This window comes from Orcinus orca, chromosome 16 (genome assembly GCF_937001465.1).
Source record: "Orcinus orca chromosome 16, mOrcOrc1.1, whole genome shotgun sequence".
Lineage (NCBI taxonomy): Eukaryota > Metazoa > Chordata > Mammalia > Artiodactyla > Delphinidae > Orcinus > Orcinus orca.
The window spans coordinates 38655582-38799760 of NC_064574.1; the positions used below are offsets into that span (position 1 = coordinate 38655582).

At 40.5% G+C, this 144179-nt stretch overlaps 1 protein-coding gene and 2 long non-coding RNA genes across 3 annotated transcripts; 1 reads left to right on the top strand and 2 right to left on the bottom strand.

The window, feature by feature from the left end:
- Positions 1–7283: 7283 nt before the first annotated feature.
- On the bottom strand, positions 7284–113327 carry LOC125961422 (uncharacterized). Its single transcript, XR_007472132.1, has 3 exons — positions 112612–113327; positions 110582–112567; positions 7284–9450 (listed from the first exon to the last, which is right to left on the bottom strand). It is a non-coding gene; the product is annotated as an uncharacterized LOC125961422 (long non-coding RNA).
- On the bottom strand, positions 11112–11575 carry LOC101274360 (vacuolar ATPase assembly integral membrane protein VMA21-like). The gene has a single exon (XM_012535456.3). The coding sequence runs from the start codon at positions 11466–11468 to the stop codon at positions 11163–11165; it is 306 nt and encodes a 101-aa protein (XP_012390910.1). The 5' UTR covers positions 11469–11575; the 3' UTR covers positions 11112–11162.
- LOC117203897 (uncharacterized) lies at positions 95759–117376 on the top strand. The gene is made up of 2 exons (XR_004486845.2): positions 95759–95859; positions 117056–117376. It is a non-coding gene; the product is annotated as an uncharacterized LOC117203897 (long non-coding RNA).
- The last annotated feature ends 26803 nt before the right edge of the window (positions 117377–144179 follow it).

A 144179-nucleotide genomic window follows, 5' to 3' on the forward strand; every position in this document is an offset into this window, starting at 1 on the left:
TTGGTTCCATGTCCTCGCTATTGTAAGTACTGCTACAATGAACACTATTGTGCATGTCTCTTTTTGAATTACGGTTTTCTCAAGGTATATGCCCAGTAGTGGGATTGCTGGGTCATATGGTAGTTCTATTTGTAGCTTTTTAAGGAACCTCCATACTGTTCTCCACAGTGGCTGTATCAATTTACATTCCCAACAACAGTGCAGGAGGGTTCCTTTTTCACCATACCCTTCCCAGAATTTATTGTTTCTAGCTTTTTTGATAATGGTCATTCTGACCGCATGAGGTGAAACTTCACTGTAGTTTTGATTTGCATTTCTCTAATAATTAGTAATGTTGAGCATCTTTTCATGTGCCTCTTGGCCATCTGTATGTATTCCTTGGTGAAATGTCTATTTAGGTCTTCTGCCCATTTTTTAACTGGATTATTTGTTTTTTGATATTGATCTACATGAGCTATTTGTATATTTTGGAGATTAATCCTTTGTCTGTTGTTTCATTTGCAAATATTTTCTCCCATTCTGAGGGTTGTCTTTTTGTCTTGTTTATGGTTTCTTTTAGTGAGCAAAAGCTTTTAAGTTTAATTAAGTCCCATTTGTTTATTTTTGTTTTTATTTCTGTTACTCTAGGAGATGGATCACAAAAGATCTTGCTGTGGTTTATGTCAAAGAGTGTTTTTCCTATGCTTTCACCTAAAAGTTTTACACTGTCTAGCCCTACATTTAAGTCTTTAATCCATTTGGAGTTTATTTTTGTGTACGGTGTTAGGTAGTGTTCCAATTTCATTTTTTACATGTAGTTGTACAGTTTTCCCAGCACCACTTATTGAAGAGGCTGTCTTTTCTCCACTGTATGTTCTTGCCTCCTTTGTCATAAATTAGGTGACCACATGTGCGTGGGTTTATCTCCGGGCATTCTATCCTGTACCGCTGATCTATATTTCTGTTTTTGTGCCAGTACCATACTGTCTTAATTATTGTAGCTTTGTGGTATAGTTTGAAGTTGGGGAGCCTGATTCCTCCAACTCCGTTTTTCTTTCTCAAGATTGCTTTGGCATTCAGGGTCTTTTGTGTTTCCATACGAATTGTAAGACTTTTTTTCTAATTCTGTGAAGAATGCCACTGGTAGTTTGATAGGAATTGCACTGAATCCATTGACTGCTTTGGGTAGTATAGCCATTTTCACAATATTGATTCTTCCAACCCAAGAACATGGTATATTTCTCTATCTGTTTATGTCATCTTTGATTTTTTTCATCAGTGTTTTCTGAGTACAAGTCTTTCATCTCCTTAGGTAGGATTATTCCTAGGTATTTTATTCTTTTTGTTGCAATGGTAAATGGGAGTGTTTCCTTAATTTCTCTTTCTGAGTTTTCATTGTTGGTGTATAGGAATACCAAAGATTTCTGTGCACTAATTTTGCATCCTGCAACCTTATGAAATTCATTGATTAGTTCTAGTAGTTTTCTGGTGGCATTTTTAGGATTTTCTATGTATAGTATCATGCCATTGGCAAACAGTGACAGTTTTACTTCTTTTCCAATTTGGATTCCTTTTATTTCTTTTTCTTCTCTGACTGCTGTGGCTAGGACTTCCAAAACTATGTTGAATAAGAGTGGCGAGAGTGGACATCCTTGTCTTCTTCCTGATCCTAGTGGAAATGCTTTCAGTTTTTCACCATTGAGTATGATGTTTGCTGTGGGTTTGTCATATATGACCTTTATTATGTTGAGGTAGTTTCCCTCTATCCCCATTTTCTGGAGAGTTTTTATCATAAATGGGTGTTGAATTTTGTCAAAAGCTTTTTCTGCATCTATTGAGATGATCATATGGTTTCTATTCCTCAGTTTGTTAATATGGTGTATCACATTGATTGATTTGCATATATTGAAGAATCATTGCATCCCTGGGACAAATCCCACTTGATCAATATCCTTTTAATGTGTTGTTGGATTCTGTTTGCTAGAATTTTGTTCAGGATTTTTGCACCTATGTTCATCAGTGATACTGGTCTATAATTTTCTTTTCTTTTGGTATCTTTTTCTGGTTTTGGTGTCAGGGTGATGGTGGCTTTTTAGAATGTATTTTGAAGTGTTTCTCCCTCTGCAATTTTTTTGGAAGAGTTTGAGAAGGACCAGTGTTAGCTCTTCTCTAAATGTTTGATAGAATGTGCCTGTGAAGTCATGTGGTCCTGGACTTTTGTTTGTTGGAAGATTTTTAATTAGGGTTTCATTACTTGTGATAGATCTGCTTAAATTTTATAATTCTTCCTGATTTAGTCTTGGAAAATTGTACATTTCCAAGAATTTGTCCATTTCTTCATGGTTGTCCATTTTATTGGCATATAGTTGTTTGTAGTAGTCTCTTAAAATCCTTTGTATTTCTGCAGTGTCAGTTGTGATTTCTCCTTTTCCATTTATAATTTTATTGATTTGCATCCTCTCCCTTTTTTTCTTGATGAGTCTGGCTAAGGGTTTACAATTTTGTTTATCTTCTCAAAGAACCAGCTTTTAGTTTCATTGATCTTTGCTACTGTTTTCTTCATTTCTATTTCATTTATTTCTGCTCTGATCTTTATGATTTCTTTCCTTCTACTGACTTTGGGTTTTCTTTGTTCTTCTTTCTCTAGTTGTTTTAAGTGTAGGGTTAGATTGTTTATTAGAGAATTTTATTGTTTCTTGAGGTGAGATTGAATTGCTATAAACTTCCCTCTTAGAACTGCTTTTGCTGAGTCCCGTAGGTTTTGGGTTTTCGTGTTTCCATTTTCATTTTTTACTATGTATTTTTAAATTTCTTCTTTGATTCCTTCAGTGATCTCTTGGTTATTTAGTAGTGCACTGTTTAGCCTCCATGTATTTTTGTTTTTTACAGTTTTTTTCCTGTAATTGATTTCAAATCTCATAGCCTTGTGGTCAGAAAATATAGTTGATATGATTTCAATTTTCTTAAATTTTCCGAGGCTTTATTTGTGATCCAAGATGTGATCTATCCTGGAGAATGTTCCATGTGCACTTGAGAAGAAAGTGTATTCTGCCACTTTCAGGTGGAATGTTCTATAAATATCAATTAGATCTATCTGGTCTATTGCGTCATATAAAGCTTGTGTTTCCTTATGTATTTTCTGTTTGGATGATCTGTCCATTGGTGTAAGTGCGGTATTAATGTCCCCTACTATTACTGTGTTACTGTTGATTGCCCCTTTCATGGTTGTTAGCATTTGCCTTATGTATTGAGGTGCTTCTATGTTGGGTGCATAAACATTTATAATTGTTATATCTTTTTCTTGGATTGATCCTTTGCTCATTATGTAGTGTCCCTCCTTATCTCCTGTAACAGTCTTTATTTTAAAGTCTATTTTATCTGATACGAGTATTGCTACTTCAGCTGTATTTTGATTTCCATTTGCATGGAATATCTTTTTCCATCCCCTCACTTTCTGTCTATATGCTTCCCTAGGTCTGAAGTGGGTCTGTTGTATACAGCATATATATGGGTCTTGTTTTTGTATCCATTCAACCAGTCTGTGTCTTTTCATTGGGGTATTTAATCCATTTACATTCAAGGTAATTATCAATATGTATGTTCCTATTACCATTTTCTTCATTGGTTTGGGTTTGTTTTTGTGGGTCTTTTTCTTCTCCTGTGAGTCCCGCTTAGAGAAGTTTCTTTACCATTTGTTGTAAAGCTGGTTTGCTGGTGCTGAATTCTCTTAGCTTTTGTTTGTCTGAAAAGCTTTTGACTTCTCCATCGAATCTGAATGAGATCCTTGCTGGGTAGTGTAATCTTGGTTGTAGGTTTTCCTCTTTCATCACTTTAAGTATATCCTGCCTCTCCCTTCTGGCCTGCAGAGTTTCCACCAAAAAATCGGCTGATAACCTTATGGGGAATCCTTTGTATGTTATTTTTTGTTATTCCCTTGCTGTTTTTAATATTTTTTCTTTGTATTTAATTTTTGTTAGTTTGATTAATATGTGTCTTGGTGTGTTTTTCCTAGGGTTTATCCTGTGTGGGACTCTCTGTGCTTCCTGGACTTGGGTGACTATTTCCTTTCCCATGTTAGGGAAGTTTTCCACTATAATCTCTTCAAATATGTTCTCAGACCCTTTCTTTTTCTCTTCTTCTTCTGGGACCCCTATAATTCGAATGTTGGTGCATTTAGTGTTGTCCCAGAGGTCTCTGAGATTGTCTTCTTTTCATTCTTTTTTCTTTATTCTGCTCCTCAGCAGTGAATTCTACCATTTTGTCTTCCAGCTCACTTATTTGTTCTTCTGCCTCCATTTTTCTGTTGTTAATTCCTTCTAGTGTATTTTTCATTTCAGTTATTGTGTTGTTCATCTCCGTTTGTTTGTTCTTCAGTTCTTCTAGATCTTTGTTAAACATTTATGGTATCTTCTCAGTCTATGCTTTCATCCTATTTCTGAGGTTCTGGATCATCTTTACTATCATTACTCTGAATTATTTTTCAGATAGATTGTCTATTTCCTCTTCATTTATTTGGTCTTGTAGGTTTTTACCTTGCTCCTTCATCTGTGACATATTGTTTTGCTGTCTCACTTTTTTTTTTTTTTATGAGTGGGACTCTGTTCCTGTTTTACTGGTCGTTTGTCCTGAGGCTTCCAACACTGGAGTTTGTAGGTTATTGGGTAGAGCTGGATCTTGGTGCTGCAATGTGGAACTCTGTGAGACCTCACTCTGATGAATATTCCCTGGGGCCTGAGGTTCTCTGTTAGCCCAGTGGTTTGGACTCAGAGTTCCCACAGCAGGAGCTTCCACCTGACCCTGTGCTCACAAGTCAAGATCCCATAAGCTGAGTGGGGTGGCAAAAAAAGAAAAGCAGAGAGAGAGAACAATAACAAAGTAAAAAATAAAATTAGACTAGGAAACTACCAGATATGTTAGACATAATGTAAAAATAAAAATATAGATGAATCAACAACCAGAAGGTACATCAGTACCACAATAGTAAAAAGGAGTAGGAGGGAAAGGAAAAAAAATAAAGAAAAAAAAAAGGAGGTGGGGAAAGGCCTTGGCTCTGGAGAGCAGGGCCTAAGCAAGGGCAAGTTTTAGGTGGTAGGTGGGGCCAATGCTCAGGACCCACAGGGCTGGAAAAGGCCCTGAGGGCTGTGGGGGGGTGGGGCTTAGGCTCAAGGAACAGAAGGGGCCCAGGTGTGCCCCCCACCCCTGGTCTCAGAGGGCAGGGGACCTCACCTGGGAGCCCAGCAGGCTTCCTGGGCTCGAGTGGGTGGGGCAAACACCCTCATCTCCTCTCCTGCTCCTCCGGTCTTCAGTCTGGGAAGGCCCCTCCCGCCTACCCCTCCTATTCTCCCCAGCCTCCCTCCTATGCCCCCAGGACCAATGCGGGGGCAAAGGGGGGCCCTTGGAGGGCAGGTGACCAGCCTGGGGCTCAGCAGGCTCCCCGTGTCCGAGTGGGCAGGGCAATCACCCTCTGCTTCTCTCTGGCTCCTCCCAGAGGGCCCCTCCCACCAGCCTCTCCTGTTCTCTGGTTGGCCTCCTTCCTATGTCCCCAAGGACCCACACAGCCTGGAAGGGGCTTGGAGGGCAGCACATTGGCCTGGGAGCTCAGCAGGCTCCCTGTGCCAGAGTGGGTGGGGCAATCGCCCTCCGCTCCTCAACCTCTCCTCCTAGAGGGGCCCTCCCACCTGCCTCTCCTGATCCCCCCAGCCTCCCTCCTATGCCCTCAGGACCCATGTGCCTGGATGGGGTTTTGGAGGGTGTGAGGGCACTAGCTTGGGAGCTCAGCAGGCTCCCCAGCCCCAGTGGGCCAGGTGATCTCCCTCTGCTCCTCTCCAGCTCTTCCCAGAGAGTCCCTCCCACCTGCCTCTCCTGATCTCCCAGGCCTCAGGGGTGCAGATCTTGTCTGGCCTCCACTTCTCCTCCCCCCTTGGTCCCCCTATGTTGTACTGGTTCACTGTGGGGTTCCTCCCATCTCCTTGGGGGTTAGAGTCCCCTACCAGCACCCGGCAGGTGCCCTATTGCAGTTATTCTCTTTTAAAAAATATCCTATTTTTCTGTCCTCTCTGGTTTTAACTGAGCATTTTATATAATTTCATTTTATTTTCTCTCTTAGCATAGCAATTATATTTTCTTTAAAATTTTTTTATAGTTGACCTAGTGTTACAATACATATTTTTATCTAATATAAGTCCAGCTTCAAATAATTTCACATCACTTGATAAGTAGTGCAAGTACCTTACATCAGAGTACTTCCAATTCTTCCCTCCCATCCTTTGTGACATTGCTGTCACTTATGTTCCTTATAGCTATGCTAGAATCACCCATATACTATCACTATTATTGCTTTGAACAGTTATCTTTTACATCAATTAAGAATAAGAAAGGGGCTTCCCTGGTGGCGCAGTGGTTGAGAGTCCGCCTGCCGATGCAGGGGACATGGGTTCGTGCCCCAGTCCAGGAAGATCCCACATGCCGTGGAGCGGGTGGGCCTGTGAGCCATGGCCGCTGAGCCTGCGCGTCCAGAGCCTGTGCTCTGCAACTGGAGAGGCCGCAACAGTGAGAGGCCCGCGTACCACACACACACACACACAAAAAAAAAAAAAGAATAAGAAAAATGAAATATTTCATTTTGGTGTTATTTATTTATTCTCCAAAGTTCTTCCTTTTTCTATGTAGACCACAATTTCTGGTCTGCATTATAGTTTTCCTTCTGACTAAAGAACTTCTTTTAATATTCCTTTCAGGGAAGGTCTGCTGGTGATTAATTCTCTCAGCTTTGGTTTGTTTGAGAAAGCTTTATTTGTCCTTAATTTCTTTTTCTAAGCATAATTTCACTGGTATAGAATTATAAATCCGAGTTTGTTTTTTCTTCAATTAATTCACTCCCCTCTCTTCTTGCTTGTTTGATCTCTGATGACAAGTCTGATGTTATCCTTATCCTTTTTCTTCTATAGTTAAGGTGATTTTTTTTCCTCCTTCTGACTTCAAGATTTTCTCTTTGTCTTTGATTTTCTGCAGTTTAAATATGATATCCTTAGGTTTGGGCTGTGTGTGTGTGTGTGTGTGTGTGTGTGTGTGTGTGTGTGTGTGTATGTGGCATTTTTCTTTTTTTTTTTTTTATAATTACGAACACTTTTTTAATGACAACAGATGGTAAATTTATACAAGTTACAGGTTAGAATATAATGAATACAAAATCCATCCAGATAAGTTAGAAAAACATCACTCACAAAAGTAAATCTGATTCGAGTGGGTAAAGAACTCAAGCCCCCCATTTGGATAATCACACGCAGCTTTCAAGGTAGCGCATCTAAAATCTGCCCCTTGTCAGGGCGCTATTCAAGACTACAGCATATTCAGTGACTCTAGCGACTTCAAAGATTCTAACACTTTTAGCATCAAGGTCAAGAGAAATCTCATAACAGGTTCACTATGCAAAAAAAACGAGAAAATGTGAACGTTTTCTGCAAACTGTAAGGTGCTGTGCAGATGTTAGCTATTGCTATTATTACTGTTCAGTGAGATTTCACTGAACTTGAGAAAAAGGAAGACTAGTCTGTAACTGACAAATATGACCTATAGAACATCTTCAAAGGAACGCAGATATTACTTTCAAGCACACGTAGCAACAAAACAGGCAAGGAAAGTGTGGCCAGGAGTGATGTTAGGTTGAGGAATTCCAGAGTACTTTAATGAATATATAAAGGCTTAATCTGTTCACAGGTTACACGTAATATTTATCGTTAGGTTCCCAAAGTCCCTGAAAATAATTTATTTTCTCAGGTGACCCTTCCCCCTACAAAAAGGAAAAAGAAATCTTGTCAAGTTGTTGAGTGTGCTGCTTCAGGCCAGCTCTTACAAACACTATCTTAAATGGAAGAGCAGAGGCTGCGTGAATCAACTTGTACCATAGGCAAACCATTTATAAAATGGCCTACCAACAATGTACAACTTCACTTGAGCATAAATAAAACAATAAACATGAACTTGTCTGGAGACAAGAAATATACGCTAGATGCATTTAAAACAGGATATAAATTCTTTGTCTCATATACCTTCAGCTTTCATCTTTCCTTGGGTACACCCTATCTGTTTAACTGTTTTTACTGGTCTCCTTGGGTACTCTAGCTGTATATATAAAATTTATACGAAAACAGAAAATAAACACCAAACAAGTCAAGCAGTTGCTTTTTGGGCAAAGCTGATGAGACCTTTATGATGAAAATAATCTTACAGTATATTTCTGTTATATTCCCATGAAACGCAGGTTGTTTTTTTTCCTTTTTTATGGAGGGTTTAAATTTCTTCAGCAATTCAAAACTGAATTCTGCTGTCATATGTAAAATGGTATCCACTTGAAGAGCTAATGACATCAGATGCATTCCACAGTAGACTTTTCATTTTTTAGCACAATGAGAATAAAGATTATATTCTGGGGGGCAACATGGGAGGTGAGGTGAATAAGGTCATGTGTTAAATCAGTAGCCTGTACTGACACTTCAAGTTACACTCCCTAATTGAGGTTATTCTTACAATCAGTTTTCAAACAATAGTGAACATATTCCCACCTTATAACATTTATATAAGGGCTCAATTGTAGCTTTCCTTTCTATACATCCAGAAGTATATACATTGTACAAGAGGAAATCACTGAGACATCTTGAAAAATAAATCTACTTGTCAAATACCATGTTATTTCAACAGCAGCAAACTACTCACTTAACAGTTAAAACCCTAAGAAAATATTAACTGGTGTGAAAACAAGTCTATATTGTAATAACCCCAAACATCAACCTTAGCATCCGATTCTAACTTTCAAATGTTGGGTACCTTTTCCAAGAGGAAATTACATCTGCTTTTGCATGAATCCCTGGTTTAAATACTTGCAGAAACACACCCATGTTATCTACTCAGCAAATGTCTGAAATCAAACAAAACAATCCAACACAGGACATTAACGTTTTACAAATAGCATAAGATCCCAAAAGTACAAGAAAAACCTTGACATTATAGAAAAAGAAATTAGGTGGACAAATTTTAGTACAACAAGGCATCTAAAGAGGGGACCATCTAGAAATCTACCATACAGTACACTAGACTCAATCTGGAGTATCCTACAATTCCATATTAAATTTGTAGAATTTTATACCAAAACTGTAGTCTTTTTAAGAAAACATTTTACATTTAGAATAACTACTTAAGACATTTAAACTGTAGATAACATTTAACTATAAGCAAGAATAAAAAAGAGTCCTACAATAATCTTTTATTTCTTCTCAACAATTAAATAAACACAAATGCCTTCTTTGCTTTTATGCCTAACTACCTCTCTACTCCTTTAGTCCAGTTCTACAACATCAAAAGTAGGGGTGAACAAACAAAATCAGTAATGGCAAACACTCACAGCAAGGGCCATTGTATTAGGGATTATCAATGACAGGAAATTTGTACAATGAAATATCTAGTTAAAAGAGTAACCTACTGGAGAATGGACTTGAGGATACGGGGAGGGGGAAGGGTAAGCTGGGACAAAGTGAGAGAGTGGCATGGACACATACACACTACCAAACGTAAAATAGATAGGTAGTGGGAAGCAGCCGCATAGCACAGGGAGCTCAGCTCTGTGCTTTGTGACCACCTAGAGGGGTGGGATAGGGAGGGAGGGAGGGAGGGAGACACAAGAGGCAGGAGATATGGGAACATATGTACATGTATAACTGATGCACTCTGTCATAAAGCAGAAACCAACACACCACTGTAAAGCAACCATACTCCAACAAAGATGCCAAAAAAAAAGACTCAATAAATGAAAGCTATTACTATTTAAAAAAAAAAGTAAAGGTAGAATGTGCTTTTTAAGAAAACGGCCAATAATCACTCATCTGAAAAAATGCAAATAGCCGCCAGGTAAAATGGGCAGAATTTGAACTTAAACCAAAGTTTTAGTGTGTAACAAACTAGCATTAAGAAATGCGCACAGGATGTAAACGAAAATAGTGGTTATCTCCAGGTGGCAACATTACAGGGAATTTAAATTTTCTTCCTGTTTTAATATGCACTTTTTTGGGGTGTGTTTTTAGATTGCACACAAGTAGTACCACGTGGCTAGAAAGAACACAGAGCAAGGAAACGAAAGTAAAACCACAGGGTCTTTTTCTACCAGAAAGGACCTCAAGGACTATCTAACTTAGATACATTATCTATTGATGTATCTGGGATATAACGGCACTGATTTAAAAGACTAGAGTAGAAATTCCAAGAATACTTCCTGGATGATAAAAATAACCTATTTTCAGGATTGTTTACACTCCCTAAGTATGCAAAAACGAACACATTTAAATGTAAATTCACTCATATACATTATTAAAAAGTAGGAAAAACAAATTTAAAGGGAGTTCACACAACCTTGTAATTAAAGCATAAGTTCATTGTTGAATGACAGAGCGAAGCAGATCATTACAGAGTTTGTCTGAAAGCAGGAGGCTGGCCTGCAAGGGGCCTTTAGGGAGTAGGCTGGGTGCCCAGGCAGGTAGCTCTTTGCTTTGCTGTCTGCATTCTTCAATAAACCCAGTCCTTTTACATGAATGGGTGTGATTCAACCTAGTTTCCCCATGAAATAATGTAATGAAAGATTTCTATTGACGAGGGATTACACTTTATGCAAAATTTCTCAGTGACATTCAGATTAATTTCAGTGTCCACAATTTAAGCAATTTCCAATACGCATTTACAACCCAAAACCCAATGACGTGGTATTTTCATGATAGTTAGGAAAAGTGTTCCAGCGAAAAATAAAGTTTACATTTGCTCCACTATGTACATCTGAATATATCCAGAGGAGTAAAACTCAAAGCCAACCAAAAGACGAAATGCTATAAAATATTGTTTTGTTGTAAGATAATCAAATTCCTCCCAGAATAATGTGTAACTAATTTCACATACTTATTTGTAACCAATTTAACTTTTCCAAATTCTCATTTGCAAATGAGAGGCTCATACAGTTAAAACTGATGATACAAACCACTGTTTTAGAAGGATCAAAATTTACACTAGTCAAACGTGATTCCATAAGATTGATGTTCTTTCAATTTATTAAAATCATTTACCACTTAACCATAAAATCATTTACTCCAGACACATTTACCATTTTAAAAAAATCAATTTAATGCTATCAAAAGGTGATGTTCACTTTAATCCCGTTTGCCTTCACGCCACTGCCTTGAGCCTTCATTCCAGGCCACGTAAACAAAGAGGGCGAGCACCACGTGGACAGCGACCACTGCAACAATAGCAGCATAAAAATAGCTGTCCCTATCGGACATCCCAAAGGCGCCTTCAAAAACATAAGATTTAGTCGTGAAATATAACCCAATAGGTACAGTGATCATTAAAGCTGTGAAGAACAGGAGCGTCTTCAGAGTGGATGCTAATGAACTTTCATTTCTGAAGTCGCACGGCTGCAGCGCGTTCAGAGCCGCTTTATCAAAACGCTCCATGGCGTCGCCACGCCCGCAGCAGGCGCTCAGAAGCGAGCTGGGCTCGGCGTCCGCGCTTAATCGGCTCCGCAGGAGACCGGTCGAAGGAGACCGCGCCGGAAGTGCCGGCGAGCCCATTTTTCTACCTGGTGTTCTCTGAGTTTCCTTGCTACATGGTTTGGTGTCTGTTATTAATTTTGGAAAGTTCTTGACCACTATTAATTCAAATATTTTTTTCTGCTACATTCTCTCTTTCTTTTCCTTTTGGTTTTCCAATTATGTGAATGTTACACCATTTGAAATTGTACCCCAATTCTTGCATGTTTGTTCCGTTTTTTTGTTGTTGTTTCTGTTGTTTTTCATTCTTCTTTCTTTGTATTTTAGTTTGGGTAGTTTTTGTTGAACTATCTTCAAGCTCACTGATTCTATCCTCAGACATGTTGAGTCTATTGATGAGTACATCAAAGGCATTCTTCATTTCTGTTACAGCATTCCTGATTTCCAACATTTCCTTTAGATTACTTTTTTAGAGTTTTCATCTCTCTGTTTACATTGGTCATCTCTTCTCACATATTGTCCCCTTTTTCCCTTAGAATGCTTAGCTATTAGTATAGCTATTTTAAATTCCAAATCTGATAAACTTAAGATCTCTATTATATCAGAATCTGCTTGTCATGACTGCTTTGTCTCTTCAGAGTGTGTTTTCTCTTGCTTTTTCTCATGCCTTCTAGTTTTTTGATGAAAGCTGGACATTTTGTGCTGGGTAATAGGGGCTGAAGTAAAGAGGCCATTAGTGAGAGGATGTTATGTTAATCTGGCTAGAAGTATGTCTTTGGGTATTGCTTCTTGTATCTATAGGTGTCATAGTCTTCAAATTCCTCTGGTTTCCTTGGTTTTTTTCTCTTCTATTGACTTTTTTCTCTTCTCTTCTAATTAATCCTCTCAGAGGATCTGTGTCTTGAAGCTTTTTCAGTTGTAATCCACTGTTACACTTGGAGCCCTGCTGTTCTGGTACTGAGGTGTGAGGGCTGGGGGGCATTCTACAATTTTCCAATTAAATCTCAGGCTTTTTTGCAGACCTATGTTTCTTGACTTTTAACACCAAAGTATTTTTTAATGTTTATATAATTTTTAAATTAATGGAACCATACTGTATATATATTTTTTATTTCTGGCTTTCTTTCTCTAAACATTATGTTTTTGAGATTCTACCACATTGTTGTATATAGTTGAATTCATGGGGTTGCATTGCTATATAATATTCAATTCTGTGAATTTACCATCATTTATATATTCTTCCTACTCTTTTATGGGAAGTTGGGTAGTTTCCAGGTTTTTACTATTACAAAGAATGCAGCTGTAAACATCATGTACATATATTTTTGTGTGTGCATACACAATTCTTTCAGTTATATACATAATAGGTGAATTGCTGTACCACTACACATATTTATCATTGCTAGAAACTGTCAGTTTTCCAAAGTGGTTTTATCAATTTACATTCACAAGCTGTACATGAGAGTTCTGATTGATCAACATTCTCACCAACATTTGGCATTTTTCTCTAATTTTGGTTTTAATTGAATGTTCCCAATGACTAATGAAGTTTAGCACTTCTCCATGTGTTTACTGATCATTTGACTGTCTTTGTAGAGAAGGAACTGTTTGAATCTTTTTCCCATTTGTGTATTGTTTATCTACCAGTTTCTTATTAATTTGGAGATGTTATTCCTTGGACATGAGTTCCTTGTTAGAAATATGTCTTAAAAATAATTTTTCTCAGTCTTCACATTGGCTTTTCACTCTTTTAAGCTATAAAATGAATAAGTTATGGGAATGTAATGTACAACATGGTAACTATAGTTAACAATACTGTACTGTATACTTGAATGTTGCTAAGAGAGTAGTCCTTAAATGTTCTCACCACACACACACACACACACACACACACACACACAAATTGTAACTATCTCACATACACACAATTGTGAGATAATGTGTTAGCTAATCTTATTGTGGTAATCATTTCACAATATATGTGTGTACCAAACCATCATGTCGTACACTTTAAACTTACACTATGTTATATGTCAATTATATCTCCAAAACACTGGAGGGAAAAGTAGCTTTCTATTCCTAGTTTGTTAATGGTTTCTTTTTCATCATGAATAGATATTAAATTTTATTTAACGCTTTTTATGCAATGAGATAATTATTCTTTTTTTCTGTTATTGTGGTGAATAGCCTTGGTTGAATTTTAAATGTTAGGCCAAATTTGCATTTCTGGAATAAATCCAATGTCATCATGATATAATATCCTAGTCAAATATAACTGATATTTCTTTTAAATGCCTAGAGTTAATCCATTTCCATGCTCTCCCCATGAATAAGTTAAAAACCTTCCTTCAACTCTCCATCCTTCTATCCATACTAGCACCTGTATGATAATAACTAATTTTTTATTGCTCACACTCTGTTAGGTATTCTTCTAGCTACCTAATCTATAATACATTAATATATTTAATTCTCATGGAAAAATATGAGAAAAAATCCTATCCTTATTTTACAGATGAGAAAATTGAGGTATGGAGAGGTTAAGTAATGTGCCCAACTTCAACCCAGACTGAGTTTTGTTCCTGGAAGTCTCATTCTAGCACCAATGTCTTCAACGACCCTACCAGTACCGTATATTACAGAGAAAGCCTAGGTGTGATAAGATTGGTGAATCGACACATGTCTGAAAGTGTATTTCTTTACTTTCCCATTTGAATAATAGCACTGTGAGATATAGCAATCTATTTACTTCTCCACTTCCTCCCTACACAAATCTGTTCCAAATTTCCAAACACTAGAAGACATCATCTTTTTTTCTCTCTTCATTGTTCTGAGATTTCACCACAATACATTAACAGATACATCTTTTACAATTCATCCTGCTCAGTAGACCCTTTCATCCTGATGAGTAATGGCTTATTTAATCGTGAGACATTTTCTTTCATTGCTTTGAGAATTTCAGATTATATGTTGAACGTTCTTGTGGCTTCAGGCTTAATTATTAATTTTATAACATTCAAAGACATTTATAAATGGAATACTCCATAATTCTGTCACCTAGATATATCAGCTGTTAGCACTACTGTTTGGGCATCTCTTATAGGCAGTGTCTGTGAAATTTCTAACCAATTTAAATGACTTTATATTTAATGTTGTATTTTGTTTTCAGCTCATTACATGTTATAAATCTTTTACATGTCACAGAGCATTAATAACCATTTAAAAGCTTATTATATTCCATTTAGTTGTCAAAACATTCTTAACCTGCATAAAAGTAGATTCTGGAGAGATAATCCCTGCCTTCTATTATAAGTGATTTTACAAACCACATCTCTCCCTCCTAAATCTGATTTGAGTCTACAGCCAATTAAGAAACATACATGGATATAAGATAGATGAAAAAAGAAATATTAACTTTACAACTTATAAAATTAAGTTAAAAAGAATCACTTTAACGAGCAGCCAGAGCCAGCTTCTTGGACATGGGAACTGCACAAGGCCTTGCTGCTGTGCCGTCAACACTTTCAAATTATTAATCATTTTTTAAAAGGGAGCCCTGTAGATTATAGAGCTGGTCCTTCCAGTAGTCATAGCCCAAGCTCCTAGCATTTCTCTTTAAATATAGACCTTGGAATGACCCCCTCGAAACGGAGGGCTTACCTTTGCTCATCAGCTCAGATGGGATCCCTCCCTCATACCCATCAAGCCCCAATACCAGGAACAGAGAGAGGCGGGCCTCCCCACTAACCTCTAGAAGTGTTTACACATGGACAGGGAGCTGGGAGAGAGTATCACTGCTCATCCCACTGCTTTATGAGCTGCTATGACTTCCTACAGAGGGAGGAAAACATTTCTCCTATCACTTCAAATATGGGAAGGGTTGTCAGTGGAAAAAAGCTTAGATTTATTCAGTATTGTTAACAGGTATGAAGCTGGGTTAGAAGGGTAGAAGTGAGAGGTAGGCTTATTTGGAGAGAATATAAGATTAACCTATTTTAAAATAAGAGTTACTGAAAAATAGAATGTGATGATTTGAGATGTAATGAGTTCCATGTCAGTGGAAATATACAGCCGGGCAATGACTGGATAAATGTCTACTAGGAAGAGGTCTTTAAATAGGGAGTTGAAAATACCACTTGATGAAGAATCGAAAAACCAACTTTCCTTTGTGATTTATTTGGTTTCCCTTCTTCAAGGGATAACTTATGGCTCTATTACTGTGAGGTATTTTCTATAGTTTTGCTTAATTTGAAACACCCTTTCGACACTCAGTACACCTCTGAAGCTGTGCTTTACATTCATACTCAAACGTCTTTCAAAAGTAAATATATGTATATATATATATATATACACACATATAGATGTAGCTATATACATCTATATAGATATAAAATAAAAAGTTATTGAGCAATCCAGCAAGTCACTGGGCCGAAATTTCAACTGTGTAGGTAACATCTTCTTTAGTTCTATTAGATACCATCCTTATCCCATTTTACCAAGAAGGAAACTGAGGCTTAGATAAGCTTATCACCTTGTTCAAAGTTACACGGATGGTAAGGTTCAGAATTTGATTCAAAACCAAGCCCATGTGATTTTTGAACTAGGTATCTTCACCACCACAATATAGTATCTAACAAGTCCTAATATTTTTGCCCTAGATTTATACACTTTCAAGTTTTTTAACAAATTGCCATTTTCCCCACCAATCTGGAAAAGCTGTCATTAGAAAGTTCTTGGTATTTACTGTGACAAAGAAAACGTCACATGCGTCTAGCTGTTGAGGTAGGACACCTCATTTAGTCATCACAGCAATCCTGTCAGATGCGTAAAGTTTATTATTCCCACCAGGGATGAAACAACGGTGTCTCAGGGAGGTTAAACAATTTGCCTAGGAAGCCAAGACTGGTAGGAACTCGGCACAGACACAGGAACAGGAATGGATACATAGAATCACAGGAAGGAAAACATTAAGGCTTCAAATCCAGATGGAGATGCTGAAAGTTCGGCAGGGTCAGCAATCCTTGTGTCTTCCTTGCATCCTTGCTTCACTTAGTTTGTGAATTCGCGATTCAGAGACTTGTCATTTTCCTTCCTTGTCTTCTGGTCTCAGACTTGGAGCTAACTCATAACCTCACAGGCAGCAGCAGTACGAAAGGATAACAATCACACACCAGCTTGGTTGTCTTTTCTGTGTCTCACTCATATGACTTATTTCCTCTCCATCCTCAGGGCCACAGTTTTAAGTGCCTTTGCTGAGTCGCTGTTCGAGAAGTTGCCCAGCTTTGCATTGTTCTTACATGTATATGAATGTTCAGGGACCATTGCCCCCTTCTTTCTGTATTTCAATGTAGGAATATGTATCTCTCTCAATGAAATCACCTTTTTTTCTTTTCGACTTTCTAATTCCACTGAGCAATTCTACACTGAGTCTTTGAATTCAGACAACTGGCTCTGCCTTTTTCCCGCAGTATCGCATGGTATAAAACAGATTCTCTAATACTTGAGTTTATACTTGAGTTTATTACTGAACAGATGATTATTTTAAATGAATGACTGGTACTTCTTTACTTCTGCATGAGGCAAATGCCACAGAGGACTGTTTAAGCCTGCTGGGTTTGGCGAACAATCCCTTTTCCCGAGGGGTTAATGACCAGTTTCCTCAACTGACAAAAACTTAACGTTTCACTTCTTCATCATGGAGCACGTGAGGCAGAGGAGGGATTTCCCAGCCCCAGAATGAAGCTGTTTATACTGTTTATTATACTTGCTGCCCCTCATTCCATCCAGGGGGAGAGGACTTTTTAAGAGCCCTGTCAAAACTGCAGGTGTGCAAAGGCTCCTGCTAACAGCAGGGGCAGCCTTTATAGGGTTTCCTCGAGACTGCCTCAGATCACTTTTCAGTGTGTAAAACCAGATTTTCATGAATGGCACTAATGACAGGCTAATGGGCACAGGGTGGTGGCACGCCCGATGCCAGAGGCAGGGCAAGGGAGGCTGGAAACAGGCCAGCCTGAGCTCCTGGAAGATGAAATACCACGGGGTGGTGATGCTCTGCATTTCTTCTCAAATATCTGGCAGGCCCAGGGCCGACTTGTCAAATGGGTCACCATTAAGGCCAAACAGGAATAGATCCAGTTACAATTTTTCACACAAGGATAAAACAAGGAGGCAGGAAAAGCTCAGGGTTCAGACATTTGCAAGCTGCAGCTGGTTTGCGTGGCAGGAGGTTCTGAAGACTTATGAGCTGACACATTACCCTGGACACCACCAAGCACTGACCTCTCTGCTCCTTTTCCTCCCCAAAGTGGGGTTCAAGGCTACCGATTGACACAAGGGCCACAGAGGACCATATCAAAGCAGCGGCCCCATCACAACTCGTCATTTTTAAAACACACACAATCTGCTTGAGCTGGAAATGCATAGGAGCAAATCTGAGTTGCTGGCCTTGCCTCCAGGGAGCTCAGGTGGTTGGTAGTTCCTGATTCTTACAGCAGTTCTTCGTGGTAGGTCAGCATAGTTTCTAAATAAATGGTGTGAGAGCAGAGGAAAGAGAGAAGCTGATGGAGATGGATTACTTTGACTTTCTTTTCACTGTATAATCCATCAGCACAGGAAAATACTTTCTTTGCGCTATCCTCCCTGGCTTTGATCTTCTCAGTGGAATGCTGGGAGAAATTATGACCTTTAAAGTGTGCCTGTGTAATTGTAATATTAAAAACTATGAAGAGGCTACAGTACAAAGAGGCTAGTTCATCACAAAACTAGAAATATGCCTCAAAAATCAGCTCTATAAGGCAAGGCAAAGGCAAGACACCCACACCATCACGTTCTGGCTTCGCTGAAGCAGAAGTCAGCACCCAAGGAAAAGCCTACTATTTATCATTCCAGCTCCTAGTCAATGTTCTCATTTTGAAGTCAAGAAAAAAAGATATACAGGGAAGTTGAATCACCCAGCATCACACAGCACTTGGGATGGAGCCAGAGCTAGAAACTTGGTCTCTGAAACTTTCTATCCAGTTCTCTCTCTTCTGTTTCATACTGCCTCTTAGAAAATCCCCTTTGAATCATATTTTCTCCATGAGTTCTGTGGCCGCCACAGCCTCTTAGTTGGGCTAGCTGTGGCAGGGCCAGCCTTCCTGCTGGTCAGTAGCTGATGGTCCTGCCTCTATTGCATTTGAAATAGGTACATTCTCTTGGGTGTCGTATTTGTCCCTTATGCAGGTTCAAAGCCAAAGCTAAGGTTTTGTTCCCTTTAATTTCTCCAGCTCGATAATTCCCCCAAGTTTTATATTGTGGCTCTATAATCAATGTAATTTTCTTATGTCCATATTTATCTCATCAAACTACCAAGAATTTTTGCTATTTATTTGTACATAGTGGCCATTTTTATGTTGGTACAAGGGACTGTGAATGTACTATGCTGAAATGATACACATTATGGAGCAATAGGAGTTATTAATCCATGTCAGCATTCCTGTGTGTGTGTGTGTGTGTGTGTGTGTGTGTGTGTGTGTTCATCCAGATTTTGGGTTGACTGGTACAGAAGTGTGAAAAGATGGACCACCTAAAATATGCACATTTGTAAGATTTCTCTCTGTGTTAGGTGAATACTTGATGTCTTGTACCAGTGTGATGATATAAAGCTGCTTTGAATATTCTTGCTAAGGCTGGTGGAATTAGGTCATAATATAGAGGGAATGAATGTATCTTAAGGAGTCAGGATAAAATAGTTGAAAAACCAAAGACATAAGTTACTAATCTTTGGGGAGGGAGGAGAGGGCTTCAAAACTACCCTGGCTGCTACTTTGAGTTGAGGGGATTAAATAAGATAATAAGACTGCAAACACTTTGTAAACTACGACAGGTTATATATATATCTATTACACATTAAATCACATTGGAAAACCGAATATGAATATTATATGTTGCTTTACCTTGGAATCAATTGGTTAGCCTCCCCATACTTGAGAGCCTGAACTCAAAATCAGCAAGAGAGTATAGATTTTCATAGTACACTGTATCAGTTAGCTATTGCCACAGTAGTGCTACATAACAACCACAAAATGTCAGCCGCATACATTTGTTTCTACTTCTGTGGGGCTCATTTGATATAAGCTGGGCTTGCCCATCCATCCACAGGCCAACTGGCTTAATCAGATATTTTCAGGTTGGCTCTGTTTCATGTGTCTCTCATCCTCTTCTTGGGACCAGCAGGTTAACCTGAGCATGTCTTTTTATTGTAATGGCAGGGGCTCAAGAGCAAGTGGAAACACATGCATGCTTTTTCAAACTTCTGTTTCTATCAAGTCAGCAAGTATCCCAAAGCAAATGACATGGCTGAGACTAATGTCAAGGGGTAGGGCAGGTCACCCTGTCTATGTGAGAGGACACTGCAAATTTGCATAGCAAAGAGCATAAATACAAGGAAGGATAGGGACTTCCCTGGTGGCGCAGTGGTTGGGAGTCCGCCTGCCAATGCAGGGGACACTGGTTCGAGGCCTGCTCCAGGAGGATCCCACACGCCACAGAGCAACTAAGCCCGTGCACCACAACTACTGAGGCTCCACTCTAGACCCCAAGAGCTACAACTACTGAGCCCGTGTGCCACAACTACTGAAGCCTGAACACCCAGAGCCAGTGCTCCTCAACAAGAGACGCCACTGCAATGAGAAGCCCACTCACCGTAAGGAAGAGTAGCCCCAGCTCGCCACAACTAGAGAAAGTCTGTGCGCAGCAACAAAGACCCATTGCAGCCAAAAATAAATAAATAAATTTATTTTAAAAAAATACAAGGAAGGATAAAGATTCGGACCAACTAATGCAATTTACCATATATACATGCTATTGAAATCATTAGTAGAAGCAATGGATTAACTGAATATAAAGCAGTATGAATAAATCTTAACAACATAATATTTAGTGAAACAGATTGCAAGAAGAGTGAGAAATATAGTAACCCCACATATAAAAATTTAAAATGCATACACTCAAGCAGTAACACATTCAAATTGAAAAATAAACTCACTAAGCATACTAAAAGAGTTGTCTTTGTCCCCAAAGTGTGATGGAAGGGGGTATGGCACAGACAGGGAACTACATTTAAAAAATCATTGCTATATATACACTCTGACCACTAAAGACATGGTTGCAATCATGATTCACAGCTTGTTTATCAATTCTGATTTTAGACCAATAAAAGACATAGTCCTTGTTCTAAAAGAGACTATTTTTCCGTTGATTTTTCATTTTATTCATGGAAATCAATAACAAATTAGTTTATTTAGGGGTGTTAGACTGTAAGATCATGTTGCCCATAAAATATTTATAAATTGGGTCCAGATTTTTTCTGTTTTTTAACCATTATACAGTGTTTCACAGACTGTAAATTATTTTCATATTTTTTAACTCATCTAATCCTCATAACAAATGCTGTGTGTATAGCAAGGTACATTATGGACTCAGAAACCAAGGTTGTGAGCTGCTAAGTGGTGCCTCAGGTGACACAACCTCTATTTCTCACGATTCTTATTAAAATGGCTCCTCAAAATCACTTGGCCACAAAAGTATACATACTTGGGTCCCACTACCAGAAATTCTAAGTCAGTAGAACTACAGTAGACCCCAGACACCTGTTTTACAAAACTTCCTTAAGGGATTTTGATGTACCCTGAAGGCAGGAACTCTTTAACCCGGGTATGCTTTCTCGGCAAAGATATGGTTAATTTGCAAGAGATTGGACACATTTTGTCAGTCTTTTCCATTTTCTCTTTTCTATACCCTTTCAGTTGGCTAGGTGCTTCCAAGCCTAGGAATTATTATCTTCTTTTGCTAGTTCTCCCCATTTCCCTATTGCACTAAAGTTTAGTTGATTTGTTTCTGCCCACTTGATTCCTAGAAGATTAAGCACAGTTATTTTCAAAGAGGAATAGGGCAGAGACATTGCTCTCTTGACATTGAAAACAAAATAAAGGACTCACAGCATTTCTAGTTACATATTACACTGAGCACTTGTACCTTTCAAAGCATGCTCAGGTTCTGCACTTTACTACTTGAATTCACAAAGAGATGATATTTTGGTGACCTGGTAAGATAATTCAACTACTGGTCTAGAGAGCTAGGTTACAACCTTCACTTTGCCAATAGCCAGCTGGGTGACTTGGAATAAATATAGTGAGGGGTTCACGACTTAGCCTTTCCATAAATAGCCACGAGTAGGTATACAGTCAGTTTTGCTCTAAGGCTTGTTTTGAAAACATGAATTTGTGTCAATGCAATGAACATATTATGTAAGCATTTGAGCATAATATATTTCAAATGCAGGATTTCATCCTTGAGAAACACTATGTGAACACAGAAAATTGCACCCAACTAAACCAAACTGTGTAGGAATACACAAAATGCACACAAGCATATACCTCAAATATCTACCCACTCCCTCAGTTCACCACATGTGCTGTAAGACACACCCATCCACATCGAGGGTTACAACTTTCTGGTTTCAAAGAACTCTCCTTCCACTCTTCACAATAACTAATAAGCTGCAACCATTCCGACATCCCCACCCACAAGCAAACTTTAGATCACTTTCAAAGTAAAGCACCATATTCACTGTAGCATGTAAGAGACTGCAAATATTACCATGGTAGCCAAGTTTTGGAGTGCTTCTCCAGGGGAGACCTGGGGCACTCCGCCCACCTGTCTGCATCCTCGCAGCATACCTCCTTTAGTTATTCATGCTTTAGGAATAAACCAAGGTGAAATCAACACTGAACTTAGTAAAGCTCTCCAGTTGTACCCATTTTTGAAACAAGAACAGTCTCTGAGGGATAGCCTAGCACCACCTTCAAACTGTTTGGATTTTATTTTTTTTAAATGAAAGAAGTGGGTTAGATGAGTTCCAAAACATTTCCAGTTTGGGATCACAACGGGCCCCACTGTAGTCACGTGGGGCTTGGTATTAATATTGAAAATGCTGAGATTTAAAGTTTCTTTTGTTACCTGAGCTCTGTCAGGTAACAAAAGAAAAACATAAACTTTATCCCAAGTTAGTGTTTAGTTGACTTGGTCACATAGAACAAAGGTGGTAAACCTCCATAGTTAAATGGAGCTTAATGCTTGAAACATCCTCAAGGAATATGGAAAGAAACAAAAGAATAATTGCAAAGATTGATACATGTTGACCATGATTATTAACTTTAGTTTCTGAAGACTGCTATAAAATTTGAAATTAAATTTCTATATTAATCCTCACTAGAAGCTCCAAGGGTTTTTTGGGTTTTCTGTTATTGAGTTGTATGAGTTCCTTGTATATTTTATCCGATTAACCCCTTAATAGATATATGGTTTGCAAATATTTTCTCGCATTCCATAGATTGCCTTTTCATTTTGTTCATGGTTTCTTTTGTTGAGCAGAAGTTTTGTAGTTTGATGTAGTCCCATATGTTTATGTTTGCTTTTGTTGCCTTTGCTTTTGCTGTCAAATCTAAAAAATTATTGCCAAGGCCAATGTCAAGGAATTCCCTACGAATTCTTCTAGGATAGACTAACTCTTCTTAAGAGCCAAAAGACCTGAACGCATTATTTCATCTTGAGTTCTTCGTTAGCCTTCAACTATTCTTACCACCAACTTAACTGCAGTGTCCTCCAATCATATGGATTGTCTGTAATTTTGAGGATAGTATTTTCTGTCTATTTTATAGAAGCAACCTTTTGAGAAAGAGCTGGGTCTACTCCTTGAGGTAATCAAGGGTTATATGCCTTGTCATATTATACATAAGGGCTTTGTTGAATCCAGGCAAAAAGATACAGCAATGATCTTCTCAGACTTTGCAAAACACTACGGCAGACTTGAGAGCATAGCAGACACCAGACTTCAAGGGCAGAGGGTTAGGCAGAAATCAGTGCTGCAAGAAAAAACAAGAAGCACTTTTCTGGAGTTCCATATTGCCACATAAGAGCAGCGAGTCCATAGAGACTGTGCAAAGTGGACAATGAGGAGGTGAGAACATTCCAACCTCAGGGCCGAAGGTAAAAGCTCAGCTGTGAGGCCAGAGAGCAAACCTGGCAGTGTGGACTGGCAGGGCCATCTTTGACCAGCCATGCCCTGGAGGGAATGGGCTGAAAAGAAAAATGTCATTTGGATCCAAAATCTCTGCCTTTGGAGTTCTGGCATGATAACTACCAAAAAGTTCTATGAAACAGAAGGGGAGTACCTCTTCTCCAGGATTTGTTAACCAGGTGAGGTTTTGTCTGGGAGCATTAAAAAAACAGCACAGTACAACACATAAAAGTTTACTTTTCTCTCCTTAGGCAAAAATTAATAGAAGGGATATCTCAGATGTATGTAGAGAAATAGTTTAAGTAAAAGTTGGTTTGGTTTGGCAATATTTTTGCATGCTTTGGTGAACATACTCCAAACATCTGTATGTTCAGAATGTCATGTGGCTTTAATTTCTTAGCAGGATCTTGAATAATCTTTAAGCCTGCGAACACAGGAAGTAATTTATAATGATATGGTATTTAGATCATGTTCATGCACTTAAGTGCTTTATTTTTATTAGTAAAGTGTGTTGGTAAAATAGTAAAAATTGTTGCATATTTGGACTTTTCTAGAGATTTTTATCTCTTTTATTTGATGTATCTCTTCTTACTGTTTATATAATTTAAAATAGTCACAAATTGATGATGGCCAAGATCTTAATAATAGTAATTAAAACACAATGTGTAGAAGGCAGGTCCATAAGTCACATGGGGCCCCAGCTGTCTAAATTGAAGTATCTAATGGTTCAAATTTTCAAGAGTTAGATTTCCTTGGACATTTCCCACCCAGTGCAGTGCAACTGTCACCATGGCCATAGATATTTTCCTCATTTCTATAAAATAATTAATTCACATGCAGTAAGAGAGTATAAACTATAGGAATTTTATTATATTATTGAGCTCATAACTACTGCATAGTAATTCTCATAGCAATTTTCATAAGACTTTTCGACTACTGACACTCAAATTCTGTTTGAAATGTCATTCAGGAAAACCACCAATGGCAACCTGTCCATTAATCTGATCTCTCTGGATACCTACTTAGCTCTCTTTATTTCCTTCATTCATTTTGGTAGATATCAACTCATTTTTCAAATGAGAAAGTAACTGAAGGACTCACTGACCATTAAAAATCATCAATAGTACAGGGAGAAATGAAATAGAACATCTTGAGTTCTGCTTCAGGGGATTCAAAAATTGCTCTTTTTTGGAAATGTGATCTTTCCATACTGGACTTGTACTTCAGCCATGACACGAAGCCTCATTTTAGCACTGAATTTCATTCTCCAGGGTCCTGGGCCAGCTAGATCAGCTACACATTATTCTTGATATTCAATTAATGCAGTGTCAATTTAACTAAACGAGCAAACTTACTCTATGGAATGTAAAAAACAGAAGCAAACAACCATCAAATACACCTAACCTGGCAATCCTCGCTCATCTACTGTTACGGTAGTTGATTTATCTGAATAACTGAAATTGACTCAGTTATTACACAGTTTTGTTCTTATCTATTCCTCATGTGTCCAGCTTTACTGTGGAAGCAGTCTTTCCATTAAACAAATGAGTATTCTAAATATTATCGTAGACATTAGAATTACGAAGATGACTTAGGCTAAATCCCTCCTTCAAGAAGTTCAATTCAAAGAGAAAGATGTGTGAAGACTAAATGTCATTATTATATGGTAAGTAGATTAACAGAAGCAGGTACAGAGTGTTATGGGAGACCAGAAGGGTGTAACATACATTAGTAAGGGAAGTTACACATGGCTTCCTTAAAAACTGGAGCTTGAGTTAATTGTTAAAGGTTACACAGAATTGATTCCAGAAGAACAAAGGAAAAGGAGCAGGCCAGGCAACATGAGAAAGGCATGGCATGGGACTGGGGAGAGGGATAATTATAAGCACGTAATTTAAACCAGACCATAAAATTCAGGGCAAGGAGTGACAGCAGATAAAGCCAGAGAGATGATGACACCTTGTTTCTTGGTACAACGGGAAATGTAGTCATTATTTTTGGAGTTTTCTCTGACTCTCTAACCTGCCTGAAGAGCTCCTAACTCATACATTCTTTCCTAATTCCTTTACCAGAGTGAGTTGTAAGGTCTTTCGAGCTAGAGGGCTCTTACAACAGGAGGTTTCTGGATCTTTCCTCCTGTTCCATAATGTCCTTTTTTTCTCCAGAGGAATGTGGTCTTTCCACCCCAGCCTGGGAGCATGGCTCTATTCAGGGAAAGCCCTCCTAATTCTACTACCTAAACCTAATCAAATTGTTCCTATTACTAACTGTTCCTGCAGTAATTGGCCCAACTGTACTCTGAGTCCAGTAAGATGTGATTTCCAACTCTTAAAGATTCAATTGTGAAAAAATGCATATGTACATGACATACGTACCCACATCCCCACACATCTTCTCCCCATTTCTCCTGCTTATTGTTGGATATTGCACAGAAATTTAGTTGCAAAGACAGTCACTGGAGTGTTATTAATTTTGTGGAGAATTAGAAACAACCTGAGGAGAATGAATATATATATATATATACACACACACAGAGTTAACCATTCATACCTATACACACACACACATAGATTACAATAAACTCATATTTATAAACTCATAAATATAGGCTCATAAACTCATATTTAATAAAAAGTTAAATCAAGTTTTCTAATAATGTATAAACATGAAAATTATCCATGATGTGTATTTATCGAACACGTTATACTACAAAACTGCTTTCTCCTAATTTTGCTTCTGGGAAGTTTCACACACACACACTCAAGTACACAGAGAGCCAAAGAGTAGAAGGTAGAAGACTGTATTTCCAATTTTTACATGCGTTGTCTGAATAGCTGTATTAGTGATAGTTTTTGTTTTCTTTTCTCTTTGTACTTTTCTTATATTTTACAACTTTTTAAGATGAATATACATTACATTTATTTGCTTTAATTTCTAATAATATTGTAAACCTGCAGAAAACTCTAAAGAATAATCTAATTAACAGCTTGATAACCTTAGGGATGTGGCCTACATCAAGTGAATAACTTGGCCACAGGTTTCAGAAAAGACATCTTAGAATCCAAGGCCTCTCACTTCAAGGCCAGTTTTCCCTTCCATACTCTGCTCCTCCCCTTTCTATCATAAACAGCTTATTCCTTTATCAAACTTTGTCTTCCTCTTTGTGCTCTATGTAGAAAAAGTAATTGCTTTAAACTCACCTTCTGGTCATAGATGAGTATCTCATACATTTTAATGGCAGGACAATTAGTTCAAGTCTCCTTTTATTCTTAAGCCAAAGTTCCAAAGTGCTGCAGAGATTTACCTAGAATTTAAGTGTTAGAACAGAATAGATGAACTATAAATAAATCAACATATAAATAAAATTATTTTAGGCTTTTGTAAAATGTTACTGGGTTATAAGAGTGGCATCAATCCAAATAAAATGGAAGGCACTTAAAAATGTTCAATTTGCCTCACTTCAAAAGGCATGGTGTACTAATATCACTAATTGAAATAACAGATTTAATAACTACAGTGATTTTTTTTTCCATTCAATATTGAGGCCAATAACAATTCAGTTTGGTTTTACATTGGAGACCAATACATTCTTGGATCATTTACCTAAGACTAAGCTCCTCTGGGCTATGAACTTTGGAACTTAATAAGTGACATTTAGTCCTGGAAATACATCGGCAGACGAGAGGAGATCTGCCACAGAAGGTAGTCAGAGCTGGGATCTTGTTTTCCTTTCAACTTGGGTAGATGGAAGCCTCCAGTCTCAGTGTTCTTTGTCTGAAGACTTTGTTTCTGCCTGCCAGTGCCCAGTCTTGACACCATTTCAGCCACTCTCTTAGCTGGGGGCCAGCTCTTTCCTTTCGCAGTATTTTCTCTGTTCTAACATTGCTTCCTTGAATCACTTTGTCCTTCTCTATTCCCTGACTCTCTGAACTTCAGGACTGTAAGGAATGGAGATCATCTAGCCAAAGTTCCCCAGTGTATTCCCACTTGAGCCCCCCTTTAATAAATACACATGGTGTTCCATTTTTTGACCTGGAAATTCTGCCAGGATGCCCCACCTCCCTTTAGGAAGGTTGATTCTTCTGACCACTAGTGGAATTCAGGAAATTTTTTCTTTATACCTACATGTTTTTTCTAACCCATATCAAAAATTCTGATATACACCCTCTCTCCAAAATTGTATGCTACCAATGCTGATTAAGAATCATTAACATGGGGTTGGCCAAAGTGTTTGTCCGGGTTTTTCCATAACATATTATGGACAAACTTTTTGGCCAACCCCATATAATACAATTCTCTAATTTTACAGATTTTTAAAAAAATGACCCAAAGTTAGTAATTTGCCCAAGATTAAATCATTACTTATGAAAGGTACAGAGCTAGAACCTGGGTTTTTTTTTTTTTTTTTAATTCCTATACTGGACTTCTGAAACAGAACTGAATCCAGAACTCAGGCCTCTTTGCTTCTAATTCAATTTCTCCATAGAGCTCTTGAATATTGCCTCCAACTTTTACATCCTAATCATCCCCAAAACTGCCATCCCACTAATGAGACCACCAAATAGGAACTACAGAAGTCAACTAGTCCCTGCGACGCGTTTACAAATAGGGATGACAAAATAACTGAATACGAAATTCACCCATATCTGGATGACATTACATGATCATCCTCTATTTACTTAGCACCTGCTGTGTCTGATTCACCTGTAGTTAGAGGCCATTAAGATCAGCACCTGTTTACTAAACACCTCTTGTGTTGGGCTAGTTCCTGGAAATACAGGAGTTAGCTAAAAAGTATTATTTGAAAAAGGTTTTCCAACCTCGACTGATTTCTTTTTCATATTATGACAAAGAAAGTAAGGCCGTTTTTTCTCTCGCTGACTTCCGAATTCCTGTACCCCTGGTGGAGGCGGCAGTCTAGTGTAGGTCAAGCAGTGAATTAGCAGTTTTGGTTTATTCTCAGCTCTGGCCTGTCTCCTTATCCATAAAATGAAGGCATTAAGGCAACTGATCACAAAGGTCCTTCTGAACCCTAACGTTCTATGATGTTCTTTAATCCAAATTCAACAAGGTCAAAGCCCTTTTTGGAATTAATCATCTGGTAAAATGTTGTCAGGAAGCCAATATGTTAGGAAAACAATATGCCTTTTGATCTAAGCTCTTGCCATTTTTCCAAAATAAGTCCCTATTAACCATGATTATAAAATGACTCATGAAACTATTTGTTTGTATTGAGAGTCAATACAGTACACCCACACAGATAGTAAATCTTTCACTACAGTGTGAAGAGCATGTAGCATTGGTGTGACATAAGTAATATAGCTCTTTCTAGAGGTGACTCCACTTTATCCTGACTCTTCTCATTTAGGCAAAGTTTACCAAAGGAATGTCTCATAGCCAAGCCCATTCTGCAGGTGAATAAAATGAGAAACTTGTACCCAGTCTCCCATGAGAGCTAAGGATTCTAGTTGACACAGCTCTCTAAATAGTACCATAACCTCCCATCACCTCCATGCTAGCCAGCTCATTATCACCAACACAAGACGATGTATTGAGTGAAGACTATGATCCACATGGTCATCCAGAGTTTCTTTTCAAAACAAGTATTTCATATCATGGCAACAGTCTTCATAGTATTGAAGGGAGGTAAAAAATCTTGGCATCCATAAGTGAAAAATATGGTCACTAACTGGCAGGCAACCTTTAAGATAGCCACCAATGATTCTTGCCTCCTGGTATGCATACTCTCATGTAATCCACTCCCCTTGTGTGTGGGCTCAACTCCTTGTCTTCTAATGAACAGAACACAGTAGAGTGATGGTATGTCAGTTCCAAAATGAGGTTACAAATTGTCCCCCTCATGTCCCTTTCTCTCTCTCTCTCTCTCTCTCTCTCTCTCCTCTCTCTCCCTCTTTCCATCTTGAAGCCCTTTTCTTCGAGAAGCAGGCTGTCATTTTGTGAGTGACCCGATGGAAAAGGCGATGTGTCAAGGAGCTGATAACTCCAGAAACAGCTAGCAAGGACCTCTTCCCTGCCAAAAGCTATGTGAGTGATCCCAGAGGCAGATTCTCCCCAAGTTGAGTCTGGTGTTGAAGGCAGCCTCAGAGAACACCTTCACTGTAGCCTGTGATGGACTCCGAGCCAGAGGCACCCAGCTAAGTTGCAACTGGATTTCTGACCCATAGAAACTGTGAGATAATACACATTTTTAGGATGCTAATTTGGGGGTAATTTGTTATGCAGCAACAGACAACTAAATCTCCACCGAAGTCATCAGTGTGACCACACAATGTCACTAGGATTGGCTTGGTCTAAGTGTCCTCTTGATCTAAGAGGAACTCCTACTTCCTGCTTTCATACTTGCCATCTTCTTTTTGGCAACAATGGAGCTTTGTGAATGGTTCACAGCTTTCCCAGTGTATCTCTTCCATCGAAACACCCTGGCACCATCTGCCAGCAGGGAGCTAGCCAGCTCATTGTCAGCTATGGTAACAGAAATCTCATCTCAAGTATTTTCACTTCCTCAAACTAATGTTCAAGCAGAGCTTCTGAAATTCCTTTTTGGCAAGTGTTTCTCCTACTGCTTCTTTAGTCAAATAATCTCATTTTCAAACCCTTTGCCCTGGTATATGCCATGCTGTGCCAGCTTCCCAGCTTGCTTCTCTGGAGCCAGTGCCCACTTAATAGCTGAAATATTTGCCTTGTTCCTTTAGTTTGTCCCTGGCTTCTCACACGGTATCCATATTTAAAAAAAAAAATACAGCTTATTTCACCACTGGTCAGCATTTCAAGAACAAAGAAATACCCCTTTCCTTGTAAAATTTTCACAGAAGAAAAGGAAAATGATAAAATGAATTTTGGGGAATGCAAAGGCACACAGACCCAGGAGAGGCAAACTCTACTTGTTCAGGGCATGGTCAAAAAAAAAAAAGAAAGAGAGAGAGAGAGAGAATTAGGGCTCTGGAAGAATCTAAAGAAACTTTTGAGCATTTTATCAGGATGATGAGTTGGAGCTCAACTATCTAAACTACTGAAATAGTCTACTAGAAAGAAGACCTTGTATTACAGTGTCCAATAAGTCACTATATTCATTTATATATTTATAAATGACTTACACTTATCTATTCCTCTGTGTGGACAGGTACAAGCGGCAAAAGCTTTTAAGAGCAGAGTTCAAGTGTGACAAGAAGACTGAGGGTTTGGACTCAGAAGAGCAGGGGAAAACAACCTCTCAGCACTGAAGATGTGTCTTTAATGATGAAAAATTACAGGGGGAGGGGGTTGGAGAATTGCCTTGCTCATTCACCTGATTTTACCTAACTTGGGCTAATGTTGGCTCAAAAATGTTTACATTCCATATTCCATGTTGTTTGAATAAAAAAAAAAACATGTTTTCCATCTTCTTCAACTGACTCTGGCCTATACTTCAGAACACATTAGAGCCATGGCAGGATTCAGGCTATGAGGGCAGCACACATGGCATCGCTACTGGTGTGGCGATCTGACCTTGACAGTAGTTACGTTCCTAAGAAGCAGAACTAGACCTGATGGGGAAAAATTCAGGTTCACCCCCACAGGCACTGACTGGTTAATACAGCTTTCCCCATATCTGGATTTGTCTGAATCTTAAGACAGAGATAGTCATGGAGAGAATCAGGAACTCAGACAAATGAAATTATATTGGATGAACCTACCATCTCTAAAATTAGTATAAATTTATATAAACCTTCCAGTCTCTCTCCAGAATCCTGATGCTGGACTATAAGAAATCAGATAATTTGTTCTTGTCCATTCTGCCTTCATTTGTCAGTTTGAGGAGTGGCCGTGGGAAGGAGTGTATGACTGAAGACTGGCCCCCGTGGCCATGCTAGGCAGGTGGCCCTGAGCAAATTTAGCAGGAAAAGAAATAAGTCAAGTCATAGGACAGGCATAGATCCTGCTTTTCTTACTAGCAATCCTTTTTCTGGTATATTACAGGTTTCTTAGGAAGGGGAACATTTTATAATCCTCTTCCAAATAAAATTTGATGTAAAAGATTAGTTTAAATAGAATCAGCCTGATAAAGCAGAGAGGGCCCTGAACTATAACTCTGGGGAACGGAGGGGTCTGTCTCAGCTGTGCTCCTCGAAATGTGCTACCCTGAGTTTCTGAACGTCAATGTTAAGATATAAAAGGTGAAAACCTTAAATAATGTATGTCTGTAGCACAAAGTGTTGGCATGAAGATTAATATCAAAAGTGCTTGGAAAGCCAAGAAGATATTCAATTGTATGATCACATTATTATTATTCTTTTGTTTTTATTGTTGTTTGAAAAATCATTGTTTCCCATAATATGAGGTAATGATACACCTCATCATTAACGTTTAGAAGCGACCTACATGAGTAACGACGGAACAAGGGTGTGTTGGTGCTTCTAATCTTACCTGTTTTGGTGATTTCTCATTTAGTTCTATTTTCAGAGTCAGTCTGATTTACATCCAGGCAAATCCTAGATATAAATCAGGGGCTCAGAAAGGCTCTTGAAACACTCCACTCTCACAAGTATTCTGTACCTTTTTCTTGATGCCTGATAGAAATCCCCAGCAATGATCTTCATTCCCCAGTAAGCACTGGGCTTCAAAAAGTATTGCCTCTGGGTGAGTTCATGCAATGACTTAAGTCCACTAGAAGTCGGGAAGGACTGATGGCTACTGCTTCTTGAGAGGGAGCATTGGTGGTGGGTGGGGAAAGAACAGGACACCAGGGGCCTGGAGGGTCACCTGTGTGGGAAGGTGAGGACTTAGGCTGATGGGAAACTTGTGGCTAATTTACCCAAGAATGTCATGCTTTAGTAAAACCAGAATTTGACACCAAACCTTCTCTTAGAGGTACTAATATGTTTCCATTTCAAGGTTTAACAGAGCAAAGAAGACACATTTCAAATACGTTATATTCAGTTTTGTGGCTATAAAGAAAATTTGACCCAGAAGGTTTATAACTAGGAATCTGATTATGCAGAATTTTCCAGCAAATCCTGAAGGACCATGAAAGTAAATATTAAATTCAGGGAGGTAAAATTTGGCCAGTAAAAATAGACCTATTTTCAATTGGCTCAGTAGTTAAGAATCCAGATTCCAGAAGATCAGAGGTTCAGAAGATCTGCACTTACTTGTAACCACAAATTGGATTCTAGTGGAAGATGAACCATTTTTGCAAAATTTTTGTCCCGCACGGAGCCCCAGGAGTTAATGGTAGTGGGAAAGACAAAGGGGGTTTGAGATAAATCCTCCCCCAGCTAGAAGCAAGAATTTAGAGGCATGATTGCAACGAACTTTCTCTCTGTCAAACCCCGCACGATGGAAAATTTTGAGTGAAGATATGAACAAAGGCAGTGGGACTGAGATAATCCCTTTCTACCTGTGAAAGCGCATCTGCGCCTGTCAGTTTGGGGAGGTTGCCCAGGCTGCAACTGTGGGGATCCAGCCTCGGTAGGATTAGTTCTGAGTTTCCAGGCAGACCAGATAATTCCCTCTTGAACAGCTTGAGGCCCAGAAGTCACATTTCCTATTGGACGCAAAGCTCTCCAGGGTGGAACCAAACCTTTGGTCTCCCAGGAGTCTATGTCCTTGAACATTACCAGCTTTTACTGTGGGGGGAAGATCTCGGTTGTGAGTGTGCCCCACAGCATAGCCTGCTGGAGAGGAAGAGGCTCGTCTTTCAAGTCCTTCTGCCACTCCCTTTGAAACACGGCTGGTTTGAAAGGGCCTGAGGATTTTCCTGGCTGTGACTTCAAAGCATAGATGAATGCTTGATGTAGAGCTCCAAAGCCTACATGTCTTATTTTATTGTTATAAAATAAGGGCAAGTCAGCCACGTGTTTCTAAACATCCTGTGACAGCAAACTCACTGGCCTGAGGATGTAACAGGAAGTTATGCCTGCACAGGAGGTGAGGGTGTGGGGTGGGCTTTGCCCCAGGGCCCCAAGCCCAATTGGGGCAGATTCAATCCCACTGAGGAAGTGCTTCCGTGGCACCTGAGGGGCAGCAACATTTCCTCATTTCTGGTAGGCGGTGCATTTGTTTAGTAGGAAAGGGTTGCTGGCAGCATGTTTACCATGTCGACACATTCTGAGAATGTAGGACAAACTTGCAATTCAGAGGGTTCAGGGGAAGCCGCAAGGAGCTGGGGAAAGGGGTCAATATTACCCTTAATGGCACCAAGGGCTCAGGCTTTCATCGGTCCACCAGGCGGTCAGATAGCAGGGTGAAAGTCGAAGGTGATATGTCTGCAGGTCTGATCCCCAGAATGAGCTAACTTGGTGCATTTGTTAAAACTGTAAACAGAAATTGCTGCTTTATTTTCTACGTTTTCTTCAAAGATCAAGTGCAACAGGTAAGTATAAGGTAATGAGCAGCAGAAAAGCAAAAGGGCAAACAGAAGTAACAGAACAGAAAGTAGAGAAAAAGATAAAATAGTGAGAAAATGAGCAAAGAGTGGACTTGGTTTAAGTTCCCTAGAGGCATGGCTTAAAGCAGGGCATCAGGTGCAGTTGATATTTTGATGCCAGACTCCCAGGAGAAGGGAAGTGAGGGAAGCAGGAAGGCGGGGGGATTGGGCTGAGATTGAGTCCAGCCTCAGCCTGATTCCCTGGGGAGCACTGCAGCATGAATTGAACCACAGAATTGAGGCAGGTGGACCAGCTCTTTATACTCCAGTTTCAGTCAGTCTTAAGCTGAGCTTACTGGAGGGAGGAGGGGCAAAGAGGTCACAACCTTCAGGATGATGATTCCTGCTGAAGGCAGTTCTTTGGAGATGGGCAGCTGGGAGCCCTCAGAAGCCAACACTCCCAGCAGCTGGCCGATGGGTACACAAGCCCGGAAAGTGTATCTGGGAGGACACCAAGAGCAGCCTCTCCTGGGGCCCAATGGAGGGACACACAAAGATTATTCTCACTGCCAGGAAGAGCGTATTCATCTCTCATTCTTTTACTAATCCATGTGTGAGATGGATTCATGTGGGCTAGAGTAATGGGTTCCAAAACATGGGTCCCTTGGAAGATTGTATCTGAATTTCCTGAAGAGCTTTTTAAGAAATACAGATGCCCAAGACCTGCTGTCAGATATTGTGATTCAGGACATCTGGGATGGGATTTGGCAGTCTGCATTAAAAAAAAACTTCCCCTTCCCTGTAACCTAGTAATTCTACCTCTACATATATACCCAGAGAAAATGTTCCACATGTACACAAGGAGACAGGCTCAAGGAAGCTTGTTAAGGCACTGCTTGTGACAGTGAGAAGTAAAAACACCCAGAGGTCCACCAATGGGGAAAGAGAGAAATGAATTATGATTCAATCATTCTATAGAATACTATACATCAGTTAATATGAATGAAGTATTCAGCAATGTAGATCCACACTGATATAGAAAAGCTAAAGTGGAATGAAAAAAGCAAGATGCAGTACAATGAGCAATAGAGTGTATGTAGATAAAATTTTAAAATATATACACAAAAATTACGTATTCTTCACATATATATGTATATATGTAAAAATGTTTCCACTATATCTACACTAATGCATTTAAGTTTTAAAAATACCTTCAAAAGAGACTATAACAAAATAATCATCAAATAATCATCACCTGAAATGTGATCTTATCAGATACGGTTTTCTTGAACATTTTTTCTAATATAGGACAGTCCTTTTCTCCATCTCTCTTCTCTCCTAAACTTGCTTTGTCATATGTGTGTGTGTGTGTGTGTGTATACATATATATAAAGTCCATCAGCTGTCTATATTCTTCCATCTCCTCCACTAGTATATCAGGTCCTGGATGGCTGGAATTTTGCTTCTTTTATTGCTGTCTACAATTGAGTCTGTCACATAGCAGCTTCTCAGTAAATGTTTGCTTAACCATTTGAGTAGCTTAATGAATTATCAATCTGGTGGTGGAAACTCAGTTACTTTACATTATTCTCAAGGATTTTATTTCACTTAATTTATTTTTTTGGCTGCACCACGTGGCTTGCAGGATCTTACTTCCCCAACCAGGGATGGAACCCACACCCCCTGCAGTGGAAGCTCAGAGTCTTAACTACTGGATTGCCAGGGAAGTCCTGATTTTCTGTAATTTAAAAAGTTCTCCTTCTCCCCCATCCCAGCTTCCTGGAAAAGTTCCTCGGGCAAATCGCATGTTTTGTGTTATCAGCAAGTTTTGAGGACCACAGGTCTGTGGCAGAGGACATACTGCAGAATTCAGTCTGACCTAAAGTTTAGCCTCAAGAGAACTATGTTAAACCAGTTGATTAGTTGAGTTTTAAATTTGTTCCTTCATAATTAAACAGCTTCAGCTAAAAAGCAAATCAAGCAAATTAAAACACTTTCTCTCTCCTCTCTCTCTCTCTCTCTCTCTCTCTCTCTCACACACACACACACACACACACACACACACACACACACACACACACACACGCACGCACCAAGAGTTGAGTCAGCTTGGGCCTTATCTTAACACTCTCAATTTGGATGAGCAGATGCAGACCCTCCTCTATCCCAAGTTCTAAAGCTAATCTTCTCAGTAAGTGGATCCAGCAGTGGATTGAAAGCGATTCTCATCGAGCCAGAGATGGCACTGGATTGAAGTGTTTACCACTGAGTCATTTAGAATGGATTATTTAAAAGGAAAAAAAGCATTCTACAGAGTCCACCTGTATTGGAAGGACTTATGGAGCAGTGAAGGAACACAAAATAACAACAAAAACCAATTTATGAAGAACACTTTAAAAAAGAAATTGCTCTGCTCAATGTTATGTGGCAGCCTGGATGGGAGGGGAGTTTGGCGGAGAATGGATACACGTATATGTATGGCTGGGTCTCTTTGCTGTGCACCTGAAATTGTCACAATATTGTTAATCAGCTATGCTCCAATATAAGATAAAAAGTTTAAAAAAAAAAGAAATTTGTGGTGAAAGTTGAGATTTCCCACAATACAGAGCTGAGATGATTCTGGGTTTATAACTTGCTGGAGACAAAATTCAAAAAATCTGAATGAGACCACTCCTCCAACTACTACTCTTTTTTTTTCACTTAAAAGAAAACTTTTCATACACAAGTCTCGCCAATTTCTACAGCACAATTAAATGCCTCAATTTAACTAACCCAACAGAAAATCAGATACATGTATGCAATTAATGATAGGCTCTTTGCTTATTCACCTTGATGTGTAGGGGAGAAACCAGTTACGGTCCAGTCCTAAATTTGAGGGATATTTCTATTAAACATTTTTTTAAATGTAAAAAAAAGTTAGAAATGCCAGCTATTTAAAAACAGCATTGGGCGGAGTCAAGATGGCAGCACTGGAAGACATGGAGTATCCATCTCCCCACAACTAGGGTGCCTGCCAGATGCTGGTGGGGGACCTCGATGCCCAAGGAGATGGGATTAACCCCCAAGTGACCTGGTAGGATGTGGGGGGGGACTGAGGAGGGAGGAGAAGTGGAGGCCAGACAAGACAGGAGCCCATGAGGGCTGGCTGGGAGGGGTTCCCACACCTGGAGGGACCCTTGGGGGCTCAGATCAGGGGGGAGTACGCCTAGCATTTCCCCTGCCCTATGGGCCAAGGAAGGCTACCCAGCTCTTGGCCCGGGTCCTATGCCCTTAGAGGCCCCCTCCAGGCCATATTGGTCCTGGGGATGTAGCAGGGAGGCTGGGGTAGAACAGGAGAGGTAGGTGGGAGAGGCCCTCCAGGAACAGAGGAGAAGAGGGCATTTGCCCTGACCACTTGGGCCAGGAAGCCTGCTGGGCTCCCAAGCCAGGTCCCCTGCCCTCCAAGGCCCCTCCAGGCCATGTTGGTCCTGGGGGCATAGGATGGAGGCCAGGGGAGAACAGGAGAGGTAGGTGGGAGGGGCCCTCCAGGACCAGAGGAGCAGGAGAGGAACGGAGGGCATTTGCAGGCTTCCTGGGCTCCTAGGCCAGGTCCCCAGCTCTCAGAGATGAAAGGTATGCCTGGGCCCTTTCTGTTGTATTGAGCCTAAGCCCCACCACCAACACCCCCAGGGCCTTTTCCAGCCCTGTGGATCCTAAGCATAGGCCCTGCCCACCACCTAAACCCCGCCCATGCCTAAGCCCCACCACACACAGCCAAGGCATTTTCCGCCTTTTTTTTTCTCTCCTCTTTTTTACTATTGTGGTTCTGTTTTACCTTCCAGTTGTTATCTCATCTATATTTTAATATTTATATTCTTTCTAACATATCTGTTAGTTTCCTCGTCTAATTTTATTTTTTACTCTTTGTTATTGTTCTTCTCCTTTTCTTCTTTTTTTTTTGCCACCCTGCATAGCTTATGGGATCTTGGTTCATGAGCCAGAGGTTGGGCCAAAGCTCCTGCAGTGGGAGCGCCAAGTCCAAACTGCTGGACTAACAGAGAACTGCAGATTCCAAGGAATATTTATTGGAATGAGGTCTCTGGGAGGTCCTCATCACAGCACCAAGACCCAGCTCTACCCAACAGCCTACAAACTCCAGTGCTAGAAGCCTCAGGCCAAACAGTCAGTAAGACAGGAACACAATCCCATCCATCAAAAAAAAAAAAAAAAAAAAAGAGATGGCAAAAAAAATATGTCACAAATGAAGAGGCAAGGTAAAAACCTAAAAGACTAAATAAATGAAGAGGAAATAGGCAATCAACCTGAAAAAGAATTCAGAGTAATGATAGTAAAGTTGATCCAGAATCTTGGAAATAGAATGGAGGCATGGATTGAGAAAACGCAAGAAATGTTTAACAAAGATCAGAAGAACTAAAGAACAAACAGAGATGAACAACACAATAACTGAAATGAAAAATACACTAGAAGGAATCAATAACAAAATAACTGAGGAAGAAGAATGAATAAGTAACTGGAAGACAGAATGGTAGAAATAATTGCCGAGGAGCAGAATAAAGAAAAAAGAATGAAAAGAATAGAAGACAATCTCAGAGACCGCTGGGACAACACTAAATGCACCAACATTTGAATTATAGGGGTCCCAGAAGAAGAAGAGAAAAAGAAAGGGTCTGAGAAAATATTTGAAGAGATTATAGTGGAAAACTTCCCTAACATGGGAAAGGAAATAGTCACCCAAGTCCAGGAAGCACAGAGAGTCCCACACAGGGTAAACGCTAGGAGAAACATAACAAGACACATATTAATTAAACTATCAAAAATTAAATTCAAAGAAAAATATTAAAAGCAGCAAGGGAAAAGCAAAAAATAACATACAAAAAAATCCCCATAAGGTTATCAGCTGATTTTTTAGGAGAAACTCTGCAGGCCAGAAGGGACTGTCAGGATACACTTAAAGAGCTGAAAGGAAAAAACCGACAACCAAGATTACTCAACCCAGCAAGGATCTCATTCAGATTTGATGGAGAAATCAAAATCTTTTCAGACAAGCCAAAGCTAAGAGAATTCAGCACCACCAAAACAGCTTTACGACAAATGCTAAAGAAAATTCTCTAGGTGGGAAACACAGAGAAGAAAAAGATGCACAAAAACAAACCCAAAACAATTAAGAAAATGGTAATAGGAACATACACAACAATAATAACCTTGAATGTAAATGGATTAAATGCCCCAACCAAAAGACACAGACTGGCTGAAAGGATACAAAAATAAGACACAGAGGCAAAGGTGGCCCTGAACCAAGATGGCGGAGTAGAAGTATGTGCTGTCACTCCCTCTTGTGAGAACACCAGAATCACAATTAGCTGCTGGACAAGCATTGAAAGAAAGACACTGGAACTCACCAAAAAAGGTACCCCACATCCAAAGACAAAGGAGAAGCCACAATGAGACAGTAGGAGGGGTGCAATCACAGTAATTTCAAATCCCACAACTGCTGGGTAGGTGACTCACAGACTGGAGAACACATATACCACAGAAGTCCACCCACTGGAGTGAAGGTTCTGAGCCCCACATCAGGCTTCTCAACCTGGGGGTCCAGCAACAGGAGGAGGAATTCCTAGAGAATCAGACTTTGAAGCCTACTGGGATTTGATTGCAGGACTTCGACAGGACTGGGGGAAACAGAGACTCCACTCTTGGAGGACACACACAAAGTACTGTGTGCATCAGGACCCAGGGAAAGGAGCAGTGACCCCAGGGGAGCCTGAATCAGACCTACCTGCTAGTGTTGGAGGGTTTCCTGCAGAGGCAGGGGGTGGCTGTGGCTCACCGTGTGGACAAGGACACTGGCAGCAAAAGTTCTGGGAAGTACTCCTTGGCGTGAGCCCTCCCAGAGTCTGCCATTAGCCCCAACAAAGAGCCCAGGTAGGCTCCAGTGTTGGGTTGCCTCAGGCCAAACAAACAACAGGGAGGGAACCCAGCCCCACCAATCAGCAGTCAAGCAGATTAAAGTTTTACTGAGTTCTACTCACCAGAGCAACAGTCAGTTCACCCACCACCAGTCCCTCCCATCAGGAAACTTGCACAACCCTCTTAGATAGCTTCATCCACCAGATGGCAGACAGCAGAAGCAAGAAGAACTACAATCCTACAGCCTGTAGAACAAATACCACATTCACAGAAAGATAGACAAGATGAAAAGGCAGAGGGCTACGTACCAGATGAAGGAACAAGATAAAACCCCAGAAAAACAAGTAGATGAAGTGGAGATAGGCAACCTTCCAGAAAAAGAATTGAGAATAATGATAGTGAAGATGATCCAGGACCTCGGAAAAAGAATGGAGGCAAAGATTGAGAAGATGTAAGAAATGTTTAACAAAGACCTAGAAGAATTAAAGAACACACAAAGAGAGATGAACAATACACTAACTGAAATGAAAACTACACTAGAAGGAATCAATAGCAGAATAACTGAGGCAGAAGAACGGATAAGTGACCTGGAAGACAGAATGGTGGAATTCACTGCTGTGGAACAGACTAAAGAAAAAAGAATGAAAAGAAATGAAGACAGCCTAAGATACCTCTGGGACAACATTAAACACAACAACATTCGCATTATAGGGGTCCCAAAAGGAGAAGAGAGAGAGAAAGGACCAGAGAAAATATATGAAGAGATTATAGTCAAAAACTTCCCTCACATGGGAAAGGAAATAGCCACCCCAGTCCAGGAAGTGCAACGAGTCCCATACAGGATAAACCTAAGGAGAAACACGCTGAGACACACAGTAATCAAAATGGTAAAAATTAAAGACAAAGAAAAATTACTGAAAGCAGCGAGGGAAAAACGACAAATAACATACAAGGGAACTCCCATAAGGTTAACAGCTGATTTCTCAGCAGAAACTCTACAAGCCAGAAGGGAGTGGCATGATATACTTAAAGTGATGAAAGGGAAGAACATACAACCAAGATTGCTCTACCCAGCAAGGATCTCATTCAGATTCAATGGAGGAGAAATCAGAAGCTTTACAGACAAGCAAAAGCTAAGAGAATTCAGCACCACCAAACAAGCTCTACAACAAATGCTAAAGGAACTTCTCTAAGTGGGAAACACAAGAGAAGAAAAGGACCTACAAAATCAAACACAAAACAATGAAGAAAATGGTCATAGGAACATACATATTGATAATTACCTTAAACATGAATGGATTAAATGCTCCAACCAAAAGACACAGGCTTGCTGAATGGATACAGAAACAAGACCCATCTTTATGCTGTCTACAAGAGACCCACTTCAGACCTAGGAACACACAGAGACTGAAAGTAAGGGGATGGAAAAAGATATTGCATGCAAATGGAAATCAAAACAAAGGTGGAGTAGCAATATCCATATCAGATAAAATAGACTTCAAAATAAAGAATGTTGGGCTTCCCTGGTGGCGCAGTGGTTGAGAGTCCACCTGCCGATGCAGGGGACAGGGTTCGTGACCCGGTCTGGGAGGATCTCACATGCCACGGAGCGGCTGGGCCCATGAGCCATGGCTGCTGAGCCTGCACGTCTGGAGCCTGTGCTCCACAACGGGAGAGGCCACAACAGTGAGAGGCCCGCCTACCGCAAAAAAAAAATAAAATAATACAAAAAAAAAAGAATGTTGGGCTTCCCTGGTGGCGCAGTGGTTGAGAGTCCGCCTGCCGATGCAGGGGACGCAGGTTCGTGCCCCGGTCCGGGAAGATCCCACATGCCGCGGAGCCTGCGCGTCTGGAGCCTGTGCTCCGCATACAGGAGAGGCCAAAACAGCGAGAGGCCCGCGTACCACCAAAAAAAAAAAAAAAAAAAAAAGAATGTTACATGAGACAAGGAAGGACACTACATAATGATCAAGGGATCAATCCGAGAAGAAGATATAACAATTATAAATATATATGTACCCAATATAGGAGCACCTCAATACATAAGGCAACTGCTAACAGCTATTAAAGAGGAAATCACCAGTAACACAATAATAGTGGGGGACCTTAACACCTCACTTACACCAATGGACAGATCATCCAAACAGAAAATAAATAAGGAAAGAGAAGCTTTAAATGACACAATAGACCAGATAGATTTAATTGATATTTATAGGACATTCCATCCAAAAACAGCAGATTACACTTTCTTTTGAAGTGCGCACAGAACGTTCTCCAGGATAGATCACATCTTGGGTCACAAATCAAGCCTCAGTAAATTTAAGAAAATTGAAATCATATCAAGCATCTTTTCTGACCACAACACTGTGAGATTAGAAATGATTTACAGGGAAAAAAAACATAACAAACACATGGAGGCTAAAAAATACATTACTAAATAACCAAGAGATCACTGAAGAAATCAAAGAGGAAATCAAAAAATACCTAGAGACAAATGACAATGAAAACATGACAATCCAAAATCTATGGAAGAAAGCAAAAGCAGTCCTAAGAGGGAAGTTTATAGCTATACAAGCCTACCTCAAGAAATAAGAAAAATCTCAAATAAACAATCTAACCTTACACCTAAAGGAACTAGAGAAAGAAGAACAAACAAAACCCAAAGTTAGCAGAAGGAAATAAATCATAAAGATCAGAGCAGAAATAAAGGAAATAGAAACAAAGAAAACAATACCAAAGATCAATAAAATTAAAAGTCGGTTCTTTGAGAAGATAAACAAAATTAATAAACCATTAGCCAGACTCATCAAGACAAAGAGAGAGAGTACTCAAATCAATAAAATTATAAATGAAAAAAGAGAAGTTACAGCAGACACTGCAGAAATACAAGGCATCCTAAGAGACTACTACAAGCAACTCGATGCCAATAAAATGAACAACCTGGAAGAAATGGACAAATTCTTACAAAGGTATAACCTTCCAAGACTGAAGCAGGAAGAAAGAAAATATGAACAGGCCAATCACAAGTAATGAAGTTGAAACTGTGATTTAAAATCTTCCAACAAACCAAAGTCCAGGACCAGATGGCTTCACAGGTGAATTCTATCAAAGATTTAGAGACGAGCTAACACCGATCCTTCTCAAACTCTTCCAAAAAATTGCTGAGGAAGGAACACTCCCAAATTCTTTCTACAAAGCCACCATAACCCTGATACCAAAACCAGAAAAAGATATCACAAAATAAGAAAACTATAGATCAATATCACTGATGAACACAGATGCAAAAATCTTGAACAAAATACTAGTAAACAGAATCCAACAACGTATTAAAAGGATCACACACCATGATCAAGTGGGATTTATCCCAGGAATGAAAGAATTCTTCAATATACACAAATCAATCAATGTGATACACCATATTAACAAATTAAGGAATAAAAACCATGTGATCACCTCAATAGATGCAGAAAAAGACTTCAACAAAATTTAACAGCAATTTATGATAAAAACTCTCCAGAAAATGGGGATAGAGGGAACCTACCTCAACATAATAAAGGCCATATATGAGAAACCCACAGCAAACATCATACTCAATGGTGAAAAATTGAAAGCATTTCCACTAAGATCAGGAAAAAGACAAGGATGTCCACTCTCACCATTCGTATTCAACATAGTTTTGGAAGTCCTAGCCACAGCAATCAGAGAATAAAAAGAAATAAAAGGAACCCAAATTGTAAAAGAAGACATAAAACTGTCACTGTTTGCAGATGTCATGATACATAGAAAATCCTAAATATGCCCCCAGAAAACTACTAGGACTAATCAATGAATTTGGTAAGGTTGCAGGATACAAAATTAATGCACAGAAGTCTCTAGCATTCCTATATACTAACAACGAAAAATCAGAAAGAGAAATTAAGGAAACAATCCCATTTAGCATCACAACAAAAAGAATAAAGTACCTAGGAATAAACCTACCTAAGGAGGCGAAAGACTTGTACTCAGAAAACTATAAAACACTGATGAAAGAAATCAAAGATGACATAAACAGATGGAGAAATATACCATGTACTTGGATTGGAAGAATCAATATGGTAAAAATGACTATACTACCCAAAGCAATCTACAGATTCAATGCAATCCTTATCAAACCACCAATGGCATTCATCACAGAATTAGAACAAAACATTTTACAAATTGTACGGAAACACAGAAGACCCCGAATAGCCAAAGCAATCTTGAGAAAGAAAAATGGAGCTGGAGGAATCAAGCTCCCCAACTTCAAACTATACTACAAAACTACAGTAATCAAGACAGTATGGTACTGGCACAAAAACAGAAATATAGATCAATGGTACAGGATAGAATGCCCAGAGATAAACCCACACATATGGTCACCTAATTTATGACAAAGGAGGCAAGAACATACAATGGAGAAAAGACAGCCTCTTCAATAAGTGGTGCTGGGAAAACTGGACAACTACATGTAAAAGAATAAAATTAGAACACTGCCTAACACCATACACAAAAATAAACTCCAAATGGATTAAAGACCTAAATGTAAGACCAGACACTTTAAAACTCTTACAGGAAAACACAGGAAAAACACTCTTTGATATAAACCACTGCAAGATCTTTTTTGACCCACCTAGATTAATGAAAATAAAAACATAACTAAACAAATGGGACCTAATTAAACCTAAAAGCTTTTGCTCAGCAAAGGAAACCATAAACAAGACGAAAAGACAAGTCTCAGAATGGGAGAAATTATTTGCAAATGAAACAATGGACAAAGGATTAATCTCTAAAATATACAAACAGCTCATGGAGCTCAATATCAGAAAAACAAAAAATCCAATCCAAAAATGGGCCAAAGACCTAAATAGACATTTCACCAAAGAAGACATACAGATGGCCAAGAGGCACATGAAAAGATGCTCAACATCACTAATTATTAGAGAAATGGAAATCAACACTACAGTGAGGTATCACCTTATACAGGTCAGAATGGCCATTAACAAAAAATCTAGAAACAGTAAATGCTGGAGAGAGTGTGGTGAAAAGGGAACCCTCCTGCACCGTTGGTGGGAATGTAAATTAATACAGCCACTATGGAGGTTCCTTAAAAGACTAAAAATAGAACTACCATATGAACCAGCAATCCCACTACTGGGCATATACCCTGAGAAACTGGAATTCAAAAAGAGATATGTACCATAATGTTCATTGCAGGACTATTTACAATAGCCAGGACATGGAAGCAACCTAAATGCCCATTGACAGATGAATGGATAAAGAAGATGTGGCATATATATATATACAATGGAATATTACTCAGCCATAAAAATAAATGAAATTGAGTTTTTTGTAGTGAGGTGGATGGACCTAGAGTCTATCATACAGAATGAAGTAAGTCAGAAAGCGAAAAAGAAATATTGTATGGTAACGCATACATATGGAATCTAAAAAAAATAAAATGGTACTGATGAACCTAGTGGCAGGGTAAGAATAAAGACGCAGACATAGAGAATGTACTTGAGGACACGGGGGGCTGAGGGGAAGCTGGGACGAAATGAGAGAGTGGCATGGACATATATACACTACCAAATGTAAAATAGCTAGCTAGTGGGAAGCAGCCACATAGCACAGGGAGATCAGCTCGGTGCTTTGTGACCACCTAGAGGGGTGGGAGGGAGGCTCAGGAGGGAGGGGATATGGGGATATATGTATGCGTATGGCTGATTCATTTGTTGTAGAGCATAAACTAAAACAGCATTGTGAAGCAATTATACTTCAATAAAGATGTATAAAATAAATAAATAGGGCATTGTTTCCATTGCTGAGTTGGTCTCAGTGTTGACAGCACCATATAAGAGTAACCAGATACAGAGCCTGACTTTTGTTCTAGAAAATAAATGCCAGAGTCAGGTGAAACAAAATTTAGGTCAACAGAGTCTTTAGCGGGCAACATATAGGGCTACATTGTTCTTTATATACTGTATTGGGAAGCCGAGGGATAAAATATACTATAGAGGGGATCAGGTGAAAGAGAAAGATGGGGGAGTGTTGTTTACTAACCTTTGACCATCCGAAGACTGCTCCATTATCGCCAAATCCCCATCACCAACATCGATCCCATGTTTTTGAAAAAGAACTTTTGTCTATTAATTTTTCTATTTTCCTTATTTTAAAAATAACACATATAAATCCTAGTCAGTGCTTATAATCAAAATGAGATGACATGATCATATTTCAGCCCAAAGCAAAGAAACCTGAGTGAAATCTCCTCAACCACATCACAGACAAACGTGTGATCCCCTTTAGGTTTTTCTGCTTGCTTGTTTGTTTAATTGAAAACTTTAGCAAGAAGCAGAATCCGTCTTGAGGACCTTAGGAGTACAAGGCAAAGGAATACCAGGAAGAACGGCAAAGGCATTTGAGTACTAACTTTGAATCCGTCCAGGTCGACTGCATATGCCCGTGCTGCAGAATGACAAAGTAGATGTCTGGAACAGCAAAGGTCCAGCAAGAGAGATAATAAGACAAGTTGAATAAGGAACAAGGGAGATCATAGGGAAGAATCCCCTTTCATAGATATTTCTAGAACCACTGGTGGCCCCAGCATCAGAATTTACCTGCCTTCAATTGTAGCAGTGCTATACCCTAGGTATACGTACCTTAATCTTATTAATAATTTGTTTCAGACATTTCTTCCTTAAACTTATTTCCAATGCATTGTTTAGACTTATTCCAATTCAAACAGAAGGCCCACATTATAAAACAACTTACAACTAAGAGTCTGTCTGAAACTATGAAAGTCATCTAACTGTTGTGCCTAGCATTTTCCAAAGACGCTGAACTGTGTGAAATACCTACAACAGCATGCTCCGAAGTATGCTATGGTCATCTGATTTACTCATACTGTAGAGGTGATCACTCAAAGTCTACTTGATCTCTCTCAAGACGTTTAAGTTCACGTAATTAAAATAGAAAACAAAGGTTAGACATCTTCTGGAAACGTTGGGTTGGTATAAAACATGTTTCTATATTGCCTGACTTCTCTAAAACTTCAACAGACCAAAGTGCACTGTGAATGCACAAGAGTGAAACACAGTATGCAGTGTTTCTCCAACCTATTTGCACAGAGAGCTACTTGTTTTTGGAGCCTGCCTCAAGACATGTGTGCCACAGACTACACTTTAGGAAACACAGATGTAGAATTTAATCAGTAGGTTGAATCATACTTTGAGCAGAAGATAGATATACTTCTCCGATCATATAAACAGATGCTTTTCTCTTTGAATTGAGACTCCCCCACCTAATCTGTATAGAAGTTAATGCTTAATGGGGAAGGATGTTGAAGACAACCCATCCTTGGGCTTTCCAAATAGTGAATCCCACTGTAGTTGGCAAAGGGTTTCCCTCAATATCTGAATTGCTTTTCCCTCTAGAGTAGTACAGTCTGTGTTGCCAAATCACAGGGAAACATTGCTTAGTAATAGCTGATGCTATAACGGCTAAATCTTCTAAGCATTTTTAACTATATAAATGCATCTCCCCCCAACAACAATGATCAAGCCAGGAAGCTTCCTTTGAACTTTAAATTGACTTACATTTCAAAGAGTTCAAGAGCACCTCCCAACCCCACATCCCTGAGGTTTGGGCTCTAAATGGGGCCACTGACTCGCTAAAAGCGCCCTCTGACCCAGAGCTCTGTTTCCTTTAGATACTGAAGTCCAATAAAGCCACTTTATAGCCATGGAGGAAATGAACAGGCTGTTGTTCTCAAAGAATGTGAAGGCCTCACCTGTGCCCTGGAGATAGGAGCTTTATGAGTCCTGGGGTACCGGGACAGCCCCGGATGTGTGCTGTCTCCAGAGAAACAAGTTGATCAGAGGTTTTTCCTGATGAGTTGGAAACCCTGCCACATGTCATGCAGTGCTTATTTCTTCGGCAGGTTTTATATTCTCTGGTGTCATTCAGCAATTTCATGAGAGCGAGACAATGGATTGAGAAGCAATAAAGGAAATTCTTCCCATTCTTTAAGGTATGAGTCATCTTTACCATTGAAACCTTTGGTCAATGTCTGAAGAGAAGAGACAACGTATACTTTTTTGGGGGGTGGGGTGAGGTGGGGAGACTTGTCAAATGGGGTGCTTCCATTAAGGAAAGAAAGATGGTTAGGGGTATATTAACACGCACTATGTGGTTTTTTTTTTTTTTAAAGAATTTGTTCAAATTCACTGACTCTTTTCAGGAAGAACATTTTTTTTTTTAATTAATTAATTTATTTATTTATGGCTGTGTTGGGTCTTCGTTTCTGTGCGAGGGCTTTCTCTAGTTGCGGCGAGCGGGGTCCACTCTTCATCGCGGTGCGCGGGCCTCTCACTATCGCGGCCTCTCCTGTTGCGGAGCACAGGCTCCAGATGCGCAGGCTCAGTAATTGTGGCTCACGGGGCTAGTTGCTCCGCGGCATGTGGGACCTTCCCAGACCAGGGCTCGAACCCGTGTCCCCTGCATTGGCAGGCAGATTCTCAACCACTGCGCCACCAGGGAAGCCCTGCACTATGTGGTTTGATTGCATTTTCTCTCGCTCCAGTTCCTGTGTGTGCTGCCAGAGTGAACCATGGGTTTGTGAGAATTGTCAGTTATCAGTTCCTAAGAGTAAGGGGCAGAGTGGCATTAAGGAGGCCGTCCACGCATTATGGCATCTATTTTAGAAACAGTAACACTAGCTCACATTCTTGAGCATTAATTCTGTGCAGACACTACTCTTAAATGCTTTGCAAATATTTAGTCCTTCAATATGCATAGTGGCACCGTGCAGTAGATGTGGAAGATTATGCAAAATAACTGCAAGTCATTGCCTCTCCCTGTATCTTTGCCCCTTTCCAATGTGACTTTGCCACTTTGCATCGAGAGGTAGAGTCTATATCCTTGCCTTCTGAATCTGGGATCACTTCCTTACAGTCCTTTGGTCAGCCAGGCGAACTAGGAGCTGGCTGGCCTAGGGTGGTCCTGGCTGGGATGGCTCCTAGCTTCCATGGGGTCTCTCATCCTTCAGGTGAGTAGCCTGGATTGTTCACATGGCTGGGCAGGGTCTAAGCGAAGAAGTGGAAATGCAAAACCTTGCTGAGATCTAGGCTCATAGCTGACACAATACTTCTCCTAAAGGCTATCAGGCAGAGAAAGTCATAATGGCCAACTCAGATTGAAGGAGTAATTGAACCCAGGAATCAGATTTGGCATGCCTTGTTCTTTGGTCAACATGCCTCTGAAAATCATGGTAACCACCCAACGGGGCTATTTCCTAATCCCCTCTATTAGGAGTGCCTCTGTGCTTATTGCTCATTATGGCGTTGATGGCTTATTTCACTTCCCTATTTAGGGGCCTTCGGGGATTCCAAGAACGACTTCTCAGAAGCCATATTTACACCCGACCCAAGAAGGAAAGGCCTGCAGTGTCTAAAGTAGTTACAAAATGTCTGTGTGATTACAGTGAGGTCTGTTTTTTTTCTTTTTCCCTTTTTCCTTTTTTTTTTTTTTTTTTTTGCGCCTCTGCCTTGTTTCATTTTTATGGCCACTGCAAACCGACACTGGAACAGCAGGTTGAAATGTCTTTCAAGCACTTTGATTACCACCATGAAAACAAAGTGCTTTCTGGCCTTGGGTAGCCACAGTGTCTGAGAATTATTACAGTCAGTCTTTGCCTGTGATTCAGCGAAGCTCCCCAATTTCATAGCGAGCACCATAGCGGACTTCCCAATTCGCAGCCTAGCATATATGCAACATTCCTTGGAGTATCTTTAAGATCTTGGATCATATAAAATAGCTCCCTCCCATAAAAGCACATACAAACTTACCATTGTTGAATGTTTTCTTAAGTAGAATCAGGAACAAATCTGTGACCTTGTGGCCCCGAGGTGGGAACACTATCTATAAAGTTGCCCAGACATTCTGCCTGTCAGTAGGATGTTTTCATTGAACACGGGTATAAAAGAAGAAGGAGCCAGGATAGGCCAACATTTTTTACATGCCACAGCTCCGTTTATACATTTTAAACCTTGTTAACATTTGCTAACAAGAAAGTTAAGAACTTGGAGCTATAAAAACAGGAATGCCTTGCTAACTAAATAAATATATGTGTGAACCCTGGGTTTTGCTCCCTGCTCTGGACTGTCTTGTGATCATGCAAAAGGAAAAAGAAAAAAATAAAAAAGAAGCCTAGCTTTGGTTTGTAAAATATCTAGTAAGTCCTTGGAGTTTTCTTTCCTTTGCATGTTTCTCCAAGTTTCTGTTGATTTCACCTTTTGCAGAATTCAAATTCACAGGAGTCATTTAGTTGTTCACCAACAGTAGGGTTTTGAGGATTCTAAGGCATTTAGAGTTGCCCTCTCAAAATCAGCAAAATTACACTAAGAATGTGAAACAGCAGAGAGAAGTGAGTCCTGGCCATATGATACGCTTTCGCTTTTGGAAAAAGAATCACATCAGGCATCCTTTTCCCCCAGCACTTTTCATCAACTTCTATCTGTATTTTTTTTCTGGGGGCTTATAAACCATTTCCTCTCTTCTGTTTCCTGCTGCCCACTCTAGTCTCTGCCACTTCCTTGCAGTAAACAGCTTCCTTGCAGACAGCAAACAGCATCATTGCTTTATTTAGCATAAATGAACTCATGAGTCTTCACTGAGAAGCTGAAGCACTTGTTTCTCCCTCTGTCTCTCTGTCTCGTCTCTGTTCTCCACCTATTTTCAAGGTTCAAAGACCTATGTACAAATAACATATTGAAAGCAGTAAGCTAGAGAATAAAAAATAAATAAATATATAGTGAAACCACAGGCAGTTTAAGCAAATACATCTTTGGTAGAAAATGACTGTGTTGGCTATTATTTGGCCCACTAATGAAAGTTAATTTTACTCCATTGAAAATCTGTTTCCAAAACCTAACTTCTCTGAGCTGAGGAAAACGGTCTTGTCCAGGCAGTACCAGAATCCAGGGATGTTAAGCAGTGCAAAAGCCTTTAACTCACAGATGCCTGCATCCACTTTACACAGACAAAGCAGCTGACCTTCATCACCCTAGAAGGTAGGCACCATTCTCTGCCTTCTGTAGATGAGGAGACAAGCTCAGAGATGTCAGAACTGACCTCCCCAAGACCACACAGATCATAAGCCTCCGCACTGATATTTGAACCCAGGCTGTCCTTGCTTTCCGACCTCCTCAGGCACCATAGGAGAGAGACTATTGCCTGGTCTTCCTTCATCAGGTCACACAGAATGTCTCAGGGGCCCACCATCTAAGCACCTATAACCCCTAAATCCAGGGTCTCCTTTTTTCCTCTCGACAGCTTTGCCATCTCCTCACAACAGCTGCCTATTACCTTTCCTGAAGGGCGACATCTTCACCAATCACTGCCCTCCCATCCCCAGCCTGAGAGGAGGCCCTCCCTAGACAGGGCCAGCCTTCAGCCTTCACCTCTGCTTCACTCTCAGGAATCCTCTCCCCTCCCCGGTGCTTTTGGAAACAAAATCCTATCTCCCTCCAAGGCTCATTCTGCTTCCCTTCCTGCTCCAGCCCCTGTTGCCATAGACTGTCTTGAGGGGACGTGAGACTGGATTCCAGCCCCTGGTACCTTCCCCTTGTGGTACCCTGGCGTGGTGGCCCCTCGACCTACCAGCATCCACTCCTCCCCTCTGGACAGTGTCTCTAGTTATGAGTTTCTTGGATGGTGGACTGGTGAAAGGCCAACCAGAGACCTGCTGGCTTAAGAAGGGGCTCTGAGATCCTTTGCTTTGCCACTCTGGGGTCTTCAGAGTTTCCACTTAGCATCCAAGTCCTGTTTCCTCAGACTGTGGCCTGAGGGGAGTTTCTGTGTGCATCCAGAACAACTTCCCAAGGTGCCCTCATGTTCTCAGGACAGTGGGTGGCTGCCTTCCTTTATGTGTAGAGATGTAAATAGTTATGTGTAGAGATGAATGTGTAGAGATGTAAATAGTTATGAAGACTTATGAAAACTTGGAAAAACAGTCTCAGGAAGTAATGCCTGAACTCCAAGGGAGAGCTATGTGGCTGTAGGACCTGAGGCCACGTTTCCTCAAGGCAGAGCTTGAGAAGGGAACTGGAGTGTATGTGATTCATTGCGAGAGGTTTCTCAGGAAAAAGAGAGCAAGAGAAGTAGAGGAGACAGAAGAAGGAGCTAGGATGTGGTCTCACCTAAAGTCTAGCCTCCACCTGATCCCATGGAGAGTTCTGGAGCTGCGTTTACACTAGAGTTTCTCTCACCTGGAGACAAGGAGCTGGCCTTTGGTCACTGCCATCAGTTAGATACTAGCTGCAGGACACCCCAGGTTGAGGAAATAAACTTCTGGGGAAGTTGGCACTTTTGGTCAAGGGCAGTCCTTCAGAAAAGGGGTGGTGGACAGAGATAGCACCTATCATTGGACACTCACAGCAGCTGGAGTATGGAAGCACTGCTTTGATAAACAGGATTTGATGGTGACTGAGAATGTTCACTACACAGTTCAGAGGAACATAGCCATCCTTTCCCATGAGAAGTCCTTAAGAGAGTGGAACCTTGGTTCATTCCTAGAAAACCCCAAATCTAGCTTTAGTAAGCCTGAGAAGAAGCCTGAGTAATATGGTTTATTGCTCATGGTGTGTCTGCATTCTATACTGGAGTGCTTAGAAAAGGTTATATGGTCTTAGTACCCTCCCCAGAAAACACACTTAATAGGTAGACATTTAATTAAAATATTAGAATGGAGAAGAAAAATAAATTAGTATGCAATGACTCTTTATTAATATTTGACTCAAACTGGGCCAAAAGGGAAGGAAATCTATTTGTTATCTACAACTCAATTGTTGATCTTATTAGGAAAGGAAATCTCAGAACTTCAGAACAGGAAGGGACCTTGGGTACCATCTAGTCTAACCCTCTCATTTTACAGATAAGGAAACCAGGACCCATGGAGGTCAAGGTCTATGGACTGTGGTTTTGTGTGTCTTCCTTTCTCTGTGATGGTAAGTATACTAATGGCCAGACCAAACAGTGTTGTTTGGTTCACTTACACACATTTGAAAGAGCCCCTGCATCTGGAAGGCCCATCAGATGGGAATCGATCCCCCTGGGATGGTGGTAACTTGACTAAATATCTTGCTATGATCAAAGCATCTTTGGGAGCCATTAGCTCTCTAGAGCAGTGCCCTGTTGAAATCTGTGGAAGAATTGGATGCAAGCTGTGGAAGACTTTTTAATAGCATTCCAAGTTCCCATATTAGATTCTACTCTTACAAATTTCACCTTGGCTGTGATCTCAGCATTCTCGTGTGTAAAATGAAGCCACTGATGTCCACCCTCCCAGAATGGCAGAGTGGCTCCGAGGTTCCCATAAACAGCATAAATATATAGTCTTATAAATCTAAGAGGAAGATTCAAGATTGACTTATTTAGTACAATCATTATACTTATTGATGAATAAATTCAGTTAAGAGAATTCTCTAGGGTTACTAGGAGGAATTGGACATAATCTCTAATATAACCAGGTCCCTTCAGCCTGGATTTTTTAAATAAGCAGAATTATTTATAACTTAAAATATAAGGGCAAAATCATATATAGCCAATGCCCACTAGAAAAGTCTTAAATTTACAGAGTGCCTGACTCTGTGTTTTCACTTTGACAGACCCCACAGGAACCGATTCCAACAAAGTTAGCTGCAGATTCATCTCCCACTTTGCTTATGATGAAAAGATTGTTTGAACCTTCTTACCAGGCTCTGGAATATTATTCCGTAAGTCAAAAGTGTTTTAGAGTCAAATGCTAAATGACTTCAAAACTGAAGGTAAGCTCCATGCTCCAGCCCCAGTAACATTAAACCAAGTAAGACCGAAAGTCACAAAAGCTCATGTCCCCAACAAATACTGGGCAAGTCCCTTCCATGACATTTATAACCAGTCATCACAGACCTGGCAGGCTTTTCCCAACTCAAAGGTCCCATTAATATTTGGTTATTTTTCAAGGAAAAAAAGAAAGGCTAAAGCCCACCCTGCCTTCTCATGACAAGTCACAATCATTAACTTACTGTATCGTGTGCCTAATCGATGTTATTCTGTGCAAGATGCACTTTGTAAATGTTGGTTTGATGGATGGATGAATGAATGTGTGTTTACAGAAGAACCAACCCTATCTGATAAGAGAGCTGTCTGTTCAGTATTAAATCATCATCCAGTGCAGACTTAAGGTAAAGCCAGTGAGGACAGTCTTCTGAAAACTGGAGCAGGTCTTCAATATTTACAAATACACTTACAATACAACTACACATACAAATACACAAACCAAGGTTTGGTTTTGTTAATTTGCTCCTGCCAGAAAGTGAATAGAAGGTCTTTACTCAATACATCTTAACAGGAGCCAAAGTCATTCTATTCCCTCAACCAAACCCTGATTAAATGCAACATGTTTAAACCAATTGAGAATTTGAAATAGAGGTTAGCTCTTTCTGCTTTCTATGTTTCTTCTTAGTTACTGTTGAAAGAGCTAGGAGATAAGTTATGATTTGCCAGATTTACTTAAGTGATTTTTGATCCTGATTAAGACCTTGGGATTAGACACAAACAGAATGCAGATTTAATGAAATCAAACCATAGGGGAACAAAAGTTGCTACTCCAAAATGTACCTCTTTGGCTTGAAGATTACTTTGGGCTGATTGTTTTTAAGAAACAAAAGACTCAGGAAGAGCTTTTACCTCCTCCCCTTAACTGTCTCAAAGAATTTAGGTAAAGAGCCTATAGATAAATAAAATATAATGTGAACTTGGTGTTGTAGACTGGGGGAAACTTAGTAAGGCCTGTTTGGTCAAAGTCCTCTCTGTGTCCCATTGTCTTTGCATGGCCCAGCAGACATCTGTTTACCGAACATTTCTCTTTCATCTTCCTGTAACTTGCCTTCCTTCCCTTTTTTATTTTTTCTTGTGATTGTTTTTTCTTTTTTAACATATTTATTGGAGTATAAATGCTTTACAATGGTGTATTAGTTTCTGCTTTATAACAAAGTGAATCAGTTATACATATACATATGTTCCCATATCTCTTCCCTCTTGCATCTCCCTCCCTCCCACCCTCCCTATCCCACCCCTCCAGGTGGCACAAAGCACCGAGCTGATCTCCCTGTGCTATGCGGCTGCTTCCCACTAGCTACCTATTTTACGTTTGGTAGTGTATATATGTCCATGCCACTCTCTCACTTTGTCACAGCTTACCCTTCCCCCTCCCCAAATCCTCAAGTCCATTCTCTAGTAGGTCTGTGTCTTTATTCCTGTCTTGCGCCTATGTTCTTCATGACTTTTTTTTTCTTAGATTCCATATATATGTGTTAGCATACAGTATTTGTTTTTCTCTTTCTGACTTACTTCACTCTGTATGACAAACTCTAGGTCCATCCATTTCATTACAAGTAACTCAAGAACTTCCTTCCCTTTTACATCCAAATACCCTACCCCCTTGTCCTTCTCTCAGATGGAGTATAGGCTTCAATTGCCTAACCGTCCTTGTGACCCATGCTCTTATGGAACCCCCCAGCCCACCGCCACGTGCGTAACTGAAATTAATTTTCTCCTGCTAACCTATCTCCTGTAAATTTAATTCTTAAACCAGCCAGAAGAATCTAGAAGGACAGAGGATAGAAGGATGGCTTTTTCTTTCCCCACACAACTCCTAAAGGACTTGTTTGTGGTTTTAGTCTCTGTGCTACATTGACTATAAAACTGGCCCCAGTGCTCCACCCTACCCTTTGCCATGGGACTTTGAAGCAACTCCGGTTAACAAGTGGAGTCTATTTCTCCTCCCCTGGAATCTGGACTAGCCTCATGACTTGTTCTAACCAACAGAAGGTGAAGGAGTGATGGGCTTTGAGCCCAAGCCTCCCCAGGCCTTGCATGTCTTGCTCTTCCAGAAAACTCCTTCCTCATGAACAAGCCTGGGCTAGCCTTCTGGAGAGTGAGAGACCACGTGGAGGAGAAACCAGTTGCCTTAGTCACGACCACTGAAAACCAGTCGGTAGACAAGTGACCACTATATATATTAGACAGTCCATTCAAGATCAGCAGGCTGCCTGCTGCATCTACAGCTGACCACAGATGCATCAGTGATCTCAGTTAAGACCAGAAGAATCATCCAGGGGACCCAGAGCCATGGAAACAGCAATATGTGCTTACTGATTTTTAAGACATTGAATTTTGGAATTTTGGGGTGCTCTGTCATGTAGCAATAATTATTGACACAGGTAGTATAACTGAGACACGGAATGTAAGACTGGTTTATTGTATGAGAAAAGTTCTTGATGGCATTTAGTTTGGATACTGGAGATTTAACCCGAGAATGGGGTAAGTATTTCACTGCAGAAGAGACAAAGTGGGTACATGATAGCTGAAAGAAGGATTAAATTTTTCTATGCAGCTGTAAGTTATAAAATGGCTACCAATGCCAGAAAGTTTCAGGAAGATAGACATTGGATAAAATTTTCCTGATAGTTCAAGCTGTACAGAGATGGGCAAGGTCGTTTGGAAATGTGAGGGGGTTCTTGTCACTATGAGTTCAGTGAAGCTCAACTGGAGGGTGAAATTTCCAAGGAGCTGTACTCACTCTGGGATGTGTTAATCACCACTCCTAAGGTTTGAAGTGGTTAAAAAAAAAAAAAAAGTCCAACTCAAACCTACTTAAGCAAGTAACACCCAAGATATCTCCCTATCTCTCTCTCTCCTTTTCTCTTCCCTTCTCTCCTCTCCTTTCCTCTCCTCTCCCCTCTCCTCCCTTCCCTTCCCCTCCTTTTCTCTCTCTCTCTCTCCCTCTCTCCCTCCCTCCTTACCTCCCTCCTTATTTCTGAATCTCTCTGTCTCTTTTCTGCACTGGCTAATTTTCAGGCAAGATTTCTTCATGTATGGTGGCCCTAGGCTCTCAAACCTTATATATCCTATAGAAATCCCCATAGAAACACACCACTTTTCTGAAATATGTCTTCTCCCCAAATGTCCTAGAATTGAGATCACATTGTCCTGAATTGGATCACACATCCAACACAAGTGACGTGGCCAAGCTGCCCCAAATCAAGGGTGGGGAAGGATACACTCCACCTATGATGAGGTCACAGAAAGGATGTGGGTACAGGGAGGGATGAAGAATTAGAGTCAAAAATTCAAAAAAAAACAAAAATCCCACTCCAATGGTGGGGCTGGTTCACTTCCAAAAAGGTCAAGTAGGGAAAATTCAGCCTTATCCAAATCATATAGGATGAGAGTGGGGTGAGGTGCTCTCCCAGAGTAAATGTGAGACCCATCAGCAGAAAACAAGGAGTGGATCCTCAACAAACAAAAAACAAAGTGTCCTCTACTGGATGTGGTTAGATTAAAGGACTTTACGATCCCTTCTAACATTTGTTCTGGCAGTTCTTCACAGTGAGAATGAAGTCAGCCTAAAGGATGTGGACTCAAGGATTCAGGGAAGTCAGCCTCCTTGAGGCAATTAGGTTCAATGCAGTTCAAAAGTACTCAATGAGCGCTTAACCATGTGGTGGGTGCTGGATGAGGTGCTTTGGGTGCTGTGGCTCACCAGCCCCAAATGGTAAATACTTTCCTTCCTGCTAGGCCACCATCTGAAAATGCCATAACAGGTATGCAAACCTCCTGTTTTCCTTCCTGTCTTCCTAGGCTCCTTCCCGCCTTTCTTCTTTTCTTGCTTGGTTCTGATCTTAGTGGCAGGTGACTGAGTTGATCATATTCTTCATTACCTGGTATGTGATCATCATTGTACCACATCCTTTACTATTTGATTTGTTTATTCTCTTTCATCTCTATTCTCTCTCTTTTTTTTTTAATACAGTTTCTTTTTATTTATTTATTTATATATTTGTTTGGCTGTGTTGGCTCTTTGTTGCTGGGCGCGGGCTTTCTCTAGTTGCGGCGAGCGGGGGTTACTCTTCGTTGCGGTGCACTGGCTTCTCATTGCGGTGGCTTCTCTTGTTGTGGAGCACGGGCTCTAGGCACGCGGGCTTCAGTAGTTGTGGCTCGCGGGCTCTAGAGTGCAGGCTCAGAAGTTGTGGCTCATGGGCTTAGTTGCTCCGCAGCATGTGAGATCTTCCCGGACCAGGGCTCCAACCCGTGTCCCCTGAATTGGCAGGCGGATTCTTAACCACTGCACCACCAGGGAAGTCCCTCTTTCATTTCTATTCTCTATCCTCATTCCCTTCATCCCAGATGCAACATGACTGTATTTAATAAGTAGCTTTGGGTTTATATGTGTTTTTGGAAAAAGTATATTTTTACATACTGCATTTTAAATTTCCTTAATTTTTATACATTATATGATTTGTATACATATTTATATGTAACACATGTGTGTATTACATTACATATCACATATACATATACATATAGTTTGGTTTTCTACTGCCCCTCTCTGTTCTAGATTTTCAGTCCACCCAGGTTTCTTTGTTTATATCGAGTTCAGTAACTTCTTACTGCTGCAGGTAAAGTTTTCCATCCCATAATTTTTTAAGGAGCCCTAAATGTTAATATCCTTTACAGAAGTGACTCACCATTGTGTATAAATGACTGATACCCAGTCCTGAAACAAGTCTCGACAGGAGACTGCCCTGCAACCTGGAATGGAACATGGAGTGAGGGAAAGGCAGACGTGGGACCATCGAGTCCCCCGTCACTACCATCCATAGGATGGTTCCTCTGAAATTCTAAGAAGACCTGGCTCATCTACTGACCTTGACAGTGAACAGAAATAACAGCCCAGTTTTTTTAGAGAGTGGGAAACAAACCACAAATCATCTAGAATGGGAGCCAGAGCTCCAGACCCCAAACCAGCAGCACATAACAGGGAAAGTCCACTTGAATGAAACCAAAGTGTCCCTGTCAAAGGTTTCCAAAGACTTTTATCTGCCACCCCATCCTGAGACTCGTCAATATATGTGAGGCCTCCCTTTGAATGACAGGAGTGAAGAAAAACAAAAAAACACTTTGAAAAATAATATTGTTTCCAAGGCCTGTCTCCTAAGCCAAATACAAAAAAAAAAAAATTAATGTCTCAATAGCTGGGAGTTATTAAAATGCTTATGCAGGAGAACAAGTCATGCGCCAACTCTTCAAAAAGAGGTCTTGCCACTGGCACTCCTGGTTAGAAATAATTACAAGGAATTCATCATAATTTTGTCTTACAAAATTGCTCACCATTGAAACCTGGTTTTGAGGGAGATCAGGTTACCTTGTTAGAATGGTCTTAAATGTTGATATACATTTTATGGAAAGTATGCATTTACACATATACGTGAATATACTCCACTACTAGGCAGGACTTTCTATGGGCTTATTTATTAGATTATACACTGTACTGGATTGAATTTTTGACTCTAATTCTTCATTCCTCCCTGTACCCACATCCTTTCTGTGACCTCATTATAGGTGAAATGTATCCCTCCCTATCCTTGATTTGGGGCAGCTTGGCCATGCGACTTGTGTTGGCCAATGGAATGTGCGTAGAAGTAACTGTGGAACAATGCTGAGTCTAGGTCTCAGTAGGCTCTGCTTGATTTTCGGCATTTCTGTCATCCCCATGACAAACTTCCCCAGGGCAATTCTCCGGACTCCAGAAGAAACACACTAGGGCAGGCCAGAGCCCAGCCCTGAGTGAGGAGCTAAGTTAAGCCAGACCTTTAGCTCAAGGCAGAGCTGCCAACTGAACACACAATCGGTCCGTGGACCCCCAGCCAACCCACAGATGCTGGTGGGAATAAATGATTGAAATGTCATGAATGTGATATTGCTTGCAACATCATGGTCAATGCTTGAAATATCATGGTCTGTTTTCTGACATGTTAAAAATATCTCATCTGAATGTAATTATCATCAGTCTCCTTTAAGACATTCATGTTGGAGTCAGGGGTATCTCCCCATTTCCATTTATTTTTAAGTATACATTGCTGTTCCAAAGTGTGACAGACTGCTGTCAAGAGATTTTATGAGGCAGATCACCTTCTGAAGCATTTCTTCTTCAGTTTTGGACTACAGTAGTGTAGTACAACAGTCTGACTATAATAATTCTGCTCTTATTAGTAGGAAACAGTAAACCGTTTTTCATTGTTTCCCTTAAATGTCATTTATTGCAGATATGGAAAGAAATGAAGGAGAATAATGGACCCAATGACTCCCAGCTTGTTTTGGAGATGTTATTATTCCTCAAGGGGAAGAATAGTGAAGGATGAAAGGCAACTGTTTCAGGCTTTGGGGGTCATATAAGCACCCATCAACCTGCATAGCCATTTCTGATAGGAATATGTCCTTCCTCTGGTGAGGTCTGTCTGATGGTTTCTCCCTGTTCTGCTCTCAATTGCTAGGGACTCCTCTATATCCCTTAGGACATTTCTAGGCTGCAAACTGAGCCCTGCATCCTGGAGAAGCAGTTTATCAAAGTAAACACCTACTATATTCCACCTACTATATGGCATCTTGTAGATGCTGAGGATACACACCACAGCTGAGATTAACACAGATAAGTGTTTTTGTTCTTAGGAAGCTTCATTTTACTCATGGGACGTGAACTATAAAAACTGAAATTCAGTACAATAGTTTCAGATAGTGCTAAGTGTAATAAAGCAAAGAGAACAGGGTAATGGAATAAAGTATGAGGTGGTCAGAGAAGGCCTTTTTAAAGAAGCCTAGACCTGAAATATCAAAAGGAACAAAGCATAGTAAGATCTGGGGAGAGGGTGTCCCAGGCAGCAGAAAAGCCAGCACAAAGACTCAGAAGCAGAAACACAGTTGAAGATTTTGAGAACTGAAATGGTCAATGTATATTGAGCATAGCAAACAAAGGGAAGAGAAATATAAGATGAGATCAAAAACTTAGACAAGGACCACGTAATAAGGTCTTAAAAGCAGGAGTAAGAAATTTGTGTTGTGTTCTAATGTCAACAGGTAGCATTGGCAGCTTTCAAGCAGGGAAGTGACATGATCTGATTTGGACATGATCTGGATTTTAGAAACCATCACTCTAGCGGCCACATGAAAAATGGATTCTAGGGAAGTAATAGTGGAAGTAGGGAGACCAAATAGAAAGTGACTGCAGGTATCCGGGGACCGAGGGTGGCAGCCAAGATGGTATGATGTGGTCAGATCAGAATTTTGGAGGCAGAGCCAACAGGACATATGTAGACTGGAAGTAGGTGGGGAAACAGAGAGAAATCTAAAAGATACCCTTGAGTTGACGGCCTGAGATAATGTACAGATCATTTTGTTGTAACTGATAAGAGAAATACGAAGAGCAGAGCAGGTTCTCTGGGGAAATCAGAGTCTGTCTATTCTGTATATTACTTTTGAAATACTAGTTAGACATTCACAACTTAACTATGTTGGATTCAGGAGTTTAATGTGGGAAAACAAGTCACTTGCAATTCCAGTACTAAGAGCTTCTCTCAGAGATATAATTACACTTTTAATCATTCTCTTCTAAGTTCTATCAGACAAACTGTTTGCCACAATCAATATATTTATTTAATAAGACTCTGAAAAGCATCTCATGACATGCAGGTACAAATGCAACATGGCCATTGGTTGGTTATTTTTAAGGCAGGCCCTACTTACTTTGCCCTAAGATACTAGTTTGGTGACTTAAACGTTTTTGTTCCATGAGGTAAATGATTGGAGCAGTCATGGAGAAGCAGCAGCTAGGGATCTGGTCCCTAAATACTCGGCCACCTCTCTCCACTGTCCACACATACACATGCAGCACAAACTTCAACCCAAGATTTCCACTTTTATAGTGGACTTCCTCCAGTGACTTTACTTGAATAAAGAGTCATATGAATTTTAAATAACTTGGCATCCCCTGCCCCCAAACTCATGCTTTGCCTGGAATGCTTTCTTTTACATCTCAGCATGTGCAGTACTTGGCTGTAAGTAGACTCTATACCTTTCTCTTTTTTCGGTATTTTTAGCCAATCTGTATCTTGAGCCAAGATGCCTCCACAGATTCTAGGAACTGAAATAACCCAGGGTTCAGAGGCCTCATGTCAGCCTGCAGCTGAATAAGAGTTAATGAAGCAAAACTGCAATTATCTGGAAAAACTGTGGCAACCAGATCTGGCACTTTTTCCAACACTGATGCCACGGGGACAAACTTCCATGTCACACATTTTATGGTATAGAGCTGAAAATCACTCTGATATTCCTAAAATGATGATGGGATCAGAAACACCATACGCCCTAACCAGTATGAGAGGCATGTCCTAAAACCAACTGTTCATTTGTAAATATCTTGAAGAGACCCTGGATTTCATTTGTGTGCACATTGTATTGAGCAGGGGTCTTATTACTCTCCAAGGAAACTAATAATGTAATACATACTGGGCTGACAAAAAATAAGAAGTGACCAAGGGATTAATATGTGGCAGAAATGGCTAGGAGATCACCCAAAAACCCATGCTATTCTTTCCTTAATATAAAGTTGTACTAGGAAGTGGCTGTCTAGCTGGGGACTACATTTCCCAGCTTCCCTTGCAATTAGGTGGAGTCATGTGACTGTGTTCTAGCCAATGGGATGTTAGAAGAAATGGTCATTCCTGTAAGACTGAATCATAAAAAAATTTCATTTGTGCTTTTCCATGACCTTTCCCCCTACTGACTGGCTGAAATGGGACTATTTCACAAGAAAATCTTGGAAGTCATGTGTTGAAGATGGCAGAGCATCCATTTGCTTTGATCCTTGAATTGCCACAATGATGAGAGACACCTGGTGCCCCATTTACCTGTCCAGTACTCCTGTTTGAGCAAGAAAGAAGACTCTATTGTAACACTTTACGTTACTTGTTAGAGCCTATTCTAATTAATATAGAATAGCAATTATGGAAGTCACTCAAGATGAAGACCACACCTAATATCTCCAAAATTAATCAGAAATGGTTTCTTATTTTTTTTCTTACCACTTTTAATGGCATTACACTTTTGAGAATATACAGTGTTTGGAAAAATTCTATGCAGGATAATGGCTGTTCTACACAGGGTTGAATCAACTCTGATGTTACCAAGCCACTTGGCAATCTCAAGAACTATCAGGCTGTTGGTAGTTGACATCTCTTCCTTTGCCTAATCAGCATCAATAACTCCTTTTGTAATAATAACATCTTGGTTTTCCTCTGGGGAACTACAGTTCTCCTGTTGCATACTCAGTGGGAATGCCAATCATGATACTCCATTCTTTCTTGGTCAAGAGTTGACTAGACCCTGTGTACCTGGGATCTCTAATAGAATGTCAAGCAGAATGTAAGAGGAACTAAAAATGGTCATTACCAATTCATTTGGACAAATGAACTCTGAAAATCATTATTTCCTACTTTCTAGATCCCCAGAGTTAGCCTCTGTCCCTGAGTCTTTTCTGGTGTTTCCTTCAATTCTCTGAATTTCTGAATTTCCTTTTAATACATTACTTTTATTTATATTTCATGTTATTGTTGTATATTTGTTATTTATTGCTGCAAAACAAATTACCCCAAAACTTTAAAAAACAATAAATATTTATTATCTCACACAATTTCTATGGGTGAGGGATTCAGGAGTGGCTTAGCTGGGTGATTCTGGCTCAGGGTCTCTCTCATGAGGTTGCAGTCACATGTCCACCAAACCATCAATCAACTGAGAGTCTGATCAGAGAAGAGGCATCTACTTCGCAAGTGGCTCACTCAAACGGTTGACAAGTTGGTCCTGGCTGTTGGTAGGAGGCCTCAGCTCTGTTTCTCATGTGCTCTCTTGAGTGTCGTCATGGCATGATAGCAGGCTTCTCCCTGAGGAAGTATCCAAGAGACCAAGATGGAGCTGAAATGCCATTTTATGATCTAGCCTCAGAAGTTGTACATTGCCATTTATTTCATATTCTACTGGTTACACAGTGTCAGCCTTGATTCACTGTGGGAGGGGTCTCTACAAGGGTGTGAATATCTGGAGGCAAAGATGATTGGGGGCCATCTTGGAGCCTGCCAAGCATGTGCGGTTAATTTCTGTTTCTTGCAACCACAAAAACTTAGTTGAGGTACCTGATTAAGTTGAAAAAGTGCAGGCTGTTTTCACATATCCTTAAGAACAAGTCTAAGATGTAGAAGAATTTAACTTCTGAGAGAAAAGTTCCCAAGAATTTGGCAGTACTCTTTGGACAATATATATTTTTATTAGGTTCTATATTCCCAACTTACATTCAACTTTGATTACGGTGACTACAAAATTTTCTATTGTGATGATCTCCCCAAACCCTGGGAACCTTTAATAACAGCACTCTACAAACTTTAAAAATGGAGAGGGCTTCCCTGGTGGCACAGTGGTTGAGAATCTGCCTGCTAATGCAGGGGACATGGGTTCGAGCCCTGGTCTGGGAGGATCCCACATGCTGCAGAGCAACTAGGCCTGTGAGCCACAACTACTGAGCCTGCGCGTCTGGAGCCTGTGCTCCGCAACAAGAGAGTCTGCGATAGTGAGAGGCCTGCGCACCGCTATGAAGAGTGGCCCCCGCTTGCCACAACTAGAGAAAGCCCTCGCACAGAAACAAAGATGCAACACAGCAAAAATAAATAAATTAATTAATAAACTCCTACCCCCAACATCTTAAAAAAAAAAAGAAAAAAAAATGAAGAGACTAACCCCAAAACCACATATCTTAATCCATGGCATGTGTCCACAGTAACTTCCTATCTGTCACATTTCCAAAAGATTATCTTTAGATGAGTATTTGCGGTAATCCTTTGAGAGATATCAATATAACAATATAAGTTGTTCATTTTTCTTCTGTTAGTCATAGTATCTAATTAAAATTATTCCATTGAGTAAATTAGAATCAAAGAGAGCTGGATCGTGTAATCCAACTTCCTTGTTTTACAGATGAAGAAACTGAAGCCCATAAAGATTATGCAAGGTTCCCATGGCCACACATTCAATGCAAGAGTCAGAAGTTGAACCCAAGTATCCCAAGGCAAGAGCCAGAAGTTGAATCCATACCAACATTTTCCTATTATATAAGTTTAATCTGTGTTGTTTGACTAGTATCTTGGAAGTCAGTCTAATCACTCCATTTGATATTTGATTGACAAGTAAGAGCATGTTATACTTTCTTCCAAACTTTATCAGAAGTAATAACAACAAATATATGAAAAAATTGTATCATATAATTACTTAATCCCACTTTAAACAGGAAATGGAGATCTGATGAGGCAGTTTTTTTAAATTTTTCAATTAAAAACAAAGGGAAAAAAAATTAGATGTTTTCAAGATGATTTATAAGGTGTACAAACTAACTGTACACTTCCCTAAGTGAATTATCAAACCGATGAACTTCCACCTGGCATGTCGTCTTCATCTCAACCCAGGAGCTCTCAGTTGTTTTCAGCTTCTACAAGCTATGTACTTGGAGAATGTGGGGTGGTGGTGGTGGGGGGAGCTCTGGTTTGGAGTCAGAAAGAAGTCTTAAGAGGCAAATTGCCAAGAGAATGAGACAGAGAAATAAGTTTTATTTCCTCCTATTGAGTTCAGTAAATGACCTTGATGTTTGATGTTTCCTCTAGGAGTTCCTAGATAAGCCAAATTATGCCTCCTTTCCTCATATTTCCTCGTATTTCAGAGCACAGGAAAGATTCTTTGCCATATACCTTCACCTCTGAAATTCTAGATCCTGGGATTTCAAGTCCAGCTTGAGTTGAAGACAAACTAGAGCAGGGTTTCTCAACTCGGAACTGTTGATATTTGGGTCCATATAATTTTTTAGAGTGGCGGGCTTTCAGGGGAGGCGGCACTGCCTGTGCATTGTAGGAGGCTTAGCAGCATCCCTGGCTTCTACTCAGTACATGCCAGTAGCACCCCTCCTCCAATTACGACAAACCATGTCTCCCGACACTAACAAAACCCCCTGAGAGACAAAACCCACCAAGATTGAGAATCGCTGCTTTAAGGGAATGTTCTGGATCACAGAGGAGCCTCTGGATAAGAATTAAAAGCACAGACTTATTTTTCTGGATGTGGAGAGCATTTCAGGGGTACTTACTTTCTTTGCATCAAGTAGTTATTTGGCACCTGTTATGCCCCAGACACCATGATAGTCACAATGCCCAAAATATATACTCCCTAGCCTTGCACAGATTTCACAAAGTTTGCTGTCACTTAGGCTATAGTTGAATTAGTTTGATTTATTTACTCCTAGAATTTTTCAGTGATGCTCTAATTAAATTCCCAAACCTCCAAGTTTGGGGCCAAATGCAGAAAACTGAGGTATGTCAAGATGATGACAACCAAGGAATTAATTCAGTGACACCACCCCCAGAAGACAGCACTTAAATTCACAAACAAAAGAAAATCGCTGGCATCCTAAAATTAGTTCTGATTCTCTCCTAGATTTCTTGAGCGTTTTGTGAAAAGTTAAGTGAGACTTTTCTAAAACTGGAGTGAGATTTTGCTCTGATAAATGATGATGTTTGCCTTGCCAGCCTGAGAATATAGCTTAATGGGGGGAGGTGGTGACACATGAAGCTCCATCAGAACAGCTTACAAGGGAGATCAGAAAGATAATGAAAACAGGGATGGGACTGTTCCATTCTTGGATCTGCTTGAGCCTGAAGTCATGAACTTGCTAACAAGTGAAACGAGGGCATTTCTAAATGGCTCATCTTCCAGAGAGCCCCATGGTAATTTTAAGGCAGATTTCCCATCCAGACCTTATGATGTCGATTGAGGAAAATTGAATTGAAGTCATGAATCACTCCATAAATTTTAATTAAAACAATATACTCCCATTTTAAACATTGATGGTCTCTGCCCCTCTGGGCTTCAGAACTTCAGAAGCGAATTTTTGGAGGCACTCAGAAACTTGAAAGAGCAAAACATGCACTTAAAACCTCTTTGAAAACCACTGACTCACCTTCTAGCTAGAGCAAAGAAATCCCAACAAATCAAATTGAAACTCAGCAAGAAAAATGTACTTAAGGAGCATTAAAAAGGAGCAGGGAAATCAAGGTGAAAATAGCTTCTAAGAAAAAGCAAAGTCAGAACAGACCCTTCTGCATGAAACAAGGAAATTTAGGTGCAACATATACCCCCAAAACTTTAGAATGAAATGTGTGGATGGGAAAGGTGATTTAGTACGAAGAGTGTAGACTTTGGAGTCACAGAAGTGTTCAAATTTCAGCTCTGCCATTAATTAGCTTTGTGACCTTGGGCAAATTACTCAATCCTTTAAGTCTTGGTTCTCCCAATTGTAAACTGAAGCTCTAATTCACTTCTGAAGGGTGTTTTAAGGACTAAATGTGATCATATATTTAAAGTGTCTTTTCTATCATCTATGCTCCTTACATCATAGCCACAAATTTAATTTTCATTTCTTATTTTTCCCTATCTGAATCAAGTATGGAGATAAACTGTGGTAGATAGGAGTGGAACCTAAACATATAAATACACTGGCTTAATATTATATATATTTTGATGCTATGAATACAGATTTTTCAAGCAACAATGCTACATAATTGCAAAAACAGGAGCACTGGCATGAGACAATTTCCATTTGAATCTTGAATTTACCACTGACTTTGTAATCTCAGTTATATTGTATCATAGCACTGTGCCTTAGTTTCCTCACATGCAAAATAGGAAATTACATTTTCTACATTATAGAATGTGGTGTGGGCTCTGAAAGACAATTAAAACCACATGATTAGTAATAACTTTTAATGGAGAACAATCTGTAAAAATACTGAATCACTATGCTGTACACCTGAAACTAACATAACATTGTAAGTCAACTATTCAGAAAAAATAATAAAATAAATTTATAAACGAGATAGCATATAAAAGGCTCTTAGTAAACAATACATATATAATAGAAACAATGATGCTCATAGCTCATACTTACCAGTATATGCGTAACAGTTTTGTATCCACGTGTGTATACGTGTATAGTCTATCTGTAAATATCCTTCTAAAAGCTGTTTCCAATTTTTAAAAAGGCTCTATTTATAGCATAAAATTTGAAATAATTCCTCATGTCTGCTAGCAAAGTCAAAGTATGTCTTTGTGCTGCATTGTTCAGACCTTATCTTTGATAAATTGAGCCCGAAGATATTAAGCTCTATGTAGTTGCTCTTCTCCAGCATTAGCCCTTTAATGTACCATTTCTGTCGCTGGATACTGTCTTGTGCTAATCACTATTAGCAAGTGAGAATACAGATTAATTAACACCTGCTGTTCTGTTAAAGGGTTTTTTCTTACAAATACATGTAGAAATGTTTTCTGTCTTTTGACCAGTACATAGAAGAACTCCCATTAATTGTGCACCCCTCCCCCCAGAAACACACCCTAAAACTTGAACCAGAAACAAGAAAAACAAGGTGAAAGGCAACTACTACAAATGTTTTGTGCAGGCAGAACTGGTTCTGTGCCTTATGTGTTGAGTAAATCAAAGCAAGTAACAGAGAGGGACAGTGAATTGGAGGGGAGGGGAGGGGGAGGGGAAGAGGGAGAGGAGGGGGAGGGGGAGGGGAGGGGGAGGGGAGGGGGAGAGGAGAGGGGGAAGGGGAGGAGAGTGACACGAGGAAAGTTTGTGAGGAACTACTAAACAGGAACCAAACCACATCTATGCAGGTAGGAATCAGGATAGTAGTTATTTTTGGTGGGGAATGATTAGACAGGGTCACAGCGGGGAGGTTCTGAGTTTTGCATTGCTCTGTTTCTTGATTTCGGAGAAAGTGTGCTCAGTTAATGAAAATCCATCCATCTATTCAGTACGGCATGTGTTTTTCTGTATGTAGATTATACCTTAGTATATTTTTCTTTAAAAAAATCCATGTTCGGGCTTCCCTGGTGGCACAGTGGTTGAGAGTCCGCCTGCCGATGCAGGGGACACGGGTTCGTGCCCCGGTCCGGGAAGATCCCACATGCCGCAGAGCAGCTGGGCCCGTGAGCCATGGCCGCTGAGCCTGCGCGTCCGGAGCCTGTGCTTCGCAACGGGAGAGGCCACAACAGTGAGAGGCCCGCGTACAGCAAAAAAAAAAAAAAAATCCATGTTCTAAAATAAGTTAAAAATCTAGGGCTTCCCTGGTGGCACAGTGGTTGAGAGTCCGCCTGCCGATGCAGGGGATGCGGGTTCATGCCCCGGTCTGGGAAGATCCCACATGCCGTGGAGCGGCTGGGCCCGTGAGCCATGGCTGCTGAGCCTGCGCTCCGCAACAGGAGAGGCCACAGCAGTGAGAGGCCTGTGTACCAAACAAAACAAAACAAAACAACAACAACAAAAATCTAGATGAATCAAAGTAAAACTAACACCCACAATGTTAAGTAAAGCAGAGGCCTGCACACAGCCAGTCTCCAAAACCAGAAGCATCTGGAGGCATAGAAGAGTTGAAATTTTATGAGTCAAGTGAGACTGAAAGAACTCCAGAAGTGGCAATGTACCCAAATTAGGTTCACTAACTAGAGTTTGTGAGGCTGGAGGGGCCTGAGTGGGTTCACTGATCATAACGGGAGTTAGAAGAAAGCTGAAGCCCCTGCCTGAAATGATGATGGTAAAGTTGACTGCTTGAAGGGGTGACATGAAGCAGCTGTGGATGGACTCTGGGGAAACATAAGACTGGCTCGGTGATGGAATCATTACTTGTCTCATCACCATGGATGACACAGGACCTCCAAGACCCAATATAAGTCCTGTTTCTGGACTAAGAATCTGTGGGAGCCCAGGTGAAGGCACCTGCAGAACCACCAGAGAGAAATGAGCCAGAGAAAGAGAGAGAGAGGGAAAAAGAGGCAAGGTGAGGGGGAGAGACAGAGAGAGAGAGGGAGAGAGAGGGGGGAAGGAGGAGAAAGAGGGAGGAAGAGAGAGAGAGGGAGAGAGAGAGAGAGGGAGAAAGTCATAAAAGACCTGTAAAATAAATCTACATAATAAAATTCCAAAGCAAATGACAAAACTAACACAAAGAAAACAGTTAACACCAAACAAGTAGATGAAACAATTCTCGACAAAATGGAACAGATATTCTCAAATGATTTTTAAAAATATATTTATATCCTCTAAGAAATAAAGTAGAAAGAAAAGTTCACAAACTTTTAAAAATATTAATAGTGTATATGAAGGGGGATAAGAATCAAGAATAGATGAATACAAAGGATGATGGACAAAGGATGAACAGATGATGTACAAAACATACAAGACACTTCTTAATACCCCCAAACCAGAACCAATCCCAATAAATATCCATCATCTGGTAGATATGTATTATATCCATAAAATGGAACACTGTTCAACAATAAAAAGGAACAAAGTGCTGATATATGTCTCAATATGGATGACCCTCGAAGATGCTATGCTAAATGAAAGAAGACAGATGTAAAAGAATGCACAGTGTATGATTCCATTTACATGAAATGTCCAGAAAAAAAGCAAATTTAGAGAGACAGAAACTCGTCATTTTCCTTCACCAGGATATGTGATTCACTTATTAGCTTTTTTGCAAGTACTTTTGAAAGCCTTCTGAAGGACCTACTTGGAATATGGTGACATATAAATCAAGAAGGACAACATGCGTGTGTATATAGGGTTTCTGAGTGATAGACAGGGAGACAAATACAGGGCAGGAGAGAGGAGAAAAGGGAGGGAGCGTATTTGTTATTATTTATCTCTTAAAGTCCTGTAGGTAAAGGCATTGTCTCTCTGTGCTCCAAAATTTCATCCTTCTAGGTATATGGGAGAAAATGTTCTTTTAGCTTAACCCTCATTTAGACTCATATAACCTGTCTGACTACCTTCCCTAATGCTAATGGCCTGTGTTGGGAAGGGAGTTTTTATCTGAAATATGGCATTAGCTCACCTGACTGAATTTTTCCTCTTTATATTTTTTGTGTAGTCACCACCTCAAAATGCTAGATTTGCTCCACTTGGAAGAATTTAATCTGGAGCAAACATATATATATAGTCCCTTGGCTCAAAAAATGGTACATTCGGGGCTGCCCACATCTTTGGATTCAGTAATCAAAATAGCCACATTTAATCTGGGCATGATTCAAGATGTTATGCTTCTGCTTTCCTTCTAAGTCCATTAAGGACTGGCCTTAAGTCATATAACCCAGAGGTTTCTTCCAGTGACTCTAGTCTTGTAATTTAGGAATTAAACCAAACTGATTTCCCTGCAATGTCCATAGATGGAGAATTCACTTTTCATCCAAGTCCAGTTGAGTCCAGCTTTTTGATATCTGGGCCTGGTACCAGGACCTTGTATGCACCCAACAGTTAAGAACAGAACTCCTTATCCGAAAAAAATAAGGCAAAAAAAAGTATTTTCTTTGAAGTAGTGCATAAAAACCTCATGGGGTGGCTACAAGGATTTGTGAATTATTAAATATCTCTGAGTTTGGAGAACTGGCATTGTAACAGTATAAAATTCTGCTTTTTTCTTCTCCTTTTCTTAATAACACTGTTACATGACCTTCTAAAGCCTTTGCTCCCTTAAAAAGTATTAGATGATTTGCAATAGTCTATAATAAAACTTGGAAAAGATAGCTACAGCCCTGGTTCAATAATCATGAGAATCACTTTTAGATGCAGTTTTCCAACAAAGTGTTCATATAATTAATTGCAAACCCTGGAATAATGCTTTGGCCAAAAGTACAAATGTCCCTTCATGTGTCTGTGGTGTGGGCTCAGCATTGCTGCTCTTTGGGTCTCCTTAAGCCTTGTCACTTGGCACATGCATGACCTTAATCTCTAACTGGCCTCATGAATATAAACGTAAGTGTTATGGCCTTATTCCTGGAAGTACCTGGCTGGGACTTCACTTTCAGCTCCAAGAATTATGATCCCACCTTCTCCCAACCGGCAGTTCAGCGTGTTTGTATACTAAGGCACATTCTTGAAGTGGCCTGTGGGTGCAGTCAACATTCCAGTGTTCTGTGATGATTGCAAGGCAGCATCTGTCAGCTGATGGCTACTTCTCTGTGGGTTTCTCACCTCTTCACCATCCCCAGTCGCCTACTCATCTCACAGAAATCCCCCCTTCACCAGGGCCCCCAAAGATGTCATTCATCAAAGTGATCTATGCTCTTACTTGTCACAGAGACAGATTGCTTCCTTGGTAAGTGGTGGCCAACTGCTTGGGTCCTCAGATATCTGGGAGAATATTTCTCCCTTTCTTTTCTGAGCCAAATAACTTCTAATTAAGATTCTTTTTCTTCTTCTTTGGGTTTTCATGGTCCTCTTGGCAATCAGACAGAGCACTGCCTGCCCACTGGGTACCTTTACAGAGAATAAAAAAAAGCTGGCCATTTTATGGAAAGGTTAAAAAAAAAAAAGCTGAGTTGCTTGAGGGATTTCTAAAGCAAAATCTGCTTTTATGAGTCAGGAACAAAACACAGATATTAATTTGTAATGAAACTAGAAACTTGAGGGTCATTCAGCCCGAGGCTGCAGATCCCCATAACAGTGCTTATTTTACAGACAGCAAATTTAATTTCAATCCTAGAGACACAGAGAAAGAGCAAGAAAAAGAGAGCAAGACAGAGAAAGAAAGAAGGATAAAGAAAAAAGGAGGAAGAAGAAAAACGCAAGGAAGAAAAGAGGGGTAATGGACAATAAGGATTTCTCTTCCCCAATTTGCTTACAGTAGGTGTTAAACACAGTTCAGGGAAAAAGACGTTCAACAAAAATGTATTAAGATGAGTTCTGATGCATCCTTCAACGCATCGTCGAGTGTTCATGTGTGTTAATATATGCTAAATACACACATACATACACACACTCAGGAGTGTCTGCACACTTGGGAGTGTCTGCACACTGTCACCCTAGTCTACTATGCGTTTGACCAGGTTGAAGACTCTAATGCTGCCTTATTTGGTCTTAGTCTTGGTCTGGGGGAAAGCCACGAGGACCCTCTTTCTGATGATGTCAAAATACCATTTCCAAATATTTTTCCAAACTAACTCCGACATTTTTGCCCATCTTTTTGATCAGCTTTTTGGGTCAAGAAAATGAAGATGCTTTTAATGAGTCTGTTCTCCTTGGAGTGAACTGGGTTGCCATTGTTATCCCTCAACATTTGGTGGCAGCTCTGATGAACAAAAACAATAGGCTTTCTTCCTCGGCTCTCTTCAAAATGCCTTAATAGGAAACACATTCCGCATTCCCCATGTGCATGTTTTCAGTGCAAATCTTTGTTTAATCTTAATAGAGAATTTGGTCCAAGGGTTCTTCCATGGACAAAGGGTGTTACTGATGGGAACACATCCCTGGAGGACCTTTATGCACGAAGGTTTCCTTAGGGGGCATTTGGGAGAATAACAGTGCCCAGGCCCCCTAAATCATGTTGGCTTTCAGAAAAGTAGTCTGCGTCTCTTGGACATTTTTTTCTAACCAAAAATAGAGAAAGGAGAGAGAGAGAAAAAAAGAGAGAGAGAAGGAAGGGCGGGAGGGAGGAAGGAAGGAAGGGAGGAAGGAGAAAGAAAGAAAGGGAGAGAAAACAAGGAGGGAGGGAGGGGAGAGAGAGAGAGAATTCCTTAAGCCAATCATTAATCTTTGGGAATTCACTGGTGTTCTTACATTCACTGCCCAGACGGTATGTTCCATTCTGTTCCAACTGAGAATCTGATAGGCAGATTCTGTCAACTGGGCAAAAAAGGGGAGAAGCACTTATACATTCTTTGCTGCAGCCAGAACTTGTACCTTGTCTGGATACCGCAGTCATTCTACATTAGCTTACTTCCTATTCGTTCCTGAGAAACAAAATTCTTCTAGATTCTCCTCACCTGCTTTCAGCAGTAAGGAAGCGAGACCTCCTCTCTTCATTTTGCCCAGAGTCATTGCTTCAAGCAATGCCTATGTAGCAGAGAATCTGGGCACCTCGGCCTGCAGCTTGTAAGCCCTGTGCTCTGATGCTGTTAGTCCTGGAGGCTTTAGCCCACAGAGCCACCCCCAGAGAGCTCTGCCATCCTCTTGGGTGGGTTTATGCTACATTAACACTGGGATTAGAAAGTCATGTTTCCATGTTACCATCTGTTCATTCCCTTTATAAAGCTTGACATGCATGTGGGGAGCCAGGAGCCACTTGGGAGCATTGGGCAGAGGACACATGCTGGCCAAGGAGACCCCTTCATTGGCCAGGCATAACTTAGATTGAAACTGGCAGAATGGAACAAAGGAGAAGCCCATTCGCTACTGTCTATAGGAAACACAGATGCTACAAAGCTTGTTAAGTTTTCCCTATCACAGACGAGTAAGGATACACATTTTATCAGCATCCCAGGACAAAGATTCACAGGAGGAAGTGTTGTTTTCTAATGTAATCCAGGTCACCCTTTAGGAGATCCTGGGAAGTTGTATGGAAAATGGGGCTGGCCACGAGCAAAACATGAAGTGACTGATGTTCTCCTTTGGCTTCCACACATTTTCCTTCTAGTCTTGGCCTCCACCTTTACTTCTGTTATATCCTCTGATCAGAGTATATAACAGCTGGTGTTCAGCTAGGATTAGGTCAGGAGAACAAGAAGCTGAGTCATTACAGGAAGGCCCTGGAGCTGGCTTAGAGGCTTAATTACCTCCACACAGACCTGAATTTAAGAAGAGAAAGCTTTTAAACCAGGTGAATCTTTAACAGTGGCATGGCAGGCTGTGCCAGATGCAGAATCATAAATCGTATGAATCAAATCATAAAGAAGATTCCTGCCTTGGTCTCCTTAGAAGACCAGTCTTGATCAATATTTCAAGCATCCATTTTTAGAGCTTCCCATGTGGTGAAGTGTGGGAAAATTACCACCAGCTTTGAGGGCTTATTGTTTCTCCTTCACAAACACAGCACCCTGCACATCCACACCTGTGGGACTTGAAGAACTATCGTTGGATACCTGGAGGTGGGGATAACACCCTCTTCCTGCCAACAGCAACCCAATTTTTGATAGTTGGCTTCATATAGCCTAAGTAATTCCTTAACCATACTTCTCTCTCAGGTTCTTTTCCCATTTCATCTTGAAATCAGAGTATGAGAAACCTCTAAGGAAACCTCTAACGGTTTCTAAGAGCCAAAAAAAATTCAAAGATTCCCCTCCATCAGTAAGAAGATTTCCCAGTGGAATTTCAAAATTAAAATGAATAGTAGTAAAGATAGGAGTGCTGCAGCCTCACCTCTTGTATGACCAAAATGCTAATCAAAATCTTTTTCTGCTTGTCTTCGGATAGAGGGTATGAGCTAATGTTTATTTCAGGGCATCCTAATTTGGAGGGTGAGAGAGAGGGCCTGCTTTTTTTTTTTTTTTTTTTTTTGTGGTACGTGGGCCTCTCACTGTTGTGGCCTCTCCCGTTGCGGAGCACAGGCTCCAGACGTGCAGGCTCAGTGGCCATGGCTCACGGGCCTAGCCGCTCCGCGGCATGCGGGATCTTCCCAGTCCGGGATACGAACCCATGTCCCCCGCATCGGCAGGCAGACTCTTAACCACTGTGTCACCAGGGAAGCTCCCTTTTTTTTCTTTAAGTCATCCTCTCCAATGGGTCTGCTTCTGAAAGTAAATTTCTAGTTGAACTTCCCATGCTACATTGCAGTAATCTAGGGTGAAATTTGCTGTTTGGTATGTTAGAAAAACATGCAACTATAAGAAGGCAATGTGAAGGTTTCTAGAAGCAACATGAGGCCACGATTTCCTAGGCATTGCTGGTAATCATCCATTAGGAAGCCAAGTTGTTGGGTTCAAGCTGAGAATGCTTTCATTACATCTTGCATTTCAAGAAAAGCCTCAGTTTGTGTTTCATGTCAAAGGAAAATAGACCAGAGCTACAGTTGGTTTTCCAAATGGAAGTGAAGAAACAAACCATGGAGATATCTACATCCAGGCCCTTAGCTTAGACCATTTCAACTGGAATATAGAAAGTCAAAGAGCCCAGAGTTCTCCCAGTGAAAGGATGGTGCAGTGTCTGAAGTACATGCCCTTTTGTTAGTTTTAGAGGGGAACACCTTCCATCAATGGGAAAGGTCTTACACTCACAGTATGTACACAGTTAAAATTCAGTCCTGACACTGCCTTGTCCTTTTTTTGAATGGGTCAGCATGTCAACTATTCCCTCCTAATGCCTGCTGGGTTTGGGAAATGTTCAAACTATCTTTCCTTCCTGCTGCAATTGGATTTTGCAATGAACACATGTAAGGGCCTGCCTAGCAATTCTAAGATGTTCTATTTTCTCTTGGCCTCCCCTGACCTGCAAGAGCTGATGATACCTCTGGTATCTCTTGAACTTTCACTCCCCATATGTCTCCTTTTCTGGAGGTGGATGGAAGCCTTATCATTCTGCTTCCAATCCTTGGGGCTTGAAAAAACCCCCCTCAGGTTAAACTCCTGAGAAAGAATAGCCACTTTAAGAAACATCAACTCACTTTTCTTCCAGCTCTTCCAAGGGTCTCCTTTAAAAAAATCCTCTGTATCTATGACTGTCAGGCAAAGGACAAAATTAAAAGAAATTGATGTGCTAATACTTGTGCTCCTTTAGCTAACATAACCAATCCTTTTGGCATTAAAAGCATAAGGTAAAACATGTTATTCTGTTCCTTGCCTCTGGGGTACATATCTGTTTTAGCAATAGAATGTTGCCTTCTTATCCCCTCTACCAGCTTTACTGTTTCTCCTTATGTTTGCTATCAAACATACTATAAATTTCACTTATCTTGTTTCTTACTAAGTTGTAAGCCCAGTAAGAGTGAGGATTTTTACCTGCTTCGTTTACAGCTGTATACTTAGTACCTAGAACAAAGATGTGTCACATAATTATCTCTCAATAAATACCTGTTAAATGAATGAGTTTCATGATGTTGACAATTAGATGTGATATCAAATAACCTGCAATCACCTGCTGCACTTCCAGCACCAGGCTGAGTGCTGTGATCCCCAGTGGAGGCGTGAGGCCTCCAGTGTCAGCCTGAGGCATCCACTTCTAGACCCAGATAAGAGTAGATCTAACTCTCACTCCTTGCTTAGAAGAGGTCCCATCACCATTTCTCCTGAGGAGAAAGAGGACATATTCTTATGGTTGCCCCTCACTCTGAAATCCTGCTTCTACTTTGGTCTTTAGTCACTGGGATGTCCCAAACTGAGCCACAAGAATTCAGGTTTTACACAATTTATAGTCACCCAAGGAAGTTTAAGGACATAATTCATAAAACAAATGACCTGAGGTTAAATTTTAGAGATATCTGCTCCGGAGAAATCCTTTGGTAAATGTGCCCTTTTGTTGGACAATCCTATGTTTTCCCTGCTTCCTGACCCCAATACAACTCATTTTCATCCTTATATTTCACCAATGTATGCTGTGTCCTTGACTGTAAATCTATGGCCTCTATGAAGCCACCTTCTCCATCAAGCCATTTATTAAGATATTTTCATAAAAATATATTTCTTCCCTAATAGGAATTCTTATGATCATAGTTTTGTTCAGCCTGCTATGTGCTAATGGCAGAAAGAGCAAAGGACAGAATTATTGTGCCTGGGATTTAGTTACGACATAGGGAAGAGAAGGTAGTGTAGGTATACAGCTCAAGATGTTAGTGGACAAGACATGAACGGAAGTTGTCTGTAGCTTATCTGGTGCCCAGTGCACTGGAGTTGCCCAGGAATCTACACTGTACTATCCCAACCAAGCCCAGGCTTCCTTTTTCTCTGTAACATTTTTCAATTTCATTTTCTAGGTTCCAACTTAACATCTGATAAAACAACAGTAAATACTCATCTTAAGGATAGAAATCTAAGACACAGTGGTGGACATGTACTAGAGATTTTTCACCCTGAGGATGATTTATCAAAGCATGTTTTTCGTGTCTAATAAAACAAATCACACAGAAGTTGATGGAACCCTTTTAAAGAAGTCTGCTTTCTATTTCATGCAAGATGATGTTGATAAGCAATTCTGGAGAACAGAAGTAGAGGGCTGCAGAGAGTAAAACAGGGAAAGAGGAGAGTCAGTGGGCCACTGGAGTTTGGCACCACTGGAACATTGGAGGAGCCATGAAGAATGCCTCCATCTCACGAACAGAAGATGGGGGCATATAATCACTGGCTTCCATCTCTCCATTGGTCAAGTATTACCCCATGGGATGTTAACTCCCTTCCATCCCAGACAAGAAAGCAAGAGATTGACACTGTAGAGTGAAGTTCTGCCATTGACACCTGTGTGAAGCATATAGCCGTGACAGTGACTGGAATAAAATATGGGCTAGGGAGACCCGAGGGAAGGCACAAAAGGTGTCCCAAACAAAGGGGAAATCTAATCTAACTCACCCCAGGAGAATTAAGCAAATTAAAAAAATAGAGCAATTTTATTTCAACTTTTATTCATTCATTCATTCATTTAAAGAAAAGAAATGCTGAACTTCCAGTAATGTAGATCAGATTCATATACCCTCCAGTGAGGGCCACTAAGAAAGACAGTTCAATTACCAAAAGCAAACAAATAAACAAAAATGTCTTGAAAGCATCAAAGATCTCAGATGATAGGAAAAATCTGCTGTCTAATTTTTGGAGAAGACAAACCCAGTGATAGAAAGCACAGTTAATCAAAGCTCCTTCACTCCTGAGCACAATTATTTTGATCCCATAAACCTGAGCTGAACGTTTTACAGCCTTATAGCCAGAAATCAAAGCTTAGACTCCACCAAGGGTGAGAAACTTATAAAACAACCCCTCCTTGAGGAAAGATCCATGAGCTCTATTCCCTCAAACGGGCATAACACAGTAATGATAGTCCTCCCTGTAGTATGTCCTTTCATCTGCTGATACAGGGGATCTCAGGCATTAAATGAATTAAGGCTGGGACTGGTGGACCTCCAGGGTTCGTCCTCCTATCCTCCTTCATTTCTTTCCAGAAGTTATCATTATTCTAAGCCTCAGAAGATTTCTACAAATAATATTTTAAATAAATGTCCACCATTCAAAAATAAACTATCAGCGGGCTGCCCTGGTGACACAGTGGTTAAGAATCCGCCTGCCAATGCAGGGGACACAGGTTTGAGCCCTGGTCTGGGAAGATCCCATGTGCCACGGAGCAACAAAGCCCATGTGCCACAACTACTGAGCCTGCACTCTAGAGCCCGTGAGCCACAACTACTGAGCCCACGCACCTACAGCCCATGCTCTGCAACAAGAGAAGCCATTGCAATGAGAAGCCCATGCACCACAATGAAGAGTAGCCCCTGCTCGCCACAACTAGAGAAAACCCACGTGCAGCAATGAAGAGCCAACACAGCCGAAAATAAATAAATAAAATATAAATAAATAACAAAATAAATAAACTAGCAGAAAAAGAATGAGACAAGGCTCATTGAGCAAGATATAACAAAAACAGATCCACAGGGACTCCAATCATTAAGGATATCACATATAAGCACAAAATAGTAATTGATGACTGATCCACATTTACAATGGTCAAGGAAATGTTACATAATGCTATATCTGAAAGCTTTAGTAACAAACTGGAAACCATAAAAAGGGATCAATAGATCCCTAATTATTTTAAATTTCTGCTGTGATTCTTTCCTTATCAGTACATTTATATATTTTCAAATACATGAGAATTTTTTTCTTATTTTCATTGTTGGTTTCTATTTTAATTTGCATCATAATCAGATATAGAGATCTCCATGATGCCAAGCCTTTGAAATCTGTTGATACCATGACTAGTACATGGTAAATTTTTTTTTAAAGTTCCATGTGTTCTTGAGAAAAATGTGTATTTCCTAATTTTTACATTTTTAATAAATGTAATTTCCTAATGTTATATACAATGTGTATCTCCAAGATTTATTTTATTATTAAAATTGATTTTTAGTTCTTTAATTTATATACTTTGGTTGGCTTGATTACTGTAGATCTATTTGTGGTAAACTCCCTCTCTTTCTTTTAATCTAAAAGAGTATTTGATGCATGTTCTTGAAAGATCTTTCCTGCAAAATTGAAGTTTTTTTCTCTGAATATGTTGAAGATATTATAATTTCTTCTGGTTTCCAGGGATGCTAATGAATAGTAATTATAAGTCTAATTTTCATTCCCTTCTCGGTGATGCATATTTTCTCTCTGACTGCCTTTTAAGGTCTTCTAAGTAGTCCTTTCTTTCTGCAGCTTCAATATTTGCATGAATTTACTTTTGTTAAAACTATATGTATAAATTCGGACTCTTCTATTTGTGTATGGATGTCTTTCATCAATTCTGAAAATTTTCAGCATTACCTTTTCAAACTGTATCCTCTCTCCCATTTTTCATTTATATCCTTGTAACACAAGTTATACTATATATATTAGATACTTTTATTTCATCACTCATACACTCAACTTCCTTTTAATATTTTGTCTCCTTGCTCTTCTGTTATAGTCTGTGTAATTTCACAACATCTTGTCTTCCTCACACTAATTCTCTGTTCAGCACTGTCTAGTGTTTAAACCATACATTCAGGTTTTTAGTTCAGCAATTCCATTTTTCATGTCTAAATATTTTGTATAGTTCTTTTTAAAATCTCTCTGGTTACTACTGATGATGTCTTGTTGCTTAATCCTTTTTTAAGTGATTCTATCTTTCATATATTTAAGTATTACATAATTCTTGGATTTTTCCCCCTATATTTTCCCAGTGATAGTTTCAATATTTCAATTCTTTAGGCATCTACATTTCTAGTTTGTTGTTGATGATGACCCTCTTACATGGTAGTTTTGTTCCTTGTTTAATCTTATTAATCTTGATCTGTGGGAAAAAAAACTAGGGGTTCAATTAAAGGCCTTCCTTCAAAAGAGCATTTGCTCCTACTGGTAGCCAGCCCAATCCTCCCTTCAAGGTCCCCAAGACTTAATTCCTGGCCCTTAGTTTTTGTTACTTCAAGTCTGAGGTCTAGTCTCCTGAGGACAGCACTGAAGTCAGAGAAGGTTTCCTGAGGAATTAAGTTTTGAGCTGATCTCTAATGGAAAATTAGGAGTTAATTAGGTTAAAAAAAAAAAAGGTGAAGAGGCAGAGCTTTGGGTAGCAAAAACCACATATACAAGTGCCCTGTGGCTAGAAGGAGAATGACAAGCATGACGAATTATTTTATTTTTCAGCTTTGGTTGGGCTCTTGTAAGTGATGTGCAAACACTGTGGGAGACACTTAGTAGATCTTCCCTTCTATGGGCTGCCAGAAATCTGAAAGAGTAATATGAGCTGGAATAATTCTGAAAAAGTTCCCAGATCAGAGGGGGTGGTAAGCTACCCTTGGGAAGATAAAAGAGGTTTTATTCCAGACAAGAATAGCAGACAATTATAAGTCAAGGTTGGGAATGAGCACAATGGATGCAGAGAGAGAATCCAGGCAGGTTTGTTCTAAGGTAGTGCTCCTCAGACTCTAATGTACAAGGCAACTGGGATCTCGCTAAAATGTAGATTCTGAATTGGTAGGTCTGGGACATGTCCTTGAATTCTCTATTTTTCACCAGCTTCCAGGTGATGTACACAGTGCTTGCATGGGACACACTTTGAGAAGCAAGGTGGTAAGGAAATTATTGAGGGGGTCATCAGAAGTAAGAAAATACTAGGATAAAATAAAATCACATCCTGGGGACCTGTAATAATGGGATGGAAATTTTGGACTTAAGCCGTTTTGCTGAGCTCTAAAACTTTAAACCACCCAGGAAGCTTATTAGTGATATACAAATGCCCAGCCCATCTATGGATTCAGAGTTTTCAGGAGGTGGGGCTCTGGCCACCAGAGCATAAACAACCTTCCAGGTGATTCTAATGCACAACAAAGTTGGAGAATCATTGTAACAAGGCAACTAAAAACCAAGATAAGATTGTCCCTTGTGTAGTGAAAGGGTGAAAACACTTTAGGAAACTGTCTAGAAAATAAGACAGGGTACACAGGCGGAGAGAAAATCATTTAAGAATGCTAAGAAGCAAGGGCTCTTTTTTGATGCCTTTACAAACTCAGAGCCAACACTCTTCCATTTAATCCTAATTCAATTTCCTCATTTAAGACCCAGCTTAGTCGCATGGCCTTAGCTCTAACTGAAACCAGGCAGGACCCTGTAGGGCTCCTGGGCATGGAAGCCTTTCTGTCCCCCTCCAGTCTCCATGACCTTCCCTGAGTTCCAAAGGGCAGATTCAAACAATTGCTAATCCGAAAGGGAAGGGATGCAAAGACAAGGGAGGGGCAGTCAAGAAACAACAGTGCAGCCTTGGGGCAGGGTCCTGGTTCTGCCTCAAGGGTACACATAACAATGTCTTTAAGCTCTTTTTAGAACTAAAACCCAGCAAATGGAAGATGTCAGCATTCCTCATACCAAAGAAGACCACCTAAGGCCAGACTAAAAGAAACAGAGAAGCTCATCAAGGTTTCCTGAGATGAGATTAAAGGAATGCAGGCCCTGCACACACGCTAATCCTATCAGCAACCCCACCCTTGAACCGTTGCCTTAAAACTCCTCACCAAACTCCCCTAGGTTGGGACACATAGTTTTTGAGGGCATGAGCCCACTCTGTTCCCCTTTGCCTGGCAAAGCAATAAAGCTTTTCTTTTCTACTTTACCCAAAACTCTGTCTCTGAGATTCAATTTTGCACCACTGTACAGAGGCTGAGTTTTCAGCATCATAACCTTTCGCTTTACTGTGAATTTACTCAGAAATTGATTTGGAAAAAGAGTAGGCATGTGCTCCTAGGTATGTTTGATATTTAATATATGTTTATAGTTATAATTTCAAGTCATAGATGAGGGGCTCCATAAAAGTACAAGGTGTCTTTATTGTTCCCAAAGCACAACTCAGATAAAATTCAGGAGGCTGAATCCACTAATATCCAGAAAAACTCTATTTCTTTTCAGGCATTATTGGCCTAAAACTGTAAGGGAGTTAGAAAATGAAAGAAAATTTTTCTCATACAAATTGTTTCTTTGATTTTTGTGATACATCAATAGGCTATTAAGTGATTTTTCAAGTCAGCTAGATAGGTAGTCATTTAAAATTCACACACACACAGACACACACACACACCCTCTTAATTCTAATTCAGCATAGCAGCTTCTGCTATATTTAGCTTTGTTTTTCTTCAAGTAGTTTGTCCTGTTGTTGTATGGGTTTGTTCCACCAGAGATGTTGTCAGGGTAACCCAAGAGGAGATTAAGAAAACAGAGATGCCTGTCATTAGTTCCTGACATCTCAGGCTTGGTGATCTTTACTAGGGCAGAGAAAAGCAGAGAGCAGAGGTAGGAATCACATAAAACCCATAAATGTAGTTGTAGTATTAGTGAAACAATCATCTGGAAACAGAATTTACTACTCTCTGCCAGAGCACAGCTCTATAGGAAATCAATATGCTAAAAAGAATATATCATTTGCTGAAAAGAATACAACACTAATATTGAAACGGAAAAACCCCTCCAAAACTGAGTTTACCATGCCAGATCAAGAAGACCACAGGCAAGCTTCCAGGAGATTCTATGTATACAGTTGTCTTCAGTTTGATAAAAGTCAACCCAGGCTCACAATGACCTGGCATGTGACTGCTGCTTCAGGCCTGTCTTGCAGGTGTAGGGCCACCTGACTACCATGAAAGATCAGCCTGGCCTGGCCTGTGTTCATCCTGTTTGCAGTGGAATGTGCTTTTACCATGTGGAAATCAGAATTTGTGACCATTCCTCATCTCCCACACTCAAGCATCAGTATGTGTGGTTCTGTGACACTTACAGGAATTGTCACTTTTTTCTCAATTGCTGCCCTGGGTCTAAGATATTTGTACAGTCTGTTTGGCAAACTGTTATCATATTTGAGTAACTAAATAGAACAAATTTTGTATCTTAATGTTATACGCTCTGGACTGATATTTTATTAGACTTCATTTTTATCTGTATTGACTCATTTTGGGCTTACAGAACATTGGTTCTTTGTTATCATCTGTATGTCTGTCACCCCCAAAATACATATGTGGGACTCCTAACCCCCAATGCCATAGTATTTGGAGGTGGGGCCTTTGGGAGGTAATTAGGTGGAGGGTGGAGTCCCATGAATGGGGTTAGTGCCCTTATAAAAAAGAGACCCCAGAGCTAGCCCACTCTCTCTGTGCCATGTGAGGACACAGCAGTGAGAAGGCCACAGTCTGCAACCCAGAAGGTGGCCCTCACTGGAATCCAACTGTACTGGCACCCTGATCTCAGGCTTCCAGCTTCCAGAACTGTGAGAAACAAATTCCTTTTGTTATAAGCCATACAACCTATGGTACTTTGTCATCTCAGGCTGAGCTAAGGCATTCTCCTTTGAAGCAGTTATTGTCAACAGCCTTAAGAATGTGTAGTTTCAATTTTGTAAGTCTTCTTTACTTCTTTATTCTTACCCCTGCTCTCTCCATTCTTCCCTTCCTGATTCCTGGATGATATTTTTACCTTTTTAACTGTAAAATGACCTTGTTTTTCTCTTAACCCCATGTTTGTAATGAAGACAAAAGTACAAATGTCACAGAAATATGACAAAGAGCAATTGGTTCTTTAGACAGTTGTATGAACACCGGCTTTATATTTCAACTAAAACATAAACTAAATAATCTTTAGGAAACCTAGATATCATAGATGATGGAAAAGTTTATCCATCCAAAAATATCAACCAGTTGATTGAAGAAAGCAGAAAGCAAATATCCTATTACTCTGGATAGTTACTCTATCTTTTCCAGATTCACTCAATATTTGGGACATACTTATATAAAAAAATATATTCAATGCATATTTAAAGTTCAGATTTAACTTGGTGTCCAGCATTTTTATTTGTTAAATCTGGTGGCCCTATGTTACCAGGATGTACTTCGTTATAATAAGCATTCTCAAATTTTACTTTGTCATCACTCAAAATACCAATGGTTTTTTTTCTTTTCCATTTTCTTTAGCAAATATGATGCATATATGATGCCTGTGTTGCTCCCTCCTGGATTCCTTAAAACTCTCCATCCTCGAAGTCCAACAACTCCAAATGTGGACAACCTTTAAATCAAGTCTTTTCCAATGGGTTTATTTCAGACTCAAAATACAGTTCCAGTGTTTTCTTTTGCTTTGTACCATAACTCAGTGACTCTCAGAGCTAGACTTTCAGAAGGGGAAAATAGGATTGTGCTAAATGCAGAAAAGAGTTGCTAAAGACCCCAGGAATCCCAGCCCTGCAGAAATGGAACATCTTCATTGGCCCATGTTTAGGGAAGCTGAAGAGGTGGGAGGATCACAGGCTTGGATGGCAGATCAGCCACAAGGCAATGGCAGTAATTGATCACATGAACTTTAGCAGTTTGCTTCCCTCTCTTTTACCTGTTTCTTCACTCATAAAAAAAAACAAAGAGAGAGAGAGAGAGAAGACTACATGTAAGATTTCAGAGAGGTAACAAATGGAAAGTGGATGCTGTAAAATAAAATTTTACATAATGTTCAGTCCCAGTAACATCTGCTGTCCTGGCCATGACAATGGAAGCAGCTGTTGTCTCTGTAAGAAGTGAGACCCCCAGCAAGAGCAAAGATGGCCCTGCCTCTACGGCTCAGGTTTGTGTCTCAAAATAGAATAGAATAGAATTTGGTGTGCTGGTAAATGTTCAGCTATAACTAGCTCTTAAAAAAAAAAAAAAAAGACCTGTATGTAGCCCCTAATGATTTTTGTGGTGAAAATACTCCCCATTGTTCCTGATTTCAATCCACCAACATGTCATCATTGAACAGAAGGTTAGGAAGACATGCACAGGCTAGGAGAATGTGAACTCCCAAAGCTGCATTTTACTGTTTAGCATTAGGAGAAGAAAGATGCAGGATACGATGAGGTGCAGTTTCTTGTCACCTGGCAAAAAACATAAGTGAGTAAAAACTTTTCTCAGGCTATGGGAAAGATTGTGGAGTGATTCAGGAGGATCAAATGAGAAGTGGCCCAGCCCATACGTCCCCCTGGTCTGGCTGTGGTGAGATATGGACACCTAGGCAGGAAGAAGAATTCAAACGCTCCTCTTTGAAATTCTGTGAGGCCTTCCTCAGATTAGAGAACCTGTGACTGTGTGTCAGTGTTAGACAGGGAAAGGGGCGAAGATAAGATTTCTCACTCCTCAAGGGCCTCTTGCAGAATGAAGAAGGTCTACATCTTTAAGACTCTGGTGGGAAACAGAGCACTGACTGGGCCTGGATGCTGCTGCAAATGCCCAGGGGCCCCCCTTGTGGGACTGTCTGTCATCTAAGGACCTGGCTAGTTCTCTCTATTTGTTCGTTTTGGCCGCACTGCGTGGCCTGTGAGATTTTAGTTCCCCGACCAGGGATCAAACCCCGGCCCTCAGCTGTGTGAGAGCTCCTAACTACTGGACTGCCAGGGAATTCCCCCTGGCTAGCTCTCTTTAATTCTCTCCCCTGAATCATGGGAGTTTGAAGCTTGAAAACTGCATTTTCCAGTTTGCTTCGCCTGCAGAGTTCCAGCTTCTGTTTCACCAAATGAGAAGCTCTTGGGAGAGGTCTGATAGGTGGAAGAGAAGGGCCCAGCACCAGTAGGCAGGGACATACGTCTAAGGAGACAACAGACTTGTCTGTGCTTTCTCAGAAGGGGAAGGGACTGCAGGGCTGGGGGGAGGAGAAAAGAAAAGAAATCACATCACCCGTGTCAGTGCTACAGGCAGCTCTCACCTATGGCTGCATCCTAGTCGCAACCCCTCTGACAGCCCCCTTGTCCACGTGCTCCACGCATTCCCAAAATTCTCCTCGGATTTCTCTTTGACTGAATGGAAAGGCCTAGTGTGGATAACTCCCTGTCACTGAGCTACAGCGCAGGTTATTTCCAGAGTTTAAGAGGCATCATGCTCAGGTTTAGAATCACCCTCCATTCTTCTTTCTAACACGTTATTCACCCCTTCTTTCCTTTATTTAAGTCATTCAATGTTTACTGATTAAGGCATAGGGCTTATTCTGGGAAACCAGTGGTCCCAGGTTTCAACAGTCTAACAGCGTGGAGAGACAGGTTGACCAAGAACTAAAATAGTTAAGCGTTATTAGACGGCTCACACAGGTGTGTTGGTAGCTCACAGAAAAGTCTGTCTCAAGGGGTCGTAAAAGGCATCCTGAGGAATGTGATTTCTGAGAGGAGGCAAGAGGTGTTAAGAGAAGTGAGACAGGACAGTGGAATGTGGGGCAAGAGGAAGGGGCTCCCCAGCTGAGGGCACATCTTAGGAAAAGGGTCTGTGCCAAGAGCGTGGAGCTCTGAGTGAAGAGCATGGAAAGCCCCAAAGGGTGTGAAGAGAACAGAGGTGCCACTCGGCCTGCTCCCAGCCCACCACCCACAATAAATGACCAAGGAAGAGGAGCTGGAAGATGGAAGATGGGCACCAGCCTGAACACAGCAGTGAGAGAAGTGGAGTTTGGTGGAGAGCTAAGACTGTACTTAGCTGTACTGCAAGCAATCAGGTAGAGGGCACAGAAACTGCCAGTGAAGAGCGGACTGCAGACGGACATAGTCAGGTAAAGTAGTAGAAAGTAACTTCCTCCTGAGGCACACCAGTGCCCAAAGGAGCTACAATTCTGCTCCTAATTCCAGCATGTACCTCTTCTCCCCACACCAAGCAGTTCTCCAATACCAGCTAGGTGTCCAACAATTCAGTTCTGACACCATCCACCTGGAGACAGTGTCAGATCCCACAGGCGAAGGGCTCAGTCCCACAAGACTGTCCCCTCCCCCAACTTGCCAATCGCAAGTCCAGGTTGTTACCTGTGCTTCTGAGGGACTGGCTACAGATCCGATGTTCCAGTGACCTCCCTCCTCGGGTTCAATTAATTCGCTCACAGACCTCAGAGAAACATTTTACTTACTACGTTATTAGGAAAGGAACTCAGGAACAGCCAGATGGAAGAGAAGCCTAGGCTAAGTTAAGATGGAACGAGCCCAGAGTACCCACTCTCTGAGAGCACCACTCTCCCTGAATCTCCCTCCGTTCACAACCCTGAAGGTCTCTGAAGCCAGTCCTTTTGCATTGTTATGCAGGCATCATTACACAGGCGTGACTGATTAAATCATTGGCCATTGGCAATTGAACTCAACCTCTAGCCCTTCACTGCCCCCTAGAAGGTCTGCAGGGTAGAGTGGGACTGTAAATTCCCACCCTCTAATCACGTGGTTGGTGTTCCTGGCAACCAGCTCCCATCCTTAGGTGTTTTCCAAAAGTCACCTCATTAACAAAACAAAAGACACCTTTTATTGCGCTTAGCAAAGGAAATTCTATAGGTTTTAGTAGCTCTGTGCCAGGAAAGGGGACAAAGATCAAATATGTATTTCTTATTATGAATCACAGTATCTCAGGAGCCCTGCAAAGAAACCGCAGGTCCCAGATCAAATTTACTTGACAACATTTCTGAGATCTGTTAGATATAAGCATAGTAAAGATAATTTCTCATGTGTTATCTGATTTATTACACAGAAAACTCAAGGTAATCTTAAAGATTTTCCTCAAATTCCTCAGGAGTTCAAAGAGTACACATTATCAGAGTATTTTATGTTGACCAATTATAAATTTAGTATATAAAAATATATTACCATTTTTCAGCCATATTCTACAAATATTTTAAATAATAGTGACCCAACAATTAAAAGATCCCACTGGTCTTCAGCTTTTGTTTTAACTACCAAGAAACTCAGACTTGAACAATTCATTAGGGAAGAAAAAAAGAAAAAGATAAACAACTTGAAGGTCTCAAGGAGTCATTTTGAAACCATGCACCTCAGACTGGGACTTGAACCCCCGTGCCGGGACTCAAACCCGGCCAAAACCCACAGTCTTCCAACTGAGATCACACACCCGGTTTTAGGACTTAATGAAACGCAGGTTCTTTTTTTTTTTTTAATTTATTTTTATTTTTTTTTGGAGGTACATGGGCCTCTCACTGTTGTGGCCTCTCCCATTGTGGAGCACAGGCTCTGGACGCGCAGGCTCAGCAGCCATGACTCACGGGCCCAGCCACTCTGTGGCATGTGGTATCTTCCCGGACCAGGGCACGAACCCATGTCCCCTGCATCTGCAGGCGGACTCTCAACCACTGCGCCACCAGGGAAGCCCGAAACTCAGGTTCTTGATGTCTCATTGCAGAAAGAATTCAGTGACAAAGTGATAGGTAAGAAGTGGATTTATTTAGAGAAACACATCTCAGAAGGTGAGAGCAGCCTAGGGAGAAACACATTCCACAGACAGACTGTGGGCCATCTCAGAAGGTGAGAAAAGGCACCAGGGTAAGGGATTGTCAGTTTTTACAGGGTGGGTAATTTCATAGGCTAATGAGTGGGAGGAGTATTCCAGCTGTTTCAAGAAGGGCGGGGATTTCCAGGAATTGGGCTTGCTGATGTGTTATAGTGAGCATATACTAATGCTCACGGTCTAGTGGAAGTTGATTTGTCAACTTGGACCCATCTTTGATCCATTCGGTTCTAATCAGTTTATGTCATGTCCTTGGGCTATGTCATTCTTTCAAAGGTTGTGCCCTGCCCCCTTCCCTCCTGTTTCAACTGTGTTTATTTTTGTACCTCTTTCTTTATGGAGCCTGGGACCAGCAAGGAGGGTTCCAACTTTGCAACATTAAGGGAGGAGAACCGTAATTCCTGGATAGCAATCCAATTGATTAATTCAAGAAGATGACTGGAACTGCAAGAGCTGGAGAAATGTGGAGTTTCTGGCCATAAAATTATTTGCCAATACCAGCCCAGTGCACCCTGCTAATGGGCACGTGTCCAGGACTAGACATGAAACAGGAGGGAAGGGGGCAGGGCACAACCTTTGAAAGAATGACATAGCTCGAGGACATGACATAAACTGATTAGAACCAAATGAGTCCAAGATAGTGGACAAGTCGACTTCCACTAGACCTTGAGGAGCCTCAGTATACGCTCACTGTAACACATCAGCAAGCTAAATGACACACCCACAGCAGGCAGGACAGTTCCAAGGCAGACAATAAGGATCAAAAAGTGGGCAGTGGCCCAATTCCTGGAAATCCCCACCCCTTCCCAAAATAGCTGGAATACTCCTCCCACTCATTGGCCTATGAAATTACCCACCCCTGGGCTTCCCTCGTGGCGCAGTGGTTGAGACTCCGCCTGCCGATGCAGGGGACACAGGTTCGTGCCCCAGTCCGGGAAGATCCCACATGCCGTGGAGCGGCTGGGCCCGTGAGCCATGGCCGCTGAGCCTGCGTGTCCAGAGCCTGTGCTCCGCAACGGGAGAGGCCACAACAGTGAGAGGCCCGCGTATCGCAAAAAAAAAAAAAGAAATTACCCACCCTTATAAACACTGACAACCCTATACCTTGGTACTTTTCTCACCTTCTGAGATGGCCCACAGTCTGTCTGTGGAGTGTGTTTCCCTTTAAATAAATCTTCTTATCTATCACTTTGTCTCTCACTGAATTCTTTTTGCGACGAGACATCAAAAAAACCTGAGCTTCATTATTCCTGAAGCTCACAAACCTGAAACCAGGTATGTGATCTCAGTTGGAAGACTGTGGGTACTGGCCCAGTTCGAGTCCCAGCCTTGTGGGTTTGAGCCCCAGTCTGAGTTTTGGCCGGGTTCCACTCCCGGCATGGGGGTTCAAGTCGCAGTCTGAGGTGCACGGTTTCAGCCAGACTGACCAAGCAAGGGAGCCTACAAAGCTCAAAAATCTCACCTGGATTATAATGGAGCAAGCGTACCACATATATTCAGCTTGTTTGCAAACTGAAAAAAAAAAAAAAATATATATATATATATATATATATATATATATACACACTCACACACACGTATATAAACTTCTTCATCGTTCCTATTGTAAAAAGAAATCCAAAAGGGGAGTCTTGGCAAATCTAAAATATTATGAGTATATGACTCAATGTACTGTAAGAAAATCAAGTGTTTTAAGTGCAAAAATATCACCCTAATGCCATTTGTTGCAATGACAACTTGGAGAAATGCCGCCACGGGGGATGGGTAGGCCACAGAAGCACACTGGAGAGATGAAGGGCAAGAGTCGCCCCTCTATGGCTGAGCAATGGGAAGCCAGCCAACACTCTGTAAAGCGCAAGGTGAGTTTAGGGATTAGGCTTCTATCTTTAACACACAACTGAATACGACATAGTTTTCATCTTCTTGGGAGATTTTGTTATATGTGGGGCTAGACAAATGAGAAGCTCTATACGGGCTGATCTGAAGACCCTCCTTGCCAATATCATCTCCCTCTACCTCTTCCCAGAGAGCCTGGATCTCTTCCTCCAGACTGCTCCTTTACATCCACACGTTGTCCCACGCAGGTCCTCCTTTAAAGTGCTAACATGTTTCTAAACTAGAGTCTTGCGCACATCATTTTTTTCTCTACAGGAAAGAAGAAAAATCGTGTAGGATACCTGACTTATGTTCCAATCTTTCTAAGAACTTCCCCTGGGGAGTCAGAAGTTATTTTGGAGCCTTCTCAGCAAGTCATTCTTACGTATTTTGGACCAGTACTCACAGCAGCCTGCACCCCACAGTACTTGATGGATTCACTGTGTTCCCTGGCCAGGAGCTCTCCTAGCCAGTGGGGGTATCTGGGCATGGATTCTCCTTGGTGCTGTCCAATCTGGAAGTGAGGCCAAAGGGAGGAGCGGCAGGGGGCAGAGGCTAAAGTTTCACTCTGGGGCATTTTCTCCACTGTAGATCAGTGCAGGAGGATGGAGAAGGTGAGGGACAGCAGCCAAATGGTAACAGAAGCAAAAAGAGGAAGAAGGAGAGGGTCTGGGAATTGTTCAGGGGGAGCGGGGGTGTGGAAGTTAATAAAAATAATACCATGATGACAGAAACCGAAGGTGTCAGAGGCTCATATTAATGGAAAGCCATCTTGAGACTTGAGAATAAGCCTTGAATTTATTTTTAAAATTGGAAAACAGCCATTTCATGTTTCAAGAGAATTCTGACTTGAGACATTAATCGTGTTAAGAGTTATTTCTTTTGTGGCTTGAGAGTCACAGCTTCCAAAGTGATTAAAAACCACCCCTGGCTGAGCAGTAACTAAAAGAAGAAAAAATCCATCACTTCTAGAGCACACAGGAAAGAGGAAAAAAAGTTGGGGAAATTTCCTTTGTCATTGAATTTCCTGCTGGATAGAATTACTTCTGCATCTTGGTCTTCTAGGTACCACGGCTAGCTGAGGTGCATAACAGGGACCAGCTCTCATTAGTATAATGGCATGCTGAACCAATTAACTTGGATTCTTGGATGATGGAAATCTAAAACCTCTAAGCCTGATTACTGTACAAAATTTCCAAAGGAGTAGTTTTTCTTCATCTATTTCTGGTAATATCCAGAGCATTTAAGGCAATCTGCTCATGTTTCTCTAATATACTTGACTTTTTACCAAGAAAGCAAAAGGCAGTTATCTCCTCAAAAAGTCATCTTGAATCTGAAGCTGATTCATTAGTCACCCAGATGTTAGAAAAGGAATATCTAAATGCTGTTGTTCTCATTTAACCTGTAGGCCATACTGAAGGCAATGACCAGCATAATTAACAAATGTCATGAAGATAATTAGTGCAATTTTAAATGCAAGTGGTAATTTTATGGAATTATTTTAGGTGATTGAGAAATCATTATTTTTGTAGAATCACATAAAGCTTTCTCTTAATTTTCTATCCAAATATTCATATACAAATTTCTAAAGAAAATAAATGCTTAAGATCCCCACTTAAAAGAACTCAACAGATATTTCTTAAATTTTAATAATTTGACTAAAAAAATATGTTTAAATCCCAAAGAATGGAAAACAGCATGCCTTGGTTTGAGGAATGCTAGTGTTCTTTCCACACCAGCCTCACTTGGGCCAAGTGAGTATAATTACTTCAGTGGAGCCCGTCTTTTATCAAAGGCTTGATACGTCTCCATTGCCTCCTGGAATTGCTGAAAACTACAGTGATTCACTTGGGTACAATTATAAGCACTGCTTTTCAGAGAGTGTTATATAAATACTACTTGGAAGAAAGAAGTTAAAAGGATAAGTCAGTAACTGAGGAAACTCAGAGATTTTATTTTCACCATTTGTGATGACTTGGTTATGGACTTATAGGTAAAAAAGTACATGCTTCTTTTGCTTTAAATTTTTATTGAAATATAGTTGATTAACAATGTTGTGTTAGTTTCAGGTATATAGCAAAGTGATTCAGTTATACATATATATACACACACACACACACACACACACACATATATATATATATTCTATTTATATTATTTTCCATTACAGATTATTACCAGATATTCAGTATAGTTCCCTGTGCTATACAGTAGGTCTTTGCTGAAAAATCACATGCTTCTGTCGCTACTGTCTATAGCAAAAGTCAAACAAAAATACTGACATGTGAGTGCATGCACACACAGACATGCATACCACTAACATCTGTAAGAAAAAGGTAAGTGAGACCCACGTGGTTATTCTGCTGGCTAGATCTGATCCCTTGTGAGAAGATAGGAGATGTTTTGTCACCAGCAGGGTTTTAGGAAGGTGGTTAGGGGGTTCCCTTTTCTCCCCAGAGCCAGGTTGCCTCCTGATCCTCCTTGTTTTAATGTGCCCCAGTGATAATCACACTGACTCATGAAAAACTACTCTTACAAGAATACCAGGACCACACAGTCAGGCTCAGCATCCAGAAGTCAATTATTGGCTGGGAAAAGCCAAATATTGAGAAAAAAAGAAACTAGTTCTGGATTTTCCTACTTTTCTCTGTGGCCAGAACCTACCATTGGAGGGAAAATCCTGCAGATACTTCAGCTTACTCTCTGGAGTTCTTTAAACAGATCTCCACCCTTTTCTCTTTTATTCTAACATGTTTTGTGGAAGGGCAACATTCCAGTAGTGCCATTTAAACATAAAAGCAAAACCACAAAAATGCTCTCCCTCAATTTGAATTCCAGAACATAAAATTGATTCTCAGTTTACCTTCAGACCTTCGCTGTCTGTGTATCAAATATGCCTATGTAATTCCTGCTGGTGGACAGGTACTAGAGCTCTCTCGTCCAGGACCGGGGCATCTCCTGTTACCCTCCTTTTCTCTAATCACTATTTTTGGTTGGTTGCAGTGGAAGCTCAGCTGAGTTGGAAGCATTCTACTGGATTCTCAAAAAATAAACCCAAGGAACATTCTACAGCAGTAATTCTCAAACTAGGGTGCATCAGAATTACCTGGAGGACTTGTTTATTTTTTTATTTTATTTTTTTATTAATGTACCATCGCTGTATAGTACTAGATAAGTTACAGGTGTACATAATAGTGATTCACAATTTTTAAAGGTTATACTCCATTTACAGTTATTGTAAAATATTAGCTATATTCCCCATTCTACAATATATCCTTGTAGCTTATTTTATACCTAATAGCTTGTACCTCTTAATCCCCTACACCTATTTGGCCCCTCCCCCCTCCCCTCTCCCCACTGGTTTGTTCTCTATATCTGGGAGTCGGCTTCTTTTTGTCCTATTCACTAGTTTGTTGTATTTTTTAGATTCCACATATAAGTGATACCATATATGTGGAGGGCTTGTTTATACACAGATTTGCAGGTCCCACTCTCAGATTCTGGTTGGTGAAGGGTGGGGGGTGGGAGGAGGAACAAGAATTTGCATTTCTCCAGGTGCTGCTTTTGCTGCTGTTCTGAGATGCACACTTTAAGTAGCACTTGTCTAGAACTGTTCAGACACAAAATCAGGCAATAAGAGAACTCATTGATTCCTGCATTCATTTCTCCAGCATTAGTCATGTACAGCCATATCCCAGGTCCTCTGCCAGACTCCAGGATGCACACTTGAAAAAGCCCAGGGCAGTAAGCCAGGCACATAGGTTTAATAATAGGTAATGGGTCATACAAATAATGCACAGAAAAGGATGGAGTGGACACAAGGCTCAAGGCTACCTGGATGCATGGGTGGAGCCAGGAGCTGGCATTAAAAGTTTGAGAAGATGACATTTGGATTGCGTCTTGAAAGGGGGTCCAGAATCACCAGGACAGGAGCACCATGAACAGTGGCCTGCAGCAGTAGTAGAGAATATTATATGTAGATCTATCAGGACATACAGTCTGAGGAAGAGGGAGAGAAGGATGCAAAAGAGATATAAGATTTGAAATGTCTCAGACAGTCAAGGCTTGGTTAGAACATGAACACTAAAAGAAGCAATGGCCTAGAGGATAAGAAGGAAATGAGAGTGCTAATAAGACAGACTCACGGGAATTATGATCACATTGAATGAGGAGAGTAAAGGAAGGGAGAAAATCAATGACGGAAAATCAGAATAGATGGGGGAACAAAAGGGGTTCATTTCTGGACACATCAAATTCGAGGTGTCTGTGGAGCACAGAGGAAGCTCTCTCTGCTAGGCAGCTGAACATATAAGGCCTGGAGCCTAGGAGACAGATGTGGGCTAGAAGTCCCCAACTTTGACCTACGAGTAGTTGAATTCTTAGAAGCAAATGAGATTGCCCATTTGTCCACTCATTCAATGTTTACTGAGCACTTAGTACCTGTCAGGCACATTTGAGGAGTATATTAGCTTTCTGTGCTAACGAATTGCCACAAATTGAGAGGCTTAAAACAATACACATTTATTATCTTCCAGTTCTCTTAGTCAGAAGTCTGGGTTGGTTGGGGATGGTTTCTCTGCTCCAAATTTCACCAGGCTGAAATCAAGGTGTCAGCAGGGCTGTGTTCCCTACTGGAGCCTCTGGGGATGAACCTACTTCCAGGCTCATTCAGGTTATTGGCAGAATCCGCCTCCTTGTGGATTCTGAAGGCCCCAGTTTCCTTGCTGGCTGTCAGACAAGCTTTCGTCTCCACCCAGAGGCGGCCTGCATTCTTTGTCATGCTTTCTATGGGGCACACTCAGCATCTGTAGGTGGAGTCCCTCTCCCTCTCATGTTTCAGATCTCTCTGACTTCCTTTCTGCCACATCTCTCTGCTGTCTCCCTCTTCTGAGGTGTCTCTTGGAGAAATGTCTCTGCTTTTAAAGGAGTCATGTGAGTAGACTGGGCCATAACCTTAATTAAAACTGCAAAGTTTCTTTTGCTGTGTAAGGTATTCACAAGATCCAGAGATCAAGGTGCAGGCATCTTTGAAGGCTATTCTGCCTATCACAGGTAACTGGAAATTTGGTATTAGCAAAGCAGACAAAATCCTTGCCTTCATAGCGTTTATAGAGTTGGGGGACATTTAGATCTAAATCAAATGATTATCCAAAGAATTATATAACTATAAAATATGTTGAAATCTCTGAAGGAACACCATAGTATAAAAGGTATGGTGAAGGAAAATGCAGGTTGATCTGGTCTGTGGAGAGAAGGAATGTTTTGCCAAGGGCATGAAATTGAGTTGAGAGCTGAATGATGCATGGAAGCTACCTAGATGAAGAGGGTTAAGGAAACAGCATTTCAGAAGGAAGGAACAGCATATACGAATGTCTTGAGGTGAATGTGGTATTAAGAACTGGAAGAAGGCAGGAGTGTCTGAAGCAGAGGGGATGAGGGACATGGTGTAGGAGGGAGAAGTCGGACATGGAAAAAAACATGGGAAAAGTTTTTGTTTTTACCCTAAAGGGCAATAGGAAAACATTGAAAGGTTTTCTGCTAGGAAATGCCATGTTCAGATTTTTTTTTTACGTGATTATTTTGACTGCAGTTTGAAGAAAGTAATGCAGATGCCAAGAGAGCTAGAGTATTACGGATACAGTTCTGTGGTCTCAGAATGAGATAGTAGGAGCTTTACATTGTGGCAAGAAAATGAAAAGAGAAAAGTGAATGGGTTTAATAGATGTTTAGAAAGTCTATTAGTCAGAATTCCTTGGTTACATGTAACTTGAACTGTCATATGGGTGAAAAGAGAGAGGTAGGGAGAGTACTATTATCTTACAGTTTCCCCAAATTCAGGAAACCCAGGGATGGCACTGACTGAAGCCAGGGACACAGTGCCCAGGGCCTTCTTGCCATCTATCTCTCAGTACAGTGGGCTCCTTGCCTGCAAAAATAATAGACTAACCAAGAGTGAGGACTGAGGCAGGGGCCGGGGGAACATCCTGCCAGCAGTCCAAGGTTCCCATCTTTACAGTCAGAGAAGAAAGAATCTTCTTTTAAATTTAACTCCATTTAAAAATATTCCCTGATCAGTTAAACTTCAATCACTTGTCCATCCCTAGAAAAAACATTATGGTTAGGGGTTAGGTCCTATTGGGAGGCACTGCTATTTTCTAGGCATATTTCTCAGCAAAGAGGGCATGCTGTTCTGATAAAACAGAACAATAAATGCAAAAAGCAAAGTTGATAATGTGTTAGCATATGTAGGACATGGTACATGATAGAGAAAGGGAGGTCCAAAATAATTCCTATGTTAATGGATGGACCATCTAGATCAGTGACAGCCAGACTATGGCAGGAAATCCTAAGTCCTGGGCTATTGCCTGTTTTTGTAAATAAAGTTTTATTGGAACACAGCCATGCCCATCTCTTTATGTACTGTCTATGGCTGCTTTCATACTTGAATGGCAAAGTTGAGTAGTTATGACAGAGACTGTGTGGTCCACAAAACTTAAAAGGCTTATTATCTGGCTCTTTATAGCAAGTTTGCCAACTCCTGATCTAGATGGATAGATGTGTCTCTCAAGAGAAGAATCAAGTTTGCGAGGAAGAACACGCATTTGGTTTTGGGCATGTTGAATTTAGGTGTTTTTGAGATATCCAAATCGGAACAACATATACACGTTTGGAGATTTGAAGTTCACTTTTGTTTCTTGTTTTTTTAAATAGTTCAAGGAAGAATTTAATAATTCCCATACTCGTTGGAATAGACTTATTGTTTTGTAGCTATGGTAACTAGTTACCATTACAACCAGTCTTAAATAGGCTTAATCAATCAATGAAAACATGCTCAGAGAACAGGTTTTTGAAAGCAGGCCAATGAGCAACAGGGCCCCTCTTTTGAAAGACAATCAGTTGGCAAGAGCTTCAGCCCAGTGAACACACTGAAAAGTCAACCAGTTTCAGCAGCCTTACCCAAGCAGCCATGCTTCTCCAGCTGATGTCAGCCCATTCACTGAACAGGATACTTCCTAAAACTCGAAGGTAAAATCAGTAGTCTGCTTTGTTTGGAGAGACTGTGTCTAAAAGGATCATAACTCTCCCTTATGAGTGAGAAATACATTCAGCTTTGTGTTGCCATTAATTAATGGTGAGTTCTTCCTTCAACTGAGCCTGAGATTTTAAAAAAGTAAATGTCTCCCATGGTAGTTGTGGCCATGGGAGAGGGAAAATACACTAAGTGAGAAGTCAAAAGTGGCTAGGATGAAGCTACACAAACTCCAACATTTCATGACTATGTAGAGAAGAAGACTACAAAGGAGAAAATGAAGGCCATGAAGGTGGGAGGATAATCAAGACAATCTGTTGCCACAGAAGCTGAGGCCAGAAACTGTTTAAAGAATTAAGAAACAGTCAAGAGGGACTTCCCTGGCAGTCCAGTGGTTAAGACTCTGTGCTTCCACTGTAGGAGGCACGGGTTCAGTCCCTGGTCAGGGAACTAGAATCCTACATGCTTCGTGGTATGGCCAAAAAAAAAGGCTGAAATAAAGAAAACTATTTGAAAAAGAAGGAAGAAAGGAAGGAAGGAGGAAGGGAGGGAAAAGAAAAGAAAGAAAGGAAGAAAGAAACAGCCAAGAGAGTAAAATGTCCCTGATAATCTACCTAAGATAGGAACTGAAATTTGTCTACTGGGTTTAGTAACAGGGAGATCATTGTGACTTTGGTGAAATCTGCTTGCTTGTACCAATGAGACTGAAATTAAGGTTGGATGTTGAGATGTGAATGGAGATGAGGAAATGGGAATGAAATGTATAAACAGTTCTTTGGTAGATAGAGAAAAAATAGTTTGGTGTCATTTTGTTTTGTTTATAAAATGGGAAAGTCTTGACCATGGTGACATACTGATGTCAAAAATTCAGTAAATACATTGAAGACATAAGAAAGAAAAGACATAATCAATAATATGGTGAAACAGTAAGAGGGGAAGAGACCAGGGTGGTAGTGAAGGAATTGGGTTTAGATAAGAAAATAAGAATCTATAACAAAACAAACTAAAAATGGAAGCAAAAATGGGTACAGATAAGATTAAGTTATAGAATGCATAGCATAAAGTTGCAGGAGAACCCATCTGATTATTTCTTTTGTCTCTTTGGAGGAGGAAGGCAAAGTTATTTTCTGAAATTGAAAAAGAAAATGGAAAAAGTTGGTTCGATACTGAGGAAATTTAGGACATCAATAGGAAGAAGACAGGGTAAACCAAGAATATGACATTGATAAAACCATATTTAAAGAGACAGGCAAAGAAGAGGAACCAGCAATTTGGACTAAGAATGACTGAAGAAAAAGGAAAAAGGGAAAACCAAGATGGTGGTTTAATAGAAACCAAGAGAGAGGAAAGTTTTATGAAAAGAACAGACACTAGTTGCAGACGACAAGTAAGAAAAACGGAAAACAGTACATTAGATTTAGGAACTAGGATGTCATTGGCTTTTACATGGAGACTGGGGCCAGAAATCTGACTATAATAGGTTAAAAGGTGAATTGGGAGATTTCCATTTAAACACAGTGGATTGAACATTATTTATTTTTGCTTCTTTGATAAATGAGAGTATTTACTCTCTATGTTATATTTAGTATAATGAGCATAAAGAAGTTAAAATTTCCATACAAGAGTAAAGGACAGGAAAGGACACAACAGATGATAGTTGTCAACAAACTTTTAGAAGGAAAAAGTCAGCAGAGATCAGAAATGTAAATAGCAACTGTCTGTAAGTACCAAAGAGAAAAAAATTATGTCAGTGCTATGGGCTGAATGTTTGTGGCCCCATGATATGCATCTATTGAAACCCTAATGCCCCATATGATGGTGTTAGCAGGAGGGCCTTTGGGAGGTGACTAGGTCATGAGAGCAGAAACCTCAGGAATGGGATTAGTGTTCTTATAAAAGAGACCCCAGAGAGCTCCCTAGTCCCTCCCACCATGTGAGTATTCAAGAAGTCTACTACCTGGAACAGGGCCCTCACCCAACCATTATGACACCATGATCTTGGACTTCCAGCCTCCAGAACTGTGAGAAGTAAATTCCTGTTGTTTATTAGCTACCCACTCTGTGGTATTTTGTTATTGCAGCTCAAATGGACTAGGACAAATAACTGTGAAAGGGTTCAGATGCCAACTGTGAAAGTTGGCATCAAAAGGTCATGACATGGGCAAAAAGCCCCATATACGTTAAACAGCTAAATCATTATACTAACTGATGAGCTCTCTGGGTCCCTTGACTATTTATGGGCCCTAGAATGCTAGGGCTTAGACATACACACAATTTAGAGTTTGAAGGATTCTGTTCCATAAAATGTCAGATACACTAACATCTGATCTTCCTCATCACCCCAAATAGGCAGGCTCCAGCCCAATCACTGACCAGTTGACACAAGTCTGTCCATGCCACAAAATTTCCAAGGAGCTGATGGGTGACTCTTTCTTAAATGCAAATGAATAAGAAAAGACCACCAGTCATGTGAGGAAAGCCCCTAACACAGCAGAGAGAGACCGACACCACGAGGAAAGGTCAAACAAACAACAACAACACTAGAATTAATAGTTTCAGAGAGATAAAAAAAAATATGTAGTTAGGGCTTCCCTGGTGGTGCAGTGGTTGAGAGACCGCCTGCCGATTCAGGGGTCACGGGTCCGTGCCCTGGTCCGGGAGGATCCCACATGCCGCGGAGCGGCTGGGCCTGTGAGCCATGGCCGCTGGGCCTGCGCGTCCGGAGCCTGTGCTCCGCGGCGGGAGGGGCCACAGAGTGAGAGGCCCGCGTACCGCAAAAAAAAAAAAAAAAAAAAAAAAAAAAATGTAGTTAGACATACATATAGATTATTTCCAAGAAATAACAGGGACATGAAGGGTGGCTTAATGCGAGCATAGTTTTAGAGAGGAATATTTGAAGAAAAAGATAAAAATGTTTGAGAATGGGAAAACAAGGGTGGGGGGTTGAGCAGCATTCAAGAGAATGGTAATTTCACCATTATCTATGGACGCTATTCAACTTTTAAGTTTTTGCGCACATGTTTGATAAGAATAGTAAACAGTAAAAATAAGCAAATTCGGCATAGGACATGTGGACAAAGAATATAAATAATCTTTTTTAAAATTCTTCTCTAAAGAGAAGGAAAGAGCACAACAGTAGTAAGAAAAGTGTAGGATCATGGAAGGTTTTCTATTTTATTATCTTAAGTAGGAAATATTTGAGTATATTTGTAGGTTGGAACGAAGAGTGAGAAGGAGAGAGAGGATCAAAACACAGGTAACAGAGAAAATTAAGGGAGGCGATGCAGGGAGGTAACAGGGTCCACAGTGCAGGTTAAAGACTGATTTCAGGGACAAGTTCTTCTCTTCTCTGAACTGCAAGAGTGGAACACTGATGGAGTTATGCCTGGTGGCTCTCATTTACCAATGAAGGGTAAGTGGGTAGGTGAGGATGAGAAGAGTGCTAGTGATTTGGCATACCCTTGTGGGTAATCGAGGAAGCAAGCAAGCCAGAATTGTGTAAAAGAACTTTCAAACCAGAACCTACTGTATAGCAAAGGAAACTCTACTCAATACTCTGTAATGACCTACATGGGAAAACAATCTAAAAAAGAGTAGATATGTGTATCTGTGTAACTGATTCACTTTGCTGTACAGCAGAAACTAACACAACATTGTAAATCAATTATATTCCAATAAGAATTAATTAAAAAGAAAAGAACTTTCAGACCAAATGGAGGCTCATTAGAGATTGGAGACCATGAGCTGTAGTAACAGAGCTCTATACAGCTGAATGACTGGGGGTGAGGGTGGCATTTATCAGCTAATTTCTAGGAAGGGTAAATGAATGGCTGGATTGACACTGATTTGCAAGGCCATGAGAATGCTGAGAAGACCAAAAAGTATAATGAAACATTAAGTATTTCATTGTGGAGAGGCTGGGCTACAGAAGGAAGGAAGTAGTGGACTGAACGAAATAAAAGGAGTTGATAATTAGAAGTCTTAGACAACCTGCATATAGGGAACAGAGGAAGGAGAAAAATGTAGGGATAATTATGGTCAGAAGTAGGAATATTGGCGTTTAAGATTTCCCAACTTGTGCCAATGTCCTGAGTGTGATCCTGTAGATAGTGACTCAGGGGGTGGGACAGACATTGTTGGGGTGTAAGAAGGCAAGAATCTCTCCACATGGAGAACAAAGACAACCAGGATGGTGGCTGATGACAGAGGAGTAGAAAGAAGAGAGTATACCGGTACCAAAGCTTGAGGAATGATGGGGTGGTGTGGTTACATGGGGGCACCACCGAGGAAGGAGGCTGCCGAAAGGTAGAAGTATATGGACCTATAGGTAATAAAAGGCACCAATGTCCTTCCAAACAGTTCTAAATCTTTCCCTGTCTCTTTACTCCAATGAATGTGGTTACCTGGCCATACCAGCCAAAGAATCCAGTGTCAGTAAAAAAGCAAGTTGGATGAGATTAAGAATTGCTGCAAAAGGAAAAACTATCATGAGAAAAACGCTGGAGGTGGTGCAACAGAAGGGAATCCAAGTCAGCCATAAAAAGGTACCTGCCCAAATGCTTAGGGCCAAGACAAAATCAGGATGGGCCCAACAGAAGGCAATCAGGATACCAGGGCCAAGTCAAAGAGAATAGCTCCTTTAAATTCCAATTTTTATATACCTGTATATTTGAGACATATGAAAGCTCCCTATTAAATTGTCAGCATACAGTGATATTAAGGGCATGATAAATAGAAGGATGCAGAGAGGTAAGAGTGGACAGTCAGGAGCTGATTCTGGACAGCGTGGAGAGGACCAATACAAACCTGCTCCAGAATGACTAGCCCACGGATGTTGGTGAGAAGACCGTTTGGGGTGTAGGACACTGGCCGTCGAGGTCTCTGTTTTGCATTTGCCCATGAGCACAGCATGGAAGCCTTTGCAATAGGTGGTAAGGTGATTCTCAGAATGTGTTCCCTGCCTTCTCCTCTTCTCTAATATCAAATGTGGAATGTTTTCCAGCCCCTGTGGTGTGTCACACCAGGGCACCATGATGACTCCTCTTGTTTATTACTTCCCTCTTCTGTCTTCCTGCTCCTTGTTTCTACTTTTATAATGGCAGGCTCTTTCTTGGCAATTTTTATCTCTGAGCTTAGAGCCCCTCCCCATTTCCTCTGCCTTTTTACTCCCCATATGTGCTTTGATTTATTAACAAACCTACAGGGAGCCTTGGAATGAAGAGAACTAAAAAATGATTGCTGCATTCCTCCAATCTTCCTGAGCCCACAGGCTCGAGGCATCAACCGCCTAAGTATTCACAGAAAGTTATTTTAGGGAATGAATCTGGGGCCATTGTAAAATTCCAATGGCTTTAGTTTCCTCACAATTTTCTGATATTGAAGCTTTTTAGACAGGATTGTCTGAAGCTATGTAGTTTAAGGGTCTCTAAGTTATAATTATAATCATGGATCTACCTCTAATGCCCTGTATTAGAGCAAGACTCCATACCTCTCTGTTGTATAAAATAGGGAGCACAAAAATAACCTTCCTTTAAGAGCTGTGGTCAATAAAAACTAATAAATACTGCCATGAAACAGCCAGGATTTGGATGCAGGAATGGGGTGCTTGAGAAACACTAAATAAAATGATGTAGTGAACAATGTAAGAATTGAGAACTCAGGGTACTCTGCCAGCTGAAAATATTAATGTCAAATATTAATAAAGTCAGGCTTCTCAGAGGCAAAATTCTGCTTTAGGAACACAGTACCACTACCCGCCTCCACTTTTCCTCCATTTGGGATCTTGTTCCTGACCTCCAGGGCAGCAACGCCCTTTTAATTCCTGTTAATTGCCTGGACCTCTCCATCTCTGTATTACCCACTCTGGCAACCATCTGCACAGTGTTCTACCACTTTCTCCTACTTCCTTCTCTCCAAATTTGATCTGGCCTATGCACAAACCTCCAGGACTTAGTTATCTGCTGGATGACAGTTGATAGCAAGGGGATGAATAAGGGCTATCTTCCTAGCAAAGTGCTTGATTGGGTCTAAGTAGCAATGCCTCCATCAGTACAAATGCATAGACTTTCATAAACTGCCCTTAATGTGTTCACTAACCCTGGAAATTTCAAGCCATGTATCTCACTGTGTGGAGGAGAGATTTTAGATTATTTGGGGTTTTCAGCATATTTCAGTTGGCATTATGAAAGCAGTTGCCAATTCTATCTACAACCTTGAAGGAGGGCCATCTATTAATAAGAGAAATCAATATCTCAGGGCAAAGTTTCTACCTCACTTCAAGAGGTAGAAACTACCGATTACTAAGACAACTTCATCTTCCATATCCAACCAAGCAAGAGGAACCTCTTTGATCCTGACCCAACTCCTTAACATTTTAGGTAATGCAGATAAAGTTGACTTCCAATAACCCCCAGGTGGATTATCTGCAAATATGGTTTTTACCTTCTTATGTTGACATTGTCATTTATTTTGTCTATTTAAGCCCTCTAAAAGCATTACTGTTGCTTCTGTTTACTCTTATCCCCTGCATGCAATAACGATAATTCCTAACATTTGTTTGGCATTTCATGGTTTTGAAGCATTTTCACATGCATTATCTTATTTGATGTAGTTTCTAACTAATCCAAAGTTGGAAGGAAAGTCTCCGAAATAACATTTTGTCATTAATTTTTTTCCTTGGGAAGATATATGCTAACATGTTGCAAGTCAATTAAAAAACAAAACAAAACATAACATGTATGAGATAGTGCTGATCTTTTGCACAAGTCTGAGTAGGTTGCACTGAGTATGCCAGTGACCATCTCAACAAATGGGGAAGGGGGAGGAAGTAAGCAGATAGATGATCAGAAATCTCCAGTTCCTTGTCACACTGTCTTATTGTTGGGCTCAAAGGCAAGATCAAAGTCACACTGGAAAGTGGATTTAGGCCCTTGTATTTATGGTCAATTGACTTTCAACAAAAGTAACCAAGCACATCAATGAGGACAGGATAGTCTTTTCAACAAATGGTACTGGGACAAATGGATATCCACATGCCAAAAGATGAACTTAGACCCTTACCTCACACCACACACAAAAATTATCTCAAAATGGATCAGAGACCTGACTGTATGAGCTAAAACTGTAAAACTTTTAGAAGAAAACATAGGATAACATATTCAAGACTTTGGGTTAGATACAGCTTTCTTAGATATGACAATAAAAGCAGGATACATAAAAGAAAAAAGCAATAAATGGGACGTCACAAAATTCAAAACTTTTGTACGTCAAGATATCATTGAGAAAATAAAAAGACAACCCATAAACTGAAAGAAAATATCTGCAAATCATATCTGATTAAAAAATCTTATATTAAGACTATCCAATGAGCTCTTACAGATCCATATACAGATCTTCCTTGATTTACGATGGGTTTACATCCCAATAAGCCCATCGTAAGTTGAAAATATCGTAAGTCGAAAATACATGTAATACACCTAACCTACTGGACATCACAGCTTAGCCCAGCCTACCTTAAATGTGCTCAGGACACTTACATTAGCCTACAGTTGGGCAAAATCATCTAACACAAACTCTATTTTATAATAAAGTGTTGAATATCTCATGCAATTTATTGAATACTGCACTGAAAGTGAAGAAGAGAATGGTGGTGTGGGTACAGAATGGCTGTAAGTGTACTGGTTGTTCACCCTCACGATCGTGCAGGTGACTGGGAGCTGTGGCATCAGGAGAGTGTGTGGTACTGCCTATCACTAACCTTGGAAAAGATCAAAATTCAAAGTACAGTTTCTATTGAATGCACACTGTTTTTGCAGCATAGTAAAGTCAAAAAATTGTAAGTCTAACCACGGTGAGCTGGGGACTGTCTGTATAAGACAAACAACTCATCATAAAATAGGCAAAAGATTTGAATGGACATTTCACCAGAGAAGATATACAAATAGCTAATAGTACATGAAAAGATGGCCGACACCATTAGTCATTAGAGAAATGCAACCGTAATGAGGTACCATTTCACATCCACTAGAATGGCTATGATTTTTTAAAAAAGAAATAATAACAAATATTGTTGAAGATATAGAGAAAAAGAAGCCTTAAATGTTACTGATGGGGTAAAACAAAATGGAATAGCCACTTTGGAAAACACTTTGGCTGGGTCTTAAAAGTGAAACTTTAATTTACTACATGGCCCAGCAATTCCATCCCAGGGTATCCACCCAAGAGAATTACAAGCATATAACCACACAAAAACTTATACTCCAATGTTCATAATAGGATTATCATAATGGACAAAGTGGAATCAACCTCTTTTCCACCAACTGGTGAATGGATTAAACAGACTGTGGGATACAGATGACCCTTGAACAACACAGCTCTTATACACAAAAATTTTTCAATAAATTTAGTACTGTGTTTATGGTCCGAGATTGGTTGAATCTGTGGATGCGGAGCCCGCAGATGAAGAGGGACAACTATGGGACTTGAGCATCCACGGATTTTGGTATCCATGGTGGGTCCTGAAACCAATCCCTCACAGAAACCAAGGGACAACTGTGTCCATACAACAGAATACTATTCAGCAATAAAAATGAATATAGTTCTGATAAATTCTACAACATAAACTTCAAAAATATTATACTAAGTAAAAGACAACAGATGCAAAAGACCAAATACTGTGATTCTATTCATATGAAATGTTGAGAACAGGCAACTCTATAGAAACAGAAAGTATATTAGTAATGCCTAGGTCTAAGGCAGAAGGAGGGATTTAGGAATGGGATGCGGGTTAACTGTAAAAGGATATGAGATATCTTATTGAGGTGACAAAAATGTTCTAAAAGTGGATTACGATGATCGTTACAAAGCTCAGTAAATTTACTAAAAATCATAATATAGGTAAATTTATGTTGAAAATTATATCTCAATAAATTTGTTTAAAATTCATTTAGGAGTTATAGTCAAATCTCCATTTCCCATCTTGATTTAAGAGAACTGTAAGCAAAATCCCAAACTCTAGATTATCCAAGGAGATTTGTCATTGCATTTTGCTTTAAAGCAAGCTTTCTGATTTATAATTGAATTTGAATTTGCTCTAGATTTAGTTAATTCACTTCCAACAAATTCATGATGGAAAGAAAACCTCATTCAAGAGGAACTTGGAATTAACCCTGTTTCATCTTTCTCTGTCTTTCCTACTCAATTGTTTTCTGCTCCCAACTGCAGGCAGACTTTGTTTTATTGCATTCTGCTTTATTGCACTTCACAGACACTGTGTTTTTTACAAACTGAAAACTTGTGGTAACCCTCCGTCAAGCAAGTCTATCAGTGCCATTTTTCCAACAGCATTTGTTCACTTTGTGTCTCTGTGTCACATTTTGGTAATTCTCAGAATATTTCAAGCTTTTTTATTATTATTACATTTGTTACAGTGATCTGTGATCAGTGATCTTTGATGTTACTATTATAATTACTTTGGTGTGCCACAACTGTGCCCACATAAGACAGCAAGTATAGGTGATAAATGTGTGTCCTCTGACTGCTCCGCTGAACAGCCGTTCCCGTCTCTCTCCTTCTCCTTGGGCCTCCCTATTTTCTATGCTACAATATTGAATTTAGGCCAACTAATAATCCTACAATGGCTTCTAAGTGTTCCAGTGACAGGAAGAGTTGCACATCTCTCAGTTTTAATCAAAACCTAGAAATGATTAATCTTAGTGAGGAAGGCATGTTAAAAGCCAAGATAGGCTGAAAGTTAAGCCTCTTGCAACAAACAATTGGCCAAGTTTTGAATGAAAAGGGAAAGTTCTTGAAGGAAATTAGAAAGTGCTACTCCAGTGAACACATAAATGATAAGAAAGCAAAATTATTGCTGATATGGAAAAAGATTTAGTGATCTGAATAGATCAAACCAGCTACAACATTCCCTTAAACCAAAGCCAAATCCACAGCAAGGCCCTACCTCTCCTCAATTCTATGAAGGCTGAGAGAGGTGAGGGAGCTGCAGAAGAAAAGTCTGAAGCTAGCAGAGGTTGGTTCATGAGGTTTCAGGAAAGAAGCTGTCTTGATAACGTAATAGTGCAAATAAGGTGAAGCAGCAACTGCTGCTGTAGAAGCTGCAGCAAGTTATACAGAACACCTAGCTAAGATGTTTGGTGAAGGTGGCTACACTCAACAGATTTTCAATGTAGATGAAACAGCCTTCTCTTGGGAGAAGATACCATCTGGGATTTTCATAGCTAGAGAGAAGTCAATGCCTGGCTTCAAAGCTTCAAAGGACAGGCTGATTCTCTTATAAGGGGCTAATACAGCTGGTGACTTTAAGTTGAAGCCAATGGTCATTTGCCATCCCCCAAATTCTACGGCCCTTAAGAATTGTACTAAACCTACCCTGCCTGTGTTCTCTAAATGGAACAACAAAGCCTGGATGACAGCACTTCTGTTTATAATATGGTTTACTGAATATTTTAAGTCCACTGTTGAGACCTACTGCTCAGAAAAAAGATTCCTTTCAAAATATTACTGCTCATTGACAATGCACTTGGTCACCCAAGAGCTCTGATGGAGATGTACAATGAGATTCATTTTGTTTTCATGCCTGCTAACACAACATCCATTCTGTAGCCCATGGATCAAGGAGTCATTTTAACTTTCAAGTCTTATTATTTAAGAAATATATTTCATAAGGCTATAGCTTCCATAGATAGTGATTACTTTGGTGGATCTGGGCAAAGTCAACTGAAAACCTTCTTGAAAGGATCTATTATACCATTCTAGATGCCATTAAGAACATTCATGATTCATGAGGAGTCAAAATATCAACATAAGCAGGTGTTTGGAACAAGCTGATTCTAACCCTCACAGATGACTTTGTGGGGTTCAAGACTTCAGTGAAGGAAGTCACTGCAGATATGGCAGAAAGAGCAAAAGCATAGAATTCGAAGTGGACCCTGAAGATGTGACTGAATTGCTGTAGGCTCATGATAAAATTTTAATGGGATGAGGAGTTGTTTCTTAAGCATGAGCAAAGAAAGTAGTTTCCTGAGATCGAATCTACTCCTGGTGAAGATGCTGTGATGATTGTTAAAATGACAACAAAGGACTTAGAATATGACATAAACTTACGTGATAAAGCAGTGGTAGGGTTGAGAGGATTGACTCCAATTTTGAAAGAAACTCTACTGTCGGTAAAATACTGTCAAACAGCATCGCATGCTACAGGGAAATCGTTCGTGAGAATCAACCCACGTGGCAAACGCCATTGTTGTCTTATTGTAAGAAACTGCCACAGCCACCCCAACCTTCAACAACCATCACCCTGATAAGTCAGCAGCCATCAACATAAAGGCAAGACCCTCCACCAGCAAAAAAGAAATGACAACTTACTAAAGCCTCAGATGATGGTTAGCATTTTTAAGCAATAAAGTATCTTTTAATTAAGGTATGTACATTGCTTTTTTAGACATAATGCTATTGCACACTTAATAGACTACAGTATAGTGTAAACATAACTTTTATATGCACTGGGAAACCAAAAATTTGTGTGACTGCCTTTATTGCAGTGGCTTGGAACTGAATATCTCAGAGGTAAACCGGTACTGTGTAGAGAGTGTGGTTTCTCAAACACAACCAAGCAGAGAGGATCTATTAACTTGCAGAGTTTCTCTGAGCAGAGACACTTAGATGTTTGTGGTTCAAAGTTTAAGCAGTGTGACATGTTCAGAAATTTCACAGGCGTGAGAGATCTTTATTCTAGTTTCATTTTTCTCTTCAACCTTGGGGCTATGAACCTATCTCAATTTCTTTACAGTTTTATTTAATGATACACCCGTCATCTATAAACTAGAATAGATCAATTCTTCTCTAGGCAGCTATAGATGTATTGCCTGAGGTTATAAAAATCTGTGTGTTTCAAGAACTGCTGATAGATGGAATAAATTAGATTATGTATAATTATATATATATATAAAACTATATATTATAAAACATTAGGTTTTATATATATCACACACACACACATACACATCTCATACACTACTAGTTCTTAAATGTCTGTGGATATTTGTGATTCATAAAATACAAGATTAGAATGTTATTGAATTCATTGTAGATCTATGCTTTTTATTTTTTCAATTAATAGTTTTATGTTTGTGTGAGATGATTATACATATTTTTTTCTGATGCCCCCAAATTTGGAACCACTAAATATTTCTAAAGTCACTTTTATCTCTAATCCATGCCTTTAGGCTTCTCTGATATGTACAAGTTAGACTGAATCAAGGTGATGTGATATTAACAAAACTTACAATTAAGTGTAGAGCTATAAAAGTATTCTCAATGAATGTGACATGCCAGTTGAGGAGTTTCTAGTTTGAATTTCTTTCATTACTGGACAAACAACGAAATGCTTATAATACCTCGTTAGGATATCCAAACCAAAGTAGCAACCTGCTGATTAGAACATAAAAATTTTCACTAGGAAATAAAGGGAGAGTTCTAATCAGTGTGGCAGGCAGAATTCTCCCAAGAGCCCTAGTCCCTGGGGTACATGCTCTGTATAATCCCCTCCCCTTAAGAGTGCACATGTCATGAAGAACCTAGGGGCAAGACGGGAATAAAGATGGAGACCTACTAGAGAATGGACTTGAGGATACAGGGAGGGAGAAGGGTAAGCTGGGACAAAGTGACAGAGTGGCATGGACATATATACACTACCAAATGTAAAACAGATAGCTAGTGGGAAGCGGCCGCATAGCACAGGGAGATCAGCTCGGTGCTTTGTGACCACCTAGAGGAGTGGGAGGGAGGGAGACGACGTAAGAGGGAAGGGATATGGGGATATATGTATAACTGATTCACTTTGTTATAAAGCAGAAACTAGCACACCATTGTAAAGCAATTATACTCCAATAAAGATGTCAAAAAAAAAAAAAGAGTGCACAGGACCTCTGAATAGGATAGGATATCATTCTGTGGTTAATTATATTATCTGGCAAGAGTGAAGGGATTTTGGAGATATAACTAAGGTCCCTAATTATATGACTTTAAGTTCATCAAAAGGGAGCTCATTCTGGACCTTTCCTAATCAGGTAAGTGCCTTAAAAGGGGTGTACAGGTCAGAAAAAGAGAAAGTCATCAGAGACACACTGCTGCTGGCTTTGAAGACACAAATGGTCATGATGTGAAGAAGGTCACCTGGCAGGGAAAGTTCAAGTCCTCCAGGAACTGAGGGCCTCAATTCTACCCCTGTAAGGACTGAATTTGGCCTCGGCTGTGAACTTGAAAGAAGACCTTAGGTGAGACTGCAGCCCTGTCTGACACCTTGATTTCAGCCAGGTGAGAACATGAGCAGAGGACCCAGTTAACCCATCTGGACTCCTAACCCATGGAACTGACATAATACTTTCACCTTGTTTTAAGCCACTATTTGTTAGAGAGTGAAAACGACTACAGTCAGATGTGGTAAAGCAGAAGGAAGAGTAGTGTTCCTGAAGGGACCCCAGCCCGATTCCACTCCCCGCAAATCCTCTGTGCACTGTCAGACGTCCTGGTTGACCGAAGCCCCTTCTATGGCCAACCATGGACTTGACTGAATAAGGCCTGAATTCTCAATGTCTCAGCTCTTAGACAGATGCATGGTGGGGAGTTGGCGTGGGGGGCATGGAGACTGGAGATAGAGTCCTGCCACCCTCTCTGATAGCCTCTGTCACAGGGAGGTGAGAATACTTTCTATCTGCCTTTGTTCACCTGGAACCACCCACCCCCCCCCAAAAAAAAGAACTCCCTTTACATGACTGTCCAGAGGAACAAATACCGGTTTGTCCCCTTACAAAGAGCAAATTTGGGGCTTATTCCCGGAAGAGCTGAGTTTTCTATGTTGACTTGGTTACTTCACTCTAGAAAGACCAGCAACTGGCAACTTGAAATAACTAAAAACAAAACAAAATTTCTGCTTGAGCTGACATCCTGATTTTATAATATGTCTACCCCTTTGGCCTCACTCCATGCTTTGTTCCCTAAAGGTCATGGGCAATGCTTACTCCAGGGTCTCTAAAGAAACTCAGCCCAATCACAAGTTTCTGACTCAACACCTGATCCAAAGAGCCATCCCTCCTACCCTTCCCCTGGCCCCTCAGTAGTCCACAGCCACACTGGCTGGGGCAGCCTTGCAGGGTGACAGCTTTCGTCCTGAAGGATGGATGCAGTGTTCTGGCTGCCGGTCCACTCGGCATAATTATCCCGCCTGGGGTTTTGCCCATCATATTGTAACGAATTGCTTTGGAGAGAAAGATCAAACAGCAGGGAAAGCCTCAAGAGGAAGAATACATCTGTTAAGAACTCCCACTGAAAATGTTATAAAGCATTTTTGCTTACTAAATCTTTCAAGTCTGAAACTAAGGGCAACTTAGCTGCCTTGTTTTAAGGAAAGAGAGAGATTGGGAAAGAGAAAGGTGGTGGGGCCGGGGTGGGGGTGAAGATTGGAAAACAGACTTAAGAAGTCACCAAAACTAAGTGAAAAATAATACACACAAACCCAGAAAGCCATACGAAATTAAAAGTGCTTTGTGCAGCATAAATATCTAAAACACGCTTTTAAATATTATAAATACATACCTTTAAGATACCTCAAAGGTACCTTAAATATTATAAATACATACCTTTAAGATACCTTTTGTGTATGCATTTAAGACACAAAGGTGTCAATAATGCATAGGAGTGCTTTATACACAAACACATGTGATCCCAATTTACGAGTGTTTCTAAAGGTTTTAATTCTTGGCTCTGTACCTGATTGCAGAGATTCAAACCAACAAGGTCAACAATTTCTTTTTGTTGTACATCCTTGGAATTGTCTCTGCCCTCTAGCAAATACTCTATAAGTTTCAGCAATTACTAGACCTTTGTGTCACTCACTGTGATTTTATAAAATAAAATACCCATTAGAATAAGGAGGGGGAAAAAGCCTGAAATTTCACAAGGTTTGGGGGTCCCAGATTGGGCACCTGCTATATCATACATCACCATATGTTAATGCTTTTATTCCTCTACATGATTGTAATGATACTTATGTAGGATACGGTTGTCTATTCTATGACTCTTCTACAGCCACCGAATGCGTATTTGCTTAAGCTGTGAAATGAGACTGGAATTTATAGGAAGTACAGCAACTACCTCACAAACCCATAACCACGATGTCTGGGTCCTAATAGTGTTCTCCAGAAGGCACAACTGTGTTTTCCTTTCCTCTCCTCTCCCTCACCCGCCCCTCCTCCTGCCCCCTTCCTCTCTATGCAAAAAGACAAATAGTTGTGGAGACCCCCGCAAAAGCCCAGGAAACTGGACAGAAGAGTGACAGGCTAGGCGCAGGAAGGGGGGCCCCTGCCACAGAGTTGCAAATAGGTCTCTTTCTTGGGTTTGCACAGAAAGTCCTCTGAATGAGCTTGCTGCTCCCTGTCCCCTACCTTCTCCCCGATTGTTAATACAGGCAGGAAAAGTACACACTGAGGAGTTTCGAAGGGTGGTGGAGGGGGGGATTCTGGGAAATTTGCTAGAAATGAGTGACTCTCCATTTGGTGGAATACAGTCAATTCCTAACTGTCTGCACCAGTGCTGGAGACAGTGCGGGGATGGTCCAAGGCCCAGAGGAGGTTTCCCTGTAGCCACAGTATGGAGCTCAGCTGCCCTCATCAAAGCCAGCCCCTCGTTCCTAACTGCTGACTCACTCACGGGCTTGTTCAGACCAACCAGCCATCCACGCCAGGCCTCTGCCAGGAGCAAAGCGTGGCTTCTCTGCACAGGGTGGAGAGGATGAAGGTACAGGAAGATGTCCCGAGATGCCTGCCATGTCTCAGGGCCACGGTGTTGGTGCTGAGCCTTGCGAGGCCACCCTGTTTCCCCGGAGGCACAGACCATGCTGACCTGGGCTTATTTGTGTTTTTGTTTGTGAGCAGGATTGAGTGGGTGGTGATCAGTGTTCCCTGAAAACCACCTGGGGCTGAACTATGGGGAGAGCTTCCCTTCCCTTAACTCTGGCCCTCCTCCCCACTGGGCACATTTGGTCTGAGAACTCTTGCGCTGCTCTTTATGATTCAAAAATCTCAGGAGAGCTGGCACTCTAGCAGTCTCCACTTTTACTTTCAAGAGGAATTCTAGAGGCCAGCATTTTAGCCAAAAGGAATAACTCTCTAAGGGTCCCAAGTCAGACATGGTGCTATTTTACAGGAGGGGAAAGCTCTACTCTTGTATCACCAATAACACATGTTTTCTCGCTAAAAAAGAGTCTTATTTTAATAACAAAGCTACCAAAAAGCCACCTCTAAAATTCATATAACTCTTATTAGTCGCTTTAAGTACTTTTTTCTTTTTTAATACTCCGAGGGTTGTTATGCTACAGAGCCATGGGATACGATAATGCCTTCATTTTGAGAAAGAATAAACTGAGGCTGGAAACACAACTATACACAGCTTAAACTGTGCATCTGTACGTGTCTTGTATGTTTCTTCCTAATCAAAAGTACAGAGCCATTAAAATTGCAGCGGGGGGAATAATAGGGAAAAATTTTTTAAACTAACCAAAACACCACTCCTAAGTGTTTCTAGTATGGAAATATTAGTACATTTTCTTCTAATTTTCTATGAAATTATTTTAAAATCTATGGTGTTTTAGCATTCATACTGTTTGTACAACTCTGTATCCTTACATTTACAAAAATATTAAGAACATACATGATCACGTCAATTACCTATTCTAACAATAAAACATCTTCATGAATGAACATGCCTTCATTTGCTAAATGATTTCCCTAATTTTTAACCTTTATATGGTTTCTAGTGCCACATTAATATAACAAGTACTGTGTTCAAATCTTTGCTTTTTTTTGCTTAAAAAAATGCTTAAATTCAGTCAACCAATGGTCTACAGAATATTTTTTTAGATTCCGATTTTTTAAAGATATTTGGAAGTTAGTTTCAAATCAGTTGCTTTGAAATTATCTATGTTTTATATTGATTTTCTTCAGTTTTTTTTCCTTATGTAGCCACATCTATAGTTTTCACACTTCCACAAATAAGCAGATGTTACAGGTATATTGTTTTATGGCTGGCTGCTTAAAAACTTACTCAGGATATTCAATGAAGACATCAGCTGGAATAAAATTACAAAGAATTAATCCTAAAACTTTTCATTATAAATTTGTTTTGGGGTTTTGTCTGTTGTTTTGTTTCTCGATACCTGCATTAACTGGATGAATATAACTAGCTAGATAACTGGAAGGATTTTGTGAGGGGACACAAACGTCCTTCATTTAGATCGCGAAATAACAGCAAGCTTTAGAGTGGAGCCGAAACCTAGAAAACTGCCAGGCGTATAGGATCTGTGACACAAAGCGAAGATAAGAATATTCTTTACACACACACACACACACACACACACACACACACACACACACTCTTCCTCCACTCCCTGTCTCTGGCCTTCCAGCTTGACCTTGCCTGACTGGAAATACAAGCATCCTCTCTCTCTTGTGTTATCATGATGCTGAAGCAATAGAACACTTTAAAATACTAATACTCGGGGAACGGCTAAGGATCTTCCATTTTAATGTCACCTTTAAAAGTGAGGAAATATGTAGTCAGCGTGTGGACAGTTTTCATTTGCTGTCATTGACATATTTTGTAAACTTCCCCGATCTTGACACTGACCTTCACAAATAACTATATACGTGGTTTATATTATTAATTTTTCCTGTGTTCTTCTTAGCCCTTCTTTTTGCTCCATGGACAACTGTGTGTCCCAGCATTACAATACATTTCTGCACAAGAAGTTTATGTCTAGAGAGAAATTTAACATTCCGACGGTTTTTCTTCCCACATCCAGACACAGAGTGTCCCCTGCATCCCATCTGCAGGCACAAGATGGTGGACAGATAACCAGGAACAAAACTCAGGCCTGGAATTCACACGGCTTTGTGAAGCTCTGAAAAGAATTAAACATTAAGAACATTCATGACCTGTAAAACATATCCTCTAGGGGCCCGGCCTGCAATTTTTGGCCAATAATTGTATGTGACAGCAGAATACAAAGAACACAGCTTGGACGCAGTGCCTCTGAGCACTCCAGAAATGAACAGTGATTTTAATCAGACTACCTACATTGGGCGATTGTCCAAGGTATTTGGCCCTTTACTCCTCTCCCTTCTAAAACTTGCTGTTAAAAAGTGCTTGAAAGTAAATATAACAATGTTTTTGAGGGCCTTAAACCCTAGTTTGAGTTGGTATGTTTCCTTACAATCACCTTCATGATTGCTTTTAATTCCACTGAGTCGCAATCTTGACGTTATTGACAAGAAGAAAAGAACAAACAAAAAGTAACTGAGGAGAGCAATGCTTCCAAACACTCCTTAAAACCTAGTTTACCTGTAGTTTAAATACGATCAACTGTCGCCATCTGCTGTCTACATGTTGGATTTTTTTTCCCCCCAAAAGAAAGAACTAAGACACAGGCATACTTGCAGTCATGGAAATGTTTCCGTGTGTGTGTGCGTGTGTGTGTGTGTGTGTGTGTGTGTGTGTGTGTGTGCGCGCGTGCGCATGTATGCCGAAGACGGGCAATAATTTTCCAGCATTCTAACTAATTTAGTATGTTTTTAAGAACCTATAGCTAGTTGAGCCCCCATAGCCTCTAATTTAACACAAGATTTTTACTTATGGAGTTACCATCACAGACAAAATGAAGTTGCAGCCCAGGACAAATAAAAGATTAAGAACTTGTGTTGAAGGACAGGGCACAGGTGATGGTTCATAGGGAATGACCTGAGGCCTCAGTGTATTTCTCCACCTTGATGGGACCACAGATAACCCCACGAATGTAACTGTCTCCCTCTAAAATCTAATTTTCTGAGTGTCCAGGGTTCCCTGATGGCTTCTGGTTAACACAGGAGATTTTAATGAATATACTCCTCCTCACAGGGGCACGCCTCAGCTAACCAACCAAGGCTTCCCCAAATATAACATTATCCAACCTATTTGGAGGGTATTCCCCAAACACATGTATTTAAGCCTCACAACAACCTTAACAGGTAGCTATTTAAATCTGTTTTATAGATGAAGCCATTGAGACCCAGGGAAGCTGATGGCAGAGCTGCTAAGTGACAGCCAGGACAGAGCTGGACTCGAACCCAGGTCCCCAAGCCACATCTGGACCACGGAACCACACTGTTGCCCAGGGAACAACTCAGCAGGTAGCTAAGAGGATTCCCCCTTTGCAGCTTGCAGCCAGGAATGATCAAACCATTTCCCACTCCCAACTCATCTCCACCGAGACTTCTCCTTTGGAATTTGTCTCCGGCATCACTTATCAAAAAGCTCTGCTGAAGTCTTCTTTCTCCCTGACCACTTGGAATATGCTTGCCTAATAAAATTTCATCTGCTCTGTGTCTCCCTACTATTCCCTAAAAAAATACATTTATTTGACTTTCCACTGTCAGAGTATACTTTCCGGGGGCAAAAAGTGATTTTCTTTTCCTGATGCTTCCATAGAAACGAAGCTCCACGAGCAAGTGGCTCTCACACACAGGATACGTCCAGGTCTTGGGAAAACCTCACATGTGTATATCTGTGTTATTGGACCCTGCAGGCCAACAGTTTCTGGTCTGTAACACTGCAGACACTAGTCATTCAAAGTAGCTTCCCAGGGTTATAAAACATTTTCTAAGAAACCAACACATCTCTATTTATTTTTATTTCCTCATCTGCTGCAAATTCCTTTTCTGTGAATTCATTTATATGTTCTCTTTTTTTCCTTTTCTTTCACATTTACACTCAGTGCCTGATGCAGCTTGGATTCAAAGCAAAAGGAGTTTGGATTTCCAGATGCTTCTCCGGGACCAAGGTTTGTAGAAGGCAGAGGGGAAGTTGAACTTGCAAGGAAGAGGCAAGGAAGCAGCGAGCAACCCAGAAGGGAGCTCTGGAGTGAGCACCATCCATCAGAGTAGTGCCTCGATAGGGAAACAGGGCCAGGTGGGCGGTCTGGGTGCCGCACGTCCCTGCCAACCACAGTGGCACACACCCTGTCTGCACTCACACACAGGGCTGTTTCTCTCTCACAATCCATGTCATACAAGCTGTGCTTTTACATGCAACCATCACCTCACCTATCTACTGATGCTGAGGCTCATTTTAGAAAATTTACTAAAATACGGAGCAGCTGCCCAGTGAGCATGGTCTACTGTATAAAGTTGATCCTCTGCGGAGCTGACCAGAAAAGGAGGCACGCAAATGAAGAGCCCTTCCTCTCCATTTCTCCAGGGAAATTTCCAAAAGGCTTCCTAACTTCAAAGCTTTCGCACAGCAAAGGAAACCATAAACAAGACCAAAAGACAATCCTCAGAATGGGAGAAAATATTTGCAAATGAAGCAACTGACAAAGGATTAATCTCCAAAATTTACAAGCAGCCCGTGCAGCTCAATAACAAAAAAACAAACAACCCAATCGAAAAATGGGCAGAAGACCTAAACAGACATTTCTCCAAAGAAGTTATACAGATTGCCAACAAACACATGAAAGAATGCTCAACATCATTAATCATTAGAGAAATGCAAATCAAAACTACAATGAGATATCATCTCACACCAGTCAGAATGGCCATCATCAAAAAATCTAGAAACAATAAATGCTGGAGAGGGTGTGGAGAAAAGGGAACACTGTTGCACTGCTGGTGGGAATGTGAATTGGTACAGCCACTATGGAGAACAGTATGGAGGTTCCTTAAAAAACTACAAATAGAACTACCATATGACCCAGCAATCCCACTACTGGGCATATACCCTGAGAAAACCAGAATTCAAAAGGAGTCATGTAGCAAAATGTTCATTGCAGCTCTATTTACAATAGCCCAGAGATGGAAACAACCTAAGTGCCCATCATCGGATGAATGGATAAAGAAGATGTGGCACATACATACAATGGAATATTACCCAGCCATAAAAAGAAATGAAATTGAGCTGTTTGTAATGAGGTGGATAGACCTAGAGTCTGTCATACAGAGTGAAGTAAGTCAGAAAGAGAAAGACAAATACCATATGCTAACACATATATATAGAATTTAAGAAAAAAAAATGTCATGAAGAACATAGGGATAAGACAGGAATAAAAGACACAGACCTACTAGAGAACGGACTTGAGGATATGGGGAGGGGGAAGGGTGAGCTGTGACAAAGCGAGAGAGAGGCATGGACATATATACACTACCAAATGTAAGGTAGATAGCTAGTGGGAAGCAGCCGCATAGCACAGGGAGATCAGCTCGGTGCTTTGTGATCGCCTGGAGGGGTGGGATAGGGAGGGTGGGAGGGAGACGCAAGAGGGTGGAGATATGGGGATATATGTATATGTATAACTGATTCACTTTGTTATAAAGCAGAAACTAACACACCATTGTAAAGCAATTATACCCCAATAAAGATGTTAAAAAAACAAAACAAAACAAAACAAAAGGCTTCCCAACATTCCTTAAGCTCCTTGTAAGAGGAGAAGCGCCCAGGAGACACATTTCCATTTTTTTGGAAAAAAGAGGACAGACATCTGCTCTCCCCTCACCACCATAAATGAATTCCTTGGCTCTGTACATATAGCAGTTCAGGGCTTCTGAGAAGCAGATGCCTACAGAGAAAGAGGTGTGCAGAAGATTTGTTGGGGGAAATTCCTGGGAAGGAGGAAGTAAATGGGAACAGCAGGAGGGAGGGAGGGAAAGCCTTTGGACCACAATGCAGGTCTGTCTGCCTGTGAGAGGAGAGAGGAGGTGGGAGGGGCCTCTGACCACAGCATGGATCTGAGAAAGTCCTGGCTGTGCCAGCGGGCAGCCCCGGAGCAAAGACAGCCCCTTAGAAGGAGTCTTGCTTTGGGCAAGGATGACCCGGCTCTGCTTCCTCACTATCCTCAGCGACAGGCTAGGGATGGGGCCGGGAAAGTGCATCTCTGCATGAATGACACTGTGGATTCCAAAGGAGGCCAAAGGGCAGCAGCTGGCCTCCTCATGGAAGGTTCTCTCTGGAAGGGAGATCTGAGGAGGACATTACCTTACCTACCATATGTGCTTACCTCGTAGCCCTGAATCCTCAAGAACAAGCTCAGAATGAACTTTAAAAGGAACGTCACCAGGTTAATTCCTCTGTTTCTCTCGCATTCCTACTTCATTCCTCATTCCAAAGGATGGTCTCCAAACACACCCCCAAAACTGACAGCTGATTCAATTGAAACTCAAATTAATAGACCAATAAAGAAACAGCATCTTAACCACTGGAAATATCTAAGTATTTTTTAATGCTGTGAGATTCCAATGTCAGCTCAATGCCACAAATGTTTAATGAATCTGAATACCTACTATGGACCAGATACTCTGCTGGGCCAGCAGAATCCAATTAAATCAAGAAAAATCTTGAAAGGTCCATAGGGTGCCACATTCCGGAAGAAATGAAGAATAATATTTTAGTGCTGATTTTTGCAGTTCTGATCTTTACTATCTTTTCATTTAGTGTAAATTTTTAGGTTTTGTCAAAGCAAAATGCATACGTCAAATTGAAGTAACGCATAAAATCCTCAATTGAAAACCATCCTCTTCTACTCAATTCCATTCTTGAGATGACGGTTTCTAAGCTTCATTTCTGAGGTGACTGTCTCTATACATTTCTGTTGTATCTATACTGGTGCTTCATTCAAATCTCCACATACTACATTTCTACCCCGGTCTGTTGAATTAGCAACTCGACCTTATCTTCTGACTTTTTGCTCTGTTGAATTCCTCCAGAATGTTACCAAGCCATAAATAAAGCAAAGCGAAACATTAGTGCAATAAGGGAGCATGCCAGCTTGGTAGAGCTTCAGCAGTGTCTGAGGGAGAAGGTCAGAACATAAGTTTATAGGTTCTTGAGGCCTACGCTTGGGTGGTTGGAGCCACTGGAATTGGACATGAATTGTTACGCAGTGAAGTGAAGGTCTTAAAAATGAGACTGGATAAGAAAACATTCGACAAGCGAGATGTTTTCCCAAGTGAGCTGTTGTCTAAAAAAAATGTGATCTGCTGGACTTTCCTGAAGGTGATGGTAAAGTTATTTATTGATGAATAATCTTTCTTTTCCAGGCAAAGGTTTTCTGGTACAAACAAATTGGTCATGTGGACACAGGTTGTCATTGCTTTTTGTCCTAACTGCCAGGCAGTGTTCACGCAGGTGGTCACTGTTCTCAGCTCCACAAAGATTAAGCCCATTGCCTTCTTCCTTTCCTATCCCTTCTCAATAGTTACATCACTGTTTCTAATGTTCCTTGGGGTTATGTTGGTAGCTTTAAGTAGCTTTCTTTTTTGTTGTTGTTGTTGCCTATATTTTAATTACTTTAAAAAAATTTATACGATTTTTAAGGTTACTTTCCATTACAGTTATTACAAAATATCGGCTATATTCCATGTTGTACAATACATCCTTGGGCCTGCCTTACAACCAATAGTTTGTACCTCCCTCACCCCTCTATTGCCCCTCCCCCCCTCCCCACTGCTATCCACTAGTTTGTTCTCTATATCTGTGTGTCTGCTTCCTTTTTATTATATTCACTACTTTCTAGTATTTTTAGATTCCACATATAAGTGACATCAGACAGTGTTTGTCTTCCTCTGTCTGACTTGTTTCCCTTAGCATAATGCCCTCCAAGTCCATCCATGTTGCTGCAATGGCAAAATTTCATTCTTTTTAACGGCTGAGTAGTATTCCATTGCATATATATATACCACATCTTCTTTATCCATTCATCTGTTAATGGACACTAAGGTGGCTTCCATATCTTGGTGATTGGAAATAATGCTGCTATGAACATTGGGGAGCATGTATCTTTTCAAATTAGTGTTTTTGGTTGTTTCAGATATATGCCCAGGAGTGGAACTGTGGGGTCATATGGTAGCTCTATTCTTAATTTTTTGAGAAACCTCCATATTGTTTTTCACAGTGGCTGCACAAATTTACATTTCCACCAAAAGTGTACAAGGGTTCCCCTTTCTCCACATTTAAGTAGCTTCTTGACTCTCCCTTTCTTACGCTACCCATTTTAGCCTTGAACTCTTGTTTTGCGAGATGAGTACTTAAGATGGCTACTCTCCCTACATCTCTTCCCCTTCCTTTTCCACCAATTTCTGTCAGCTGGGCTGTGCTTCAGGGTTTAAAACATTTGCATTATGCTTTTAAACATAATTAAGTGTTCCGAGCTGTCACTAATGATTGAGTCAACAACTTAAAAATAACAAGTTGTGTTTACATGAATATACTAAGAATAATACATTTGTAAAATAATTCATATGTCAGGGCAAATTTTAAGTTCTTTTTATTAACTGATGTCAACCTAGTAGCAGATATTATTAGCTCGATTTTATGGATGAGGAGACTGGGACAGAGAGAGGTTTCAAATCTTGCCCCAAATGATTTGCTGATTACTCTTCTAAAATGTTGCACCTTAGTTTCCCTAGCCTAAAATACACACTGTGATTCTGCCATGTCTCTCCATTAGTCCACTGCACACAGCTTTTCCTAACTCGGGGCCATCCCAGAGGCTGTTCTCTTTACAGCTTCCTTGCCCAGACCTTCCTCGCCCAGACTTTCACCTTATTATGCAGATTTCAGCTAACATCGGTTCCTTAGAGAAGCATTCTCTGACTGCCATATAGCAGAAGGTCCTTCTGCCTTTCTCTCTCATAGCATCCATTCTGTTCTTTCCTAGAAGTTGCCACAATTTGTAAGTACGCAGTCCCTTTTGTGTGTATCAGTGTAATGCCTATCTTCCCTTCTGTACAATAAGAGGCATGACGTTTTGCATCTTAGGCTCGCCTAGCACAGTGCTTGGCACCTAGGAGGTAATTAATTTCTCCATATGTAATGGACTATAATGGTTGATAAATATAATTTTATTTTCAAGTTAAATACAAGGTTATTAACATGGAAATCTTACTGGTTATTCAGTGTAGAACAGTGGGATGAATTTGGATTAAATCTAAGACATATAATAGAAATTAATTTTTAATACATCTACAATATTCACTAGCTTTCTTGAAATTTGATTCATATAAGTATAATGAATGAAGGACAGATGAATTATCCTCCAAGGCATGGAATAGCAATAATAATAATAAATAGCACTTTGTAAGGCTTTCACAACCCACAAGCATTATGCCATTTTCTTCTCCTGACACTGTGATATCATCAAGTCACTTACTCAAGGTTACACAAACTATACATGGCAGGAAGCAAACACAGCTTTTCTTCCCTAGGTCCAGGGTGCTTACTCAGAGCTCCTCACTTCCCCTTTCTTGATTCACATACTAAAGTGCTATTTTCCCTAAGGACTCTTTTGCCTTTAACAATGGGATTGTTTTCATGTTATTATCAGTCATTTTGACTTGTCTGCAACATTCAAAACACTCTTATTTCAGCAGCAGTAACTCTGATCTCTTAGACAGGTGTTTGATAAAAGTCAAATAAATTATTCAGACAACACAGTGTTTGGTGGAGAGCAAAATCCCTTCCAGGGGATTTAGCCAACTTCTAGAAGAAACTTCATGGAAGAGGAATTGGAGTCCAGTCTTGATGTTGCAGAATAATGTTCAGATGAGGGAGAGGCTGACTTTCAAACTCTCTGCTTCACGATGGACTTTCACCAAAGAGCAGCGGCACTTGCATGTACTTCTGGGAACCCCCACAGCAGGTGTTCACAGTCCCTGTAGATCTTTAGGATTCATTCATTCATTCATTTATGCACCCACTGATGCACTCCATAAAAAGCTGCGTAGAAAGGATTTTTCACTTGAGAGATTCAAACTCTTTGATGCTAGCTTTGCCTTTATTATTATACTGCATGACAGTGTGTTAGATAACTGAGGTTTTGTTGCAATTCTTGGCTGATCTTGGACTTGGGCTGTAAGGACTGGTAGTAATAAAGTTTGGAATTCTGCCTGGCTTAGGTCACATTTCCTAGAAGCAGGGTCTGAGGTGGGAATCTGAGGATGAGTCATTTCTTGGGGCAAAGGAAATAGTGTGAGGGCAGCAGATGGGGCAGGGAAAGGAGCTGAGTAGGATGTGGTCTCAGCCGGAGCCTGGCTTCCGCTGATCCCAGAGGAAGCCCTGGACCCTACTGCACCAGAGAGTTGTCCCACCTTAAACACAGGGACTGGATTTTCATATCTCTTTGTCAGTCACTCTTCAGCTACAGGCTGTTGGGGAAGAGAGGAGAGGTGTAAGCCATTAACAGTCAATACTCTATTTTTAATTTGTTGAGGAACCTCCATACTGTTCTCCATGGTGAGGTGGCTGTGACAATTTACATCCCCTCCAGCAGTGCATGAGGGCTCCCTCTTCTCCGCACCCTCGCCAATGCCTGTCATTTCCTGTCTTCTTTTTATGTTAACATCTTTATTGGAGTATAATTGCTTTACAATGGTGTGTTGGTTTCTGCTTTATAACAAAGTGAATCAGCTATACATATACACATATCCCCATATCTCCACCCTCTTGTGTCTCCCTCCCACCCTCCCTATCCCACCCCGCTAGATGGTCACAAAGCACCGAGCTGATCTCCCTGTGCTATGCAGCTGCTTCCCACTAGCTATCTGTTTTATATTTGGTAGTGTATATATGTCCATGCCACTCTGTCACTTCGTCCCAGCTTACCCTTCCCCCTCCCCATGTCCTCAAGCCCATTCTCTATGTCTGCGTCTTTACTCCCGTCCTGCCCCTAGGTTCTTCAGAACCATTTTTTTTTTTTAGATTCCATATATATGTGTTAGCATACAGTATTTATTTTTCTCTTTCTGACTTACTTCGCTATGTATGACAGACTCTAGGTCCATCCACCTCACTACAAATAACTCAATTTCATTTCTTTTTATGGCTGAGTAATATTCCATTGTATATATGTACCACATCTTCTTTATCCATTCATCTGTCAATGGACGACTTAGGTTGCTTCCATGTCCTGGCTATTGTAAATAGAGCTGCAATGAACATTGTGGTACATGACTCTTTTTGAATTATGGTTTTCTCAGGGTATATGCCCAGTAGTGAGATTGCTGGGTCATACGGTAGTTCTATTTTTAGTTTTTTAAGGAACCTCCATATTTTGATAACAGCCATAATAACGTTTGTGGGGTGTTACCTCTTTGTGGTTTTGATTTGCGTTTCCCTAATGATTAGTGATGTTGAGCACCTTTTCATGTACCTGTTGGCCAATTGTATGTCTTCTTCAGAAGGTTCAGGTCCTTTGCACGTTTTTTAATTGGAAAGGAAACAACAATAGGATATTGAAGAGATATCTGTACTCACACATTTATTGCAGTATTATCCACAATAGCTAAGATATGGAAGCAACCTAAGTGTCCATCAGCAGAAGAATGGATAAATAAGATGTGGTGTGTATATATATACACAATGGAATATTATTTAGCCATGAGAAGGAATTAAATCTTGCCATCTGTGGCAACACAGATGAACCTTGAGGGCATTATGCTAAGTGAAATAAGTCAGACAGAGAAAGACAAATACTGTGTGATCTCACTTATATGTGGAATCTTAAAAAGCCAAGCTTGTAGAAACAGAGAATAGAACAGTGGTTACTAAGGACTTAGAGGGTGGAAGAAATGGGAGAAATGTTGGTCAAAGAGTACAAACTTCCAGTTAGAAAATGAATTAGTTCTCAGGATCTAATGCACAGTATGGTGATTATAGATAACAATACTGTACTATATACTTGAAAGGTGCTAGGAGAATAGATCTTAAATATTCTCACCACAAAAAAAGAAATGATAATTATGTGACATGATGGAGGTGTTAGCTTAGAGTGTTCTGTTAATCATATACTGCAGTATATAAATGTATTAAATCAACATGTTGTACACCTTACAGTTACACAATATTATATGTCAATTATATCTCAGTTAAGTTGGAGAAGAAAACAGCCAGTACTCTCAGCAGCTAGGGCCTGGTTACACAGGCCAGTAAGTAGGAGAATAGGCTCCGGGTTGGACACCAACATAATCTATCAGACTGGCCATGTATGTATGTGCAAGGATTAAACCTTCAAAATGTGAAAAATCCCCTTTCTGAAATATCGGTCATCACCCTCTTAGAACAATAATTATAAATCTGATAAGTATAAGCTACATTTAGGATAAATTTTCATTCATGCTTGAGTGACAGCAAGTCACACATGTGTCAAGGCATTTTTACACAAGCTTCCTTATGTAATGAGTTTTGTTTTTAAAAGTTCAGATGGTAACACCCACGTGCCCCTCCCATCTCCAGCTCAGGAGAAAGGTCATGCTCCACACATGGATTTTCTAGGACACTAGAAATGTACTAGAGAAATGTAGGAGCACACATGATTGCAGGAAGCTGGGGAAGGAAATGGTACAATTCAAGACCTTCCAGTCATCCCAATCCCTAGAGCACAGAGTTCATTTGGGGAAATGATGAGAGATTAGGTTAGAAAATGAAGCCAGAGCCCAGATCATGAAAGGCCTTGGATAATATAAAAATAGTTTGACCATTTTTTAAGGACAAGAAGTCCACTAGTTTCCTGAGGCTGCTGTAACAAATTACCACAGACTGGGTGGCTTAAAACAATAATTTATTCTCTCACAGTTGTTGGGGGTCTAGGTGTCTACAGGCCACACTCCCCCTGGAGGCTCTAGGGCAAAATCCCTTCCTTGCTTATTCCAGTTTCTGGTAGCTGCTGGGAACCCTTGGCTGTGGCCCCATCTCTCTCTGCTCTGTCTCCACATCTTCTTCTCTTCCACAAAGTCTGTCTCCCTCTGTCTCTCTCTTACAAAGACATATGTGATGGCATTTGAGGCCCACCCGGATAATCCGAAGTAATCTCCTCATCTCATGATCCTTAACTTAATTACAACTGCAAGGATCCTTTTTCCAAATAAGGTAATATTCACAGGTTCCAGGGGTAGGGATGTGGACATAGCTTTGGGAGCCATCATCAGCCTTCCGCGATGGGATGCGTGGAATCATTTAAATCAGAGGATCAGCATGATCAAATTTATGTTAGAGAAAATAACTTATAAATATGCATTTAAAAGCATTATAAATATGGATTAGATAGAATTAATACTAGAGGCACGCTGCCTTACTGGAGGCGTGGTCAATAGTTCAGATGGTTAATGGTGAGGAACGGTATAAAGGCATTGGTGGTAGGGAAGAGACAACTGACAGAAGTTAAGGACAGATTAGATGTATGGATGAGAGTGAGGAGCCTGGAATGATTCCAAGAGCTCTGGACTAGGCAACTACATGGACAGGTCCACCTTTCATTGAAGTAGGTCACGTATGGAGGAGCAGGCTTGATGAAAAGGATTGTGGGTTCAGTTTTGACAGAAGTGCAGGAGGAGGAATGTAGTAGAAGAGATGCACTGTCCAGGATGGTTGTTAGCAGATCTCTCCACAAGATGGCTCTCATGCCTTTTCTTTGCTTTCTATTTCCTTCTTGGTTGGAAAACTAATTGCCAATTTACAATGACACAACACATTGACACATGACTTAAATGTCTCTCTACAGACTGATGAATTCATGTCCTCTAATGTAGAAATTATCTCCTATACTGACTCCCTGGGGTATCAGCACATTACGTCTGGATGCCAGAATTCTAATCAATACATGTAACAATCAGGGAGCGAGGCATACTGCAGGGTGTGGTGCACAGCTGTACTGATCCTTGGCAATCTGCTTACGATTTCTGAATGTGTCAAACGGAGGTGTGACTGTAAGATAAGCAGGTGGAGTGTCTAAGAGACGCCTAAGTGCTGTAACCTGCTAAAGACATCTTGTAAGAAAACATGTCCCATTATAGCAATCTCAAAGGATAAGAGATACATATTTAGAAGCATTTAAGGAGATAAAAAACAACAACAACAAAAAACCCTCATGGGAAAGATGTAGGGATCAGTCAGATGGAGATCAAAATATCAGTTCTATTACCAGTAAGGCTGTATTTGAAAATATTATTTATGTGTGAGTTAACAGATTTCCCAATAATTCTCCTCAAGCTTGTTCCTTTGGAAAACCCTAACACCAAGGGAGAGTTTGGGTCTTGAAGTGGACAGGCTGAGTTCCCTTAGGGACACTTGTAACGTGTTTGCTGTGTCCCTCTCCCAGCTTTAATGTGCTTTACTTGTAACTCCCAGAACCTGTGAGCACATGTGTGGGTCACTGGAGCACCCTGCACGTTCATTCAGAGCTTGAGTGGCTGGGGCCGCCTTTGGCCAATGGCTGACAGATGAATCAAAGGGAAGCCTAGCTTCTTCAGATTCAGAACAACTTTGAGACAGACTTACAGTCCGCAGTTCCCCTGTGGGCTCAGATGAAGCTCCCCTTCTTGAGGCTTGACTCTTGCTTGACTTCCTTCTGCCTCTGTTCTGCTTCCCCTCCCCCCTTACTGGCTTCCCCCTGGGAGCACCACCTATTTAAAATGCTGTGCATGCATCCCTGCCTTGGGGGTTTACTTCTGAGGAATGCAGCCTAACCCGGGGGTCTAGAACAGATGCAGTTAGTCAGAGATCCTCTTCAACCCTGGCGTCTGTAAGCAGCCCTACTTTTTCTTGCTAAGTCTTTCGATTCCAAATCCTTCCAGATGTCATTTCTAAACTGGCAAGATCTCCTCCCTTTCAAGTTGAGTGCCTTCTCTTTTGGAAATCATGAAAACGTCACAGATGGCCTATGATATAAATAATGAGTTATGAAGACAATTATTACTCATCTGTGATGAATCAAACTTTTTTTTACTTAGTCAACAACAAGCTGGACATAGTCATTATATCACCCTTGGGTCTCTGCAGCCACACATTTCAGAAAGTTGTCCTATATTTTTGCCTTGTGGGGTCACGAGCTGAATACTTATCTGAAATGTCACCATTCATATACTCTCAGACAGTTTCTATGTTAATATTTTTCTTGGCAGTGGGCCACAGGCTCTGCAACCAAAACTACAGCCTTTATTTACAATAGCTTCCGATTTCAGTGCTTTTCTTAATATCCTTCATGAAAATAAATTGTTCCTTTGATAATTTAACTAAGATACCTAAAAAGGCAAAAGAAGTCCTTGAACATGCTCTTTCATTGTGAAGCAGATGACCTCGTTTTCTGTGTTCGGTTTTATGAAAACCTCTAACTTCATCATCCTCTCTGACCTCTAATGATTCAAGCCAGGATGATTATCCTTTTTAAGTCAATGATAATTTTGCCCCAGGAGCACATAAAGATGCACGTTCCTAAGGAGAATGATCAATGGGGAGCACGTTTGACTAGGAGGCAGGAAACCCCAGCCATCTTCCTGCATCTGCTTTGAGCTGCCTAACGACGGAGGCCAAGCCACCGAACCTTTAACTCATTTGTCAAAGGAAGGAGCTGGTATCATTACGGCCAAAGTCTACTTTAGCTCCTATGGCCAAGTCCTATGACTCTGGGAATTTTATTAGACTTGATTAGACCAACCACACATCTACCTTTGAAAAATATTACAAACTAGTATTCATATTACTGGTTCTCAAAGTGTGATCCTCTAATCAGCAATGTCAGTATCAGATGAGGACTTGTTAGAACTACAAATTATGGGGCCCACCCCAGACCTACTTAATCAGAAACTCCAGAGGTGGGGCCCAGCAACCTGATGCTTGCTAAAGTTAGAGACCCACGGATTCATAAAATACAAGTCAAAAACCATCATCTTGGTACAACAAGGATCAAATTTTACCAAACAAGAGCCAGTGGTCTGCAAAATTACCAGGTGTGGTTTTCAAGGCCACCCAAGAGATTTAATTCAATAGGTCTGGAAGAGCTTACATGAATCTACCTTTGAAATAAACAACCAGGAAGATTTCAGGGATCAAACTTCAGACAGTATTCATTAAATGTTAGTATTCCATCAACAGCCGGAAGCGAGCTTGTTGTTGGAAGTTAGATACACACACATTATGGTTTAGTATTAATTATGTTTTGTTATTACTCATACCCTTGAGTTTTGTGAAATACTCACATATCCTTATTTGAATTTGCTGTTTGTGCTTTAGCTACCGTGATGATTATTTGCCTATTTGCTCTCAATTCCCATTTCCACCCATTTCTGCTCTGCTCTGCATTGTAGGCGGCTGAGGGTCTTCAAACTACGTTGTTTCAGGCTTCCTCACCAGTGACATCTGGTGTTTCTGCGGATGGAAGACCCTGGTGAGATATTCAAAGCTGAGAGGGAGGGAGAGGCGAATGTCCTCTGGCTTCTGATTTCTGTGGTGTCCCCAGTAGCAGCAGAGGCGAGGGCCCAGGGTCCCCGAGCTCACACCAGCCCGCGAAAGCTTACTGGGCTCCAGCCCGGGGCCCGAACAGCCTCTCGTTCTGGTGGTCACCCCGCCACACCCCCGCCTCTGGGCTCCTCCAGCCCCTTTCTGTTTTGTTTTTCTATCCCTTCCAGAATCTGTGCAGCCAATTCTCTTTATTCAATTTCTTCTGTTTGAAATACTTAGAACATTTCTGTTTTCCTGACTAGAGATTATCAGCTCATTTAGGGATAGCACCCGTGCTTGACACTGTATGCAAAATGCTGTGGGTGTGTGAATTTTCAAGGAAAGAAGTTCTAAAGCTTGTGTTACATTTCTCAAAGGGAACACTATCCTTCAAGAAATTAAGAATTACATTATCCCAGGGTCCAAATTCTGGAAAGTCATTCCTTTTCAGCTGTCACTGCTCCACGCAGTTTATGAACTCCTGATTACAGGCCCTTTGCTCCTACCTTCTGAAAATGGTGCTATCTATAGCAAGCAATTCCTTCACGGCTAGGGCTGGACACATTTTGTTCCTTGAGCCTGCTCAACATTTTTCCAATTCACCCACAAAATGTAACCATTTCTTTAAAGGGAGCAATGTAACAAAGTCTAGATTCTATATGAGTGATAGTAAAAGATGGCACATTGTGTACATTTAAATTATGTTACACCTCAAAAGTTTAGAAGCTCCCTCAGAAGGAAGTTCTGAAGTACAGCCAGTCACAAAATTAGGACTAGCAGACAAGGAGTCCAGTCTCATCCCCATGTCTAATAAGCTGTGTGAACTTAGGAGAATCACCTAGCTTCTCTGGGCCAGAGTCCACCTGTAAAATGGAGGGTTTGGACTAGTTAATCTCTAAAAGATGACTTTCATTTATCACATTCTGATTCAAAATTTGAATGTGTAAGTCAATTAAAAGCCTCCAATTATGCATCCAAGACACAGGTTCAAGTACCATGGCGCATGTCTGAAAAATTCAGAAGCGGACGTGAACAGAAAGGTAGTGGGATGTTCCCTTGAAGAAAATGACATTTTTCCTCAGTAGTATTCATACCTTTGTTTATAGTGTGTCAGTTGTGTATGTGTATGCATGTGTCTATAGTGTGTGTGTGTGTGTGTGTTTCTACGCAGATCAGTTGCGTTAATGACTTCAATTAATGGCCTCTCTGCATCCATGCTCTTTGGCATGTTTTTGAGAGGAAAACAGGCCTTTTGAGTCCAAAGGCTGGTTTTGAATATTAAGATCCAAGGAGGCTGGAGAACTCACAGCATAACATTTATACCATAAGCTGTAGCACAGGGAGGAAAGCACAGGAACGTAAAAGTAATTTCCTGAGCTAGAGTTAATGGAAATTGTTGTGGGAGGAATGAGAACTGAAAAAGGAAGTAAGAGAGTTGGGTATTAATCTTCGAGAGAGGCCTGAGCTTTTCCCCACCTATGGTGAGATCGATTTCTCAGATTATATGGGATGTGCTGGTGCCCCGCTCAGACCCGCTTCACCAGCGGGGACCCCACCCCGCTGAGTTGTTTGCTAAGTCGCAACTGCCCCCTTCTCAGAGAACTGCCTTCCTCTGACGGGAGTTGCCTCCCCAGGTGTATTACACTCTTCCACCTCTGCCTCCAAGAAGCAGCCCACAGCCAATGATCAACAGATGCAGGGTACAACCCAGCCCTCTTGCCTCAAGATGAAAGAGGTCTGAGACACCGTTTACTTTCCACAGCAACTCGTGAGATCACAATGAGGCTAGACTTCAGCTGGAACTACACCACTTTTTTTAACTTTCTCTTCTCCTGTTTGCTTCCTTCACCCCCTTACAGTCCTCAGCCTCCATCTCCTGAAAGCCCTGAGTCCCTCCTGTTCACCATCCATTAATAAGAGCCAAGCTCCAGGAGTTGCCAAGTCAGCACCTGCATGTCAAATGCATTCCCATCTCTCTCCTCAACTCTCTGTTGCCTTAAATAAGAACGCCTGCTTAAAATCCGAGAGCGCTCTAGTTTATGAAAATCTATTTCTTTGACTCTGGTTGAAAACGCACGAAAGGTAATCTCATGTATTTACATCAAATGCTCCATCTTCTTTAGGAAATCTCTTGCTCATCTTCAGGTGAAAACATTTTTGATTGCTTTTTTTTTTAACTGGTGTGGAAAAGAGAAAAGAGAGACAAATTTTCCACACTGTCAGTTTCATAGCTCTTAGTTACATCCGTGAGTCAGAAATAAACATCTTTAAACTGTTTTCCTGCCTATTTACATCCAACAAATAAAAGACAAGAAAATTATTTTCTAGGCCAAAGTCAAGTGAGTTAACTGGCGTCAATGGCTTTTCAGATACTGGTAAAAATCTATTTGATTCTTAACTCTATTAAAGATTTTAAATGGGTTTCCTGTCTTGATATCAGTTTGGAACTTACAGACAGGTGATCAGGAAAATGCCTGAATGGGCTTGAGATCAGTGGACATGAAAGCCTACCGGAGTTACAATACTATGTCTTCACACCTTCTGGGGTATCAGTAGCTTTTCAGGAAACTAGGCAAAATCCGTATTTTTGACGTGGGTTGTTTTTTAGTTTTTCTATGTTTTTAATGATTAAATAACTCAGGGAGACAGAACTATAAAGAGTAAGTTGATGGATACTTGTTTGCCCACCAACTTGAAGTATTAAATATTCACCCCTTATCCCATTTCCTTTATGCATCCCTTCCTCCAAGGCAACTACTAGCTTGTGACAATTATCATTCCTACTTATTTTTAAATAATTTTTCTACCTATGTATGTATCGATAAAAAACAGAATTCTATTTTATGCTTTTAAATTTAAGTGACATCTGTATATGCTATTTTTCGTCAGCACTTCCACTTTGTGATTTTTCACATCACTAGACCTAGCACTTGTTGTCTCATTTCCATTTCGGGTGGTGCTTTATCATAAGATTAATTCTCTTGATGAATATATCGATAATTCTTGTATCGATCTCCTTGTGCTTAGTGTTAATTCTACTGAACTGCCAAAATTTTCCGAAGTGATGGTACCCGTGTATCCCATGACAATTAGTATAAGAGACTGTCACTACTCCATCTTCTTAGCAAAATTTGTCATACTCTACTTTTTATTGAACTGGTAGGCATGAAACTGCTTTCACATCTGTTTTAAGTTTAATTTCCTAGAGTACACCTAAGATTGGGCACCTTTTTAGATACTTATTGAACACTACCTTTTCCTTGCCTATGAATTTGTTGTTCATATCTTTTCCTAATGCTTAATTTTTTTCTTATTGAGTTGTCAACATTTTTATATATCTTTGGTAACAAGTCTCTGACAATTTATATTCCTTCAAATGTTGTCTCAGTCTGTGGCTTATGTTTTACTTTGTGTAGAGTGTCTTATGAAGCACACGTTTTTACTTATTTTATCAGTTATGTACAAATCACCCCAAAATTCAATAGCATCAAACCGCAATCATTTGTTTGCTAAAATTTTGTGGATTGGTGATTTGAGTTGGGCTCATCTCTACTCTCTGTGGTTTTGGCCGGTCTCACTCACGTGTTCGTGACCATTTGGCAGGTCTGCTGGAGAACAGCTAATCCCAGATGGCCTCACTCATATGTCTAGCTGGGACTTTTGGATGGGGCCCCTTGGTTCTCCTCCACTTGTCTCCCCCAATGGCTAGTTCAGGCTTCCTCATATGGCAGCTTAGTTCCGAGAGAGTGGAGGTACAAGCTTCATGTCTCTTCAGGCCTCAGCTTAAAAGTCATTAGCATCAGTCCTACAGCTTTTTGTTGCTCAGAACAACCCACAAGGCCTGTCCAGATTCAAGACAGTAAAGCTACAGACTCTTAATTGGCAAAGCATGGACACCGCACTGCAAAGAGGAGTCATGGTGGAATAGGAGGAATTTGCAATCTACCTGTAAGTCACATTGTAATGTATTTAACAATATTTTAATTCAAATTTCTGTATCTTTTACGTCTTGAATAACAAACCCTCCAACTCTGATTTTGAAAAGATATTTACCTGTATTTTCTTCTAAATTTATTAGAGTTTTTCTTTTTACATTTAAGGTATCTAATCCAGCTGAAATTGACTTTTTGTGTATGGTATGACTAATTTCATGTCTTTTCATATCTATAAAACCAATTTTTAGGGACTTCCCTGGTGGCGCAGTGGTTAAGAATCCTCCACCTGCCAATGCAGGGGGCCCAGGTTCGATCCCTGGTCCGGGAAGATCCCACATGCTGCAGAGCAACTAAGCCCACGTGCCACAACTACTGAAGCCCACGTACGTGCCTAGAGCCCGTGCTCCACAACAAGAGGAGCCACCACAATGAGAAGCAAGCGCACCGCAATGAAGAGTAGCCCCCACTCGCTGCAACTAGAGAAAGCCCGTGAGCAGCAACGAAGACCCAACACAGCCAAAAATAAATAAATTAATTAAAAAAAACTTCTTAAAATTAGCATTCATTGACTATTCCATCATTTCAGCACTGATTTGTGATGGTACTCCTGTCATGTTCAGCAATTACATTGATTAAGTGGAACTCATGAGGCAACAGCAGACAAGAACTTTATTATTTTCCTCTAATCCTCATTCAAACACTTTCTCTTCCCAGCCCAAGGTGGGAACCAACTATAGAAATATCAAGAACTGAAGCAGATGGATCTCAAAATGCCAACTTTCCCACTGGGTAAAAGCTGGATTAAAGGACATGACCTTGATGTTTAACAACAATGGGCTTCTTAACTCTGAGCCTCAAAACTAGACCTGCTAACCCATCCAAAGCAGCTCTGAACAACTACAGCAGTAACTCTGAATGACATTTGGAGCTTACACTCATGCTGGGCTCCTGGGGAGTGAGCGACCAAAATGCCTGGAGACAATTTAATTTCTTAAATGTAAGCAAATAAACTCTAAGCCTTTCCCAGATTTTGTCCAAGGAACAGGCTATCTGCATTTTGCCCTATGTTACTGGTGCTACGGCAACTGAGAATCACAATAGCTAACAGTTCTGAACACTTACACCATACAGTAGGCCCCTCACATGCCTTGAATCATCAAATTAAGTTTATGAGGTGAATTAGTCCAGGTCCTCTAAAAAGCAGACACCAAAATGGGATTAGATGTGCAAGAGAATTGTTAGGGGAATTTCCCCTGAAGGAAAAAACAGTCAGAGGAAGCAGAGCACCATCAGCCCCAGGCAAAGGAGAGGAGAGAAAAGGAAGATTTAGCCGGAAGTGTCTTTGTCTGCAGTGCCCATTCTAATGCATTATCTCAAGGCCATGGGGGAGTCTGTATTGGATTTCTGTTGCTGCTGTAATAAATCACAAATTTTGTAGCTTAAATAACACAAATATATTATCTTACTGTTCTGTGGGTCAAAGTTTTAAAATCGAGTTGTTGGTAGGGCTGCATTCCTTCTGGAGGATCTAGGAGAGAATCTGTTTCCTTGCCATTTCCAGCATCTAGAGGCCACCTAGATTCCTTGGCGTGTGGCTCTCCATGTTCAAGGCTGGCAGCAAGGCATCTTCAAATTCACCCCTTTCTGCTACCATCTCTGACCTCTGTTCTGTCATCACATCTCCTTTTTCTCACATTGACTCTTAGAAGGACCCTTGTTGATACACTGGGACCACTAGGATAATCCAGAATAATCTTCCTATCTCAACATCCTTAACTTAATCACATCTGCAAAATTCCTTTTGCCATTAGGATGTGGACATCTTTGGAAGGGGCCATTATTCTGTCTACCACAGAGCCTTCAAGATAAATCACCCAGAAGAGGATCCTAGCATCTTCCTGGAACGGGCTTCCCTTAATATCCCTGCTATTCTCTTACTGACTGGGAGCAGCCCATGGGAAGTCTCACTGAACACACAGTCAGAAATCCAAGAGGTTCATTTTCATGGCTGCCACATGAAGCAAGTAGAGGAAACGAAGACACAGAGAGGTTGTGTAACTTATACAAGGATACAGAGCCAGAGGGGAAAATGGCAAATATAAAAAATAATCTAAAATAATAGGGAAGTAGGATAAAGATTCCCCTCCATGGACCCAATTCTGCCCCCTTCCACCAATGGCAATTCCTAAAGATAATGAAAATTAACAACTGAAATCTTGGTTACCATGTAACTCTGGCCTGTCCTCAGTTGCTCCCTGAGTCCACTACAGGCAAAGAACTTTGAGATGATCTTTCTCCAAACATTAGAGAGCTTAGGTCTTGCAAGGCAGATTCAAGGATATCTTTAAGGGTCAACATGTATGAGAATGCAAAAATATGTTGGTTCCAAAAGAATTTGGCTTTGATATAGGCTGCTGTATATAAATAATCCTACTTAAATGCCATATTGCAATAAATACATTTACTCTGCCAAACCCAAAACATTATATACTAATGTGACATCAATACTAGCTATTATTTATCTTAATTCTACAGAAGAAATCATTAGAATTCTAAATGATAGCTATGTAAGAAGCCATTTCCCCCCAAGAATCCAGGGAGTTTCTGAAACAAAGCATCAGACAGATAAATCCAAATCAATAAACTTTCCCTCCCCATCACTAGAAAAAGATCAAAAGGATAGTTTGTCAAAACAAACAAACAAACAAAAAAAACCTCTAGAGAGAAATAAAATGCTGAATGTTCTGAACATATGGTACCCAGGGGTTGATCATTCTCAAACACAGCCTCACTGTTAAGAAAATTGGCAGGAGACATTATGAGGTTATTAGACCTACACTATAATATTACCTTCTTCCATATTAAACTCTAATCAGTAATACAGGACCAAACGGGTTATTCTATATCCACCCTATCACTAAAAATCTCAACACAATTTAAAGACTGTAGCCAGTTACATGTCCAACTCATTAACTCCACTGCTATATCAGATAGTTAAAAATTATGCTTTTCAGTGCATTTATTTTATTTCAGAAAGACAGAAATCTCTAAATCTGAATGACCCCATTTTGGCATTTTGGGGAGAAGTTCCAAAACAATGAGTGACTACAAATGTTTCTATGTAGATGCTCAAAGGGTTATTTCCTACATTAATTTATACACCTCAATAATAAGAAGATAGGGATTTCAGATCATACAAATTAAGAGAAAAACAGTCCATCTCATTTCTGGGAAAACCTACAGTGTGTTTCTCACGAGAAAACAACAGAATATGGATTTTGGCTTCCCTCCTCTCTATTCTTCATGGGGATGCAAGCTCTTTCTTTATTCGAAGACCTTTCTCTACTTTGATGTCCTTGGTGCCTGACCTCGACCTTTCCTGACAGAAGGATTGCCCGGGGACTGAAAGGATTCTATTTCCCAGTGGAGGCTGCAGTGTCTGCTTCTTTCTTAAACCATTAGTGAGACTAGAGAGGGAAAGAGGAGCCATGGGTTGAATTTACCTCTTTGACTCACGCCTTTCTTTCACTGCGCACACAAATTGCTCCTTTAGAACCTGGGAGCTGAAAGAAAATATTTTAAAGGAGTTCACTGAGCTTTACAAAAGCCATTACTTTGCTCCACATGCTATTTCTTCTCAGGGAAGAACATTCATTGACTCATTAACAAACGTATCCTGTGTCACTTTTCATGCAGTGATATATATTTTTTTAATTAGTCATTTCTGTTTGATGTCCTGTGTCCTATCGGAGGTACATCAGAAAGAAATTTCTGTCCACAAATGTTGCTGAATCCAAAGAGGGAATCAAGAGACCTATATTCGAAATACATGGTAAAAGAGAAATGTGATGCTCAGAATGAAAGGACGTGTGATTTTTATATTTTAGTCATCAGTATCTGTAATCCTACTTTTTAAAATATGTATAATATGCCATCAACTCACACTGACCCGTTCTATAATTGAAAAATATCTCGGGGCATTATCATGTTAGGTATACTTAAATTTATTGGGCACTTAGCATGGAAGGAGCGTGATACTATGTGCATTACATGCATTCCCTTTTTTAATCCTTTCAATAATCCTATGACATAAATGCTGCTTAGTTTATAGGTAAATAATCTGACTAGAGAGATGAACTTGCCCACAGTCTCCTGGTTTGTAAACAGTGGGGTAGAAGTTCACACCAGATCTTTTGGGGACCCACCATAATTTTATACAACCCTGGTGAATGTTACTAGATTTCCTCAGAGCAATTCCAAGAAAGTTTATACAAGGAAAGGGACTGTTGTAATAGTGACCAAGGAGAACATGCTCACAATCTGTTCAGATATGTGACAACTTCCCTTTATTCTTTAGTCAAAAATCAGTAATGTTTGTACCACAGATATCAATTTCAGGTCATATGACACAAAAAGAGCAGAGGAAATGCAAGGAACCTGACACACCACTAACAATAGCACTGAGACCTTTCCAGCCTCTTTCAGCTCAGTGCTTCTCAAACATTCACACACAGAAGAATCATCTCAAGGGTCTCATCAGCAGAGATTCTGATTCAACAGGTCTAGGGCAGGGCCTGAGAACTCGAATCTCTACTGTGGACCCAGGTGATGCTGATGCTGTAAGTTTGCAACTTAACCTTGAGTAGCCCTGGCTTAGTTGATAGCAATAATAACCTCCCATCTGTGAGTTCAGTTTTGCCAAAGATGGAAGGTCAAGATCTTTGGTGCACATCACTGGAGAGCGTGCTTGAGATGGAAGCTGCAGAATGCCACCACCATCAATCCTTAGTCGTCCTGTAGACTGAGGCCACGCTGTGAGAATCAGTGCTGGTCTCTAAATCAGTGAGTGAGAAACTTGGATGTATAGATGAAGCTTTCTTCCCCCTTTACCAAGGAGGGTCTAGAGAAATATCTGAGGTTTTCTCATTTGCTGTCCTATGAACCTATAATAGTTTAGTCCTCTGGGTGCCCCTTGCATCGGGTTGTAGTCTCTTCCTAATGACTCAACAAATATTTACTTCGTGTCTGCGTGTACCAGACATGGTTCAAGGTGTTGATAGCATAGCAAAGATCAAAACAGAAAATGCCCATGCTTGCATCAACTTACAATTCCCTCCCCAGCTCCCATTCCAGAACTCCAGTTCGCTGGGGATCTGCAAACCTCTAGCTTCATGCCTGCAACCCCTTTCCCTGCAGCAGATCCCATCTTCAGCATCCTTGACAACATGTAGATGGCATTATTATACAGCACAGACATCTCATTAGAGGGCAAGGATGGTCCTGCCTAATGGTCACACTCTCACCTCCCATTCTCTTGGAATCAGCATTCACCAGGCCTCCTTGGACTTGAAGATCTGGAATTCTGGCCCCTCAGATGGTGGTAATCCCCTTGTAAAAGGTTCATTTCTCTCTGGTCACCCTTCATCCTGTCACGCATTCCCAGGCCAGCTGTGGGAATCTCAGACCACACAGCCTTCTCACCTCCCTCTCCAGATTCCTGCTGTGGTAGAGCTGATTGTTACAACTGGTAAACTATTTGGGGGACAACTGGGAACCAGTGATTCAGGGAACCAGTGTGAGGGACAGTGGAAAGAGCACATGCTTTAGGAAGTCAGAACAGTGTGATCATGCACCATTTAACATCTCTGAGACTCATTTTCCTCGGAAGAACTGTAGTAATCAGTAACAAGATCAGGTTGGTAAAGTCCCTAAGACAGTGGCAGCCATGAAGAGGGCATGGATAATGCATGCTCACTGGGGCAGATGACTGCAAGGAAGCCCTGGTCCTCCCTCCCTACATCCACGCCCCAGGTATTAGTTACTTGGGTTGTCATAATACAATGCTATAGACTGCATGGTTTAAACAATAGAAATTCATTTTATCACAGTTCTGGAGGCTGCAGGTCTGAGATCAGGGTGCCAGCATGGTTGAGTTCTGGTGAGAGCTCTCTTCCTTCTTTGCAGGTGGCTGCCTTCTTGCTGTGTTCTCACATGGCAGAGAGAGAGCAAACTCTCCAGTGTGTCTTCTTATAAGGGCACTAATCCCATCATGAGGGTGCTCAACCTCATCCAAACCTAATTATTGCCAAAGGTCCCATCTCCAAATACCATCACATCAGGGATTAGGCCTTCAACATAGGAATTTGGCAGGGGGGACACGATTCAGTCCACAGCACCCCATGTGCTGTGATTTTGCAGATTCTTCCATCAGGAGGCCAAATGTATTCCTGCAACTCTTGAACCTGGGTGGTCTGAGAGTTGATTTCACCAAAACAATGTGGTAAACATGATGGAAGCCAGTTCTGAGCCTTGGCCTTGAGAAGCCCTGTGAGCTTCTTCTCACTCTTTGGAATCCCTGCCCAGTTGCCATATGAATAAGTCTGACCTTGCCTGGTAGATGACAGAGACTTTGTGGAGCAAGGCTGTGTCAGCCCAGTTATCTGGGCCAATTCCTCAGCTACACGAGTGAGCCCAGAGTAAGGCAGCAATCGACCTTGTTGACCCTCAGCCGATAACAGAGGTGTGAGTGAGCCCAGCCAAGATCAACCTGCCTGGCCTGGATTAGCAGAACCACCAAGATGAACTATAGATTTTTGAAAAACAATAAATGGTTATTATTTTAAGCTACCAAGTTTTGGGGTGATTTGTTACACAGTGTTATTATAGAAATAGATAAACTTTACAGTCCTTTCTTCCAGTTCCTTTAATTATTTTGTTCAATGTTATTCATCAAAAGTCAAAACAACCTCTTTGTCCATTTTAACTCCTTCCTCTCTGCACACTCCAATGCAAGGCTCAACGATCACCAGTCCAAAATACCCCAGTGACTTGGGCAAAGGTATGCTGTGGATCTCCTGGAAAATTTTCTTCTCTGGGGGGTGAATGCTCTTCCCCATGTCTTTTTTCAGGGGATATGGCTACAGGAAGAGTCCTTCTATTACCAGTTTATGTCCAGCCTGACATAAGTTGACAGTTGGACAAACATCTAGAACTCTTTCGGGATGAGATCACAGTTTGGGTCCAGATCTGATCTACATGGCTCTTACCCTTCTTAGACCAGTGGCTACTAGAGGCAGGTTCTCCTAATGATAAAGGGCAGAAACACAAGAAATCAAGCACAACCACAGAGCACATTTAAACCTCTTCATGCAGCAGATCCACCAACATTCCATTGGCCAAAGTACTTTGTAAGATCAAGCTCAACATCAATATGTTGGGAAAGTAAACTCTACTTACTCTAGGAGGAGAAGCTATAAATGCAGAGTGTATGTGATTCCAGAAATAGGTCAATAATGGGGGACAGTAATATAACACCTGTGGTTGGGAAATTAATGAATGGCAAATAGAAGTACTTGGAGTTCACTAGAACTAAGACAAGTATTTCAATTCCAAGATGCTGCTTCATCAGTGAATATACATAAACACATCATTTTATCTATGTATATTCCAGGCTATAGGAATGTCACTTGAAAAGAAATGCAGCATTATAATTAAATCCATCAGTAGTATGTATTTTAGGTGGCATAGAGAAAATACATTCCTTCTCCTTTTTCTTCTGTTCAGCTGAATTATAATCACCAAAAAAGCTGTTTAATTTGGAAATGGCACCAGTAACTGGAAGCAGCTTTGATATCAATTTATTATTGAAAGAAAATTTCTGTTCATGCATGCATTTTCTGCTTTAAGAATTGCCTTTGAAATTAAAACCAGTCTTTATTTAGTTTAAGTAAAATGTATTATTGGCTAATATACCATAGAGTATAATCTTGAAAATGTGTAGGTGGTATGAATTTGCTACCACTACAATTCAAAATCAAAGAAACGTCACATTTCTTTATGTCTTTCAATCACATTAAATCTAACTTCAAGTCTGAAGAGAAATTAAATCTTATTCATTATTAGAAACTATCCCACAACTTTCCCTTCACCCTGCTGCATTCTATCCACCCTTACTTGACAAAGCCTTGAATGGTACCGGGGTTCTCAGGCAGAACAGAACACTTGGGGAGAATATGCTGATTGCCAGCACATACTAGTAACCTTTAAATTCTTCATCTTCCAGGTCACCTGGCCCCTGAAGCCTAAGAGCTTGGCAGTTTTCCAGGCACCTTGGACAAGAATCTTCATGAGCTTTGGAATCCTATCCACTCTGTCCAGCCTCCTAGGGGCACCACCACAGCTACCTCCTCTGTGGTCCTGATGGTCTTTGGAGCATGTGGGGATGGGAAGGGAAATCTTGGGTTATACTGCTTCTTGCTGGACACGCAGATTTCAGTTTCCTCCCCATTCTTGGGGAAACATCTTTTTTCTTGACTTATTTATGACTCTCCTCTGTGACAAGCACTCATCTGCCTCTCTTCTGATTAAAGTACCTGTCAACCTTCTTGGGAAGTGGCTCACTTAATCTTACTGAGTTTTAGCTTTTGAAGCATAAAACAAGAAAATATATTTTCTTCAAGGAATTTTCTTTGTGCTCTAAAACAAAAGTTTCGATTGAGGCAAGGGAATAAAGGGAAAACAACGTCTACTTGCTGGGAACGGAGGTCAGTTGGGATGGGGTGGAGAGTGATGGCAACCGTGAGTATGAGATGCTAACAGCCCTCATTGTGTCTGCTTATTGCATAGCAGTGGACCCAAAACACAAATTAATATATCTGAAATTATCCTGACACAAAGCTATTTGTTTTACTATTATTTTATGTCAGATTTGGAATGAAATTACTTCATGTACTTGTATTGCATCCATGTCCTAATATTTTATTCAGTGGAATTGTTCATTAGAAGACTATTAATATGGAGATATTCTTAGTTCATTCATTTCCTTTATTTTTGTGTGTTTCCTTTATTTTTCCTCTTGGCAGCTGCAATCTAAAGGGTAGCATTTAGAAATTAATTTTAGCAGCTTCTGGGAAACCCTGTACAAGCAAAAATGAGAATGTCAATATCTCACAAGAGGATACCTCACAGCTTTTTAATTTCTTTTAGAATAAACTATTGGGCACTAACAAATGAGAGCATATTTGAATCTTCTTGCAATAACTGGATTTACGGTAGAGGAAAATCTTATTCTAATTCATTCTTAGAAGTGCTATCTTTTAATACTTATTCCTTTAATTACTTTAATCCTATATATAAAGTGCTGGAAAGTTTTCTTCATCAGTCAAAATAAGAGTTAAGTTTTTCTTCAATGCCCTCCTATGTCAATCACTACATTTTATCTAGGACCCATAATATACTCTTGTAGGAGACACATGTAGGATTGCAACTATGGTCTCCACTATGTACAACTGTAACTTTAGTTATCATCAGTGATCTAAAGCAATAAAAAGTAGTTAGTCTTCATTTCCATCCACCCCCAATCTAACAAAATATTTGAGTAGTGTTTGTAAAATTCATTCAGTCAGAATGTATTTATTTAGCACTTACTATGTGCCAGGCAAAAAATTTAAAACTAAAATACATAGAACAAAAAGCACTATGTAGTTTCACTCTTATTGATTCAAAGAGTTGAGATAGAAAATGTATTTTAACTACAAAAAAAGACTGACTCACTGTTATGTTTGTCTAAAAATATGAAATGAAAAACCCTCTCCTTAGTCTGCATGAACCAATCAATCAGTCATTCAGTTATTTCCACATTTTCTTGATTCAATTCAATTTTATTGAATGCAAGGCATTGTGTTAAATTCTGAGAAGAGAGCCAAGAACAAAAGAGGCATGGTCCCTTGCCTTCAAGATGTTTGCAGTCTTTAAATCATATGTGAATATAAACCACTGAAATACAAATACCAGAAAGCATACATCCAAATAAGGTATCTCATTTCAAAATGCCCACCATGGAATTTTGTACTGGGGATACTTACCTCCTTTGGGATTTTTTTTCACAGCCAAATTATGCTTAACTGAAAACAATACTGCCCAATTAAATTCCATGGCATGCTATGCAGACTTTTGCATTAGTTTGGTAAGTAACCAATTTCAGTAAT

Coding starts and splice junctions, on each gene's coding strand:
- LOC101274360 (XM_012535456.3), bottom strand. CDS start 11,468: ATGGAGCGTTTTGATAAAGCGGCTCTGAACGCGCTGCAGCCGTGCGAC.